General features: G+C 41.6%; 2 protein-coding genes and 2 long non-coding RNA genes across 7 annotated transcripts; 2 read left to right on the top strand and 2 right to left on the bottom strand.

Annotated features, from left to right (window-relative positions):
• Positions 1-18,537: 18,537 nt before the first annotated feature.
• ZCCHC4 (zinc finger CCHC-type containing 4) lies at positions 18,538-68,642 on the top strand. Its single transcript, XM_042984834.1, has 13 exons — positions 18,538-18,685; positions 19,682-19,800; positions 20,535-20,617; positions 33,709-33,984; positions 34,821-34,901; positions 46,688-46,760; positions 50,481-50,631; positions 52,415-52,515; positions 60,543-60,664; positions 60,906-60,981; positions 62,695-62,746; positions 63,483-63,627; positions 68,467-68,642. The coding sequence occupies exons 1-13, from the start codon at positions 18,559-18,561 to the stop codon at positions 68,600-68,602; spliced, it is 1,542 nt and encodes a 513-aa protein (XP_042840768.1). The 5' UTR covers positions 18,538-18,558; the 3' UTR covers positions 68,603-68,642.
• A 4,055-nt stretch (positions 68,643-72,697) lies between these two features.
• LOC122238103 lies at positions 72,698-76,656 on the bottom strand. 2 transcript variants are annotated; one of them, XR_006217058.1, is made up of 4 exons: positions 76,549-76,656; positions 75,696-75,769; positions 75,422-75,507; positions 72,698-73,053 (listed from the first exon to the last, which is right to left on the bottom strand). It is a non-coding gene; the product is annotated as an uncharacterized LOC122238103 (long non-coding RNA). The 2 variants fall into 2 exon arrangements; XR_006217057.1 differs by lacking the exon at positions 76,549-76,656 and having other exon boundaries at positions 72,699-73,053; positions 75,696-76,540.
• A 174-nt stretch (positions 76,657-76,830) lies between these two features.
• ANAPC4 (anaphase promoting complex subunit 4) lies at positions 76,831-109,778 on the top strand. Of its 3 annotated transcripts, none has more exons than XM_007091131.2 (28): positions 76,834-77,087; positions 80,063-80,168; positions 81,848-81,980; positions 83,562-83,636; positions 83,759-83,785; positions 83,878-83,922; positions 84,549-84,633; positions 85,305-85,409; positions 86,917-87,000; positions 88,094-88,180; positions 88,589-88,653; positions 89,371-89,413; positions 89,523-89,599; positions 91,060-91,160; positions 91,238-91,289; positions 94,297-94,352; positions 96,872-96,918; positions 98,136-98,192; positions 98,744-98,800; positions 100,871-100,964; positions 104,349-104,446; positions 105,312-105,373; positions 105,452-105,490; positions 105,587-105,688; positions 106,907-106,981; positions 107,934-108,107; positions 108,801-108,924; positions 109,423-109,778. In XM_007091131.2, exons 1-28 carry the CDS (start codon positions 76,959-76,961, stop codon positions 109,645-109,647), a joined length of 2,424 nt encoding a protein of 807 aa, XP_007091193.2. In that variant the 5' UTR covers positions 76,834-76,958; the 3' UTR covers positions 109,648-109,778. The 3 variants fall into 3 exon arrangements, with proteins under 3 accessions (XP_042840766.1, XP_007091193.2, XP_015397072.1); XM_015541586.2 differs by having other exon boundaries at positions 96,872-96,921; XM_042984832.1 differs by lacking the exon at positions 108,801-108,924 and having other exon boundaries at positions 76,831-77,087; positions 96,872-96,921; positions 109,423-109,509.
• LOC122238102 lies at positions 90,954-101,767 on the bottom strand. Its single transcript, XR_006217056.1, has 3 exons — positions 101,613-101,767; positions 97,368-97,439; positions 90,954-91,145 (listed from the first exon to the last, which is right to left on the bottom strand). It is a non-coding gene; the product is annotated as an uncharacterized LOC122238102 (long non-coding RNA).
• Positions 109,779-130,569: the final 20,791 nt, after the last annotated feature.

The following is a 130,569-nucleotide window of genomic DNA, read 5'->3' as shown; positions in this document are numbered from 1 at the left end:
AGAATCCAGAAATAAATCTTATACATATGGTAAGCTGATTTTTAACCAAAGTGCCAAGGCATTTCAAAGAAACAGATAGTCTTTTCAACAAATGGTGCCAGAAACTAGACACACGTGCACACGCACACACACACACACACACACACAAAGTGAATCTTCACCTTCACCCCATATGTAGACCTAAAGAAAAGAGCTAAAACCTGTGGAATAAAACTGGAGAAAACCTTAGTGAACCCCGCATTTGTAAAGATTTCTTAAAGCAGAAACGGCACAACACACACACACACACAATTGAGAAATTGCTCTTCAAAAAACTTGTACTCTTTAAAACATGCTTAAGAAAATGAAATTTCTGGCCACAAATTGGGAGAAAACATTTGGCAAAAGTATCTGATAAAGGAACTGTATCCAGAATTCCAGAATACATAAAGAGATTACACAACTCAAGAATAAGAAGTCACCCAATTAGGAAGTGAACGAAAGATTTAAGCAGACACTTCACCAAAGAAGATCTATGAATGGCCAATGAGCACATGAAAAGGTGGCCAGCATTACCATTAGGGAAATGCAAATAAAAACCTTGAGTAAAGTTAAACATCTACCTATCATGCCACGCAGCCTTTGTCCTTACAACAGAAACGAAAGCAAACCGCCACATAGAAATGTTCATAGCAGGCTTTTTTTGTAATGCCCCAAACTGCAAATAACTTAGTGAATGGATAAGCAGAAAATCTCCATACAACAAAAGGAACGTCCTACTGCTACACACAGCACTGTGGATGAATTTCAAAATCACAGCACTAAACTGAAAGAAGCGAGAAACAAAGAAAGCATACTGTATGATTCCATTTATATAAAATTTTCTAAAATGAAAATTAGTCTACTGTTAAAACAGTCCAGTGCTTCCTTGGGAGTCGAGGCAGAGGGAGAGATGGATTACATGGGAGCACGGGGAAACAGGATGATCGTTCTGATTTCACAGGTTAATACGCTCGTCAAAGATCATCGGATGGCACCGCTCGTTGTGTGTAACTTATTCTTCATAAAACAATAAACAATGAATAAAGGTTTCAGATCTATCATATCTGGGAAAAATTAAAAGCCCAACCATTGGCACAATCATTTGGGAGAGCAATAGCTAGTAAAATTGCAAACGCAAGTACTCTGTGGTAGGACGCGCATGCAAGGTTGGTCTAGGCTGTAGTGTTTAGAATTCTGAAACCCTGCTAACAACCTAAGTATCTGTCAGCAGGAAAATGGAGAAGTCAACAGCGGCACACCCATACAGTGGCAAACGACAGAGCAGTGGAAATAATTCACCTGTAACTGCATGGATCAAAATGCGCACATAAACCTCAAGACGATGTTGAGGGAAAGAAGTAAAGTTGCAAGAAAAGTATGTACAGGCATCATTTATGTAAAATACAAAGCAGTGCCATATGCTGCTTTTTGACACATGCATATATATAAGTACAAAAAAGTGTGGACAGGAACGGCCTCCAGCTTCAGAATAGTTGTGAGGGGTAGGAGGATATGGAAGCAGATCTAAAGGGCACCAAGCACACTTGAAATATAAAATTTATTTCTTAATGATCTGAAGCAAATACAGGCTGTCCACATTTGTTAAAATCTGAGTGGTACACCAGTGGTTGGATGTATACAGTGTGTGTGTGTGTGTGTATATATATATATATATATGAGTGTGTGTGTATATATGTATACACATATATATACATATATGTATATATGTATGTATATGTATATACATATATAGATATATATGTATATGTGTGTATGTGTATACACATATATGTATGTATGTATGTGTGTGTATATGTATACATACATATATACATATATGTATATGTGTGTATACATATGTATATATATATATTTATGTGTGTATATATATTTAATTCTCTGCTATTTTCTGTATGTTTCAATTATCTCATTTTTTAAAATAAGCTTTTATGGGAGCATATTTATATGAATGCTCTGTTTGCCAGCCTTTATTAGCGTACAACGGCTACCATGACAAAATACCACAGACTGAGTGACTTAACCAGCAGAAATTTATTTTCTCACAGTTCTGGGAGCTGGGAGACCAAGATAAAGGTGCTGGCAGGATTGGTTTCTGGTGAGGTATGTCTCTCGTTTACAGAAAGCCACCTTCTCACCATGTCCTCACATGGCCTTTTCTCTGTGCACTCACCCTGGTGTTTCTTCTTCTAAGGACAGGCAGCCCTATTCGTTGAGGTTCACCCATATGACCTCATTAAGCCTTACTTACCTCTTTAAAGTCTCTGTTTCCAAATATAGTCACACTGGGGGGTTAGAACTTCTGAATATGAATTTGGGAGGGGCACAGTTCAGTACCTACCACCACCCAAAGTAAAAAACTTGCAAGCACCTACATCTGCATTGGTTCCTCGTAATGTGGTCAGGATCAGCATCCATCGCAGCCATTTCTGCAGTCCCAGCCACCTCTGTCATCATATGCCTAATGGAAGACTAAGGTCATTGTGAATATTTTCTGAAGCAACGTCTGAAAGCCCTTCTTAATAAGTGTAGAATTTTTCAACGGGATTTATAATTATTTTTTTATTTTTTTTTAAATATTTACTTATTTTTGAAAAAGAGCATGAGCAGGGAAGGGGCAGAGAAGGAGACACAGAATCCGAAGCAGGCTCCAGGTTCCAAGGTGTCAGCACAAAGCCCAATGCGGGGCTCGAACCCATGAGCTGGGGGATCATGACTGGAGCCAAAGTCGGACACTCAACTGACTGAGCCACTCTGCTCCCCCATTAGTAATTATTTTTGACTGCGGAGATAAAGTTCTTGCTTACTGCTGGGCTCATGGTTCTGTTCTACATAGTTGTGAACCAGAACAGCTCATTTCTCAATTGTGGCAAATACACGAATTTCTTTAGCTCTTTTTAATTTCCTAAAACCCTAACTCCTAGATGCATAACGGTTTGTATGATAAATATAAATCATTCAGTGAATTCAACAGACATTTGTTGGGTACTCAGTACGTCAAATTCTCTCAAAGATAGTAGGAAGACAAAAATCAGTAAAATACATTTTCAACTGTTTCAATTGGATTCACTCTTCAAGTACTGCTCAGAGCGGGAAAGAAAACCTGAAAACGAGAATAGGGCTAAAATAAAATATTTTCGAGGGAATAATATCCTAATCTTTGTGTGTCTTACCTCTGTCCTTTTCTGCATTTGCTCCTTAGACTTGCATACAAGGGAGAGAAAAGAAATGCTTTGTAGACTAAATGCTTGACTGCCTTTGGTTTGAGCTTCTCAATGAATTTTTTATTTATAAAAGAGGCATGTTTTCAATGTCTAGATTTCTCTTGGATTGTGGAGGGTGTGGCTTTCATTCCACCACTTGAGATATTTAATCTGTTTTTTTTGGAGGCGGAGAGTAGATAGTCTTCAAAGATGGCGGTCGTTAGTTCCTTCCCACTTTGTAAGCGTGTGTTATTCCACCCATCAGGAAGTGCAGACTGCCTCTCCTTTTCAATCTGAGCTGGTCTGGCAATTTGCTTGGAACATCAGAATGTAGTGAAAGTGAAGCTATGCCAATTTGGGGCTTTGTCTTTAAGAACCTAGGAGCCTTCCCTCTCCCCCCGGAAGTTACTCACATAAATCGTCCAACTCCCCAGAGTCCACCACGCTATGAGGAAGACCACGCTAGTTATGTGGAGAGACCATATTGAAGGAGAGAGTAAGGTCATTCTATTTACCACAACATCATCTCTCTGAAGAAAATCAACAGAAATGTCTCTTATCTATTATATTGACAGTAGTCAAATATCTTCGATTATTTGCCAAATACATATTTTATAGCTAGATTTCCTTGAGTTGGGATCCAATCAAGTTTTATTCATTACATCCATCTGTTCCATCTTCCAATCTAGAACAGTTCCTTCATTTTCCCCATGATGGTTACTTTTGGAATTTCCTCCATATTCTGAATTTGTCTAATTATTTCTTCTTAGTGTTCAGCTTGATCTTCTATCCCTCATATTTTCTATGAACTGGAAGTGAGATCTGAAAGCTTGACTAAGTTCGGGCTAAACATTTTTGACAAGAATATTTCAGAGATGATCCTGCACACTTCATACTGCATTTACATCAAGAGTTACATATGGGAATGCAAGCTGGTGCAGCCAATCTGGAAAACAGTATGGAGGTTCCTCAAAACACTAAAAATAGAACTACCCTACGACCCAGCAATTATACTACTAGGCATTTATCCATGGGATACAGGTGTGCTGTTTCAAAGGGACACATGCACCCCCATGTTTATAGCAGCACTATCAACAATAGCCAAAGTATGGAAAGAGCCCAAATGTCCATCGATGGACAAATGGATAAAGAAGATGTGGTATATATATTCAATGGAGTATTACTCGGCAATCAAAAAGAATGAAATCTTGCCATTTGCAACTACGTGGATGGAACTGGAGGGTATTATGCTAAGTGAAATTAGCCAGAGAAAGACAAAAATCATATGACTTCACTCATATGAGGACTTGAAGAGACAAAACAGATGAACATAAGGGAAGGGAAACAAAAATAATATAAAAACAAGGAGGAGGACAGAACAGAAGAGACTCATAAATATGGAGGACAAACTGAGGGTTACTGAAGGGGTTGTGGGAGGGGGGATGGGCTAAGTGGGTAAGGGGCACTAAGGAATCTATTCCTGAAATCATTGTTGCACTATATGCTAACTAATTTCGATGTAAATTTAAAAAAAAATTAAAAATAAAAGAGTTACTAAAAGATATTTCATTTTCATTGAAGAATTCATCGTGGTAGGGGAGGAAGTCCCAAAGGAGCCAGAGAGCTATGGCAGTAGGAACTCTGTTCACAAATTGAAAAATATACTTGTCTATGTAGAGGGTAGTTAGATGTCCCTCACCATTTCTTTGAAAACTTAATTCTTGTCCCATCTTCTTTATCAGTGAGTTTTTCTTAGCTCTATTTTTGGATAATGATGATGGTGATGATGATGAGGGGTGATGAGCTGGGTTTCATCACAAGCAAATGTACTAGTTGGTCACAATATTAAAAGAATATTGTCATGAGGGATACTAGTTAAGCCTAAAATCTCGAGAATAAAATTCTTAACTTACGACAAAGCTGTATTTCAATTCTACGAGCTTTCATTCTTTGCTGTGAGCTATTTTGCTATTATTCAGTGCTTTTCATATGAAGATCCCTAAATATTAAGTGGGCTCGTGGATCAAACAGTGAAAGATGTATAACAAAAATGAATTATTTTTTAAGCAAACTGTATTATTAATCAGCATCATTTTATTCAGTAAGTTTTAACCTGTTTCAGACTCCATGTAAAGAGTTCTTTGAGAAAATAAATCCTGAAGCTTAAAGATTTTTATTCAAACACCAAGTAATGCAATAGATTTGACTTTTGTCATTTCAAAATACTGTAAACTTACTTATGTTCTAATGTTGCTTATCTTTAATAAATGGAAAGCGTGCCACAATTCTCTTTTGACTAAGAATTTTGAATTGGAATAGACTGATACTTTAGTCCTGGCTCTGCCCTTTATCAGCTCTGTGTCGTTGGACAGATCTTGCAAACCAGCTTTCTCTCCATATGTAAAATATACAAGCTAATGATAACTTCAGAGGTTTCTAACAAGAACAAATAAGATATATTATGTGAAAAGTGTGGTACAAATTCTGGTGGTTATAGATTGGGTTTCTATCTGAGCAACTGTCTGTATTTTTTTTATTAAATATATGGGGTTTTTTTTATTTTAGAGAGAGAACATGAGCAGGGGAAAGGGCCAGAGGGAGAGCAAGAGCAAGAGTGAGAGTGAGAGAGAGAGAGAGAGAGAGAGGAATCTCAAGCAGGCTCCACACTACGTGTGGAGTCTGACATAGGGCTTGATCCCATGAGCCTCAGATTATGACCTGAGTTGAAATCAAGAGTCGAATGTTCAACGACCTGAGCCATCCAGGAGCTCCTGTGTGTATTAATGACATTTTTGGACTTTTGGTTTTAGATGAGGAGATAAGGCTACATGCACGTTTATGGGTTTGGATTATTACATAAAGAGAGTATGTGCACATGCAAATTTCTGGATTTGACAACATCTTGCCTGGAGCATGGTGACAGATTTGGAATCAAAAGACTATCTTAAAGTTCTCTGTTGTGTGGCATATGGGGTTGACAGGGGATTGAGAGGAAAAGGCACCTGAGGTCACTGGGTAAAAGAAAGAGATGTATCCAAATCTGATCCTCTGGGAAACTAAGTGACATTTCAAAAGGTGTTTGTTCAGAATCCTGACACGCAGCTCCAGCCAGGGAAATGTGAACCTGGCAGAGCAGAGATGGCTGGTGCCTGTGCCTGTGGGTTTTTGGGGGTTTTTTTCTTTTCTTTTTTTTTTAGTCCTTGAAATTGAAAGCATGTGAAGTCAAAAAGAAGCTGCTAATCTACTCTGTATACAAAGAGATGTGTTAATTTTTCTTTTGACTCCAAGAACCCTGGCTGTTCTGCTTACAAAATTCCCACCTGACAGTTCAGTCTTCTGAAACTATTGAGGCTCACAGAAATAGCAGAACAATCAGGTGGCCTTGCCTTTCCCAAGAGTCAGAGAGTTGTATAAACATTTCGGGCTGATCCCAGGGCTGCAGAGGAACTGCTTTAACCAGCTTCAGAGACGTTTCTGCCTGAATGCCTGTCAGGACAAATAAGACTGCCTTTTATCTCAGTGTGGCTTGGGGACCAATCCAGGAAGCTATTCTACCCTTCAAGTGTTTGTTTTAACGTGAGCTACTTAAAGGTAATCGGGAACTGCATTTAAACCAAGGTGCTGGTTTAAACCAAGGTCACCACTGCCCCAGCCTAGTTTCTAAGCAAGCGAACACCCAGCCTCACTTGCTATCCAATGCTGTGTGTGAGGAGTTGGAAATGCCCAATTCCCTGAATCTCTAGCTTAAATGCGGTTTATTTGCCTGGACAGCATCCCCCTTAATATCTTTTGAGGGCAAATATTACGGTCTTTAAGTTTCGAGAGTCTTTGGCTCAGGGCAATTTGTCAGTGTTGATGCAGAAAGTTGGCATATTTTGTGGAAGAATGCAGTCGAAAAAGCCTTCGACTCTGACTGAAGAGGTTGAAAGGTAGCAGAATATGCCACTCCCAAATACAGCACTTGGGCATAAGGATGATTTTGAGCTGAAGGTAATTGAGAAAAAGCAGATATAAGAAAAGCCCTTTGCCTTCCCCCTATATTTGCCTAAAAGCAGGACATAATATGTAAAGATGCCCCCCCCCCCCCACCACACACACCCCTACAAGGACAGAGGTTAATCACTGCAGAAAATTCTAGGTCCTTCTTTACCACCAGTTTCCCCATATCCTTGCCTTCCCACGGTTTGGTGCCCCTGGAAACTCAAAGTCCTTTCCTTTGTCTTGTCATGTCTCTAAAAACATTTTTGTCAAGATGCTGTACAAGCCCAAGTTTTAATCACTCCTTTGAGATACTGATCTCTAAGCTCCAGGGTGTGTGTGTGTGTGTGTGTGTGTGTGTGTGTGTGTCTCATGAACTGGATGCGAGTGTTAATGAACTTCTGCTGGTTTTTTTCTCCTGTTAATTTGTCTTTTGTTAGTCTAATTTATGGGGCCTCAGCCAGAAAACCCAAGATGGTTAAGGGAAAAGACTTTTTTCCTTCCCTTCAAGGTCAACTAGATTCTAGGGGAGGTTCTATTCATCATTTGGGGAAGTTATTTGAGTTTCCCGTGTGCATATGTGTGTGTGTTAACTTATTTAACAGCACTGATGAGGTTTTGGGGTGATGGTGGGGTTTGGAGCTGATGGCCAAGAAACAATTCTTGAAGATGTCTTTCGTGCACAAAGGTGATTTTATTAAAGCGTGGGGACAAGACCCGAGGGCAGAAAGAGCTGCCTTGGGGCTGTGAAGAGTGGCTCGTTATACACTATGGGGCTGGGGGAGGGAAAGTCAAAAGGGGAGTTGCCAAAGCGATTTTCATATGCTAAAGACTCACAGATGATTGGAGGCCAAGATACTGTGGCACTAAGGTTGTTTTTCCCTGTAGCAAAGCATTAACATTAAGACAGTAGGGAGTTCCTGGAGAAATGTTTTACTCTGCCAGCCTCAAGTATCTGTCAATGGGCTGCAGGTTATAAGGAAATTTAATTTAATCTGCCATTTCCTTCTTGTCTTTGTTCCCCCACATCACTGTGGAGGGGAGGGTGATGCTGAGGCTCCAGGAAACTCAGTCTATGAGTTTCTGGAGGTTAGGCTATTGATAAGATCGCCTTTTTCTTGAAATTTCACACGGGAGACCCATGTCCTGTATGACTGTGATCTCTAGCAGTTAACCATTTGTTTTCTGTCCTTTCCTGGTTTTGAGTAGGCGGGAGTGTCCAAGGAACAGCACATATCCCACCTGGGGGGTGGGGGGGGTAGTGTAGCTTGTACTTTGTCCTCAGCCCACCTTATGCCCTCAGCACTCCCCCCATCAGTACTACCACTTACAGCGTTCTTACTTTTGCCATGTGCGGTGTTGAGTGTTATTCATGCTGTGTTGGCCATCTTCTCGTTGCCCGTCCAGACCTACTTTCCACTCCTCCCCGCCCCACCCTGCTCTATGCTCCGGGAGACTGACCTACATGGACGCCATCAACACGCAGTCCACATCTCGTCTCTGGTTGTTTTTTGCCAATAGGAGACACTGACAGATGAAAGATCTGAGGTCCAAAGGAGGAGCGTGAGGTAGGGGTTTTCATCCCTTCAGCTTCTTCCCTGTGGGCTTGTCGTGGTTGACTGAGGCCCTCTGCTGAAGGCCACGAGTCTGGTAGGGCTGCTCCTTCTGAGGAGGCAGCCAAAGGCCAGCTGGATGCAAAGCACAAGCTAGCAACTCCCCCCACCCCTCCCTTCAAAGCACCACAGGTGGAATCTGTGTGACATTCCTCAGGCGTTCCTGGCTGCCCTAAAGCTAAGAGAAGGAGAAAACCAATGACTAACTGATGGAGATCATAGTCATGCAGACAGAGTCTCCATCAGTTTAGAAATGTCTTAGTAAATTACAAAAAAAAAAAAAAAAAGGCAATCTTATGAGTAGCCCAACCTCCAGAAACCCATAGACTCAGTTTCCTGGAGCCCTAACACCACCCTCCCTTCCATAGTGAGGTGGGGAACAAAGGCAAGCAGGAAATGGCAGGTAAAATTAAATTTCCTTATAACCTGCAGCCCATTGACAGATACTTGAGGCCAATACAGCGTAGAATATTCCTCCAGGACCCCTACTGTCCTAATGCTAATGCCTTACTAGAGGAAAAACAACCTTAGCTGACAATAGCTAGGCCCCCAGTATCTTAGGAGTCCTCCTTTGGGTATGAAAGTCCTTTTGGAGGCCTTCCTTTTGCCTTTACCTGCCCCAACTCCATAGAATATAACCAGTCACTCCTTACAACTCCATTGCAACTCTTTCTGCCCAAGATCCTGTCCCCGTGCTTTAATAAAATCATCTTTTTGTGCCAAAGACATCTCAGGAATTCCTTGTTCACCATCAGCTCCAGATCGCCATCACTCCAAAGTCAATTCCACGTCTCCCCTGCTGTTAATGGCTCTAAGAGAAGGCACATTCCCCGGGTAGCTGAACTTAACCCTGCCCACAAGCTGGTGAGCTGTCCCCTTATGAAACGCCCCTCAAATTCCCCACGTGAGCGAGTCATCTGTTTCCCGCCAGGATCCTGAATGTCACACATGTGATCTCATGCCATTCTTCCCGCAAGCCAGAAGTATTATTATCCCCATAGCACACCCGAGAAAGGCTCAGAGATAAACAGCTGGCCTGAACTTACATAATTAATTTGTAAATGGTGGAGCAGGATTCAAAGGAAGGTCTTTGTGACTCAGTTGTACTACCTGCCCCTCCCCAGGGTGCGCTATATTGCCAGACCTCTGTGGTCCTAAACTTTACCCTTTGTTCTCTTTCTGTAAAAAATGCTTTGTGGACCCCCTTGACTCTCTTAAAATGAAATTCATAGGTAATATAATCTACCTAAATGCCTAATTTTTTTTTAAGTTCATTTATTTTGAGAAAGGGAGAGAGTGTCCACGTGCGTGTGAGTGGGGGAAGGGCAGAGAGAGAGAGAGAGAGGGAGAGAGAATCCCAAACAGGTTTAAAATTTTTTTTTAATTTTTTAATTTACTTTTGAGAGACAGACAGAGCATGAATGGGGGAGGAGCAGAGGGAGAGGGAGACACAGAATATGAAACAGGCTCCAGGCTCTGAGCTGTCAGCACAGAGCCCGACGCGGGGCTCGAACTCACAGACGGTGAGATCATGACCTGAGTTGAAATCAGGTGCTTAACCGACTGAGCCACCCAGGGCCCCTGAATTTTTTATGTATACAGGACATTTTGAAATCGGAGCTAAACTAGGAGATTCATGTAGAATCACTACCAAGGTGGCTCAAAAATATTCACTCTATCCCTGCGCCTCCGTGGGAGAGGCGATTACTCTTACTTTTCCCTCCTCGATGTTGGGCTCGCCAATGTAGCCCGCTTTGGCCGAGTGGAATAACAGCAGGCTAGACTGAAATAAGGCTTAAAGTGTGCTGTGCAGGGGGGGGCTTGGCCCCTTGCACCCCTGCCATTATCGTGAGGTGAGATTCTTCCAGCCACCTGCCGCCCCTGCAGCCTGGCTCCCTGGTGAGACGACCTGCTCCATGCAGACGACCTGAGCCCAACCCAAGCAAGGAGCCCAGCCCACCTGACCAAGTTTGGAGCAGATCCGCCCAGCTGAGCCCAGCCTAGATCAGTCAACAACCCCCCCCCCCGCCCCCGCCCCCACTCACCCAAGATGCGTGGGGGAGAATGCTGTTTTAAGCCACGTTTTTCTGGACGGGCTTGCTCACCAGAAATTGCTGACAGATACAACCAGGACGACTGTGATGGCTATAAAGGCAGATACAGATGGGTTGTTTGGGGGACTCAGATAACATGGGCCACGTTGCTATAGGTCATGTGGGTTTCCCACAATGGTGCTCCAATCCTGCTTTTCCTTCTGGACAAAGCATAGTTTCCCCTTGATATACACAGCAGTGCATTCCTGGCATATTCAGATATTTTAAAATTCTATGCAAATACTTTGTGTTTGTGTAAATCAAAAAGTCTGGGTTCAAATAAGTATAGATTATTCGCCCACATAAATGTCTTTCTGGACTCGAAAAAAGCTGTGCGACCTTTAGTACAATTAATTCCTTTTGCAATTAATTCTTCATTGCACAGGACTGTTCTGTTACAGGTTATTTGGCATCTAACTCCTACCCTCCACATTCCAATAGGGCCCCTCAAAACCCTGTGACAACTGAAGACACCTCTGCCCATTTCCAAAATGCTCCCTGGAAGGTGGTTTGGCCCTTACTGGAATCACCAGATGAGGTGACTCAGTGGTCCTTCCAGTCCAAATAGTCTCAGATTTTCTGAGTCTGATTTTAGTTGTCATTTAATCAGTAAATACGTATTAAATGTCTGTTACGCATCAGCACTATGGGTATAAGAATTACATGGGGCACCTGGGTGGCTCAGTCGATTAAGTGTCTGACTTCAGCTCAGGTCATGATCTCACAGTTCATGGGTTTGAGCCCTAATTCAGGCTCTGTGCTGACAGCTCGGAGCCTGGAGCCTGCTTCAGAGTCTGTGTCTCCCTCTCTCGCTGCTCCTCCCCCGCTCATGTTCTGTCTGTCTTGCAAAAATAAATAAACACTGAAAAAAAATTAAAACAACAGCAACAACAACAACAAACCCCTGACGTGCATTCGAGCTGCTACAGGAACACGTAAGAAGAGCATCTGACCTAATCTTGGGGGCTCCTTGGAGGAGGTGATGTCTAAGCATTGCTGACGGAGGAACAGGCGCCCATGAGCAAACGGGTAAGAGGGAACAGGGGTAAGAGGGGACAGAGGAGAAGAGCAGGCGGCAGCCCCCCCCCCCGAAACCGAGACTGCGGAAGGAGCTTGAGCACTGGGCTCCCACAGACCTTAGTTCAAACCCCGCCTCAGCTCTCATCCAGAGCCGTTAGAATAACAGCTTTACTAATTGTTCATTACATCCCAGGCACTCCAGTGAGTGCCCTACAAGGATTCTTTCCTTTAATCCTCCCAAGAGTCTTATTAGCCATCCCTCTGTTACAGAACGAGAAACTGAGGCACAGCAAGGTTAAGGTTGCCCGAATTAAAAGGCAGTGGAGCCAGATTAGAACCCAGACAATGTGACTCCAGGACTAACATTCCTCACTCCCACCTGCATGATCTGACCCCTGACCCTACTGCCTCCTGTGCAAAAGGAATACAACAATAATTCCTGCGAACTGGCAGATGGATGAAATATTTACATATTGAAGGCACCAGGCCCATTTGTGGGATGTTTTGAAAGTTATCATCCAAGTTCAATCTTTCCCTTTTTTAAGTGAGAAGCATCGTAATCCAGAGAGTATACAGTGTATATAATTTTAGTTACAAATCACATTAAAAAAAATTTTTTTTTTAGTATTTATTTATTTTTGAGAGAGAGAGAGACAGAGCACAAGTGGGGGAGGGGCAGAGAGAGAGGGAGACACAGAATCTGAGCTGTCAGCACAGAGCCCCACACAGGGCTCGATCGAACGCACGAACCGGAGATCATGACCTGAGCCGAAGTCGGACGTTTAACCCACTGAGCCCCCCGGGCATCCCACAAATCACATTTCTGAAACCTGAAGTGCCATATTCAAAAAGCCTATGTGAAGGTCAAGTTGGGTTACACAAACGAGAAAACATGAAACCCAAGTAGCTTAAATAAACAAGGGTTTATTCTCACATCAAAGACGTGTAGTTAGGTTGGTGGGAAAGCAAACCGGCACAGCCACTCTGGAAATTGGTGTGGAGGTTCCTCAAAAAAAAATAAATAGAAAATAGAGCTACCAGCGATTCAGTGACTGCACTGGTAAGTATTTATCCAAAGGGTACAAAAATGCTGATTCGAAGGGGCACGTGCCCCCCCGATGTTTATAGCAGCACTATTGACAATAGCCAAAGCATGGAAAGAGCCCAAATGTCCATCGATGGACGAATGGATAAAGAAGATGTGGTATATATATTCAATGGAGTATTACTCGGCAATCGAAAAGAATGAAATCTTGCCATTTGCAACTACGTGGATGGAACTGGAGGGTATTATGCTAGGCAAAATTAGTCAGAGAAAGACAAATATCATATGACTTCACTCATATGTGGAATTTAAGAAACAAAACATGAACATTGGGGAGGCGAAGGAAAAATGAGATGAAAACAGAGAAGGAGGCAAACCATAAGAGACTCTTAAATACAGAGAACAAACTGGGGGTTGCTGGAGAGGGGGGGGTGCTCAATGGGTGAGGGGCATTAAGGAGGGTACTTGGGATGAGCACTGGGTGTCAAATATCAGAGATGAATCACTGGGTTCTACTCCTGAAAGCAATACTACACTGTATGTTAACTTAGTTGAACTTAAATAAATAAAGTTTTTTAAAAAGAAGTATATTTCGACCAGTTCCTCCTATCTTTTTGCCTTCTGTCTCACAGTTACCTCAAGGCCCAAGATGGCTGCTGGAGCTTCAGCCATTACATCTGCTTTCCACCAGAAGGGAGGACGAAAGATGAAGAATAAGGAGATACATTGTCCAGCGGAGTCAGTCCCTTGAAGGGCCTTCTGTGAAGTCCCACGGAGGATTTCAATTTAGTCTGGGATTAGGACTGACCGATGGTAGGGTACAGAAGGGCACCCCGAGACCAGGCAATGCCTCGGGACGGGTCACATGCCAGAGCTCCCTGTGCATCAGGCTGAGGACCCACTCTGGCTGAAGCATGTCTGCCTCGGCTCTACCCCTGCCCTTTCCTGCTCCTCTGACCTCTTTACAAGTTTCTCCTTCCAAACACCACTTGTAAAAGGATCTGCACCCCAGGCTCCATGTGTAGGAACCCCATGTTCTTTCTTAGCCCAAATCTGTCTTTTTATAATCTCACCTGGGGCCGGCCATGGTGAATAATCCAGAATAAATGGATTCTCTTCCTTAGAGTGGCCCCCTGACCTACTTGAAGGCAGCCGTAAAGGAATAACGCGACGACTAACGTGTACACGTCACTGGGCTGGTGACAAAGTGCTCTGTGAGTTTTTGCTCACGTACGCTGACCCTCCCAGTCCTTGAGGGTAGACGTGGTTATTTTTACAGGTGAGGACACCGAAGTTCAGAGAGTGACTTCTCCAAGGTCACTTGGAAGATAAAATAAAGAGCTGGGCTCTCCGGGAGGAGGATGTCAAACCCAGATGAGGCGTATGTTTGCGAGGGCTGCTGTGACAAAGTGCGACAGACCAGGAGGCTTCAAACAACAGAAATGTATCCTCTCACAGCTCTGGCGGGGTCAGCAGCGTGAGGCTCCCGTCCAAGGCTCGAGGGCAGCATCTTTCCTTGTCTCTTCCTAGATCCTAGGGACCCCAGGCGTTGCCTGGCTCGTGGCGTCTCCATGTGGCTTTCTGTGTGTGTGTGTCTGTGTCCTCTCCTCTCCCCAAAAGGACACTCTCGTTGGATGTAGGGTTCACCCGAATCCAGCATGATATCTCCTCTATCCTTAACCGATTCTACCTGCAAAGACCCTATTTCGAGATCGACATTCTGAGGTTGCGGGGGGATATCAATCTTTGGGGGACACTACGGAACCCAGGGAACTTTGCTTTTAGTGGATTTATTGATCTCTGGGTTTCATTTCTATGTGAAGGAACAGTCACCTTCACGCACATAAATGCACGTTCTCTTCTGCACCTTGTTCCCAGCTCTCACACTGGAGGGGCAAACGCGGGCGGCATGTTGATGGGGGGGGGGGGCGCGGCAGGGAGAATGGAGAGAGGGGTTAGCTGGTCTTGACCGGAAAGGAGCTTCAAGGCAAATTAGTAGAAGGTACATCCGTGCCATATTATGGCTGCGGCCATAGAGCCTCAGTTGGCATTCTTGTTGAAGTTTATTTATTTTGAGAGAGAGCGAGAGAGTGTGGGGGAGGGGCAGAGAGAGAGAGAGAGAGAGAGAGAGAGAGAGAGATTCCCAAGCAGGCTCCATGTTGTCAGCACAGAGCCTGATGCAAGGCTCAAACTCACAAATTGAGAGATCGTGACCTGAGCCGAAATCAAGAGCGGAATGCCTAACGGACTGAACCACCCAGGAGCCCCAGTTGACATTCTTGGGTGTGACTGACAGAACGCACCTCATCTCAAACTGGCTTAAGGAGAAACTTATATGACCCACATAAGCGAAAGCTTCAGGCATGGCTGGATCTAGGTGCTCATGTGGTATCCTCATACGTTCCCATTTCCTAATTCTGCTGCTCTCCTCTTATTGACTTTTGGGCCAAGGCAGGTGCTCCTTAAGGGGTGGGAAACTGCAAAACCCATAACTACCACAAATACCAACAGCTACCTGGTTGCTCCAGTGAAGAGCGCTTCAGTGACAGATTGTGTCACTGGCTCCCCTTCTTCACCCCCTTCTGACCCACTGCCCTTTGCCATGTAACTTCGCAATGCTTGGCCGTGCGACTTGCCCGAACCAAAAGCCTACGGTGGAAGTAACAGTGGCAGCCCCAAGCCCAGGCTTCCCGAAGCTTGTCCCTTTGTCCTAACTCTTGAGCTCCGGCTGTTTCCATGAGAAAGACATGTCCAGACTGGCCCGCTGGATCCAGGAGGAGCACGAGAGCCACATGGAACAGAGCCGAATTAGCTCGGCCAACGCGACCCTAGACAAGCCAGTCACCTACCCCAGGCGAGATGGGAAAGCTGAACCTGTGCGGCACACGAGAAATCAACATCACGGATGCCACTAAGACGGCAACATTGAACTACTGTAGTTTCTTTCCCAACCGTTCTAGCAGAAGCGCCCGGGCATTTGCCCAAACCCAAGCCAGTCCCCGTGGTTCTTCCTACCTCTCCAATCACGTGAGCTAAAGTTGGGGAGGGTTGCCGAGGGAAACTGGGGTTCTGGCACAGAAGACAGGGAAGTCGGTCAGGCATCACCACAAAACGCTCCTCTGCCTTCAACCCTTTTCTCTGCGGTAGATTTGGAGATTGGAGAGCTTCCATCCTACTGGCAAAGTGAGGAGTAAGACTTCCGGGTCCCATAGGAAGCTGGGCGGTTTGCCCGTGTCCTCTGGTGTGGGGGAGTCGCTGAACTGGACCCGTCTTAGTGGCCTGGTGTCAGAGACTATGCTCTGCGAGCCCAGGGTCCGGCTCTGCGCTCAGGGCTCAGGAGACCCACCTCCAGCTCTGCCACTGGTTTCCTTTTGAGCATCCTTCTCTGTCCCTCGGCTTTCTTCCACCCAAGGATTTTCCTGTACAGATTAGACGATAAGAAGAAACATCCCCAGCTTATTGTTGTGAAGTCAGAGTCTCGCCCCTCTCAGCAAATATTCAACACGCACGACTTTTACCAGCTATGTCTGAATATAAGGTGAGGGTTTTTTTTTTTTTTTTTCCTTCCCAAAATTTTCCCCCGGAAAAGGGGGAACTGCCTTAATTTTGAAACCTTCCGATTCTCTCACACTAAAGGGTACTTTACCTTATTTGGGTCGACCTTTGTCATACTTGTACTGTTTGGGGAAGCTTACCCGTTAAGGCTGGAAATCCATACTGTCTTCGGCTGCTTAGAGAGGTCACCCACAGAGTCGGGAGTTAAAGGGAGAATTAGAAAAATACGGATTCAGTGACTATTTTTGGTGATAGGAGTTCATGAATCCAACTGCAAATTTTGTAAAGAAGTGTTTTTAAAGATCACAAATCTGTACCTGGAAAAAAAGTTTTTCCAATAAAAGTGTTAGTGTTAATGAGAATGGGTAGTTAGGTCTTGAGATGAAATTTCTCAAAGTATCGTCATGTTTGGATCTAGAGGGTTTTTTTAAATTTTTTTTAAGTTTATTTATTTATGTTGAGAGAGAGACAGCGCAAGTTGTGGAGGGGCAGAGAGAGACAGAGAGAGGGAAAGAAAGAGAATCCTGATATGGGGCTTGAATTCACGAAACCATGAGATCATGACCTGAGCTGAAACCAAGAGTCAGACCCTAACTGACTGAGCCACAGGCACCCCTGGGTCTAGAATTTTCTATCCAAATGACATATAAGTGCAGATAACGTGCACTGGCAACCAGTGCTGGACAGCTTGAACAGGGACATCGTTATGTCAAAGTCCAGATGCTGAAGGTGCAGGTGAGAGAATCGAGTGAAACCGCTGTATGAAATGTGCATGAAAAAGAGCAATATTTCTAAATTAATATGGCGTAGGACTAAATGTGTGATGTTAGATATGTGTATGTAAATCAATTCTTTAGAACTATAAGGAGAATTTTACTTTTCCACCCATAACCGTGCGTATGTGCGTCTGTATGCTATAATGTCTTGAAATTGGATAGACTGATTCTTCCTTCTTTATTATTTTTCAAAGTTCCTTTAGCTACTCTAGTTCCCTTGCTTTTCCTATAAACTTCAGAATAATGTCTTTACCTGCAAAAGTCTGGGATTTTGATAGAAATGGTGTTAAACGTGTACATGCACTAAACCTGGGGAGAACTGACATCCCTGCTATGTTGACTCTTAACATAGTGACACAGTCTCTACATTTATTTAGACCTCCGATTTTGTCATTAGCATTTTGTAGTGTTCCACATACAAGTTCTGGACATGTTTGTTAGATTTACACCTAAGTATTTCATTTATCTCAGCAGTTGTAAGTGGTATTTCATTTCTAATTTGGGCGTTCACGTGATCATTCCTAGAATATGGAAGTAGGATGGGTTTTGTATGTTTCCTTATCTCATATCTTGCAACTTTGCTGACCTCAATTTCAGCTGGAATTATTTTTGCAGATTCCTTGGCATTTTCTATGTAGACAATCATGTCGTATGCAAAGAGGGACAGGTTTATTTCTCTCTCTCTGATGTCTAGATGTCGATGCATATGCAACGATAACGTTCAACTGTTAACAGTTGCCCAAGAGGTAGAAGATGACAGCGTGACTCTCACTTTGGGGAAGAAAGAAGAGGATGTTTCCCTCAAACGCGGTTGCTGCAGCTATTTCTATTGTCAGCTACTGGTGGTGGTGATGCTGCCTTTTGGTCTTAAAACCCCACCAAATCTTTGCTCCAAAGAGTCATCTCATCTTTTGGCTTTATTCTTATGAGAGGATGGTGCTTGGGGTGCTAAGGGTAGAGCAGATAATAGGTGAGCTTATTGCACAGGTCCAATAAATTGCGTGCAAATATCCCCCCCCCCCATTTCCCCAAACCCTTACCCTGGTCTGCCCGCCAGGGACCCCTTTGGGGGCAGCCAGGGGCAGAAGAGACTGCCTTTCGGGGCGTAGCCTCAGCCCCGGCGGTCTCAGCTCCTCCTAGACGCGCGGGGGCGCTGTGAGTTCCCCGTGCCGCGTGGCGGCACTCTTTCTCAGACTCCTTTGTTTGCACGGAGGCTTTCGGGACGGTGGCGGGAAGATGGCGGCCCCCAGGGACTGGCTGGGAGCGGTGGAGGAAGAGGGGAACTCGGGTCTTCAGGGGAGCTCGGGAGTGGAGGTGGTTTTTCCTTCTGATCCCGCCACGCCTGCCCCGCTGTGCCCTCACGGTGGGTGCGCGTTTGGGCTCTGCCGAGCTTTCGGGCGCAAGGGGCGGGGGTTAGCCTGAGGATGCCATGGGCTTCTTACGGCTCCCAGATTTTCATGCTCTCTACCACCATGTGTGATCCCTAGAAAACGCCCTTTCTTCGGGACGTAGTGTTTTCAGCTTATTTAAGACACCGTCATAGGAAGTCCTCACTGTTGCGGTTTTGGCTCCGTGGCTGTTACATTCCCCTCCCCCCCTCCCCGCCAAGGGAAGAGACAGTCTAAGCAAAGGGGATGCATGTTATTGAGTAAATCCGTTGCCAAGTACTTGTGGATTTCATTGGTTGTTTTGATATCTTTATTTTAAAAAGTTAGAAAGAGGGGCGTAGCTAGTCGACTGAGCCACAGACTCTTGATTTCCGCTCAGGTCTCGATTCCAGCGTGGTGGGATCGAGCCTCCCCGCCCCTCCCTCCGTGCGCTGAGCATGGAACCTGTTGAGGAGTGTCTGTGTCCGTGTCTCTCTCCCTCCGTCCTTTCCCCCGCCTCGCGCGCTCTCCCTCTCTAAAATAAAAGATAAAAATTTAAAAAGAAAGGGAGAAGAATAGCGTGAATTATTGCTTAGAAACCAGACCTAGTTTTTCTCTAACTTATGGAGAGAGGATGTGCCCAACTCCAAAAGCCCAAATTTTCACTGAAAGGATAACTGGGTGGAGGTGGCAAAATGCTCAGTTCTCTGGACCCTGGCCATGTTTTAGTCTCAGGAGCCAGGTCATTCATCATGTAGACAGCAACTGACTACGGCATTTTCTTTCTGGAGAGACTAGTTTGTAAAAGCCATTTCTTCAGTCCTCAGTGTCTAAACATTGTGACGGGGAAAAAAAAGTAATTAAACAGAGTGTAGGTTGAATTATGACAAATTGTGCGTAAAACCAAATCAAGCTTTATTTAAGGGCAGTGAAAACTAAGAACTTGATGTAGATGACGGTTGTTGATATGTTTTGTCCCTTTCTGGAACTAGGACCCACTCTTCTGTTTGTAAAGGTGAACCAAGGGAAAGAAGAATCACGGAGGTTTTATGCCTGCTCAGCCTGTAGAGATAGAAAAGACTGTAATTTTTTTCAATGGGAAGATGAAAAGGTATATCAACTTTGTGGACATATATGTTTTTATTTTTGATGTATGTGACAATTTGTTTGAGAATGTGTGAACCAATAAAAACGCAGTTTGAGCATTAAATGAGATAAATCTCTTTGGATAGATGAAGATATGGTTTTTGGGTCAAGGGACTGGAGTTTAGACCTACTCTCAACTCTGATTACTGATATTGTAAATAACTGTCTCAAAGACAGTTCCCTTTAAGATTCAGAGGTGTTAGTATAGATTTCTCCCTAACGAGTCTAGGTTGTGATCATTTCAGGCAGTGTTTTAGAAAAACTTTTTTTTTTTTAAACATTTGAGTGAGCATCCTTTATACAGTTACTATATGACTGATGAAGGCACCTAGGGATGTAGTTATCAGCTTGGTATCTTCTTGGACTCAGCTCCAGTTGAAGTTTCTGAAAATTTTGTCTAGAAAAATTCCAGCTGTGTTGGGTTTCTTGGAACACAGTCTTGTATACGACTCTCCCGCACGTCTGTTAAAATCACTGTGAGATAATCCTGCAGGGCTTTAATATGTTAGGTATTGCTTCGTACTACTCTAGAACTTTACCAGTTTAATGTGCTTTGTTTTGTTTTCCCCTGAAACAGATGCTTGTTTACAACATTGAGCTGCTCTAATTGGCCTCTTAATGTCAGAATGTGATACCGGGTTTTCTAGGATGGTAGGAAGTTTGGTAGTTTATTAAATGTTTTTTTTAATTCTTTTCCAGTTGTCAGAAGCTAGACTTGCTGCCCGAGAAGCTCATAACCGAAGATGTCAGCCTCCTCTATCCCGAACGCAGTGTGCAGAAAGGTGCTGATGTGGTGGCATTTCTATTTATTATTTTTGTTTTGTTTTTTTTTCCTGGGTCCTTAAATTTACTTTCATTTTTTAAAAAGTTTTTATTATGGTAGAATATATATAACATAACATTTGCCATTTTAATAATTTTAAATGTACAGTTCAGTGGCAATTGTAGTCACAGTGTTATGCGATTGTCACCATTATATATTTCCAAAACCTTTTCGTCATCCCAAACAGAAACTCTCTGATCATTAAGCAGTAACTTCCCATTCCAGTTCTTCCCAAACCCTGGTAAGCTCTCATGTAATTTATGTCTCTATGAATTTGACTGTTCTAGTTACCCTATGTAAGTGGAATTATGTATTTCTGATTTGGCTTTTTTTGTGCCTGGTTTATTTCACTTAGCATGTTTTCAGGGTTCATTCGTGTTGTGGCTTGTGTCAGAACCTCATCCTTTTTATGGCTGAGCAATACTGCATCACACACACACACACACACACACACACACACACACACACGCCACATTTTGTTGATCTATTCATTCATCAGTGAACGCCATTTCCACCTTTTGGCTGTTGTGACGAATGCTACAGAGAACATTGGCATACGAATGTCTGCTTGAGTCTCTGTTTTCAAGTCTTTTCTATATATACCTAGGAGTGGGATTATTGGATCATAAGATATTTCTGTGTTTAGTGTTTTGGTGAACCACCAAACTCTTACCCACAGTGGCTACACCATTTTACATCCCTACCAGCAACGTACAAGGATTCCAGTTTCTCCACATCCTTGTCGATACTTACTGTTTTGTGTGTGTGTGTGTGTGTGTGTGTGTGTGTGTGTGTGTGTGTGTATGTTTTAATTATCTTAGTACTTGTGAGGTGATGTGTCATTGTGGTGTTGAATTTTAGGTCCCTAATGAGTAATGATGTTGATTATCTTTTCATGTGCTTGTTGGCCATTTGTATATCTTCTTTGGAGAAATGTCTATTCAAGTCCCTCGTTCATCTTTAATAGGGTTGTAATTCTTGTTGTTGAATTGCAGGAACTCTTTATATGTTAAGGGACATCAGACCCTTATCAGATACAGGATTTTTACACACTTTTTCCTATTCTGTAAATAGCCTTTTCACTTTCTTGATGATGTTCTTTGATGCACAAGAGTTTTTAAATTTGATCAAGTCCAATTTATCAAATGTTTGCTTTTGTTTTCTTTGCTTTTTGATGATATAGCTAGGAATCCATGACCCTATCCACTGTTATGAAGATTTACCATGTTTCTATTTTGCAGCACTAAAAGAAACAAAACACTTTTCGAAAACTGTGGACATTTATTTTTAAAAATCTACATTGTTGAAATGTTTTATTGAGTGACTGGAAGTTGAATCCTGGATTTAATTCTTTGGAGATCTGTGAAAGGCCACTTCCTTCTGTGTCACAGGCCTTGTTCCTGTGTGCTGGGAGAAGCTCCTTGCGAAGCCCCTGGTCTGGGCTGCTGGTGACAAATAGGTTTTTACTCTCACAGCAAGTGCGCTGGCTCCCTGGGCTGCTGTGTTCAGAAGGATTCTGAGGTCTTATCTAGGCTAAGTGGAAAGGAGAACTAGGCTCTATTAAAAACATCCTTCTTGGGGCGCCTGGGTGGCGCAGTCGGTTAAGCGTCTGACTTCAGCCAGGTCACGATCTCGCGGTCCGTGAGTTCGAGCCCCGCGTCAGGCTCTGGGCTGATGGCTCGGAGCCTGGAGCCTGTTTCCGATTCTGTGTCTCCCTCTCTCTCTGCCCCTCCCCCGTTCATGCTCTGTCTCTCTCTGTCCCAAAAATAAATAAAAAACGTTGAAAAAAAAAAAAAAACATCTTTCTTGAGCTTCTTGGATTTTGAAGTCCTTTGATGGAGGAGGCTTTTCACAGGATAACTTGATCACCCCTAACCAAAGTACTTAATCAGTGATGACCATTTACTATATGGGAATCCAGTCAACAGTACAAAATATTTAAAAGGAAGTTAATGTAAATTGAGCACTACTGTGAGCGGGCTAGTGGGCTAAGTGTTTCACATGAGAATTATTTAATCTTGCTGAGGCAGTTTATTTACTTAGATGAGAAAATTGAGGCCTGGCGCAGATGAGGAACTTCATTAAAGCCATTACTACTGGAATGGCTTAGCAGTGACGCAGACTTATGCCCCTGATTCTAAAACATTTTTAAACATGAAAGCAGACGCAGATTAACATATGGTATGTGCTGATTTGATTTAAGGAGATCTAAGTAGATAAAACATGAGTTCTATAGAGATCTATTGTAATGACATAGAACACCAAAGATGCAGAAAGTACAAAGTAGAAAAATATCACCTGTGATCTCTCCCCTTGAACCCCTCATTTTGTTCATTTTGTAGTATTTTCTCTCAGCCTTTTTGACCTGTGCTAAAGTCTGTTTTACAAGGTTGTCATCATAATGTATACATAGTCTCTTATACTTTGCCATTTCAATTCTACCTGATAAGCATCTTTTTTATATTATTACATAAGGATATTGGTGATTCAATTAAACTATAAGAACATCTTGGTGATCTTGTTTCCTTGTATAAGAACATTTCAGTCTGGAGCTAAACCACTGTTCTGTCTTTGTGCTGCCAGAATATGGCTTTTTGATAATAATTTTTGAAATTCATATTTCATGTTAATTGGAATATAAAAGCATTGGCTAAAATATGAAGAATTAAAGAATTTTCAAAAGGTTATTTCTCAGAGGTCATGCTGTCATTTGTAATCTAGTGCTGATTCTTTAGAACATGTCTTTTTAAATTTTATTATTTTTTTTAATGTTTATTTTTGAGAGAGAGACAGAGCCCGAGTAGGGGCGGAGCAGAGAGAGAGGAGACACAGAATCCAAAGCAGGCTCCAGGCTCCAAGCTGTCAGCAGAGAGCCTGACACGGGGCTTAAACCCATGAACCATGAGATTGTGACCTGAGCCGAAGTCAGACGCTTAACTGACAGAGCAACCCAGGCGCCCTGAGAACATGTCTTAATAAAATAATTTTCAACATCTGAGATCATCTGTAACCCATAACCTTGGATTTTGTTGCCCAAGGTTGCTTGCTTGTTTGCTTTTTTCCTTCTTTCCTTCCTCTTCCTTCCCCTTCCTTCCTTCCTTCCATCCATCCATCCACCCATGCATCCATATATTCATTCTTTGTTGAGGTCTCAGAAAGAACTTAAAATGCAAGTAATGGAGTTGAGATACACAAAGATAACATCGTGCTAAGAAGAATGTGTTAAATGTAGACAGTATTTATAGGAAAAAAAGCTGGGTGTTCTCGGAGGTCAGCAGTGATACAGCTACCTTGTGCCTTAGCTGATCAGTACCGTTGAAGGACATGGGACTGGAACAGGTTTTGGAGGATGGGTAGAAGTTGAAGCTTTTTGAAATGCACTGGCATTGATTTCACTGCCTCGTTCTGTCTGTGATTGATGCTGCATGCTTTGTTATATGCTTTCTGTGGAGTAAAACATTTGAAATCAGTCATTCCTCTAAACATGTAAAATTTTGGCTTTTTAAAATCAAAGGCTTACTAAGTTAATTATTCTATGTTATTAAGTACCTGTTCTCTTAGAGTGTCTTCAGCTGGAAACTCGCAGTTCGTTCCTGTGTGTAAATGACCCAAAGGATGATGTACTGTTACTTGACGTTGTAATTGTTTTCTAAGTGAACTTTCTACAACTCATTTACAAATGGTCTTAGGAAATAACTACACCATTTGAAAGTATTAAAATGCATTTAAATGTGATTCCTATTCTATAAAGCAAACTTTTATCTGTTACTGTGGAGTAACAATAGCTTTTCATTGGCAATTTCTTTTCCAAATTGCTAGAAAAGAAATATGTAGCTAGCCATATAAATTAGCTTGTTATACTTGATTTTTATTACGGAACTGGCTGTCCTGCACAGATGGCTAGGTGCTACAGAAGAGGATTGGATATTTGTTTTTTTAACCTCACTCTTTGAGCCATGCTTTTGATTTCATGTGTTCAGTTGACAGATTTACATTTTGTGTCTGAGATTTGACTTTCCTTATAGTTTCTAGCTGCCTGTCATGCCCTGAAATGTTATTCTATTATGTAGTGTGCTGGCACCTTTATTGTGACCTATGAAGTCTTAGAGAAGATATATTTTAATGCTAAAATAAGCAATAATTTATGTGCATCCATATGGTTTTGTTTAGTTGATAACTTCATTTGGTTACGTTTTTTTCAGAGCTCATTTAAACTCAGATTTTCAAGGTCTGCTATTAGGGAAATGCCATAAACGTAATTCGTCTACTCCAGGAAAGGCAAATGGAACATCAAATGGAGATCAATAAAAATGACATTTGAAATGCTAGGCTGCAATTTGTGAATCATGCTGAGCCATGCAGCAGAATGAATTTCCTCTGCCCCCCCCCCCCCCCCAGTATGTGTAGAAAGTACCAATAAGGGGGGAGAGCTGAGTAATCTTCAGTTCTCATGTTCTCATGTTCTTCCTACCAAACCTCTAAAAAGCCTTGTGTCTGAATATTAAATTTAAAGCAGTATACTTGAATGATTATGATGTGATTTTGAATAGAAAGAAAAACGCACAAGATCTCAGTTTATCTTTTGTCAAGGAAAGGTTAACAAACCAGCAGTCAAACTTTCCGAAGAGCAATTTTGACAGGGCACAAAGATCTCGAGGTGGAGGTTCACTTAACAGTATTCTTCTTTTCCTTTGTTTACAAGTAATTAAACTCAGTGTCCTCAGTGCCTTCAGAGAGTCCTGTGTCATGAGCAAATTGTACACCGGTCATTCATGGTGTTTTTAAACTTTCATCTCTTCCTGGTGAATTTGCGTCTTCCTCCTTCAGTGGGCATCGCTTGGTGAGTGACAGGTGGTCCTTTGGACTGGGTTTAAGTAACAGACCCTGACACAGCTCTAGCTGTGGGGATCTTCCTTCTCTTTGTTCCCATAAAGCCCTCGATTGTAGTCGTCATTCTCTCAAGGATGGGTATTTACTTCCCTAATATCCAACGTATGCCCTGTTGTTCCGTTTTAGTTCCTGACTGCACGTGTCATACCCTTGCGTTTGGGGACCGAATTGTAGATGACGGCAGTGACACGTGTAGTTCCAGCAGTGCATTGAGCCGAGTTGAAGAGATGGTACCATGAAGGGCTGGGACAGTTTTGCACGTGGAGGGGGTGGGGAGGGACCATCCCAACCACATCCAGCCCTCCGTCTGGCTGATGGCGTTAAAAATCCTGTCTCTGTCATAGTGAAAAAATGCGCATCTTAGAAGTGATGGACTGGGATGGCTGGATTTTGCTTTGTGATCCTGTCTGACTGGCTTTCGTTTAGTGGCTAGATTTATCTCATTTTCATAGCGGGTATAATAGATAACACTTGATCTTGGTTTTGCTGTATTACTTGATGCTTCCTGGTTTTCTTCTCTTTGTTCTCTTTCACTATGTGGCGTATGTTGGCTTTGCTTTGTTTTATTTAATGTGTGCTGCTTCTGTTTTTTTTGTTGTTCTTACGGTTGCTTTTCTAGCTTTTTATATCCTATTTAATCCTTTCTTTAGATGGTCTTCATCCATCTAAAAATGAGAGATAATGAACTATCCAATTTTGGTTGATTATATTTCTTTTTAGGAATACCCTTTATGCCCTTGAATATTGCTTATTGCTCTTTCCCTCGATTTTTCACTTTGAAATGATATCTTTTGGTCTCTGCCTCTAACACATGAGAGCACCAGTGTCCTTACACTGTCTCCCACTTTCTCTGGGACTTCTCCGACCTCTTGTATTGGGATTTACGTTATTTACATTTTATACTGTAACCATAATGCCCATATGGTTCCGTTTTTATTCTGTGGTTAAATGGATTCGGTGCTTCCTGGAAGCCCCTTTGCTGTACTTGCTTTATTTATCTCCCCTATGGCTAACATTCATATTCTCGTGGTTTTTACTTTTTAAGTAAAAGTCTCACATTAATCGGAAATTTTCAATAAAAATTCCTATATGGCTGTTGCATGATTCTGTTGATATGAAATACCCCAAACAGGCAAATCTGTTGAGACAGAAAGTAGAGGCATGCTTGCTAGGGGCTGGGGGTTGGGGAATGAGGAATGACTGTGGACAGGTTCAAGGTTTCTTTTTGAGGTGATGACAATGGTCTGGAATTAGATTGTGGTGATAGTCGCCCAACTTCACGAACACTCTAAAAACTGCTGAATTGTACACTTTAGAAGAGTGGTTGTACGGTATGAGTTAAATTTCAGTCAAACCAAAATCTTTACGTGGCAATGGAATCAAACAGTTCTGTGAGGTTTCACAAAGAACAACGCTCCTGTTTCCACGCTTACATTTCTCCTCCCCAGCAGCAACTACAGTCAGCCGTTCTGGCTAATTATTTTAGAATTTGCCTTCCTGTCTGTGAAATACAAAACATGCTTGCATTGCCACTTCCTGATTTATCAAGTTTTGGAATTATCTATTTCCTGTGGAAGAGGAGGGTTTACCTTTCTTCCTCTCCTCTCCTGCCCTCTCCCCTTCACCTCTACCACCCCCCACCTCAGAATCTGTACCTTTTCACTACCCCATTTGTATATGGTTACATCATAATTTTTGGGTTAGATTCATATTTTAGTGTTTGCATTATTATAACTGTGTAAATGCTGCTCATAGCTGAACCATATAAGAAATCATAGTAAGCTCTTTCCTACACAGCTTTTTGTTTTCTTTGGAGTTAAGAATACTCTTGGATTGTTTTACTGTTGTAGCTGCTGTTTGCTTATTTATGTGCTTATCACTGCTCCAACCGCGAACCCTCTGCCAGTTGTCTGAATCCTTTCAGAACATTCAGATGTAGCACAGTCTTTTAGATCTTAGAGAAATCTGTCCTAGGGCTTTCAGAAATGCTCCAGTCTGGAATGGTTTCCCTTTCTACCTGGCACCTAGCAGTCCTGCAGTTTCTTTAGCAAGGACTTAGATTATATGACTACATAACCTGAGTTCTACGAAGTCCTTTATTCTTTTTTTTTTTTAAGATAGTTTTTCTCGGGTACTTTTTTATGTTTGTTTCTTTTTTTTTTTTTAATGTTTATTTATTTTTGAGAGAGAGAGAGTGTGTGCGCAGGAGAGGGGCAGAGTGAGAGGGAGACGCAGAATCTGAAGGAGGCTCCAGGCTCTGAGCTGTCAGCACAGAGCCTGACGCGGGGTTTGAACCCATGAACTGTTGAGATCGTGACCTGAGCCGAAGATGGACACTTAACCGACTGAGCCACCCAGGTGCCCACCTGCTTTATTCTTGAGCGGCACTGACCCAACTATAAAATTATTCAGATTACATGTTTTCCTTGGAACAATTGCAGGATTGCATCATGTCCTTCAGAGCAGGACTTCTTAAATGATCTGTGTTAAAGGATCGGTCTTTTGTCTGTTTGCCTTTTTAGGTTCTTGTTTTTATTTCCTACCCATTGGGGTCAGATACTTTTGTAAACCTGATAAAGATAAATTAAAGTAAAATGAAAGGCAAATGAAGAAAAGAGAAGACATACAAAATACAAGCCCACATTTTTTATTGTTAATTTGAACAGACCTGAAAGTGCTCTAACTGGTATAAAAATTTCTAAATACATACTCTTGGTGTCTGTCTTTGTGTCATCAGGAACTGGTAACAGTTGACCTGCCAGCACCAGTTCGTGGCCACTTTGTGAGGAACACTGATCTAGAGTTAAATGTGGTGCTGTAGAAATCTGAGGCCAACCTGATTTTTACTGTCCAACAATTTTGGAATCTTGTGTTTCTGGAAATACCTTTATCTGTGCCGATACTTGATTGATACCTTTGCGGATGATGGAGTTCTACGTTGGAAATATTTTTCCCTCAGATTTTGGAAGGCAGTGTTCCATTTACTTTGTCTTCATTTTAGCTGCTGAGAAGTTCAAGTTCAAGAAGTTCATTCCTGATCTCATAAATGATCTGCGACTGTTTGATCCCTCTGTCATTTTTTCTTTTTTTTTAATCTTTTTGTTCCTAGGGGTATGACATTTCGTGACTATCTATCTTGATGTGAGTCTGTTATATTTTATTTTGCTGGGTATTAGGGAAATCCTTTCAAACTGGAAACTCATGTTCTTCAGTTCTGAGAAATTTCCCAGCATATATTCCCATTGTCAACGAATGAAAAACCAAATCTCACATGATGTAGGGCTGATTACAATCCATTTTTGGTTTAGTATTTTTTGGGGTCATCTTTATTTTCTTTGAGTTTAATTCTTGCCTTTTCTTTAAAGCATTTTTAAAACCTTTTATTGTGGGACATTTCAGCCATATATAAAAGAGAGAACAGTATAAAGAGTCTCCTACACCCACACCCAGCTTCATTTGTCATTAATATGTAGTTAATTTTATTTCACATGTACCTTCTACTGTGACCTCCAGTGTAGATATTACATTTTATCCATAAATATATGCACCTCAAGAAATAAAGCCTTTAAAAAAACCGTAATCACAATACTATTAAAATGCCTAAACTATGAATAGTTCCTTAACGTAACATGCAGTTAGTATTCACATTTCTCTGATTAGCCCGTAAATACTATTAGCCATAAATACTGTTTTATAATTGGTTCTTCAAACAGGATCCAAACAGGGTTTATGCACTGTAGTTGGTGGATATCTTTAATCACTTGTTTATTGAAAAAAACAGAGTAATTTGTCCCATAGAATTCCTCACATTCTGGATTTGCTTGCTTGCATCCTGTAATGTTGTTTAACATTTATTCTATCCCTGTATTTCTTGTAGAGGTATCGTCAGACTCAAGTTCAGTTTCAGGGGACAAAACTCTTTTGTAAGTAGTGGGGCATATTCCCTTTTGAATTACATCAGAAGATAGATAATGCCTTGTTATTCACTTGGTGTGACTTTAAGATTGATCATATGCAAAGTAACCAGTCTGTAAACAGTACAATTGATTTTGTGTATTAATCTTTTATCGTGTAATCTTGATGAGCTTACTAGGTTTAGCAACTTTTAAAAATATTTCCTCAGAGCTTTCTACATATACAATCATGTTGTCTGTGAAAAAAATTTTTATGTTTCCTTTCCGATCCGTGCCTTTTATTTCTTTTTCTTGTCTTATCAAAGTGGCTAGAATCCCTAGTAAGTGTTGACTAGAAATGGTAAGCGTAGACATCTTTGCTTGTGTCCCAATCTTGGGAGGAATGTATTCATTCTTTTACCAGTATGGTGTTAGCAATAGGTTTTTCTCAGATGCCTCTTAGCAGGTTGTGGAAGTTTCCTTCTGTTCCTAGTTTTCTGTGAATCTTTCTCATGAATGAGTGTTTGATTTTGTCAAGTGCTTTTTTCCTGCATTTAATGAGATGATCATTTTGTAAAAGATTGTTAATTTGGTGAGTTGCACTGATTGCAACATTAAACATTAAAGCAGCCTTGCATTCCTGGGCTAACTAACACTTGGTCATGATCTGTTACCTTGTTTATACACTGTGGTTTTGATTTGCTAAAATTCCGTTAATAACTTTTGAGTTTGTGTTTATGAGGTTTATTGGTCTTTAGTTTTCTTACGATTATTTTTTTCTGGTTTGGTGTTGGGGTCATTCTGGCCTAATGAATGGAGTGGGAACTGTACCTTCCTCTTCAGGGTACTGGAGGAATTTATGTAGAATTGGTATTGCTGCTCTGTCTTCTTTCTTACATTGTTCCCAGTGAGAAATCTGATATCATTCTTAATCTTTGTTCCTCTGTACAGTGTCTTTTTTTCTTCTGGTTTTAAGATGTTCTCTTTTTCACTGATTTTGAGTAATTTTACTATGTATGATGCACCTTGTAGTTTTCTTCGTGTTTCTTGTGCTTGAAGTTCTCTGAGCTTCTTGAGTCTTTTGATGTAATTTTTGGAAAATTGCAGCCATAATTTTTTCAAAAATTTTTCCATCTCCCCAACCCCACTTGGGGGCCCATTTTCATGTATTTTTGGTCCCTTAGGGTTTCATTTTGGGTAATTTCTAAGACTGTGCCTTCATGTATATGGATCATTCCTCTGTCACGTCTGAATTTCTGTTACTCCCATCTAGGCTATTTTTCCACTCAGACAATTAAAAAAAAAAAAAAACTTTAAAGGTTCAATTTGGGTCTTTTTAATATTTTCTATGTTTTTACCTAACAAGCTCATTCTTTTTTTCTTTTTTTTTTTTTAAACCACTTGAACATACAGTATATAGTTACAGTAAATGGCTTTAATTTCTCTCTGATCATCTTTGTCATTTCTGAGTCAGTTTGATTTGATTGTTGTTGCTCTTGTTGTTTTTCCCCCTCGTCATGGGTCATGTTTTCCTGTTTCTTTACATACCTGTTGGTATTTGATTCAGTGCTGGAAGTATCAATTTTACCTTGTATACTGGATATTTCTTATTCCTTTACATATTTTTGAGCTTTGTTCCGGAACACAGTTGTTACTTGGCTATAGTTTGGTATTCTCCAGCAGGACTTGGCATACCCCAGCGTGCAGACCGCCTCTAGTCATGCCTGTTCATTTACACATTGGATTTGTAGTTCCTTTTGTGCTACGATCACAGCATAGATGTGACAGAGAAACCAGATGGCCTGCCAAGCTCCATATTTATTACCTGATCCTGTACAGAAAAGGTTTGTTGTTCCTTGCTTTCGAAGGTTTATCTTCAAGCTTTTGGGCAGGACTAGAGCATCTGTGGGGTAGGGCTGATTTCTCCCCGCTCCTGAAGCAGTACCCTTCTCAGGACCGCACCTGATGCTTGGGTTTTAGGAGGTTTCTCCCTCGGACTGCTTGGTAGACACCGACCCCGTGTCCTGTTGGGTGTCTGGCGATTATTCCACCTGCTCCTTTCCAGTGGTTCTCTTCCGCGCTCTGGATGCTTCCTTCGCCTGCGTGTGCCGATCAGTACTCAGCTACGGACTCGAGGGGAGTCGTAGCAAACCGTGGAGCTCCCTCTCTCTCCGCGTCCTGCTTTCTGGCTGGGATGCTCCACATGTGCATTCACTAGTGCTCTGCCCTGTGAATTCTAGCTGCCCTGGCCTCCACGAGTTCCCAGCTCTGCTCATCCATTCCCTGAGCTCTGTTTGGGCTTTCTGTCCTCTGTTGCCAGCTCTGTGCAGGCGGCAAACTGGCAGCTGTCCTCCCCCTCAACCCTTCCCTTCTCTCACCATTCCCCATTTCGGCTGCCAGTTGTCCATTATGTTAAAGCCGCAGTTTCATGTTATTTTGTCTGTTTAAAAGATTTTTTTTAATTTTTTTTTTTTTTTACTGTTTTTATTTATTTTTGAGACAGAGAGAGACAGAGCATGAATGGGGGAGGGTCAGAGAGAGGGAGACACAGAATCTGAAACAGGCTCCGGGCTCTGAGCTGTCAGCACAGAGCCCGACGCGGGGCTCGAACTCACGGACCGCGAGATCATGACCTGAGCCGAAGTCGGACGCTCAACCGACTGAGCCCCCCAGGCGCCCCGTTTAAAAGATTTTTTGAGGGCCAAGGTGGTCAGTCTGGTTTCCGTTACTCTATCATGGCTGCACGCAAAAGTCTTCAAAACTCTGCATTTAATAATGAAAGGGAAATAGTAGTGAATTCAGTGTTGCTCTTGCTGGAGAATGTACTGATTCTTTCTACGGCATTTCATGTCCCTTTCCTCTACCGACAGTCTTACTTTGAATTACTATAAAAGTTTCCTCTAATATCGCTTTCCCTTTTCTTTCCAGTCATAGATAAAGCTGTCAAAAGCACAGTTATCATGGAAATAGAAACATTTAAATTACTGGCATGATAAGCCTATTTCTTGCTGTAGCCATTCAGAGCTTCGATTTGTCACTGCCGTGGGTGCTTTGAAGTGAAACTGTGCTTAGATATAAAAAGTTTTAAAACCCACTTTGATTCTGTGTGAAGTTCACAGTTTTTCCAGTGCAGTCCCGGAGTTCAGTTCAGTTGAAACTGTATGGCTCCGCTCCAACGATAAGAACCCTTTAGTGGACTATGCGACATGCTTAGATTCAGACATTTCTGACCCGCCATAGGCCTCAATAGTGTTATTTGGTTTTCTTTTGTGTCCCTACTCTGATTTCATAGCTGCTAGTGGCTATCCAACATCAGTGTTTAAAACGTACAGTGATTGTTTTCTCTCTTTAATTATCTCTAATAAAATGGAAGAAAAAAAAAACCAAAGCAGTAACTTTGAAATCAGATAGGAGGATGATTTGAAGGAGACCGAATGGGCTATTGGTACAGTTTTTTAAGGCTCTGGGTATTGTCTTGCTATTTTGGGGATGAGCTTTTGCAGAGCTGCTTCCATCAGTACTGCTAAGAATAGAGGAACTTTGTGGGAACATTTTTTTCTTTTAGGAGGTAATTTTTCCCGCTAACTATGCCATAAAAAATTGAAGAACGATCTTAATTTCTCATTTTAAAATGACTGTCATACCGAGCCAGACTGCTTAACACTTCAGCGTTGGAACACATGCATTTGTCAATAAATTTAAGCGTGATAGTAGTCTCCATTACTACTACGTTGTTTGAGTAATATATTATATTCACATTTTAAGTGGATATTGATCTTCATTCAGTGACTGAATCGGAGCATCTCAATTCTTACAAAACTGCTGATTCTTTTCTACTTTGTGGGTATGCAGCCAGACATAAATTCTAGCCAGCATTCCACAGATTTTTCTTTCCTTTGCTTCTTTACACAGTACTCTTCAGGAAGTAATAATACTTTTGGCGGGGGCCCTGGGTGGCTCAGATGGTTGAGCGTCTGCCTTTAGCTCAGGTCATGATCTCACGGTTTGTGAGTTCGAGCCCCACGTCAGGCTTTGTGCTGACAGTGCAGAGCCTGCTTGGGATTCTCTCTCTCCCTCCCTCCCTCTCTCTCTCTGTCTGCCCTTCCCCTGCTCTCTCTCTCTCTCTCTCTCTCTCTCAGAAATAAATACACATTTAAAAAATTAAAAAAAAAATAATACTTTTTGCATACTAAAAATAATAAAGAGAAACTGTCTTTAAAACAGCAGACTTCCAACGTATCGCTTTGTGTTTTGTTATGTCCTGAAGGTACTTGAAGTTCATTGAGTTGCCCTTGCCTGAGAGGAAGTTTTGTCAAAGATGCCAGCAGTTGCTGTTGCCGGACGACTGGGAGAAGCACCGCGAGCACTGGGTGGTGGGCAACATCTCTGTCGGCCAGCTCGGAAGGCCCAGCCAGCTTCTCCGTCCACTGGAGAACAAGAAGACAAACGCCCAGTACTTGTTTGCCGAGCGTACCTGCCACTTCCTGGTAGACCTGCTTCCTGCCCTTGGGCTCACGAGAGTGCTGTGCGTTGGCACACCAAGGTAGGTCACGCGATTTTATTTACTTATTTTTTGATTTACATCCAAGTTAGCTAGCATCTAGCGCAACAGTGATTTCAGGAGTAGATTCCTTAATGCCCCTGACCCATGTAGCCCCTCCCCCCTCCCAATGATTTTTTTTTTTTAAAAACTTCTATCCCCACTGTTGAAACTGTGAGACGGAATTATCAAGCAGCTGTGTACTATGTTCCGAGACATCACACGCAGCTTTAAATATACAAAGGAAGTAGAAAGCATGGTCCTTCTCCTAAGGAGTTTGTATATGTCATTTGAGAGAAATCTTTTTTTTTTTATGTTTGTTTATTTTTGAGAGAGGGAGGGAGAGAGAAAGAGTATGAGCAGAGGAGGGGCAGAGAGAGGGAGACGCAGAATCTGAAACAAGCTACAGGCTCTGAGCTGTCAGCCCAGAGCCTGACGCGGGGCTTGAACCCATGAACTGTTGAGATCGTGACCTGAGCCGAAGTCGGACGCTTAACCGACTGAGCCACCCAGGTGCTCCTCGAGAGAAACCTGTATAGATTTCTGTTATATGATGGAAGGTTCCTTCTGGTTTGATTCTTGACTTGTTTATAATTTTAGACTTCTCTTTTTCAAATAGGTTCTACCTTTTAAAAAACACTTGAAAACTGAAACAGTTATATTTGCCAAATTCACTTCAGTTGTGTCATTGAAATATTAGAAATACCAGGAGAACATTGGTGGGTTTTTGTTTGTTTTGTGTTGTTTTTTTGTTTTTTGGGGTTTTTTTTTGGTTTATTTTTTTATTATCTATGGCATTTGTAATTCCTTATTAAATTTGCTTTCATTAATTGTTTTAGGTTGCATGAGCTGATCAGGTTGAAAGCATCAGGTGACGAGAAGTCTAACATTAAAAGCCTTTTATTGGATATTGATTTTCGGTAGGTTTACAAAGTATGGTATTTATTCTCATTTATTGTCGCCTTTCTTTCTTTCTTTCTTCCTTTGTTCCTTCCTTCCTTCTTTAATGTTTATTTATTTTTGAGAGAGAGAGAGAGAGAGAGAGAGCGAGCCCGAGTAGGGGAGGGGCAGAGAGAGAGGGAGACACAGAATCTGAAGCAGGCTTCAGGCTCTGAGCTGTCAGCACGGAGCTCGACCCGGGGCTTGAACTCACTAACTGCGAGATCATGACCTGAAAATCAGACGCTTAACTGCCTGGGCCACCCGGGCACCCAGTTGTCTCCTATTCCTTGTTAACGTTTTCCTCTTATTGTTTGTTACCGGTTGCATTCCTTTAACATTCAGAAGTAGTAATTGGTTAGAAGCCGCCTTTTTAGTCATATAAACTCCACTTGTAATCTTCCGTATTTCAAACACGAAGGCAGTGGATTCCTTCTTGCTGATGTGCTTCCTAAACTCTTTCAACCAATGTGTCTCATTGTCTTGGGCTTATAATTTAGAGATCAATTCTTACTGAGTGAAATTTCTTCTCATACGCTTATTTTTCAAAGATAATTGTGAACTTCCTTCAGGATTTTGTTTCATCATGTTGGAAATGTGATAAGATACTTATTTTAAAAGATCTTCCCAGATGATGCGCCTGTTGTCTTTCACTGGAAATAGCCTGAAGTCAAGGGAGAGCTAGGGAAGAGACAGGTGTTAAAGCAGAGGATTAACAAACAGACAAAGTCTGTGGGAGAAGGCCAGAATTAAATGGCGTCTGATGTGTTGGGACAAGCGGAGATGAGACTGACAGAGGACCACGGGTCGTACCTCCCCTCAGGTGGTGATTTAGAAGCACATGTGTCCATCCACAGTCTCTGTGATTCTGTAAACTTGGACTTCCCTTCCTTACTTGCTGTAATTACTTGGATTCCCCAGGATCAGGGTGATGCTATGAAACACTGTGTTCTTAGTATCTTTTACTTGTTCTTGACTATGTCAAAGGGAGCAGGCACTGTGTTTCTTTTTATGTAATCTGATAGAGTCTGTTTGGCTAATATTCCAGTATTTGTCAGAGAGAATCTGTGCAATTTCATGTGCTTTCTCTCGCTAAAAACAAGGCCAACAGATTTTTAAAGTGGAAAAGTTACAACAAGAAGTGCAGCTTTTATCATTTATTATTACTATTTTTAAGATTTCCAGGTCAACTTTAGGTGGTCTAATAGAGGCAGCTACATTTCTCAGAAATAAGCCACAGTTTCTGTAACCTCTCATTCCGTATTAACAGGACTAGCACAGCGATTTCTGCTTAACATGAGCGTGGCTTGGCAAGATGTAATTCCATAGGTGATGATACAGACTTTTGAAAGAGAAATTCAATTTCTTTTTCTTAAATTGAGATATAATTCACTTAAAACTCACCAAGTTAAGGTGTATATGCCTGTGGTTTGGGGTGTATTCATTATGTTTTGCAGTCATCACCACCATCTAATTCCAGAACATTTCTGTCACGCCGAAAAGAAACCTACTCACTTCCCCTGGCGGTCAGCGATCTGCTTTCTGTCTCCGTGGATTTGTCTCTTCTGTATGTTTTCCATAAATGGAATCATACAATGTGTGGCCTGAGTATGTGGCTTCTTTCACTTGGTGTAATGTTGTCAAGGCTTATCCAGGTCATGGCACCTCACGGTACTTTATTCCTTGTAAGGCTCCGTTAACATTCCATTGTACCGATAGAGCAGATTCTCTTTTAAAACACCACATTCCTTTCCTGAGGAATGACTGTTAAGTTATTGTAAACATGTTATTTTGAAGGTGGAAGTGTAACTTTGGGTTCTTTCGATAACGGTATTCACAATACCTGGTGCTTGCGTTGAGTGCCTGTCCTGTGTCAAACCCTGCTCTAACTCATTCCGTCGTCACATTCACCTCCCCGGTGAGGTCGGTGCTGTCCTCATCCTCATTTGCCAGGTGAGAAAGCTGAGGCACAAAGAGGTGAACGGGCTTGACCTTGTGGTTGTAAGCGGCCAAGTCAGGACTCAAACCCAGTTAGTCTGGCTCCAAAAGTTAAGTTACCCTCTGAAAATAACTTTGCTTTTGAACTTGTATATGAGCCTTTGTTCTGTAGCCCGTTTCTCTCTTGTCATCCTTCCATCTCCCTTTCTCCATCTGTCCCCGTGCCTGGTCCACGAAGGGACCTGGTTCCTGCTGGTTCGTCGGCAGTGGGTTTGGAGGCTCCTCACGTGTTTACAAGAAGGCACTCGTTAGTCGGGCACCTTATATTGGAGCCCTGGAAGTCTGTTTATGTCAAAGAGAACGTGTTGGCTCATGTTACCGGAGCCTGTGATACAGCAGGCCTCAGTCCAGGCGAGGTCCTGGGTGCTGCCCTGTGTCGTTCGGGCTCCGTCTTTCTCTCTGCACCTCTCATTCTGTCTTTCTCCGGGTTGGCCTTATTCTCTAGACAGTATACATCACACACTTTGACAGCAGCAGCTTTGAGCCCCTGGAGTCTTAGCTTCGCTGTCCAGTGGCCGGAGGCACTCTTTCCTGACAGCCCCGATGGGAGAAGGGCTGGCTGGGCTGGGGCCATCTGCCCGTTCCAGAACCATCTCTGTGGCCTGCCAGGTAGGGTGGCCCTGCAACCCTGACCAACCACATGGAGTGGGTTCACCAAAGGAAACCCTCTCTTACCATAGGTACATGAGAGGTGACAAAAATCACATGTCCACAGCTGAATTACCTAACATCATGTGTATCAGTAGGCAATAGTGCTCATGTTCCTGCCTTTGGGACTTTTACCTCCATGAAAATGGTACAGTGTTGTCTTTCTTTGGTGCAGTCATGGTTCTATGTGTTCTGATTCATTCAAGTCAAGCTTTTTCCAAGCCAGTTGTGGGGGACTGTCTTGTGCACAAACTAGAAAAAAATCAGTGATTCATTGTGATTTGCTCAAATTCCAAGAATCTCTGGTTTACTTTTAACAAATCTTTTTATTTTTATTTTTTTGACAGAGAGAGAGAGAGTGTGTGAGCAGGGGAAGAGGAGAGGGAGAGAGAGAGAATCTTAAGCAGGTTCCACTCCCAGCCAGGAGCTCAACACAGGGCTGCATCTCATGACTGAGATCGTGAGCTGAGCCGAAATCAAGAGTCAGACCTTAACCAACTGAGCCACCCAGGCGCCCCTCCTATTTTAGCTCTTTAAAGAGACAAGATCTTTAATTCCATCACCCAAAACATTCTGGATTTTGGCTTTTTAGGTCTTTTTTATGCATGTAAACATTTTGCAAAGAGAGAATCATAATCTTTTTTCCCCACTATATATCAGTCATATTTTCTTTTTTTAAACTGAGGCATGTTTCATGTAGGAAAAGCGGGGTTTTAGTATTATTCACAAGGTTGTGCAACTGTCACCACCACCTAATTCCAAAACACTTCCGTCACCTTTTTTTTGTTGTTGTTTGTTTAAAATGGAAATTTTTTTTTTGTGCTCGGTACACCAGATAGCATGCGAGCACTGTCATGACGAAACACAGAAATATGCAGATCAACGCGAAACAGTAATTTAGTTTCCATGAAGTGCTTTGGCAACATAGTCCTACGAATCTTTCCTTCAGCTAATTTGACTATACATTTCAGTAAGGTAGAGGTAATGGATTAAGTGGAAGTTAGCTTGTGAAGTTTTCTTAGAAATAAAACTCCAACTTTATCCATCCATGCCAGTTAAACACTGTAACTAAAACTTCCAAATAAGTGCGAAAGGAGATGAAGGAGTTAGTTCCCTTTTTTTGCTTAAACAGTCCAGAGGAAAATGGTGACGACAAATACAGAAGGCAAACTGTTCAGACTGACTGATCTAGGATACAGTGTTGCACTAAACTTCCGCCTCAAATTGTGCTAAATGCTCATCGTTAATAACATTTCCATCACTTTTTTTTTAAGTTTATTTATTTATTTTGAGAGAGAGCACACACATGTGAGGAGGGGAGGGGTAGAGAGAGAGGGAATCAGGCTCCACTCTGTCAGCATGGAGCCCGATGTGGGGCTCGAACCCACAACCGTGAGATCATGCCCTGAGCCAAAATCAAGAGTTGGACGCCCAACTGACTGAGCCACCCAGGCGCCCCATTTCCATCACTTCTGATGGAGCTGTCTCTCCATTATCGTGGTCCCAATAAGTGATCTCTTTTCTCTCCTTCCCTCAGCCCTTAGCCACCACTAATCTGTTTTCTGTCTCTGAAGATTTGCCTGTTCTGGATATTTCATAAAAATGGGATCATACGACATATGGTCTTTAGTATCTAGCGTCTTTCATTTAGCTTCGTATTTTCAAGGCTCTTCCGTGTTACAGCATGTATCAGGATACCAAATTTTGATCCACTCATCAGTTGATGGACACGTGCTGCTTCCATTCTTTGGCTATTTGGAATATTGCAGCTGTGAACATTTGTGTACAGTTTTTGTGTGAACATAGGTTTTATTGTCTCTTGGGTATTGTGTTAATCTGCTAGGGCTGCAATACCAGAGTAACCATAGATTGGATGGCTTAAACAATAGTAATTTATTGTCTCAGTTCCGGAGGCTAGAAGTTCAAGATCAAGGTGTCAGTAGATTTGGTTTCTTCTCTTTTGTTTTTATTTTATTTTATTATTATTTTTTTAAATTTACATCCAAGTTAGTTAGCATCTAGTGCAACAGTGATTTCAGGAGTGGATTCCTTAATGCCCCTCACCCATTTAGCCCATCCCCCCTTCCATAACCCATCCAGTAACCCTCAGTTTGTTCTCTATATTTAAGAGTCTTTTATGTCTTGTCCCCCTCCCTGTTTTTATATTATTTTTGCTTCCCTTCCCTTGTGTTCATCTGTTCTGTGTCTTAAAGTACTCATATGAGTGAAGTCATATGATATTTGTCTTTCTGTGACTAATTTCGCTTAGCATAATACCCTCCAGTTCCATCCACGTAGTTGCAAATGGCAAGATTTCATTCTTTTTGATTGCTAAGTAAAACTCCATTGAATATATATACACCACATCTTTTTTATCCATTCATCCATCAATGGACATTTGGGCTCTTTCCATACTTTGGCTATTGTCGATAGCGCTGCTATAAACATTGGGATGCATGTGCCCCTTCGAAACAGCACACCGGTATCCCTTGGATAAATGCCTAGTAGTGCAATTACTGGGTCATGGGGTAGTTCTATTTTGAATTTTTTGAGGAACCTCCATACTGTTTTCCAGCGTGGCTGCACCAGCTTACATTCCCACCAGCAGTGCAAGAGAGATCCTCTTTCTCTGCATCCTCGCCAGCATCTGTTGTCGCCTGAGTTGTTAATAGCCGTTCTGACAGGTGTGAGGTGGTATCTCATTGTGGTTTTGATTTGCATTTCCCTGTTGATGAGTGATGTTGAGCATTTTTTCATGTGTCGGTTGGCCACCTGGATGTCTTCTTTGGAGAAGTGTCTATTCATGTCTTTGGCCCGTTTCTTCACTGGATTATTTGTTTTTTGGGTGTTGAGTTTGAGAAGTTCTTTATAGATTGTGGATACTAACCCTTTTTCTGATATGTCATTTGCAAATATCTTCTCCCATTCTGTTGGTTGCCTTTTAGTTTTGCTGATTGTTTCCTTTGCTGTGCAGAAGCTTTTTATTTTGATGAGGTCCCAATAGTTCATTTTTGCTTTTGTTTCCCTTGCCTCCGGAGATGTGTTGAGTAAGAAGTTGCTGCAACCAAGATCAAAGAGGTTTTTGCTTGCTTTCTCCTCAAAGATTTTGATGGCTTTCTGTCTTACATTGAGGTCTTTCATCCATTTTGAGTTTATTTTTGTGTCTGGTGTAAGAAAGTGGTCCAGGTCCATTCTTTTGCATGTTGCTGTCCAGTTTTCCCAGCACCACTTGCTGAAGAGACTGTCTTTATTAGATTTGGTTTCTTCTGAGGCCTCTCTCCTTTGGTTGTAGTCGGCCATCTCACGGTGTTCTCACGTAGTCTTTCCTTTGTGTGTGTACGGCCCTAGTGTCTCTCTCTCTCTCTCTCTTTTTTTCAAATTTTCATATAAATTCTAGTAAGTTAACATGTAGTATGATATTGGCTTCAGGAATAACATTTAGTGATTCATTACTTATATACAATACTCAGTGCTCATCACAACAAGTGCTCTCCTCAATGCCCATCACCCATTTAACCACCACCCCTGCCCACCTCCTCTCTAGCAACCCTCAGTTTGTTCTAATCTTTAGTTAAAAGTCTCTTATGGTTTGCTTCCCTCTCTCTCCTTTTTTTGTCCTTCTCATATGTTCATCTACTTTGTTTTGTAAATTCCACATATGAATGAAATCATACAGTATTTGTCTTTCTCTGACTGACTTATATTTCACTTAGCATAGCCCCAGTTTCTCTTTGTATGTCCACATTCCTCTTTTATAAGGACACCAGTCATCTTGCATCATGGACTGCCTTAATGATCTCATTTTAGCTTAATCACCTTTTTATTTTTTTAATTTATTTTCTTTTAATATATGAAATTTATTGTCAAATTGGTTTCCATACAACACCCAGTGCTCATCCAAGATGCCCTCTTCAATACCCATTACCCACCCTCCCCTCCCTCCCACCCCCCATCAACCCTCAGTTTGTTCTCAGTTTTTAAGAGTCTGTTATGCTTTGGCTCTCTCCCACTCTAACTTCTTTTTTTTTTTTTTTTTTTTTTTCCCCTTCCCCTCTCCCATGGGTTTCTGTTAAGTTTCTCAGGAGCCACATAATAGTGAAAACATATGGTATCTGTCTTTCTCTGTATGGCTTATTTCACTTAGCATAACACTCTCCAGTTCCATCCACGTTGCTACAAAGGGCCATATTTCATTCTTTCTCATTGGCACGTAGTACTCCATTGTGAATATAAACCACAATTTCTTTATCCATTCATCAGTTGATGGACATTTAGGCTCTTTCCATAATTTGGCTATTGTTGAGAGTGCTGCTATAAACATTGGGGTACGAGTGCCCCTATGCATCAGTACTCCTGTATCTCTTGGGTAAATTCCTAGCAGCTTAGTCACCTTTTTAAAAGCTCTGTCTCCAAATACAGTCACATTCCAAGGTGCTGAGGGTGAGGGGTTCAACAGACGAATGTTGAGGGGTTACAGTTCAGCCCATAATAGGCATTTATCTTAGGAGTGGAATTGCTGGGTCATGTGGAGACCCTACATTTAACTTCTTGAGGAAGTGCTAAGCTGTTTTCCAAGGTGACTACCATTTTACATTCCCAGCAGCCATGTGTGAGTGTTCCAGTTTCTCCATGTTCTTGTCAACTCTTGTTATTGTCTGTCTTTCTAATGTGGTATCTCACTGTGGCTTTGTTTTGTATTTTATTGATGGCTGATGATTTTGAGCATCTTTTCATGCGCTTACAGGCTTTTTGTTTATCTTTTTGGAGAAATATCTATTCAATCCTTTACCCATTTTTAATTGGCCGTCTTTTTATTGTTGAATTGAAAGAGTAATTAATAGATTCTGGATACTAGACCCTCATCAGATATATGATTTGTAAGTATTTTTTCCCTTTCTGTGGGCTGTCTTTTTGTTAGTGATTATGTGCAATTTTTCTCCTTTGGTTGCTTGTGTTTTAGGTGTCATATCTAAGAAGCGATTGCCTAATTCAAGGTCACGAATCTTTACACAATGTTTTCTTCTAAGAGTTTTATGATTTTAACTCTTACATTTAGGTCTTTGATCTACTTTGAGTTTTTTGTAATGTATGGTGTGAGGTAGGAGTCCAACTTTATTCTTTTGCATATGAATATCCAGTTGCCTCAGCAACATTTATGAAATGATTATTCTTTTCTCATTGAATTATCTTGGTACCTTATTGAAAACCAGAGGACCATAAATGTATGCATTTATTTTTGGGCTCTCAACTCTGTTTATTTGGTCTATGTTTATGCTACTTCCACACTGCCTTGATTACAGTTGCTTTGTAGTAAATTGTGATAATGGAAAGTGGGAGTTTTCCAACTGTATTCTTTCTCAAGATTGTTTTGGCTGGTGTGGGTTCCATCTTAATATGAAGTCTTCCAGTCCATGAACATAGAGTTCTTTCCATTTATTTAGGTTGTTTTTAATTTCTTTAAATATTTTGTAGTTTTTCACTGTATAAGTCTTGCATGTGTTTTGTTAAATTTATTTAAAATATTTTATTCTTTTTGTTGCTATTGTAAATTAAATCATTTTCTAAATTTCATTTTGTATTATTCATTGCTAGTGCCCTAATTTACTTTTTGTTTTTTTAGATTTTATTTATTTATTTATTTATTTACTTACTTATTTATTTATTTATAAGCAATCTCTACACCCAGTGTGGGGCTTGAACTCTCATCCCCAAGATCAGGAGTCTCATGTTCCATGGACTGAGCCAGCCAGGTACCCTGATGTAGTTTTAAAACAAAAACAAAAACAAAAAACCAAAAACAACAAAACTGTGCTAAAATGCACATAGGTTAACATTTACCAAGTTAATTATTTAAGTGTACAGTTCAGTGGTATTAAGTTAAATACCTTCACATTGTTGTACAACAGTTCACTAGAACTCTTCTCACCTTGGCTGAATGACTTTTAATTTGAAAGATTTACATGGACTCTTAACTCTTCATTTAAGCTGTGTCTTACAGTTTTACCTCTCTCGAGCCTGTATGAAATCTCCTGGATGGAGTAGGTGATGTGGATAGTTATTTGGTAACTTATCAAATATATTGATTTTTTTTCTTTTCATATCTATACATTTCTGGGCGTGTGTGATGGAAACAAAAGCTGAAAGTGCTGTATTACTTAGCTTAGCTTCTTTGATGCTGAGTCAGTCCTGTAAAAGGTTGACATTGAGTATTGAGGGAGAACTCTTTTACTGAGACACATTAGTGGCCGGAATGAACTGAATCTGTTGCCTGTACTTCCGGTATTATGGGATGTGGAGTCTGTTTGGATTTCTCACAGGGACCACAATTAAAGCAGGAACAGAATCCTGTGTGATTCAGAGTGGCAGTGAATCATTACTTTTGGCCCTTTGACTTTGGTTCCTTGCAGCCCTACAAAAGGTCTGTCTAAGGCTTCAGAGAACTGCCTCAACCCCAGTGTTATATATGCTATAAATATTCTCTTCAGGAGGTCTAAGATATGAAGTTAACATTTGCTAAGATGGATTTTTACATGCTCCAATTTTAGCATGAAAGATGTGAAACTCTATTTGGCAAACTATCATCCAAATAAAGTTATATAAAAAAAAATGAATTTCTTAGGTTCATTTCATGGACTAATTTTATTCAGCTCTTGATTACATTTCCTGTGTATAGAGCATGTTTTACACTTGGTAACTGACTCTCATTTAAAGAGAATGAATGGCCAAATTAAATGAATGTCCTTCTGCAGTTTGCAAGTGCATGCATTTCTGATTGGTTTTGTTTGCCTTATTCAATAGAGAGAATAATTCTCTGAGGCCAATTTCATTTTAAGAGGGTAAGTTCAGTGATTTTTCATAATTTAGAATATGAAAAATTACGCTCCCTTGTTTGTATCTGATGGAAACTCAAGAGCTGAAATTTTGGCTTTTTTCTGTCTCTGACTCTGCCCACTGCTTCCCAGAATGTTTTGGACAAGTGTGCTGTGCTGAATTTTATGTAAATAAAATTTTCTTTTTTAATTTTTTAAAAATGGCTGTTGTGTCTTTTTGAAGCAATAAAAAAAAGGTGGAGGGGGGTAGAGATATATTTTAAAAGGGGTTGTATTTTCCTTTGCTCACCCTTACCAAGCTATGCAAGAGAGAAGAAAATCCGCAAACGATAGTTGATCTGCAGTTGTACTAGTATGGAGATATACCTGTATATAAAATAACTGATACCTATATTATCGGTTATTTGGAATTTACTTAAATAGGGAGACATTTGTTTATTAACGGTAACTGACATTGTCCCACAGTTTTTGGAAGGTTCATCAGGTTACAGTGTATAGCTTAAATACTTTTCAGTTATTCAGACCTTTTATTTCTTCAGTGCAAATTTATGTTTTATGAAATCAGCAGCTGCACTAACAGTATCTCAAATGATATTAAGGGACATTGTACTCAAAATGAACAGCTGTCCTCTCTCCAGAGAACAAGAAGAAGTGGGTTTAAATTATAGGAGGAGAAATTTTGGTTGGACATAAATGTAACTCCCTAATATTAGGGGAATTAAGATATAAATCTTTATAGCAGATATTTATTAAAACAGCAATGCCTTACATTTCATTATGTGCTATGTAGATGCATTGGATTAAGCCCTTTACGTACATTGTTTATACTTACCAAGTCCTATGAAGTAAACACTGTTATCTCTTCCGTTTTGTAGATGAGGAAACCGAGGCTCAGATAGGTTAAATAACTTACTAAGGTTACACAGGTAGTAAGTGAGAGACCCAGAGTTCGAAACCAGACCATCTGACTCTAGAGCCTGTACTTTTAACCACGTGTAATACAGAGAGGATAAAGCAAGGCCGTCCGTTGGGTTGAGCACTCGCCATGGGTGGTGAATCAGTTACGGACAGTAATGGAGAACCGAAGTAGAAATAGAAGCAAAGTGGAGCGCCTGGGTGGCTCAGTCGGTTAAGCGTCTGACTTCAGCTCAGGTCATGATCTCGCAGTCCGTGAGTTTGAGCCCTACATCCGGTTCTCTGCTGTCTGCGCAGAGCCCATTTCAGATCCTCTGTCACCCTCTCTCTTTGCCCCTTCCCTCACCCCCTCTGTCTCAAAAATAAATAAACATTAAAAAAAAAAAAATAGAAGCAAAGTGCCACTATCACGATTTGGTCAAAAGTTGACCATGTGTCAACTTGAAAGAAGTGAGCATGTGTCCCTGATTTTTTTTCACTAGGTCATGAATCCTGTAGAAAAACAATGTGGTTCATATGTGAATTGCTTATGGCAAAATTTTGGAAGTTCAGAATCCTATTGCGATAACAAAGAAGTTTCTATATTATACAAAAAACTCAAAATTCAGCAAGAACTAACAAGACCTGGGGAAGATGCAGAGACAGACAGTACAAATACAATTAAGGAATAAAGAAAACTCAGTCTTGTAAGAAATCAAATCAATGCAAATTTAACCATCATATGCTATGAATTTTTAGTAAATTAGCAAAAATTTATAAAATGTTAATACCCAAAGCTGGTACTCTCATTCATTACTGATTGCATTTTAAAGTAGTATGTTAGCAGAATAAAATGGTTCAATCAGTAAATAAATATCTCTCTTTCCTGGCACTAATTCAGTAAATATGAAATGCACATACTTATTTTTCTTATATATCGAGAAGTATATTTTATTGAGCTAATCCGCAATACACAAGAAATGCTTTGTATTAGATATTTTCTTTGTTAACTACAGAAAAAAATAATTAACAGCTGCTGAGCAGAAATGCTTATTCAGTGTTTTTCTTCAAATTATTAACTATGAGAGATGTATTTTAATTGCCAACCCATCTCAAGCTTAAATTGCATAATAATCGGTCAGTAATCTCATTGTTTCTGTATAATTCTGTGGTCTGAAGGAACATGCAAATCTTATATATACGTATTCTTAAATTTGATATTTATTCTTTGCTATGGACTCACTGAGACTTTGGGAAAGCACTCTTTACTTCGAAAAGTAAGGAATGATGGAATTGCTTTTATTAAAGGTGCGCTTTGATAGTTTTAAAATTTAGTTTGTATGTATTTACTGTATACATAACTGGACAGATAACTACAGTAATAAATCATTTTACAGGTATTCACAGTTTTATATGGAAGATAGTTTTTGCCGTTATAACATGTTCAACCATCACTTCTTTGATGGAAAGGTAAGAATTATTACCGTCATCCTTCTTACTGTGGAAGAACAAATTCGAGAGCACCTCCTTTCTTATTTTCTTTGAGTTCCTCAAGATCAGACTGTGGCTGTCCCACCGTTTATTGGTGTTTAGTTTTCTTCATCCACTGAGTGTGTGTTGAGCCCCTAGAAGCGATTGTACTCTTGTTCTTTTGTGACTTTTTGCTGCTTTTCAGATAAAGACCCACTTTCTTACCAAGGCCCACGTGACTCAGCCTGAGCTGACCCCTGCCACCCTCCAGTGGCTCTCTTTGTTCCCTGCTCTGCTGTGTGTGTTCGTGTTCAGGATGTCTGACTTTCATCTCGGAGTGGCTTCTCTGCCCCGGGGGCTTTTGCCCACGGTGTTTCCTCTGCCTTCTGGGCTCATTTTGCCTTGTTAAGTTCACCTTATCCTTCAGAGCTCTTTTCCAAGCCACTTTCTCTAGCCTCCCCTGGCCCCCAGACAAGGTCAAGTTCTCCTTTGTACTTTGATACTATAATTAAATAATCCTGTGGTTGGTTGTTTGATGTCTGCCTCCCCGATAAATATTAAGGGGGTTTATGGTTTTATTAAACTAATTCTTAAAAATCAGACTGTGTCACGAGTGAACCCTAGTCTACGAATGGTGTGTCAGTGTGGGTTCATTAGTTGTGCAAATGTACCGCTCTGGTGGGGGATGGTGGTAGTGGGGGAGGCTGTCCATGTGTAGCAGGGGATGGCATCTGTCAGTACTATGATGTTAGTAACGTCACTATGAATAAACAACATAGCAGAGCTGATACTGGCACTCCTAGTTTGAGCTCTTTGTTAGTCTTATTACAATATAAAAACTATACCCAACCAAGTAATGACACCTGACAGGAAGTTGGCCACACTGTGTGAAATTATCAAGACTACTTGAAGCACATATCCATATATGTATGTATATCACTTTTCCAGAAATTCTGAACCATGTATACGTATATATTATGTTTTTAGATATTAACTGATGATAGAACAAAAACCAAGCCAAACTAAAACACTAAGCATCCAGGAAATGAAAGCACATTCTAAGTTGTTGTTTGGGATTGAAAAATGAGTCTCCTGATTCAGTCTAGCCAGTGATGCACTCCTTCCACGAGACTCAGTCAGCATTGGGTTCTATATTTTTTAGCTATGATAGCCATAAAAACCAAGTATTGAAATAAATAGCAGTTAGAACTAGACATATTGCAGAGTTTCCCAAAGCAGTTATGTGGTCGATCATCTCCAGGATTTGAGAACTGATTAGATGAGTGTGAAGGAGAGAGAGGTATTGAAAACTCACTTGACAGTGGACGATGATGGGCTTCTCAACTAGGACAGTGGCAGGGGGAAAAAGAGAGAGGTGGATTCCGTGGGCTTCCACAGATGGAAACCAGAAGACTTGGTGGTAAGTATACTGGGGGAGAAGTCCAAGAGGATATGGTGGTCCGGCCTGGATTTGTATTTCATTCTTCAAAACAGAGGGTAGGGAAGTTTGGAAGGGAGATTTGGAAATGTCAAGTTTCTGGAGCTGGTGAAATGTGGATGCAGAGGTATTGAGTATGGCTTCTTGAAACTGGGGGGGCCGCAAGCTCAGGAGTGTGGTCAGGGCTGGGTTCAGAGTTGGCGAAGTAATAACTGAGTCTGTGTTACTGCTTGATACCGCAGTAGTGGGTCGGGTTTGTTCATTTGCTTATTTGTTCTTAATACTATACCATGATTTGCATTCTATTTTGAACAATAATGGTAAGATAAGAGTGAAGTTACATTGAAATCGCTAACCGTTGGCTAACAGTATCTTATATGTTAAGAAAGTAGCATGTGATTCATTTCTGTAGGAAATTCTTTTGAACTTTTATTGAAAGCTTATGGAAATACCTTAAAAGTCTCTAGAATAATGGTTGGAATAAGCTGCCAAGACCGAGCTCCACTTTATCTTTCCCAGAAGAAAACAATCGTCTAGCTCAGGCTTTCCTCTCTCTATATTTTAGGAGCAGCCTCTAAATAGCACTGCATCTGTAGAGATTGATCTACAGAAAACTATTGTCTTGATGATTTTACCGTCTGCCCTTTTTCTGCCTGCTTCCTGAGTCAAAGGTTTTCAGTAGAGATTTACCATCTACTAATCCATCACTGAGTATTTAAGCATCTACCAGGCGCCTGTAAAGGTGTGCAGGGAGCCTTCGGGGATAGAGGTCTCTGTCTCTGCAGGTAAGCACTTCACAGTCCACAGGATTAAAAAGCAGGTGTTCCTTGTTTCCCAGAGAAAATCATATAGTCTTTCAGGTAATGGGAAGTGTCATATGCTTCAGTGGTCAAGGAGGTTGAAGCATGTCTAGAGGGAAGTTATTTAAAGTACCAGGCCCCTTTTTTAGTGATGATTAAGGTGTAGGGAAGAGTTAAGTTATGTCAACGTTGGTGATGTCAAGCATGCGTTTCCCATAGGTCAACAGCAGGACCCTCAGCAAGTCACGACGGGATGTCCGACCGTTGCAAACAAACATACTCCAATGGGCCATCCCGCCATTGGAGACAAATGCACTCTTTACTGGTTTTTTAATTTGGTTAAGAGCTTAGATTTCATTTACTTGTTCCTTTTCCTTTCCTACGTTTAAGCCTATGGAATTTGAAGGTTTTTCAGTAACATCATCTGTACTTGAAGTCCTTGTTCACGTAGGCAGGTTAAGGAAGTGCCAGGCACTACTTGAAAAATGATTAACCTTCCTGACATACCATCCATCGCCGTAGGACTTCGAGTAGGAAGTTAATAAAGACTCTCCTAGGGAAAGGGGATTAGGATGTTGTGGTTTTTCCTCTCATCAATTGGGTCTTCTAAATTGATTTAGTAGTAGAACAATATATATTTTATTATAAAGTACATATGGGCTGATTAAAGTTTAAAACGCCATTAAAGTTTAAAGTCTTAGGCCATTTTTATAGTGTGTTGATTTGCTTTTATAGATGAGTAGTTGAAAACTACTACAAAGTCAGTAGACTGGAGTTAGTATCATAGGTATATTTCTTATTAACTTCTCCCAAAGCAAAAAATAATAAATATCCTAGACAGTGGTTAATGTTAACTTTACAATGACTGAAAACAATTAGTCTGTTGGGAAAATGCGTTAATACCATGGTTTCACAGCCTTGATAAGCTTTGTTATTTGTCGTCTTTCATTTATTTACGTACCGTGCATGTCCGAATACATCTGTCATATACCCGGTGCTCAAGAACACGTGCATGGAAACTGGTGACGTGTAGCTCCTATTAAACTGAACTCATGGTGGTGGACAAACCAGATAGGAAAAGAGTCCGTCTTATTCGTCTTTGTGTCTCCAGTGTTTAGCTCAGTCCCTGCTTCTGTTTGTGGAATTGAATTTAGCGTTTTAGATAGTCTTCATGGGTAATGAGTTTTTCTCTTTTAGGTTACTAAATTTAGTTTTTTAATTTAACCATTTGAAATGTGTAGTCCTCTGATAGTGATGGTGTTTGAATTTGCAATTTAAAAAACCCGCTTATCAAGGAGCCCAAAGATAAAATCTTCTGGGGGCTGAATGAGAGAGGCTTCTGGATGTCACCGAGGGACTCTGAGGTGGCAGGATGGGTGAAGTTTCAGTACAAACAGGAGGACCGAGCCTAATACATCCTCCAGATAGGATGAAGTGCCTCCCTCTCGTCCTCATTTAGAAATGAATTTTTATTTGTTCCAGGCTGCCCTTGAAGTATGCAGAACATTTTTACAGGAAGATAAAGGTGAGGGAGTCATTATGGTGACAGATCCTCCTTTTGGTGGCTTGGTTGAACCTCTGGCTGTTACATTCAAGAAGTTAATTGCTATGTGGAAAGAAGGTCAAAGCCAAGGTGTGTAATTTATTACTTACTGCAAAACAAACATGTATCTGTGTATCTACTTCCTGTCAAATATTAGCAGAGCTCAGTGAATCAGAGCTCTGATAAAATATACATGTCTTGGGTTCTTGTGTTTTTCTAAAACGGGCTCATTTGAGAATGTGGCACACTTCATTATCATGATACACTTTGTATTTTCCTAATCATGTGTTCTCAAAATGACTTGCAGGTGAGCATAAGGGGACATTATGAAGAATCGCAGGAAACCGTTGGCATTTATTTAATAGATATTTACTGAGTACTGGGTACTCTTTGGGTGCTGGGAATGGAGTACCATGCGAGATGGGCACATTTCCCTGTCCTCGCGGATCTTACATTCCATGTTCCTAAAGTCCTGCCCAAAGCTCCTGGAGGTCACCCAGCCTGTGGCCCAGAGCTCTAAACTGTGCCAAGATTGGGGTAGAAAGATCGGACGTGCGCTAGCCTTACAGTGGTTATCAGTGATAGATACCCACGTAGATAGAGGTGCGTTAATGGCGGGGGTTATTATTCATTTTAAAGTGGCTTAGGCCTTTGAAGTATTTTATGTCATTATCTAATTAGTTGGTACAATCATTTTTTTAGCTTCCAGCTTGCAAGTTGATAAACTGTAAGAGCGCCAGGCTTCTTCGTTAATTGTGCTTGTGCTTTGGAGAGAGAATGCAAACGAAATCTAAAACATGACTTATAGTATTAAGTATTCCACTTATTTTCAGATCTTAAGTCCACTTATCAGAATAGATAAAGTCGGGGTTATTGGGGAAGCAATAAAGAGCTCAGTGGTCTTGAATTTCAGTTCTGCCACTTACTGGCCGCATGAACTTGAACAAAATACCTAAATCTTATGGCTTCAGTTGCCCTGGCTATAAATGGGGTTGTTAACATCTAACTCTAAGGGTTATTGTAAGGAGATAATGTATAGAAAGTACCTAGTATTGTGCTCAGCCTCTACTGGGTGCTCTGCAATTAACAGCCATATCCCCAGTCTGTCATCAAAGTTAATGTGGATAAAATTGTTTTTTTTTTTTTTTTTTTTTTTTTTAATTTTCTTTTGTGGCACATGATTCTTTTTTCAACGTTTTTTTTAAATTTATTTTTGGGACAGAGAGAGACAGAGCATGAACGGGGGAGGGTCAGAGAGAGAGGGAGACACAGAATCGGAAACAGGCTCCAGGCTCCGAGCCATCATCCCAGAGCCTGACGCGGGGCTCGAACTCACTGACCGCGAGATCGTGACCTGGCTGAAGTCGGACGCTTAACCGACTGCGCCACCCAGGCGCCCCGGATAAAATTGTTTTTAAGAATCTTCCATGATTTGGGAAAGAATTGATTCACCCTGGAAAAGCACATAACGAGTTGTGGCAGAGCTGTGTTCTGCCTTCCGGCCTCTGCCTTCCGGCCCGTGCTTCCTGCCCCACAGCACTGCCACCTTGCTCCTCACGTGATGCTCCCTTTCATCTCCCACTTTACTGGTGATATCTTTGCCTTTACTGGAATAGAGTGATATGTGTGTAAGGATTCCTTTTACATTTCCTTTATAGCTGTGTTTAGATCTAAAAGAACATTTCCACTGGCTCTTGGGAAAGATCAGGTTGTAAATGGCAGTCTGGTGAACATTCTCTTCTTTTGTATGATTTAAATGCATTGAATGTTTGCAATTTCTCCCAGTATCAGAAGTTTTTCAATTATAGCTGTTTTATTTTTTTTAATTTAAATTTCTTATTTTCTTTTCCCTTTTTTTTTTTTGATCCATTAGATAGCAGTCACAAAGAACTACCTGTATTCTGGATTTTCCCCTATTTTTTTGAATCCCGAATTCGTCAGTTTTTTCCAAGCTTCTGCATGCTGGATTACCAGGTATAGTAAATATTCTGTTTTCGGGCATGACCGAGGAATGCTTAAGTAAATATTGTGATCAGACTATCCATCAGGTTTAGCATATGAAAATATTATAAGCTGTATTAAACACTAAAATTGTACCATACGTAGCTTAGTCCAGAGGTTCCTAATTGTAATTTTAGGGCGCTGATTAAAAATATAGATTCTTAGGTACCAAAATAAACCAACTAAATCAAAATTAGAGAGTAAAGCCCGAAGAAACCATATTTTCCCAGGCTTTCCGGGTGATTCTGCAGTGTAACTAGGTTTTAGACCGACTGACCTAACCTTTATCATCACCAGAAGATGCCACAGAACCTCAGAGTCATTGTTAGGAACGGGGATTTTTGTCTGTTCAGAGGTTGTAGAGAAGTAAGTCGCTTTTCTGGTTGGTGGCATGTCATGTACACTTTACTGTGTCACTCAAGAGGATGCCAGGAGCTCTGAAGGGAGGCGTGTCCCAGGTAGCAGCATGTCAGAGAGGCAGAGATGCTGAGGTCTGTGTGTGGGGGTGAGTGTGCTGATTTCAGGGTGGAATTGACCAGCCCGCCCTCCCATCTCTGCCCTCAACTCCTTCTGCTTTAATGTCCACTTTCCTGTATTCATTCCCTTGGGTTCTGAAGTTAACCCGATTGTCACCATCACCATGTGTGGTCACCAAGTGGCCACTGCTTCCTCTTTTGTAGTGATATTTTTCTATTTGAGCTGCTGAGCAACGGACTACCTTTATGAAGGCTTTTCAGCCATAGAACTGAAAATGTCTTCCCTACTTGTTACAAGCTAGTGCTTGGATCTGAGCTTTCTAATCTTGAAGACATTTATCATGAGAATGATGAAAATTACCATATGAAAAAAGTTGTTATGTTTCTTTCAGAAACAGTGTTACCAAAAATGAGAGGATAGACCCTACCTGTGATTCTATCCCAAATAGCAAATATCATAATTTTCCGTGTTTGTCATCATAGCAGACAAATCTGAATTCTGTTTTCCCCCCTGTGTCTTATGTACGTGTACATTTGTAAATGTAGCGCCATAGTTTTTATGCTTTTAATCACTTTAAATTATCTCATTAGCAAGTTATGTTATCAATTGTTATCATTCTTTTTTTTTTTTTTTTTTGGACTCAGATTGCTTCCACCTTTAAGGCACTATAAATACCACTGCCATAAACACCTTTTATTCAAATAATTTTTTCCATATTTTACATAACGTCCTTAAAATAAATTTCCAAAACCGAAATAGAATTCCAAACATTATGTTATCGAATTTAATGGACATTTCTATGGCTTCTGAACCATATTACCAGGTTCCTTTCCAAAAGCGTACATAGCACAAACCATTTTAACCTTGAATTCTCAAGCTCTGCTTTAGGCAAAGTCCATGTCATAATTCTTCCCGATTCCGGTTTACTTTCCTTTTTAGGACACACAGTTTTCTGTTTCTTGTCTGAGAGGTGCCTCTAGTGTGGACATTTGCAGAGCAGAGATAGTGGCCATATCCTAAAGATGTTAACCAAGGAAACTTCTCAGTTGGCAGGAGCGCCTGCTGCCTTTGACAGTGAAGAATCATGTGGCACGGTGTTTGGCACAATAGTAGGTGCCTTATACACGTTGAATAAATAACTGTCTGAAAACCAGTGTGAACTCCAGAGTTGAAAAGGAACTGGGTTTTAATCCTGGTTCTGCCCCTTACTAGCTAGGCCTGTACATTTTATCTAACTCTCTGCAGCCCATGTGACCTGTTAAATGAGCAGAGTAATAATCTATCTGCCTCAATAAGGTTTTGAGAATTATATAACACACAAAAAGGCTTAGCCTCGTCCCTGACGCACAGCAAATGTAGATTAAAGGCTATTGGTCTCAGCATTGTTGTGACCATCACTTTATTGTCACCATTCAGACAGTCCCAAGGTGGGGGTAAAACTCTTCTTTCGGGCTTTTTTTTTTTGTTTTTTTGTACAGTATCTGAAACATTAAATTTGCAAAACGTAAGGTCCCTCAGAAAACTGGTCCATTCATATTTATTTATTTTTTAATGTTTGTTTATTTTTGAGAGAGGGCGTGAGCAGGGGAGGGACACAGAGAGGAAGAAACAGAGGATCTGAAGCGGGTTGATTCAGCACTTGAACCCACGAACCGCGAGATCATGACCCGAGCCGAAGTCGGACGCCTAACCGAGCCACCCAGGCGCCCTTCCATACACTTTTAGAGATGAGTTTTCACTAAGGGCAGGAGTTTGAAATGGCAAGGAGCCCAAAGAAGGCAGATCAAGAGTAGAGTGGATGAGAGAGGTTACTGTGGAGAAACCAGTCATTGTTTGTTTTGACAGCCTGTGTTACTAGGAAGGGACCTGTGGGAATACTGGAGTCTCGCTGTTGAGAAATCGTTCCAAGGTCCAAGCTTATAAAAAATAATTATCCAGGGGAGCCCGGGTGGCTCAGTTGGTTAAACGTCTGACTCTTGATTTCGGCTCAGGTCATGATCTCACATTTCATGACATCGAGCCCTGCGTCCGGCTCTGCACTGACAGTGACGAGTCTGCTTGGGATTTGCCATCTCTCTACGCCTCCCCTGCACACGTGCGCTCTCTCTCTCGGTCTGTCTCTCTCTCCCTCAAAAATAAATGAACATTAAAAAAACGATAATTATACAATTCATTGTATTGGTGAAAAAGTTTCTAATTAGGCCATATGTATCAGGGTGTAAAAAGTAGTCTTTTTGGTAAAGAGAAAGCCAAACTTTGAAAAGGAAAATTAGAATACAATCTGTGAAACAAAGAAAAATCTTTGTTTTTCCTGATTTCTACTAAAGATCAGAACACTACTGCCCTTTATATGCTCAGATGGAGAAATTGTTTTCACCGTATCTCCCATTGTGTTTATAAACCTTATTTGTTGTATCTTACCTTGATGGCCTTTCTTTTCTTTTCTTTTTTCTTTTCTTTTCTTTCTTTCTTTTTCTTTTTTTCTTTATTTCTTTCTTTTGATTTTTTTCTGGATTTACTGTTATTATCCTTTCTGACACTTTTATTTTCTTTCTTTTCTTTCTCTTGTTATTTTAACCTTACTTTGTGGTAATTTATTTTCTTGTATATTAGCTGCCTGCATCAAATGAAATTTTGAAAGTCTCTTGTCCTCCTTCACAGGTCTTTTGCCATAGACTTTGATTAGACCTTCTTTTTCACATTGCCCAAGATGATTATAAGCTCCCAAACCATAATACAGTAAAAAAAAAAAAAAAAAAAAAAAATCACTAAATCTCTTTTTTTTGAAATACTTTAATACTTTCTGGGTAAGAAGAATGCAGAAATGCTGCAAATCTTCATAAAATATAAGTCAGACTCTTCAATGATAAAGCACTTGATGACTACAGAATAAAATAATCATCAAAGACCTAGAAAACTAAAAGTTCTATTAAGGGCAGATTAGAAAGGAAGGATGTGATAATGAAAAGAAATTTTGATTCACAGAAGTGTGAGTCCTAGCATACTGCCTTTTAGAGGCTCTTTAATCTTGGAAGAAGTCAGTTTATCTTTCCTGGTCTCTGTTTCCTTACCTATAAAATAAAATGATTGAATCAGAAAAGAGATGGCAGATAAGTTACACTTTTAGTGCTTTAGTGGTAAGCCTGATAAATTGGTAGTGACTTTCTGGAGAATTTGTTGAGAATACCATGCCGAGTGGCAGCGAGTAGTGTGTGATTGATTAGTGATGTCTGCCACAGGGACAGGGTCAGGGAGTAGTGGCATTCGGGTCCTGTATTTACCGTATCTGAACTAGATCACCTCACTTCCCTTCCACTGCGAACATGCAACGATCTCTTGTTTCTCCTTCATCTGGGACATTTGTTTGGATTGTTATAAGTACAAACTTCGCTTTTTTTTTTTTTAAGCTATCTTTAAAAAAATCATCCTGTGTTAAACTGTGTTTTGAAATTTTTATTTTCATGTTCAGAAATGAAGATATTTTGACAGGAATTCCTGACAAATGATTGCAAATTTTACAGGATGGCAACTGAAATTCTTAAAACTTGATATGTAATAAACAAACATGTAAAGGGTTTGGAGTGACAAGGGGGATTATATATATATATATATATATATATATATATATATATATATAACATATAATATATATTGTATGTATATAATGTTTTATTTTATTAAAAATATTTTTTTGTTTTTTTTTTATTTTTGAGAGAGAGAGAGAGAGAGAGAGAGAGAGAGACAAAGATAGAGTGTGAGTGGGGGAGGGTCAGAGAGAGAGGGAGACACAGAATCCAAAGCAGTCTCCAGGCTCTGAGCTGTCAGCACAGAGCCCACGCGGGACTCGAACTCATGAACCATGAGATCGTGACCTGAGCCCAAGTAGGATGCTTAACTGAGTGAGCCACCCAGGCACCCCTATAATTTTAAATAAGAGGTACATGGAATATGGGGAATATGACTAAAAGACCTTATTGCTCTGGTGGAAATTGGTTGATGGAGCTGAAGAGTTCACTTCAGACCTTTTGAAACACTGAAATTAAATAAATAGATTATAGTCCTTAGGGAATTGGGAAAATAAATACAAGTACTGTGTCTTTTTAATCTTTGTTTCCCGGAGGGATGCCTAGGACATAGTAGGTGCAAAATAAATGTCTGGTGACTTGAACGTCTTGATGTCTGTATAACCAGTTCCAGTCTCGTGTTACAGAAGAAATTTGCGTATAGATAAAATTAAAAGTTAAGAACTGCAGAGATTTTGTGCTTTCCCTCATTTCTATACAGTACTTCATCACATTAATCAGTTCCATGGGAGAAATTTTCTATTTGAAAATGCCTCTCATCATCATTGTGAGTGAAATGTCAGAGATAATGATGGGAAAATGGTGTATCAGCTCTACCACTAGTGATATGCAATTTGCAAAATTGTGTTTGCTTTACAGCGCTTCCTTCCATAGGACGTTTATTTGTGTGGATGAAGCTATGAAATATGGATGTATGTTAGAGGTACATTAATTTACCCTAGCAGCATGCATTTTACATACCATATGTTTATAGTTAATTAGCACAACAAACCCGCATTTAAAAATAATAATAATCTCAATTAGGTTATGCAAAATCAAGCAATCAACCACCTTCCTGACACATACATTCTCCAACTCCTGGGGTAGCCATAAAGAGATTGTTCTTTTTTTTCCCTCTCTTCTATCTGCCATCCGTTGTATTGCCTCGAATATTCCATTTCTTAGAAATTTTTCTAAGGTCCTCTTTTCCAACATTTGAAGATCTTCCTGAGATTCTCTTGGGAAGGTTTTTTCTTTCTTATGATACTCATAAATGTTCAAAATATCTTTGTTGAATTTAATAAGGTATCATGTTTTTATTGAGTACATAGAGGAGTGTATTAGGGAGAAATTATGAATTTAAATAGGTTTAAAAGAAAACTACTACAGTAATATTTTAAGGTAATTTTGAAGTAAAACCTACTTTTGTATCTTAGCCTCTAATAGGTGACATATATTCATAGAATTTTAAAGTTGGAAAGAAACATGAGGGGTGTAACGTAGGCTAACTTTTCACCATAATAATCGTCTCTACTAAGTGAGTCACCGGCCTCACTTGAATGCTTTCAGTGAGCAAAGTCCTGCAGCCTTACAAGGCAACTCAATTTATTTAATAGCTCTAATCGTTAGAAAATTTTCTCATATTGAGATAAAATATGCTCCCTATTAACTTCTAACCATTGGTCCTACTTCTATTCTCCAGAGCAATAAAGGCTAAGTCTAATTTCGATTCCACTGACACCCCTTCAGTTATAAAACAGCTATCAGATCTTCCCAGTGTTCGCTTTTCTGAATAAACACCACCCCCAGTACTACAAATCCTATTCATTCCCACTACTTTTGGTAGAAATGAACTTGTTTTATCAGCGTCTCTCTTCATATGCAGTGACTGAATGCAGGGCTTCAAATGTAATCTAACTTCATCCTTTCCTTGTTATGATATTACACTTCTGCATAGGGCAGCTGTGAGCCCGTGTCAGCTCTCACACCGTCATGCCAGACCGTGGACTTACCATGCTGACAGTTAACCAGAACCCCCAGGGTTTGTCCCCGCCCCCCCCAACTGTCCCTTGTTTAGCTGGGTCTCCTCATGTGCCACTTATTTTCCCCCCACTGCTAAAGCTTATTGATGAGTCTTCCTGAACTTGTTCATCTGTTAGTCTGATAGCCAGCCACAGCAGGGCCATACAGAGAGCTCAGGAATTTCTCATTAAAGGCCCTCTCTTTCCATTGTCATTAAGTCTTTATATTTTTGTGATTTGTTTATTAAATAGCTAGCTTGCAAGCCAGTTCTTCTATGAAATTCTTAAGTGTATTCTTGTTTAGAATCCAAACAATTCAGTCTAACTTATTTGAAAGTTGGGCTCTGCCTGTATTGACTTTATAAAAATCTCATGGTATTCTTGCGGATAATCTAGAACAACGCTTCTCAAATTTTAGTGTGCCAGGAAGGCTTGTTAAGACTACAGATTGTGGAGCAGGGGGTGGGGGTGCCTGGGTGGCTCCATCGGTTAAGCTCAGGTCATTATTCATAGTTCGTGAGTTCAAGCCCCACATCGGGCTCTCTGCTGCCAGCATGGAGCCTGCTTGGGATGCTCTGTCCTCCTCTCTCTCTCTCTCTCTCTCTCTCTGCCCTTTCCTTGCTCATGTGCATGCTGTCTCTGTCTCTCAAAAATAAATACATACATACATAAATAGTTCCTGTTAAAAAAAAAAAAAAGAATGCAGATTGCAGGCCCTGACCCCCAGAACTTCTGTTTTCTTAGGTCTTAGGCTGGGGAGAATGTGCTTTTCTAGCAAGATCTCAGGGGCAGTGCTGGTGTTGCCAATCCAGGCATCGCACCTGAGAATTACTGATCTAGAGAAAGACGGACTTAGTGACCAGGTGGATTCAGAGCAGGTTTAAAGCCAAAGAGAGAATGCATACGGATGACAGAGAGGTTGGAGAAGGAGGCGGGAGCAAGAAGCCTATAGAAGCCGTGCCTGTTGGCTTCAGCTTACTTTCAGGATGAGCTGCCAAGGCTGAAAGCCGAGTTAGGGTGTTGAGGAGACGTAAATGTTTGAAATAGTCACAATTATAGTTGTGACTCTCTCTTCATCTCCATCTTTCTATGTCCCCACCACATGGCAGGCTTTGAACTCAGCATTTTACACACATTATCTCGTGTAACCTTCACAGCACCCCTGGGGCAGAAATCAGTAACCTCCTTTTCCAGGTGAGGATTATGTGAAGGTGCCTCTGGTCACAACAAGTGAGTGGCAGAGCCACTGTCTGGTCCCTGAACCTGTGCTCTACCAGGACGTGAGAGGTCGCATAGTGAATGGTGGAGGGCCAAAGTAAGGCTGGATTGAGACTCGCTGACCTGACACCTGACAGGCATGCGTCTTCGGGGGTGGAATTTTTTTAATGCCAAAAGCCAAATTCTTAATTACCTAGTAGTCCTTCTCGTGAAGTCTATTGTATTGGGTAAAAGATTACAGTTGTTCTCTCAATACTGGGCAATATGAACTTATCATAACAAAGTTTGCCTTTTCTGTAATGAAATTTCACTGCCACAGAGGCCTCTCTGAGGCTGTTGATTAATAAGTAAACTTTTGCTTTTAAGAATTTTTTCGTAAGAGCCCCCTGGGTGGCTTAGACGGTTGAGCACCCAGCTTTGGCTCAGGTCATGATCTCACCGGTTCGTGAGTTCGAGCCCCGCATTGGGCTCTGTGCTGCCAGCTCAGAGCCTGGAGTCTGCTTCAGATTCTGTGTCTCCCTTGCTCTCTGCCCTTCCCCCACTCGTTTTGTCTATCTCAAAAGTAAACAAACGTTAAAAACAATTAAAAAGAATAGTTTCTTGTTAAATACTTTGGTTTAACTCCTATCTTGGCATCAGTTGTTCTTTTTTGGTAAAGAATCTTCATAGATGTTCACTCATTTGAGTAAATGTTCTTTTTCAATTTTTTTTAACTTTCTAGGTAGATTATGATAATCACGCACTTTATAAACATGGAAAGACAGGTCGAAAACAATCTCCTGTGCGTATTTTCACCAATATCCCACCCAGCAAAATAATCCTTCCTAGTGAAGAAGGGTACAGGTAAGATCATAGTGGGACCTTGAAATACATGAGTCACTGAAAATAAAGTTCCATATATCTAACATTAAAATGATTCTCATATTGACTCATATAGTTCTTCTGTTACTTTTAAATTTGGTCTATATTTTATATTGAATTGCATTTGGATTACACCCAACCTCTGTAACAAGTGCCATTTATCTACTCTGTGAATCTTCATGAGAATATGCAGCTGAGTTAAGTCTGTTTCTTTCCTCCTTAGATTTTGCCCTTTATGTCAACGATATGTTTCCCTAGAGAATCAACACTGTGAGCACTGTAATTCTTGCACATCCAAGGTATAGGTTCCTATAGAATGCATTTTTATTCAAATATATTAGTTTTATTTTAGCTTACTAGCCATTACATTTGCTTAAGGTTATTTTGATAATATTATAATTTGTATTACCATATTATCATTTGCTAAATGTACATTAATAGAGTATTTTATGTCTAATTATAAAGTACAACAGCCTTTGCGTTCATCATCGTTAGTGGTTATTTGAATTCACTTTGCTTTGGGACTGTATGACTGCTAAAATTAGGAGTATTTTAAATAAGGCGTGAGATGAGTGCTGAATTGTGTTGGGGATAAATTTAAGGTGCTTTAGGTAAAATACTGAACTATTAGATGCCGTCAGTATTGTAATGAGGTATTAATAACATACTGTGCACTTTTTATGTGCCAGGCCCTTTCCTAAGGGCTGTGCATGGATGAATTCGTTTTTTTCTTTAATTAAAAAAAAAAATTTTTTTTTAATGTTTATTTACTTTGAGGGAGAGAGAGACTGAGTGTGAGCAGGGGAGGGTCAGAGAGAGAGGGAGACACAGAATCCATAGAAGGCTCAAGGCTCTGAGCTGTTAGCATGGAGCCTGGTGCAGGGCTCGAACTCGTGAACCATGAGATCGTGACCTGAGCCAAAGTCAGACACTCAACCGACTGAGCCACCCAGGGGCCCCAGGTACTCTGCCAGTTTTTGCAGATAAGGAAGGACTGTAGGGACACACCTCCTGTTTATTGTTTTAAAGAGGTGGGATGACACTTAAGTTGGCCTATTTGTTTTAGCTAAATCCAGTCAGAAAGAACATAGGAAGTTCAGTTTGGGTAATATACACAAATCGTTCTCCAAAGGAAAGGCTATATTTTTGTAACTATTATAAAGTACAGTTTTCAAAACTCCATAATTTTATGACGGGTTATACTTGTTTTTAACTGTGGCAGCACACCTGATTACATGTATTTTCAATCAGTTTAGAAATTCTCTGTGTTCTTTATTTAAGAGAAAAAAATTACACCCAGATCATATAAAGCTCAAAATGAGGAAGACCAAACTTTATCATTTAGAGAGGCACACATAAGTGGTAAAAAATAGACAAAAGCAAGGAAATGACCATCCCAGGAAGCGGAGTAGGTGTTACTCAATGGGGAGGGAGGGTTTGCTGGATTAGAAAGGGGAGGTGTCTCGGGGCTGACAGGATTCCATTTCTCAGCCTGTTGGGATTCATCAGTCTGTTCTTTATAATTCTCATTAAATGGGACATGTGCCTTATACACGAAAGTGTCTTATACATTTTTCTAGGTAGTTTTGTTTCCCGGATTTAACATTACCCAGACAGTACCCTGTAATCTCTATCTTTCTAAATTATCTAAAATTCTTAAATACGAATTTTATTAAGGATTACACCACATAGACATGTCAAAGTTATGAATCATTAATTCTCTTGAAATTTTCATTGAGTCCTTCTTTGTGCAGTATGGATTGCTTGAACTCAAGATCATGTAGATAAATCCCCTAGTTTTCCAGTTAAGGAAATTGGGGCCCATCAAGGCGGCCTTTGAGTTGAGTGGAGAAATGCATCAATTAAAATCAAAGTATTTAATTGGGAAGCCCAGGAAAGTGAGAAATATGGAGTGAATAATTTACACAGATTTTAATAAGACATTTTAATTTTTAATTGTGGAACTTGATTTTTATGATACATTAAACATAATTTAAAAATTATTTTTGTAGGATGGCAGGAAGTGGAACCATTGCTTTCTCTGCAAAAAGTGTGTAAAACCTTGTAAGTATTTAGACTTAGAGTTTGACATCCTATGAAAACATTTCAGCGGTTTTCTTCACCCAGATAGGGTTTTTATTTAATTGTATCTATAAGAGAAAAAAACTTAATATAGACACCTGCATTGATCTTACCTGCTTTGTAGTTTTTGCAGTTACCAAAATGCACACTCTCTCCTTTATAGGGAGATATGACTGTAACCTATTTCAGTGTGGCATTTGGTTTGGCTTATTTTATTTTATTAATTTAATTTATTTTATTTTTTTAACATCTGTATTTACTTTGAGAGGAACGGGGCGGGGTGGGGGGGTGGTGGTGCAGTGGGGAATCGGCAGAGAGAGGGAGAGAGAGAGAATCCCAAGTAGGCTCCATACTGGCAGCGTAGAGCCTGAGCTGAAGTCAAGAGTCACATGCTCAACCGCCTGAGCCACCCAGGTGCCCTGGTTTGGCTTATTTTAATAGGGCTCTGTGTCCCTCGGCCAACCCCCATGGTGTCAGTGGCTCCAGCTCATGACTCCTTGAAGGGCTGCATTTGCTGCCATGTATCAGAAAGAAGTTAGCTGGTTTATGTGGGATTCCGACTCTTTACCTTGGCCTCTTTAGCCAAAGTATGAACAACTATGCAAACCAGTCACGGTAATTTCAAGTAAACACTGTTCATCCTCTCTATCATAAAGGTTGGTCAAATGAAAAATTACATTAAATGAACTTCTTCCAAAACTGAATTTTTATTTTATAGCCTGGATCCACTGTAGCATTTGCGGTCACTGTGCTCTTCCAGATCATTCCTGCGGGGCCCCTAAAGATGGCTGCTTTATTTGTGGTGAATTAGATCATAAACGTAGTACTTGTCCTCAGATCACTGCATCTAAGAAAGTGATCAAGTAAGTTGAATTCTTTTATTGACTAGAAACAACTTTTCCTTGTGTGATCCGTATAAAGCAGTCCACAAAGGTGAGCACTGGGGGATTCAGAAGTGCGAAATCGTTGGGTATTTTTACTGTTACGTACCTTTGTGTAGACAGTAGTGTGAGGACATGAAGATGAGTGAAAAAGCCTAACATTTAAGACATGAAAATAACCAAAATACAAGGTAGAAACTGATCAACTTTATATCTTTTGTGGTTCATGTGAAATTATAATTTGTGGGGAGAGATTTCAAGCTTTGTTTTTTATATATATTTTTTTAATGTTTATTTTTGAGAGAGATTGGGAAGAGAGAGAGGTAGAGAGAAAGAGTGCGCTCATGCACGCACAGGCTAGGAGCAGAGAGAGGGAGACGCAGAATCTGAATCAGGCAACAGGCTCTGAGCTGTCAGCACAGAGCCTGACATGGGGCTCAAACTCACAAACTGCAAGATTATGACCTGAGCCGAAGTCAGGTGCTTAACCGACTGAGCCACCCAGGCACCCCTGAGAGTTCAGGCTTTATCGACCGACATGATATTTTAGTCAGGGCAGCTGGGATGCAGACACGTGATAGGCGAGGCTGGAGAAGGCATTTCAGATGGAATGTGATTTGTAATCCCACAGTGAACACCTTGGAAAATGGAAGCTATCTCTTTAAATTCTGCAGACTTGGAAAAAAAATTTAGACGTATTAATATTTAAATATGTAAAATTTTAATTTTTACCATTTGTTTTCTATGATTATTTTCACTTCTGCCAATATTTGGTGTTGGTTATAACTGAGAACAAAGTTATCCCAGTGACCACAGTGTATTTAGAAAAACCACTGCTGTTTCAACTGGGCTGATTTTTGAATGATAATACTTAAGAAAACCAAAAAACCTAAAAGGAATGATAGTTATTGAGTCTTCTTCTTTTATTGTTATGGAAACCAGATAGCCAAATTTAACATTACATGAGAATTGGGATCAGCATAAAATTTTTGAGCTATCTTATGACTTGTGATAAAAAAATATTTCTTAGTATTAGAAATATCTGATGCTATTGTAACTGTTTATAATTGTATTAGAATTCTTGTCCATTTGTTTATTTTTTTGGACAGTGGAAATTATTTTTTTCCACTGAGGTCCAGCTATTTGAATTCTGCCTACTGTTTTACTTTTCCATTACTTTTTATCAAATTTACTTTGAACAATTATTTCCATTAAGTAATCCAGGGTAGAAATGGAAGTTTCTAAATTAAGAAATGTATTGAAGAATCTTATAAAAGAGTTTTTCTTAGAAACCTTTGAGAATTAAAGTACAACTCGGGGTGCCTGGGTGGCTCAGTCAGTTAAGTGTCTGACTCTTGATTTTGGCTCAGGCCAGGATCTCATGGTTGGTGAGCCCCATTTTGGGCTCTGTGCTGACAGCACAGAGCCTGCTTGGGATTCTCTTTCTCCCTCTCTCTTTGTCTCTCCCCGCTTGCACACACACATGCACACACACGCACGCGCACTCTTTCTCAAATAAATAAACTTTAAAAAGAATAAAGTACAACATAATAAACTATTGGTCTGGGATTGTTGCACCATTTACTGGGTAATTCTGGTTGCAAACGGAGTTAGTAACATGCTCAGACTTTGATCTGTGATCTTATGATACATGGAAACTGAATTTGCATTTTAGTTATATATTGTAGGCTCTTTGTTGGCTCTTCAACAGCCCTGGCTAGTCTGCTTGGTAGTATTATATTGTTTTCGTTGAGGGAAACCATTTAGTATTTTTTAGTACTAGATTTTATCAAGTGTAATTCAAGGAGCAAATCCATTAGGATGTGGTATACCTGATAAGTCTTTCTTTTAAATATATATTTTAATGTTTATTTATATTTGAGAGAGAGAGAGAGAGAGATGGTTTGTGAGCAGGGGAGAGGCAGAGAGAGAGATGGAGGCAGAATCTGAAGTAGGCTCCAGGCTCTGAGCTGTCAGCACAGAGCCTGAGCAGGTCTTGAACTCATGAGCCATGAGATCATGAGCTGAAGTCGGACGCTTAACCAACTAAGCCACCCAAGTGCCCCAAGTCTTTTTTTTTAATGTTTATTTTGTGAGAGAAAGAGCCAGGGAGGGGCAGAGAGAGAGGGAGAGAGAAACCCCAAGCAGCAGGCTCTAAGTGGTCAGTACAGAGCCCCATTTGGGGCTTGAACTCACGAACCGTGAGATCATGACCTGAGCCTAAACCAAGAGTCAGACACTTAACCAACTGAGCCACCCAGGCACCCCTACCTGATAAGTCTTAAATAGTATTACTTTTTTCTCAGAATAGACTCCTAAACTGTTGACAGTTATCTTCAGGTATTTCTTTCAAAAATTTTTCATAATGAAATTGACAAGGTAAAATTTTTTCTTTACAATTGTAAAAAATAATTTTAATAGAGGCACCTGGGTGACTCAGTTGATTAAGTGTCAAACTTCGGCTCAGGTCACGATCTCGTGGTTTGTGTGTTGGAGCTCTGTGTTGGGCTCTGTGCTGACAGCTCGGAGCCTAGAGCCTGCTTCACATTCTGTGTGTCGTGTCCTCTCTACCCTTTCCCTGCTCATGCTTTCTCTCTCTCTCTCTCAAAAATAAATAAACATTAAAAAAAAAATTTTATATTTTAGCATGTATGGCATAAAAGATATTTCATAGCTGTCTTATATTAATTTGTTTTTTTCTGAGTTTAATTTGCCTTTGCTCCTGAACTGGAATGATGCAAGCTCCCTCTTGTGGTTAATCGTTTTTATCATTACATAAATACCTATAATTTAGAGAACAGCTACTAGGTCAATTGAATTTTAAGGCAAAACAAAACAATTGATTTATACTCAATCAGTTCAGTTTATACTCAGGTGAAAAATTTATCTCCGGAAATTTTTGTTTATTCATATTAACAAGTGAACATATTCTTCTGCTTTTGTTAACTATATATTCTAGTGAGGTCTGGTTCGTGTTTAGTTCTTTTTGTAAGTGGATAAGCCAAAGAAAATTTGTTCAAATTCTGTATACAGGCACACACAGCTTCACTGACTTTGCCATCCAGACATTAGACTTCATTAAGTTTGCTAAATCATCCCTTGTCAGAACATTAGCCTACTTCAAATAATGACTGGAGGGAAAGGAGGTTTATATAACATGCACAAAACAGTGTATGACTGTAGCATTTGTTTTATTTTTGAACGGGTAGGCTATCCGAATCCATAATGCAAAATCTAAATATGGAAAAGGGGAAAGTTGTCAAGCAAAAGTCTGAATAATAGTCATGTGGCACTACTAACAACAGCTCATATTTGTTTAGTGCTTACTGTATGCATAGCATTTTACATATCTGAATAATTTATAGCAGAGTACATAGTATCAAGGTAATTAAGAACACAGGTTCTAGGATCAGGCTGGTCTGCCACTTCTTCATTGGACGATTTCATAGCCTCAGTTTCTTCCCCTAAAAAAAAGCTGGGGGAAGGAAAAGGAAAGGTGACCTCAGCCTTGTCTCGGTCTCCCAGATCCTTGGAGTCAAAGATTATGCCCACTCATTTCCATCACTTAATAGAGATGTTGTATGGACAGAAAGCGAGGCTTGAGTTTGCTCCACTGAGGGATTATATATTGTTTATGGAGCTTCTTTCCTAGGTTTTGGTCCTGGGCAGATCAGAAGGAAGCTTTTCCCTCGGACTTGTGGTTTAGGAGAAGTGCATCTCGTGACCGATACTGCTGGGTAGCCTTAGGGATTTTCCAGGTTAGCTGGTGCTGGCAGCCCCAGTGTCTTCCTTGGTTGGTAATGTGATAAATGGCATGATTCTGTAAGTTTGGAGAGAGAGAATGAACGGACAAGTAATCTTTCTTAGCTATAGATTGTCCGTCACTTAGTTCAGAGAGTACCAGAAGCTAAGGATCTGTTTTGTTCTGGTGTGCTTTAGTGTTTTTAGGGGGTGAGTTCCATCTCGTTTGTTTTGAAGCTAGTCTTTCGAGAAGCCAAGGACCACAAAATACGGACATCCTGTGTGGCACTTGTCCAGACTTTTACACCCACTGAGGAAGGGAAAATTAGCCGTAGGGCTTATAAGATGGGCCTCTGTTAAGTGTTGTCAGTTTTTCCATCGTGCGATTTCATTTCTCCACCTCTGCTAACTGTCGAATGTATCGGTTCTTTTCCTGAAAAATGTAATGCAAGGATTTGGAGATTGAGGTGCTGAGTTGAGCAGTACAGACGTACCAAAACCAAAACAACAGCAAAAACAAACAAACAAACAAAAACAAAAAAACCAACCAACCAAACAAAAAAACCCTCCTAACTCATTGGCTTTACTGTTTTTAAAATTTAAAGGATCTATATCCCAAGTATTATTTCAATACATAATCAATGTAAACATTGACAAAATATTTTGCATTCTTTCTTCAACATCCCGTGTGCACTTGACATAGGGAGCACATTGAACTCGCCCTCACCACATTCCAAGTGCTTGGATGCCACATGCTGGCTAGAGGCCACCGGACGCTTCAGCACAGCAGCGGTTTTTCCTGGCTTGACTATTTACCTCTGTGGTGTGTTTGTCTCGAATAGATTGTTCTCAATCTGTAGTAACCGTCTGTCAAGGAAATTTCTTTACTCCAGCATATTGCTTAGTGAGGCCTCAGACTACGTCCTTGTTATTATGATTAGGGTTCTGAGGATTTATGCTTAGGATACAGTAAATTCTTTTCCTCCTATTTTCTTATTTGGTCAGCTGGTTAATTAAATCCCAGCATAATTACATACATCATGCTTATTCTACAAAATAATTCAGCACCTTCTTTTTCAGAGCTGTCAGAAAGCAGAAGCAAAGAAAACGTAAGAAGACGAAAATGGAGACCGTTAAAGAGCAATCCATGAATCACACATCTGTTACAAGGAAGAAGAAAAGGAGAGAAAGAGCCCATCAATATCTTTGCTCTTAAATGTCCAGTGACTTGAGAATAAGAAAGATTTATAGTCCAACCTTTGATGCCATTTTCTGAAAGTGCCACACTGGACTTAAATTCTGTCGCTTTCAAAGGTATGCGCCTTTTGAAGCCAGAAAATAGGCAGGTGGCATTTGTTGGTGTCTGGGCCCCTCAGCAGCCTCTCTGGAGACCTGGGGAGTTGTCCTTAGCTGGTTTGCCAGACCTCTCCGTGTGCCTTCTTTCACTCTTCAAATCTGTCCCAGTCGTATCATTTTGGCCTCTTTTGAACAATGGGCATATAGCATTCTTTTGCAGAAAGTGTCAGAAGAGGAATGAAAGGGGAGACTTGAGGTCTTGTTTACATTGAACACGAGTGTGTTAAATTAGACACAGGAATGTTGTAAGTCAAACATCAAAATACTGTATGATGGATTAAACCCCACTTGCAAAGAAAGGCACAATGAGCAATTATTTGGGGACAAAAACTGAAGATGATGGGAAGAATTTTGACGAGGATAGTCTAAAGATATCAAGAGTATCATCATGGCTTTATGATTAAATATGGGTTTTTCAAGTACTTTTTACAGTGTCCTTTGATGGTATAGAACCACTTAACTGTTGCGGAATGAATGAGACATTTAGAATTATGACTTGCTCTGTCATCTCAATGTCTTTTAAACCAGGCAGTAACTTTATTTCTTTAAAAAAAATTTTTTTAATGTTTATTCATTTTTGAGAGACACAGAGAGAGCATGAGTGGGGGAGGGACAGAGAGAGAGGGAGACACAGAATCTAAAGCAGGCTCCAGGATTGGAGGTGTCACCACAGAGCCCGGTGTGGGGCTTGAACTCACGAATCGTGAGATCATGACCTGAGCTGAAGTCGGATGCTTAACTGACTGAGCCACCCAGGTGCCCCAGTAACTTTATTTCTTTGTAAAAGTAGTAGCAGAAGGCAGCATAGTTTGGGGATTAAAACCTCTCATTCTTGTTCTGATGAACACTTCCTGACTATATGTCCTTGGCCAGGTCATTCACTCGCAGCCCGTTTCTTCATTATTATTATCATATAATTACTATATTATGTAATAATAGTTATACCACAGGCTGTTTTCTGTGATTATGTTAAATGAGGCACATGTGTCTGGCTCTCGTTCTGTTGGTGAGAAATGTTAAGTGCAGATGGGTGGGGTTGCAGCCCTAATGGTAATCATCTGGTGGTCCAGTATCAGCAGTGAAGGGACTGGGTTTGAATTCTGAGAACAAACAGTTCCTCTCCCTATTTCTCTCTAGGTATCTGACATGATCTCCTTAAGATCCCATAGTTTTGAATGGCTTGCATTTGCATAATGACTTTTCTCCTATTCCCAGATAGTTGCTTTAGAGCAGGTTTGGAGGCATGCTTGCTTGGGCTTAGCTAGAGCCCTGTGAGTAAAGGTACAAGAGCTGCACCCCATCTGGCATGGAAATTCCTTCTGGTCTTTAAGTTAGGGCTGTTGGATGTGTGATGTGGAAGGCACACCGTGGGCCCTGATCAGCTGATGGGGGTGTATGTCCGGCCACATCAAAAGATGAGCTAAGCCCCTGGACTTAACATGCATCAGAAAACTCTTCCCTTGTCCCCTTTTTCCACGGAGGTTGCTATGGTGGTCAGAGGGGTGGATTTAGAGGTGACGGGGTGAGATGTGAACCTTTTGCCGAATCATTACGAGTGTTCCCTTCTCTGATTCAGCCATGGGCGTGAACATTGCCTGACTTTCACGGTGGCCCCTGATACCATGCTAAAATCTCTGGAAATCTCCTTGGAAACGCAGACACCTGAGGGACCATGATTCCTCAAGAATCAGGTCCTGCTGGCCAGGGGTTATTATCATCACCCCATTTCCTTAGTTTTAAGGTACCATCAATTGTAAAATGCACTATTGATGGGATTGTAACTTTTCAGGGGGAGAAACCCCATAGCTTATTAATTGTGCATGTTAAACTTTAGGTATATCCTGTTTCAGAAATATTGAAATGTGAAAAAAACCACATCTTAGAATTGAGGAAATCAGGTATTACTTACAATCAGGAATTATGTACTTTAAAACTTGAACTTCTTAGGAAGTTAAAAATAAGAAATCCGGTGATTCTGTTCTTCTGTTCAATTAATACTAATTTTAAGGACTAACCGCTTCTTTCTTTTCTCGGAATAAACTAATAGGATGTAAAAATGTCTCTGGGAGGTAAAGTGTGATGGGAGATGAGGTCATTTGTTCTAATTAGAAATCTGCATATCTGAACATTAAGATACCTACCCAAATCACCAATAGAGGAAAATCCCTAAATCTGACACAGAGCTTTTTAAAAGGATGTTTTTCTTAAATTATTACAGCTAAATTTAATTCCACTTCTTGCTTCTATTACAAAATTTAATGACAGCCAGAGTCACTTTGTAGGCCCTGAATGATCGGATTTCAGGTTTTTTTTCTTACATTTAGTTTGATATTTAGACTCATTTATTTCTCCAATCTGCCCCACTGTTTTCATCTCATTCCCTTTGGTCTGTTGGGACTATATCCCTCCATATGGCCCAGTCCCACTGTCTCCAGGGAAGAGTTCTAGGAGTCCCCCTACCAACCGCTACCTTCCTCTCTGAACACTTGGGAGTTCTGCAGCCACACCTGAGGCACTTTTCATGTATTGTTCTGCCATTATATGTACAGATTCTATTTCCCCAAAAGATTGCGGTTTCTTCATGTCACTACCCATTTTATACCATCTTCTGTAGGTGCTCAAAAAATTTGATGAAGGCATGGAATTTTCTAGAAGTTTTCAGATGGTAGGTGTGTTACTTTGGTAAGGCTGCCATAACAAAATATCACTTGTTGGGCGGCTTAAATGACAATCATTTATTTTCTCACAGTTCTGGAGGCTGGAGGTCCAAGGTCCAGGTGTTGGCAAGTTTGGATTTCTGATGCCTCTCTCCTGAACTTACCTTCTTGCCGTGTCCTCTCACAGCCTTTCTTCTAGGCTTGTGAGTCCCTGGTATCTCTTTGTGTCCAAATTTCCTCTTCTTCTAAGGATATGAGTCAGGTTGGATTCGGGCCCACACTAATGGCCTCTCCTTCTTAAGGGCCCTATCTCCAAATATAGTGCCATTCCTAAGTACTGGGGGCTAGGGCTTCAACATACGGATTTAGAAGGTATGATTCAGTCCCTAACGGTGGGCCTGCCTAAGATCTGGAGAGGGCTTGGTCTTCTGTCCTATAAGGACTCAAACAAGGAAAACACACCTAAACAATATTGGGAAGTATTTAGAGTCAGTGCGAAGACTGTCCTGACACTGAGGGTTTAGATGTATGTTTCGGGTTGGGATGTGCTCTGTGAGCAAGATTGGCAGCCTTATCTAGACGGCTTTACACGTAGAATAATTCAGCTTTCAAAAAAAAAAAAAAAAAAAAAAAAGACAGAAGAAGAATTATTCAGCTTTGAAGGTGATTTTAAGGAAAACACTTAAGTTGACGTCTGGCTCCTTCAAAGTGATCTATAAAATAGTAGGCATCTACGAGAAGTTTGACTAATTTTTAAATATAAAATCATAGCCCACAAAAGATCCTGGTCTGGTGCTACCTCCTTTTCACAACGTCCTTGCTGGTGTCTCCAGTGGAATAGTATATTTCTTGCCAGTGAAATAAAAATGTGCATGTTTGTGCGTCTTTTCATCTCTCCTTCTTTTAATGTACTTAAATTACGCCCTGCATTAGATCAACGTCTTTGGACTTAACTTCCTCTGTTCAGATTAGAAGCTTTGTTGGTAGCAATGGCCTGCGGACACCGTGGTGTGTGTTCACTGGCTCCTTTCTGGAGCTGTGCCTTGCACCCAGTGATGTCAGAGACAGCCAACTGCTGCACATGTGACTTCACGAACCTTCCCTACAACCCCGGGAGGCGGGTGACCGGGCTACACGTTTCCTCACCCACCAAGCGGTAGCTGCTCATAAATGCGGATTGAGTGAATGGAAGTGCCATGTAATATACTTACTCCTTGGTGCCTCAGAACCCTAACTGCGCTACATGAGTCAGAAGCTAATACGCTTAGAGCTGCCTAGGTAAGGAAAGCTTGAACAAAATGCAAAGAAAATCCAATTTCACCTATTTGATGCAATTTTAATTGAACATTAGGACATGGGTTAAATTACTTGAGGGTCAGCTAAGAAGGTCATTGCAATACACTGAAGATAAGATCTCTACAATTTGATTTCAGGCGATTCTGTATAAATGTTAACTCAGCAAGACTGAGGGGAAAAAGCACCCAAAGTGAGCAAGCAGATCTTGGAGCTCTGAGAGAGGAGTTTTATCCCATCAGCCAGACAGTCACGAGATTCTCACACTATGTAGTGGCTTCGTACCACGGCAGACTAGAAGCGTCACATCTGGTGGGCTCCAAGAAAACTGAGCCTCAGTAGACCGGCCCAGTTTCTTCACCTGTGAGCGCAGGGGTGAGGAGTAGGAGAAACCAGGGAAATCAGACTGAACATTTTATATGCTTCACGAGGACAAAAAGAGACAAAGGGCTTGCCTGTTAGCTTTGCAATTAATTAATTAATACACAAGCCAGGTAAATCAAAGAAATTGAAAAGAAACGTCTCCATTCCTACCTCTCAGAGATAACCACCCTTCCAAAGATAGGTTTTTTGTATAAATAGCTACACAGACACACTCTAAAGTTTCCCCCAGGAAAATGGGAGTTGGGAATACATACTATTTTGTAATCCTCTTTTTTATCAGCATCTGGACATCAGTTTATACTTACAATAGTCTTATTCTTCAGTATGGATATAGTGTATTTTTTAACATCAATCTCTCATGGTTGGACATGTAAGTTGTTTATATGTTTCCACTCTTGTAAATAACCCTATGATAAACATACTTAATGACCAAATCTATTGTCTTAGGATAAATTCCTATGCATACCTACATATATACTTTTTTCGACAGATGGGAATCACGGGTTGGTCTCCGAATTTCTTCCGTAGAGACAAATGAAACACCACGAATAATTGGTACAGTGTAGATTCACTCTGCCAGGATGGACCATCTCCCAAATGCCTTTCATACTTAGAACTACCCTTTGCGTATTTGCGATTGGTTGTCATATTGAAGAGTGTTGATTGATGGCTTTGGCGGCGTCTTTCCCGCGCTCCCCGTTGTGTGCCTGCCATGGGGTTTGGAAGAGAGATGACTGACATCCTCTCCAGCTCTTGGGGAAGACTTTTTATTGGGCATATTCCATACCCGTCACCTGTGACTGGTGTCAGATACGCTTGTGATAGGGGTCGGTCTAATCACAGCGGCAGCTCGGGACTTCAGTCTTGAAAAGAGCCCTTTGTTTTCTCTCTGAAGGCAGAAGCATGTAGATCCGGTTGCTGTGGGTGGCTTTCCAGTGACCACAGGGGGAGCCAGCCTTATGATGAGGTACACCCTGAGCTTGGTCCCTGGGGACACCAAGTGGCTGGATCTAGCCTGCCTTGAAGTTGGCCCTATTTCCGGACTTGTCATTTACAGGAAGCACTACTTTCTAGTTATTACTTGTGCCACTTTGAGTCAGTGTTTTTTGCAGCCACGGAGGACAGAGTCTAACACCTATCTTCCACATTTATCTTTCCAGCAAATTCGGTCAATTTCTTATTTTATATGTTTCACCTATTTTATGACTTCAAAATAGATCTCTCAAAATAACAGTCACTCAGATGGCCTAGTTTAGTCACATTCCACATGGTTCCGTCTTCCGTTCCTGTATCCAGTGACTCCCACATATCTGCTCAGGCCCCGACTTTCCCCCCCTCAAACCTGCAGTTCCAGCTTCCTGTTGGCTACCACAGATTTTCACACCGGACCAACACCCGAGCACAGTCCTCACTCACTCAATCCTTTGCCCTGGTCTGCCTGCCCCGGCTTCCCCTTCATACTTCTCTCATTACCTCCTCCCTAAGCCGGCAATGACCATTTCTCCATCCCTGAGTCTGCATGCCTCAATATCCCAACCTTAGTCTTGACTAATCCCCCACTTTCATTCCTTCAGTCTAATCACTAATCATTTCTTATTATCCTACTTCAGAAACGTCTCTGGAATTGTGCCTCCCCCAACCCCTACCTAGTCTTCCTGCCGTCTTTACCTTCTAACTCATCATCACCCCTGGCACAAGAATTAAGGTCTTGAGTAACCAATGAACCGGTGTGATGCTGTTAACAATATGCCCCCCTCCCGATCCGTTGGCAGCTGTCTGGCCCTTCAAAATTCAACCCTGTACCATTACAACACGTGCAAAGATGTCCAGCATGAGCTAGCCCAAGGGGTGCAGTGGTCAAACAGACTAGCTACCAAAATGTTCATTCAAGAACACCTAGTTCTTGCATTTTTTTTCCCCCTCGAGCACTAGGAAGAGGATGTACAGGGCATGGAAATTCTTCTTAGACTATTTTCTCTTCCATTTTCTTCACACACACACACTCCCCCCACCCCACCCCATGCATTTCTACCTCCTTAAAAAGCACCAGGGCATTCTTCCCTTTTCCTGTTGATGCTGTGCCACAGAAGCACAAGTAAACCAATTTGCCAAAGCAGTGTTTCCCTTAGAGAACGGGGAAGGCCAAGAAAAGGAGCAGGTGACACCCAAATCTCCTTTATGGGACAGTGAGAAAAAGGCTGGAAACACCGTTAGTGGCGACTTTGATTTCCAGCGCCCCCCACTCCCACCAGGACACGCGACGTGCTATGGCCACATAACATCGTTTGCTGTTTCCTGGCCACATCTGGAACCCCACACCTACACCGTTTCCTGTGCTGTAATACCTTCTGGGAAAGTCTCTGGGAATGCTTCTACTCTCCTCTGTCTGCTAGCACCGAGTGACTCCTCCATTGACAGTCCTTTTCATGTGCTGTAGGAGGGTTCAGAATCAGGATAACTTCAATTTTAAGAAATGGGCATTCAATTTTAAAAATGTTAAGTGGATAGATACTGCCCCCCTCCCCCGCCCCCAGTAGCCAGATTATCTATCACTGCCACCCCAGAACGTTAACACCTGAAAACGCACTTCATGGATACCAAAGGTAAGTCCATTCTCACCTTCAAAATGTTGCCTCCAGAAGAATTTGGGGGTGATGCTAAACTGCAGCAAAGGCAAGGGAAAAAGCCTACCTCTGAGAGGGGGCGGGGTAAGCATCAGATAGGAGTCAAGAACAGAGCCACAGAACAAGTGCTTCAAATCTTTGTTGCTGAAGGAATTAGTCTACCTCTGGTACTTCCCAGGGGATATCCAGAGAGAGGGCAAGAAGATAGGGCTTGTTAAAGTTGGAAGGTTCTATCGCTTCTCTCTCCTTCCAGCAAGGGAAAGAAGTGAAAGGTAGATGGGTTTTCTACCAGAGATTTTTAAGTTCCAGAATCACAAGGCGATCCGGTCACATTCTCTTAACCAGAGTCCTAACTTCCGTGAACTTTTTGAACATGCTGACCTTTAAATTTGTCCTGCACAGAGAGACATCTTACAAGTTGGCCAAGCTGACCGGTAAGCCTTTTAGGGCAGAGCCCATGCCCCGTGCGTTTGCGGATCCCAGATACTTTGTCCTAGTACATCCTCGGGTAGCTCCGAGGCCACAGCCCCCATTTTTTACGGTGGGGCTACTCCCACCAATAAACTGTAGACGCTTAATGTGATAATCGGGATATATGCCTACTCAGAGGTTTTGGAGCAGGGCCCTCCCACCTTGGCTGCAAACTGGGATCACCTAGAATTTTAATAAATATTGGGTCGCATTCCGTATCAATTCTCTTTTAGTTGGTCTGGGGTGCTACCGGGGCGGGGTTAAAAAAAAAAAAATCTCTCCAGGTGATTCTAACCGGGACCGAAAACAACCCGTTTACAGGCTGTCAATGCAGGCACCGGCCGATGAGGACCAAAAGTTTGCGCTCCTTTTCTTACCCCCGCAGTCCCTGAAGCCTCACTCCCAAACCTACGCCTGCGCATCGACGCCGAGGGGCGAATTTCGGGGAAACGGGCCGGGGCCTGCGGGCGCGCGCGCACACGCTTGTGACCACGCCTCACCTACGAGCAGGCGTGCGGCCTCGGGGGCGCGCCCGCGCCGCCTGGTCCTCTCGCGAGGAAGTCCGGGCGCCGGAAGTGCCCGGAGCGCGCGGCGGCGGCGCGGTGCGCAGGTTCGGGCGCGCGGTGGGTGGAGGGAGGGAGAGGGCTCCCGGGCCGCGTGGGGCGCTGAGGGGGCGGGTCTCGCAGGTACCGCCCGGGTCAGAGCTCTCCGGCGAGGCCCGAGGGCGGGGCGGCTGCGGGAGGCCCCTGCCGGCCTCCGACTGGGGTGTCCTTGCGGGGCCGCCCTCATGTTGCGTTTTCCGACCTGTTTCCCATCCTTCCGGGTGGTGGGAGAGAAGCAGCTGCCGCAGGAGATCATTTTCCTGGTCTGGTCACCCAAGCGGGATCTCATCGCTTTGGCCAACACGGCGGGCGAGGTGAGTGAGCCCGACCAGACAGCGAGCGCGTTGCAGACTGCCCCAGCCTCAGTTTCCCGTTCTGTGGACTTGCCGGGCCGCCTGTGTACCACGCCCTTTCCAAGCAGCTGTGAACCTTAAGTGAAAGTGTAAGGGCCCCTATAAGGGAAGGATCATTGATGGGCCCATTTTCCGTATTCCATGGCAAAAACAGTTTTTGCACAGTGCTGCATTCCCAAGTGTCCTTGAGTCATTTATTTGTTAAATGGGCTTTTTAAAAGCCTATGATGCATCACTCATGAACCAGACATAGTAGTAGAGCCACAGACCTTACCCTAAATTTGCGTAGGGTTTAGTAACAGAAGAAAGAAGAGTTACTGTCATCCTGTAGCTGCAAATGTGCGTGCATGTAGCCGCCACAGAGGACGTGTTTCAAAATCTAGAATCTGTTGTCCAAGCTCTATACTGTGGGTCGGATAGCTACCTCCTGGTAAAAATACCTTTAAATTTAGCAAGAGAGTGAAAGGTCCCTGACTGTCCTCAGTGGGCATTTCTTGTTTGTAGCTTCATCAAGTCTAAATCCGCTGTGTCTGCCTTTCTCCTGAGAGTTTTTAATTACCTGGCAGCCATTGTGTAAGGAAACCTTCAGCTGTGCATCTTTCCTCCTTTGGCCTTTTGGCACGTTTCCTGATGGTTGCCTGGCCAGGTGGGAGTTGTGTTGTGTGCAGACAAGCTTGGAAACTAGGTGGTAAGGAACACTTAGCAGCCTGCAAAGCTGCACCACTATAACGACTCCTAATGACTTCTCACCGGGTACGCATGTCTCCTCTCTCAGGTCCCTCCATGAAATCTTCTGGTCTCTCTCCTTTGCCACTGTCCCTCAGAAATCCTCATGGTCTAGAGAGGATTGCAGACAGTACAGCCACACAGCTCCTAGTGTAGGAGGGACGGGCGAGAATGGGGTCTGAGTGCGACTAGGTGTGTGGGTGTAATAGTGGGCACTTGTTTCCATGTTCTCAGTGAAGAAGAAAGAGCGCTGTGTAGGATGGAGAAGAAAATATTGGAAGTTTGGGGAGAAAGGGGTATGAAAGGCTGACAAGGCAAGTGGACTAGGGAAGTGTAGTAAGATTGCTGGTCAGTATTAAGAGCCACGGGGGGTTGGTGGTCTTGTAGTTTGAGAGGGAACCGAGTGAGCATGGTTGTGTCTCTGCTGTTCTGTTGGACTGTGTGGGCACAGGCATGGTTGGTTTTAACCAGGGTTGTTTTGCAAGTGTGACCTAGTAAGAGAGATGCAAGAGAGTTAAAGTTACACGGAAGAGGAGCGATTGTAATGATGAACCTTGGATTCTAACATGATTAAGTATGGAAGTAGCATGTGTGAGTGACCGACAGTGAGTAAGTGGAATCAGTGGGTTGTATGACTTGGTTCCTACCTGGTGGAAGAATTGCAGTTGGTTATTAGTAGGGATGAGCTGGAAGGATAGAGGCAGCGATGAAAAGTGGGAGGTTTGGAACATTATGGCAGCAATTGTAGCTGAAATGATGACAAGGTTAAGGGCATGACCCTGGGAGTGATGGAGGTGAGTTGATGACGCCATCATTAGAAGAAAGGCAATTGAGAATGGAAAAGCCAGGACACCGTAGCTCTTGAAATGAAAGATGATGAATAGCGTTGGGGAGCATGAATGAGGCAGGGAGGAGTCCAGATCTTCCAGGAATGAGGAGAATGGCCTCGGGGTCTGTAGATGACTGTAGTTAAGAGGGATAGTAGGTAGCTTGATGTGACTGGGTCTGATTCACAGTTAGAGGATTTTAGAGAAGAAAAGTCATCCAGAAATGGCATTGGGCATCAAGGAGGAAACCTACTTCATCTCCTGGCCGGGTAGTATGGGGAACATGGGGTACAAAATGGCTGTCATCTGAGAATCCTGCAGGGAAAAGGTGTCCTTGGGTGAGAAGCATGTTTCAGAGAAGAGAATGAAGATGAGACCTTAAGGGTACCTGACCGTGAATTCCAGAGGGCACAGAGGAAGCGTTTCAGAACTGGGGAATGGCAGAGATGGGCTCCAAAAAGCATTGAGCTTAGTAGATGAAGGATTCCTTGGGAGGCTTGGCTTCCCTGTGGGGGCCCCTGTACTGAGAGTGAAGGGCGTATGAGACGGCAGGGAGAGGGGAAGCTGTGGTGTGGGGAACCGAGACGGTGTGGAAGGGTCTTCGGGAGCATGTGCAGTTTTGAGGCCTTTTCTTCCTTCTTTTCAATGGTTGGATAGAGAATAGAGCAGGGGCAGCCTTAGTTTTGACTCAGTAGGCACCATCTTGACCCTCCATGGTGGGAATTTACCCAAGTGGAAGTGGAAATTTAGAATAAGTGACCTGTCCAAGCTCTATGACCATTAAGTGACACAGCTGAAGTTGGATACCGAGGTGTCTGATTCCAAGTTTAGTGTCATTTGACCATATTACAGCTACCTTTCTAGTGCTGTTTAGGTTATTTTTTTGTCATCATCTTCTTGGACAACCTCATTCCTTACTAAAAGATAAGTCTCCTGTTGACCTAGAAGATAGGAAAATGTGTAGAGTACAGGATCAAATTAGATCTTGTTTCACCCATCTTTTTGAGTAGACCTTAAGTTCATTTAGACCTTTCTAAATTCTAATTTCTTCTGATAGCTAAATATTATGCTTGAGATTGTTTTTTTAAATTGTTTATTTTTGAGAGAGAGAGAGTGTGTGTGTGTATGTGCATGCCCATGTTAGTGGGGGAGAGGCAGAGAGAGAGGGAGACAGAGGATCCAAAGTGGGATCTGCGCTGATGGCAGAAAGCTCCAGGAACCACGAGATCATGACCTGAGCCGAAGTCGGATGCTTAACCGACTGAGCCACCCAGGCACCCCTACTTGAGATTATTTTTAAAGATGTTATAGCAGGGATCTAGGTTTATTTCATCTTTGGAAATGGAGTTTTTATTTTTTGCCATTGTATCTGCTTTGTCTTAGGTATTACTTCATCGACTTGCAAGTTTTCATCGAGTTTGGAGTTTTCCACCAAATGAAAATACAGGAAAGGAAGTGACCTGCCTGGCTTGGAGACCAGATGGCAAACGTAATAACAGGATTATTTAAAAATACATTACTATTCACAAGAAGAATTTTGTAAAGGAAGCTTGTTTCCAGAAAGAATTTATTGTGCTTATTATATTTTTATTGTATACGTAATATCAGTTTGGAAACTTTGTTTTTTGGAACGCTTTAAAGTGTTTTCATAGAACTGAGATTAATTTTACTATGTTGTTTCTTGGCAGAGATCTCTCTAAAGAGAAATCTGACTTCCTGGCAAAGATAACTCCTAAAGTGAAATCTGATGGAATATGCAAAATACTTAGGTTTTATTCTTGATGCTGTCTTGTCCTGCACTGATGGCCCAAGCTTCATCTTCCATTCACTAGTCCATTCAGTGCCACTGTGGCCTTTTCTCCCAAAATTGTATGTTAACATTAAATGTGTGGCTCATAAATATTCTGTCTTCACGAATGCTTGCCTCACCCGAAGGACTCTCAGCTCTGACCCCATTCCTTCCATTTCTGTATGATCTTTCTCCTGGTGCCCTTTATTTTGTAGCTTGTTATGGCTTTGACAACTGAACTCTCTCCTTCCCTGTTGTTTTACAATGACAGTAGTTATTTGAGCTGTTGTGCACATACAGTCCATACAGTAAGATGCTGTAAATTGTACAGCTTAAAGTTCATCTGTTACCATTGGTGCTTTAAGAAGAAAAGCTGAATTGTTTTTGTAAAATGATATGTATTCCACGTCGCTCATTTCTTTTCTTGTACATATAAATGAGTATGCAAAAACACCCTGAAAGCCTCAGCTGTTTCTGGCTGTACTCAGTTTATTCAGCTCTTGTTTTATCTTTTATTTAAAAAAAAAAATGTATGTGTAGAATTAGAGGGTTTTTATAAATAACATCATGAGATCTTGTACTATTCATGCAAAAACACTAGAATCTCAAATATAAATCATGAAAGTCAGTGTATGTTGATTACACTGTGTATGTATACACACACACACATATAGATAGATGATTTCTTAATCATTAAAAAATATGCCTTGTGTTTTTGGACAGTGAAATAAAGTTTTGTTAGGTAGTGATTATTTCAAGATTGCTTTGATTTGTTTTGAAGAGGAGACCTGGATTGCCTCACATCCAGCTAAATTGCATGTGTTGGTAGACAGTGAAACTCAAAGCCGTCTACTTAGAAATTCCTAAATTTGGTTTGTTATGAAGATATCAATGACTTATGTGGAGAAACTGTACAATATAATTCAGCCACAGTGAAAGGAAGAACTCTCCTCAGTATTTGATGGCCTTGTTTCTCATTAAGGGTTAGAAACAAAAGAAATATAAAACCTTCTGAGAACCAAGCAGATGGAATTACTTCCAAGACAAGCAAATCTTGGTGATAGGCTGTTGTTTAGCTGCTGAGACCTGTTCTGTATCTTCTGCTTGGTGTAACAGGGTTCCGGTCCAGAGGCTTTGAGGTGTAAGATGTTAAGTGCAGCACGTTTGAGCATTTGCAAATAAGCTTAGATAACAGCAAAAACTATGTGCAAAGATATCTTTCAGTTTTTAAAATATTATTTAGAGGAAGGATTTTTAGGTTAAATAATTTCTATGATTATGATGCATCTGAAATAGTAAAACCGGACAAGAAGCGAGATAGCCTTTTAGTTTTCTGGAATGTTGCTATAATTTATCCTGATTGTTTCTTCTTGTTTCAGTTTTGGCCTTTGCTCTTGCTGACACCAAGAAAATTGTTCTGTGTGATGTAGAAAAACCTGAAAGCTTGCACTCTTTTTCCGTGGAGGCTCCAGTTTCTTGTATGCATTGGATGGAAGTGACTGCAGAAAGCAGGTGGAGTCCTCAACAGAGAACCCCGAAAGTTACAGCAGGGCGGTCGTGCAGCTTCCGCTTTTTAACATGGAGACTTAAGACTATCTGAGTGTTGACCATGGACACGTTGCATTTAACTTTGGGTTTTGAGTTTATCAAGATGACATTTTTTAATGCTTTGTTAGATTTTTTTTCTTCTAAAAATGCGTGTTTTCTTTACTGGACCAATAGTGCCTGAGTGGCTAAGATTTTTCTTTGCTTTTTTATTTGTAGGAGTTTATACCAGTGATTTATACTTTCAAGTAATAGATGTTAAAATTGCTAATTAGCAAATTGAGGTTCTGTTTTCCTTTTCACCATCTATTTTTGGCAGAGCTTTGTTTTTTTGCATCTTAGTAGATATGCTGAGTACAAAAAGCGCTAAATTGAGCACTCTGTTCTGATGCTAAATGAGTTCTCTCTGTATCCATGGTCCTTATAGTTTCCTTGCTTCATGAAAATAACTTTTTGCCTTAGTCTACAATCAAGTAATATTCCAGGCTTGCAGTAAAGATGGTGTAAAGGATAAGTGGGTTTAGCTAATACTGAAAATAAAGGGTTTTTTTTTTGTTTTGTTTAGGAAATACGATAATTTTGTTTTCAGTAGCTTTTCCTTTCTAATTAAGTTTTGAGTTAATATCAGATTAACTAAGGGCGGGTCTGTGAAGAATTGGATAACAAGGATATAACGTGTTTGAAATTCACTATGGATAAAACAGTGAATATAGCAAATTTCATAGTTTGTATGAAAGTGGAAAAAAGGTTTGCCAAGTCACCACTTTTTCACCTTTTCACTCATTTATTACTAACCTTAATATGGAGGTAGAATTCAGAAGAGGGGATAAATAAGACTTATACTAAACCCTTGGTTTGCAAGGTCCAGAAACGTGCTTGTAATCCAAAGCACTCGTATATCAAAGCAAATTTCAAGAACCTTTGGCTCAGTTATGATCATGTGACATTTGGTGTCAGGTGCAGCTCGTATTGCAAGACTTCTCTCGTTTATCAAGTTAAAACTTATTAGAACTATTTGCTCCTCTGGCCGAACCCTTGAAGAACAAGTTACACTCAATCCAAGGTTGTACTGTATTTCAAAATACGTAGTATTATCTCATATACCTGCCAGGTTGTCAGTTCCCCAAATGTATATAAGCTGTTGAACCCACAGTTAAATGATATAATAACTGCGGTGTTCTCTAAAATTATTCTTGGTACTCGTATGTTCATAAATATTATAAATTCTTAGTATCTAATACTGAATACCTAGAGAAAATTGTTTATTAATATTTGTTCCTCTAAGTATAAAGTGGCTGGGTCTTTTTGTTTTTTGTTTTTTTTTGGGCAGAAATAAAGCCCCTTGTAAGTGAAGAATTTCCTATTTTTCTGTTTCCTGTTTGCGATTGCCATAATGACTATTTTACAATACTAAAATATGTGTGGCATCTGTTTACTTCATAATGTATAATATATAAAACTGAGTATTTCTTTTAAAACTACTATTTTTTAATGGAAAGACAGGTAAAATCTTTGGTATTTTTGTAATGCCTCTGCTTTTCTTTTCAGTGTTCTGACATCCTTTTATAATGCTGAAGATGAATCAAATCTTCTCTTACCTAAATTACCTACACTGCCAAAAAAGTAAGTATCAGAATTTAATTTCATTGCAGATTTCTCTTTACTTTTAATACTGTGATACTTTTCTCGTGTGTTTTAAAAAATACGTTTCTGTTATTTTTACACCAGTCTCTGTTTTTCTCTAGTTATAGCAACACCTCAAAAATATTTAGGTAAGCTATGCCTTTTTGTTTTCAATTAAGATAATCTTTTATTAGTTGAAAGATGTAGTTGAAAGGTAACCTAATTTATTTTTATATTTTAGTGAAGAAAATTCTGATGAAATTATTAAGCTTTTGGGAGACGTCAGGTAAATCTTGCAAAGATCTTAACAAGTCTCATGTCTTTAAGTTGCTACTTGAGCCAGAATTTAGGGTTTCAAGGGCAGTTGCTTTACTTGTCATGGTATTTCATTGCTGACAAACCTCAGAACAGTATACAAGCATTAGTATCATTTACTTGTTTTTGTGTGGTCTTGGATCGTGTCAAGTTTAATAATGCTATACTGTACCTTGATTTATTTTAATAAGTAAAGGAGGTAGAAGTTACTGGAGTTTCTAAAATTTAAGTTTAAATATTCCAAATTTTTAAAGCCCCTTTAATATACATGTAGCATCAGAGCCATGATTCAGCCGATGGCACTTTGTGTTAGAAAGGATTGTGTTGTGATTGAGAGTATATAAATGCAGTGGTTGTGAAAATATCCTTATTTTACTGTAAACTGATGCTCTTTAGGCTAGAGCAAATTTATCTTCCTTTGAAAAAAGGAGTAAGCCTACTATGATGGAATATGAACTATTGGAGAATTTGGTGTTTCAGCTTTCCTGTAGGGGAGCCTCAGCTTGCAGATTATTTGAGAGCAAGGACAATTTCTGTCTCAGTTTAAGAACTCGATCTTCTCTGTTGTCCTCAGCTTGTTGCATTACTTTTAATTAGGCTGAATATTCTTGTCCTTGGAGGAAGCTCTGGATTTATTGAGCTTTATGCGTACGGAATGTTCAAAATTGCTCGAGTCACGGGGGTAAGTTTTCCTTTAAAATTTTCGATACCATTTCTCAGAATATACCACCTAGAATACACCAGCCAACTGATTTTTGGAAAAAGAATGAGACACTAGCCTTTTTTTTCTCCGTTTCAGTTATTGGATTCTTCATTGTTAAATGTTAGGAGAATAATTTTCTTACTAAGATAAAATAGTAGTCCTCTGGTATCGATGAAGAACAGGGACTGTTAGTGGAATTAGTCAAATTTTTCATAACGAAAAGATGGGTAGGACACACTTGATGATGATTGAATGTTTTTGTAGCCTGTAGTCCGGGTGGGAGCTACAGTTTGTGATCGGAGTGTGAGGAACATCACAGAAGCCATCTTGCCTTCGTACCGGGTCTGCCGTGGTTGTTAAGTCTCGGTCTTCTCTGTTAGCTTTTCTGTCCTCTTCTTGCCATTCCTGAGACGGATAGGAAATATCGTTGGCTCTCCAACACTTGATTTGGGACCTTGATGGAGGGGTGTGTGCGTGTGTGTCTCCTTGCGGACGAGGCGGACACATACCTTCGTGTCCCACAGGCGTGGGAGGAGCCAGGCGTGTGTGTTTCTGCTTTCAGAGCTCTGTGAATTTTTGTTTCCTGTATTGTAAGCAGATGCAGCCTGGCAATAATACTAAACAGAGCAGGGTATTTGACTGTTTTACAGATCGTCGGTACTTGTCTTGCATTATGTTTATCTAGTGATTTGAAATCGTTATCCGTGGTCACAGAGGTTTCTGCAGGTGGTGCCTCAGAGGTTTCATACTTCCAGGTGAGTACTGAAACTTGGTCGCAGCAGAGAGTAAATACAGATTTGTAAGGTTTTGATAGGTTTTTATTATCCTCGTCTTTGGATTCTAATGGTTATTAAAACAAAGCAAAAAAAACGACAACAGCTTGGAGCTTCTAAATCTCATATTTAGAATCTTATTCTAGTGAACGCTGTTATTACCGTGGCCCAGGATAGTTTTCATGGAAACAGTGTTTTGATGGTTTATTAATGACCATGTTAATTGGTTGCTAAGCCAGTTTATCTATGTACCAAGTGTGTTCTTAGGACTCGGGTCCTAATAATAATAATAGCTAATGTTTATTAAGTGTTTAATGTGTGCCAAGTACTGAGTGATTCATTGTAGTCCTTCTGAATCCTCACAGCCACTTAATAGGTAGGTTCTGTTATTATCCCCACTTTACAGGTAAGTAAACGGGCACGCAGAGAAACTGCAGCGCTTGCTCGGTGTTGTCCTACATTTAGGAAGTGACCCTGGGCAGCCTGGCTCCAGAGTCGGTGCTCTTAACCGACACATTTCCTCTTGTGGACGATGATCGTTTAACGCTGGCAAAAACTTTCTGCGCCGTATGCTGTTTGTACTGTAGATTGTGGAAACTGTGTCGACTTCTGTGGAGTATTTAGACTGTGCCCTTGCCTTTAAGAAAATCTTCCCTAGATTTTCTTTTTCTTTTTTTTAAAGGTTTTATTTTTAAGTAATCTCTACACCCAGCGTGAGCCTCGAGCTCACAATCCCAAGATCAAGAGTCGCACGTTCCACCAACTCAGCCAGCCAGATGTCCCTTCCCTAGATTTTTATACCAGATAACCCAGCCGCTTAGCCTCAGGATGCATGAATTCCCAAACAAAAGTAGAACAAAATGATGCAGAATGCGCTGTGTAGGAGGCTTTCCGGTATTCATCGTTCTGTCAGAGTTTGGGGGGACCCTGGACTTCCTGATTCCCTGGACTAGTTGTTCACATTTGCTCTTCCTCTTAAAGTTCTGTGGAAATAGGACTTCTAGGATTGCATTTGGTGCTATACTAAAATGATTCATTATTTCTTTGAAGTTTGTAATGGATATTCTTTTAAACAACAGCTTTATCGATCGATATTTCTTGTACCATTGCAACAGATATTTAATATGTGTTTATCAAGAACATACAGTTTTTAAAAAACTTTTTATATGTATTTGTAATCATTTTTTAAATTCCTCATAATAGTGTTAGGAAATAGTGTGTAATCTTTATTTAGCTATGGAGAGGGGATTGCTAACCTAGAGAGGGTGAGCTGTGCCCGGCTAAACATGACAGATTAGAAAATCCTAAGGTTCTGTTCTGTTAGGCTCCAATGGAGCAGAATTCAGTCATCGTCTTTCTGATAATTTAGACCTCGACTCCTCTTCTAAACTGTAGGATTTTTTTTTTTTTTTTTGAGCTGGGAGGGACTTTTTTTTTTAATCTTTAAAAGAAGTGTGTAATTATAACTCACTTTATTTTGATTTTACAGCTTGAAACCAATCTATTGTACTCTTTCTTACCTGAAGTAACGCGGATGGCTAGAAAGTTTACTCATATTTCAGCTCTTTTACAGGTATTTATTTCTGTCTCGTTTTATGTGAATATTTACTCTAAGTTTTTAACAGTCTATAAATAAAACACGGATTTTATTCTGTAAAGCTAACTATCTGTGGTGTAAACATGTCTATTTGATAATCTAATAATAAATATTCCTTAAAGCAAGAAAAAGGGATTTAATTGAAAATCTATTCCCACCCATCTCTTTTTCTCCAGAAGGAAAGAAAAAAGTAGTTTAAATCTTTTGAAAATATTCCTGTGAGTGAAATAACATTTTTGAATTTTAATTTTTATTGCAAATAAAGCATTATGGAAAACAGCTCTCATACCAGTTTGCTTTTTATGCATAATAAACCCGCCCCATACTAGCTTGTGCTACTGTAGGTCAGTGTAGCCCAGCAATTCGGGCTGGGCTCAGCAAAAGGTTCTGTTGTTCTGGGCCAGGTATAGCTCATTTCAGCAGGACCTGGTCATGTGTCAGTGGTCAGCTGGCTGGTCTCAGTGTCCCTTACTCATGACGGCTCCACATTTGTCATCTCCAGACGGCTCGCCCAGGCTTGTTTGTGACATGGTGGCCTCAGCAGGGATGTCGAGTGCCAGTGGACATGTGTGAAACCATTTGAGGCCTTGGACTCAGTGTCAGTTCTGTTTGTTGGTCATAGCAAGACACGAGGCCAGCCCAGATGTCTAGAAATGGACCCTCTGTAGAGGAGCTACAAACAGTTGGGTCTTTCCTTTTTCAGTCTGACACAGTCACTGACTTACTTGATGTGAAAGATTTCTGGAGATCAGTGTCTTTTTAAGGATTCTGTTTGAAAATTGAATAGCTGACTAAACCAGCATTTTGACAGTTAGTGTACATGAAACATACATAAAAAGCTGGAGGACGTCTGTTTTACCAGATAAAAATTTAATTTCAGAATGTTTGATGGTTAAGTGATTATCAAGCATTAGCTGTGGTCTTCTCTATCTCAGGCTGAGTTAAAAATGATTGAAAGTAAATTCTGGATTTCTTTAAGATAGTTGAGAATAAAAAGCATATATTAGCACGTTGATTTACGTACATATTTTTTTTTACTGTTTTATTATTTTTTTCTTCTTGATAATAGTATATAAATTTGTCACTAACATGTATGTGTGAAGCGTGGGAAGAAATACTGATGCAGATGGATTCTCGTCTCACCAAGTTCGTTCAGGTACTGTTGGTGACCTTTGTCCCTGGAAGGAGTGAAAGAGTGCACGATGTCCTCCTTTGCTTTATGAGATGCCAGGGGAGAACTGGTCCTATTTGGAAAAGGCTAAGGTCAGGATTTCTCGCAGATGGCTCGGTCTGACCTCACGCTATTTCCCGAGAGGACAGGCTTTCTCGCACTGGTACAGTGTAGGTGGGGACAGGTTGTGGAGTGGAGAGTGGGGCCAGGGGTGTTGGAAGAGCTGACCGGCCATTTTCCGTTAACTGATAATTCACGTAATCAGTTTAAATATGGATTTGAAGGAAGGTTAAGGAAAAGGAAGGGAGTCCTACTCCTGTAATTTTAATTTTGGATCACACGTATGCTTATCATTTTCAAAATACGCGTCATTTTTTTATCCATTTTGTCTAGGAGAAGAGCACAACCACTTCAGTGCAAGATGAATTCATGCACTTGCTGTTGTGGGGGAAAGCAAGGTAGTAAACTCACACTAGTTGCCCTTGCTTTTTCTTCTTTTTTTACAGTAGTTTTTTATTTCAAAAGTAATTCATATTCATTGTAAACAAAAGTAGAAAATTCTGGTGCACAAGAGTAAAAAATAGTATATATCTTTCTAGGCTTTTCTATGTATTTTTTTACGTAAATGTAATCATTTTTGTGTCTGTAATATATATATTTCTAAATGTATAAAAACATTTAATTTTATATGGTCAGATCAGTCTTTTCCTTTTCAGTATCTGCCTTCATGTTATTCTTAAAAAGGCCTTTTCCATCTTAAGAGTATTCAAAGATCTGTATTTTCTTCTAGAGTGTTTTTATGGTTTATGTTATATTCTATTCTCATGTTTCAGATGTGATTTATTTGGTTATATGCTGTGGAGGACTGACTTCTTTTTCTCTTGAGGTTTAGATAATTGCCCAGCGTAATTTATTGAGTATCACACTTTGTCCTTAGGGGTTTGTTGAAATGCTGTTTTAGCATTCGGTACCTGTTAAATGTAGTTCAGTCTGTTTCTGGACTTTATTGTTTCATGTTTTCTGTCCTTTTGTGAGTATAACAAAGTCTTAATTTTTGTTGGACTGTTTCTTTTTATTTTGTTTAAAAATGCTTTTGCTTTGAAATTTAAAAGTTTTAAGTGATGCATTCATATTTTGAATGGAGAAGACTAAAAATACTTTTCTTTTCATTGTAGTGCTGAACTTCAGACCCTCTTAATGAACCAGTTAACAGTAAAGGTGCAGATAAAGTATCTTTTTATGTAAATGGCTATGTTCACGTGCTTAATTTTTTTTAGAGAAGCATGCAATATCTTATATGCTAAATATATTTTTTTCTTTTAATTAGGGCTTAAAAAAGCTTGGCCAGTCTATAGAGTCATCATATTCCAGTATACAAAAATTGGTTATAAGTCACTTACAGAGGTATGAAGGTGGTGTCGAATTTTTGGTGTTGCATCTATATGTACGTGGTGTCGGTGTTCCTTCATCATCTGGCATTCTCATTTTGAGCCTTTTCTAGCTAAAATTGTTGCATTGGCACTTGAGGGGAATCTTGGAGTGCCCAAGATTTTTAAAGAATCAGTAATGGTAATGCTGCAAATAATTTTCAGACATCTTTTTACCAGTCTAGGCTCTCTGTCTGGGCTTTTCTCAGCCAGACAACCAAGAGGTATATTTTGAAAAAGGGATGTATCCTTTTTTGAGCAGTGAAGTTAAATATGTTTATCATTTTAGAGTTTACCAAGCGTACTATTTGTGCATTTAACACCCTGACAAGGTGTTGATAATTATTGTCCTCCTTTTTACACAAAAAGAAACTGAAATCCAGAATGGTCGTTTGGCTGGCCTGAAGTTACTAAGTGTCACAATTAGACTGTGTCTCTGACCTTTAAGTCTTGTTCTGTTTCTATCCCCAGCTCCCTTGGTGAAGCAGTTTGCATATGAATGTTCAGTGTTTCACTTAAATTTTGATAAATTCCTTTATGCTGAGTGCTTAGCCCTTTCTACGTCGCCTGTCCCTTGGATCACTGCAGTGCCCTCTGGCCTGGATTCCGGTCCACAAGGACATTCATGCCCCTCAAATCTATTCCCCACAGCAGTTCTGATCATGTCACTCTTACTTAAAAACCTCCAGTGCTTTCTTGTGGCTCTTAGGACCTAAACCTTTGCATGGCCTTTAACATGCCTGGCTCTCTGCTTCATGCACACTGGTGACCTTCTCAGACTTGACATTTTTTCTTCCTACCCAGGGCTTCTCTGCATCTGTCTTGCCTTCTGGGACGCTCCCACCCAGTTCTCACTCAGACTCTTTAGGTCTCAGCTCAAATACCACTTTTTCCGAGAAGTCTTTCCTAATTCCCCAAATTAGGTTATTTCATTACACCTGCATCGTATGCATTTCCTCCAAGGCATTTATGGTAGTTGGAATGATACCCTGCCTGACCGTGTGGCCGTGACTGTCCTCCCCCTTAGACTGTCAGTGCCATGAGGTTTTGTTCACTATTAATGTCCCTAGCACGTAGCACAGTGCCTGACCTGAAGTCGGAGCTTAAACAGTATTTGTTAAATGTTACACTGATGGCTTTTGGGTGAATAAGATGGCCACATGACTGTCTTAAAAGTGCCAGGGCTGACTGTGGAACATAATTTGATCTTACAGAATTTAACCTTGTGGTCATATATTCATCTCAGTCACGATGACCAAATGATTCTGCTACCGTCTTAGAGAAAATTTTGAGAAATAATTACTTCTCCTAGAAAGAAAATTAAGGTTGCTTTCAGTTTTTATTTCTGGAAATTTAGACATGTTTAGGCAAGGTAGCCGGTGTCTGCCACCTTGATGATGGTAGTGACAGTAATTTATTTCTGCTCCATTTTGATAGTGGTTCCGAGTCTTTATTGTACCATTTGAGTGAACTGAAGGGAATGGCTTCATGGAAGCAAAAATACGAACCTCTTGGACTGGATGCTGCAGGAATCGAAGGTAACTTAATTGTTCCATAGAATACATTAAACACGCTTTCCTCATTTGACAAATGACATGTAATTATTTCTTTTTAGATGCTATTACTGCGGTGGGTTCTTTCATACTCAAGGCAAATGAACTTCTTCAGTAAGTATGAGGTGTTACCTGGCGTCATTGACCTGAGAACACTTTACTCTTTTTTAAAAGTAAGAACCCAGCAAATTGTCATGATTTTCTTAAAGTGAGTTTTTAAGTTTTTATCAAAACTGTATCTTTACAGTTTAAAGATAATTAAACAAGCTAATAACAAGAGTCTCACCAATTAGAGTGGCATTTTACTCTCCCATCAGCCCTCCTCCGAGCCCCTCTGCAGATACAGAACGAGAGCAGATGCAAAGAAAACAGCAAATGTCTCTTGAGGGGTTTGGCTGTAAAGGAATGGCCAGTAGTCGGGAACCGCTGTCGGGTCTGTCTTCTTACGATGGGATAAGTTAGAGCATATTTATATATGATGCCATGTTCTCCTCAAAGGGGAACAAGTGATGCTGGCAGATTGAGGAGAGGATCGCTGGGGCGGGAGTGTGGGAGGGGATGGCCATGTGGTGCCTTGGGGAGTGGGCCGGAACAAGAGCTTATCCACAATTACAGGAGAGAAGGCTGTGCGAAGGGACCCAGATGCTAGTACATGAGCACGTGGGGCTTGGGGACCTTCGCTTCCCGTTGTCCTGATTGTCTTAATGAAATAGGAATGTTCTGTCGGCAGCTGAAGGTAAGGGTGGGGAGGTGGTCTAGGAATAAAGGAAAAGCTGTGACCCGGTTGTCTAGTGGGAGGGTGAACAGGCGGCTAAACAGGCGGCTGCTGGTGGTGCCGAGGGCCCTTGGTTAGTGCTTATGAATGAGTGTGGAAGTGAGAGCCGTCCCCACGGCTGCAGGGTTTCTCTCCTGGGGTCAGCTGACAGTGCTGGGGCACGGAGCAGGTGAGCGGTCAGATTAGGTAGGCCTGGTGACTGAGGGGAAGCGACAGGGGAGCGAGGGAATTAAAACCAGAGCATGATTAAAATGAACCTTGAATATAAGCAGGTTTAGGAGGAAGCGGGGAGCTGGTGTGGGTGGGAGGCAGGATGAGAGGTGGTGGAACCAGTAGGCAGTGGTCTTCGTGAGACGGAGGTTGGGGTCCTGGAGAGAGGTCACTGGGAAGATAGGTGGCTGTTGGTGAGTGGCATGCTTCACATTGAGATTTAGAGGGTTCCAGTTGCCGGTGACGGTGTAGGCTGTGAACTGGGGAATAAATAGTCGAGGTGTGGTGGAGGACGTGACTGTTACCTGAACCATTGCATTGAATGCTTCATCATGGCAGTCCTAGTTTTTCCATCCAAAAGTGTTTTCTTAGTTCTTTAATCATTTTCAAAGCCGTGCTCTTGTTTTGTAGATGACATCTTTTCACATCCCTGTGGACCTTAATTAGATATTTTTAGAAGTGTGCTGTTCCCCTGAAGGATTTCCACTTCCTGGATTTGTCTTGGTCTCCGGTTGCGAGCTTTCTTCAAATACCTGATGCTCAATTTCCTCCTCTTGATTCATGAGGCAGTTTTTAAAGCGCGTGGAAGGTCTGTACGCAGGGGCAACAGAAAGCCGGCCTGAGTGCGGAGCGCGAAGCTGGCTGTGGCCGCCAGCGCTCGCACAGAGCCACCTCCACTCTTCCCGGCTTATTCGGGTTCTTGGAAGAACCCCATTCGTTTGTTGTGGACCTGACATGTCCAGGGTCTGAGAGTCCCTGGGACTCTGCGGGGTGGATCGCTCCTTTCCGGGGTCCTCTGCATGGATTCTCTAAAATGCAGCCGCCTCTGCTGAGCCTCATCAGTCATGTGCCCTTTCTGACACTTCTGAAATTGATTTCTTTTCTGCCGTCCTCTTTGTTTTCGTGAGTTTATAACGCACCCCTCCCCACCGATCCATTACCATGTTAGCGGGGTTTTACAAGGTAGAGGTTGTAGACACTTGTGCTAAGAATACAAAACGAGAGGAGAAATGACTTTGCTTTTCCTGTGTGTTGATTATTTTTTGGCTCACCATATTTACGGAGAGTAAATATGAAATATCAAGCTTTCTGTGATCACTTTTCAATATGAACGAAAGGTAGTTCATTTTACTTCTTGATCCCTTGGATGAAGTAGCATTATTATTTTAGGTGATAGGTGGGGAAATTGAGGCAATGAGAACTCTGATGTTAGCCTGTAACAGCAGGGATTGCCCGCAGTAGGGGTCAGAGTATTGATTGGGAAAGGCAGAAAGGAACTTTTCTTTCTTTTTTCATTTTTGCCACAGGAGCGTTTTGATTACATTGCTTGGTCCCATAAACGTGGCAGTCTGTTTTACTGTATAGAGATAGGTTAATGATGCTGACCCACGTCTCAGTAGTCTTATGGAACTTCTTGCTTGGAAGGGACTTCGAGACTTGGGAATGAATAATGCATATTACTTAGAGTAGTTATCTTGTAGATGTGGACTTACAGAGATTTTTTAGAAGTGATACCCATGTCCTTATTTAGAAGCCTTTTGATCAAGACAAAGATGGCTTCCACCTATAACATTGGAATTTGAGGGGTGCATTTGTGTAAAGCTCAAGGAAATTCAGTTTTTGGAGATCAGTTACTGTAAGCATCAAAAATGCTTCCAACTTCCAAAAATAATGTCCACTGATACCAGAGGTAGTGACATAGTACAAATAGGTAATAATGGTTTTTTCTGTTGGCGTTGATGTTTTTTCTTCATACTGACCAGTGAGTATTTTTTTTTAACTGAGAATAATGCTGAAAGTGTTTTTTTTCTGACTTCTTTTATTTGCAAAGTTGGAAAAGGATTTCATACTTGACTGAATGCTGGGAAAGACTATTACACAGTTTGTGGCAAGGCTGTTATAACCAGTCAGAATCTGAGCTATTTGCCTTATTTTTGAAAAGAACCAGGATTTGCTCTCCTGAAGCTTTCTTTTTAGGTATGTGTTTGATTTATAATATCTTTTCTAAAGGCTTGGATGTCCTCCAGATAGGATAAAATAGAATGGTAAGGGTTATTGTATCCCACAACAATTGAACAGTGGTACATGAACCCTGTATAATAATTTTATTTCTGATTTGTTTTTTTATCTTTTCAGAGTTATAGATAGTAGTATGAAAAACTTCAAAGCTTTTTTCCGCTGGCTTTATGTGGGTAAGTTAATTGAATGAAACATTACTTTAATGCTTCTTTAAAAATTGTGGGAGTATCAATTTAGAATATTTAAGTTACTCTAGTAAAATGTCCAGTAACTGTAAGAGAGAATGGTATAAATGAACCGTCTTCTACCCTTCACTGGTTCACCAGCTTTCAGCACATGGCCAGTCTTATTTCCTCTGCACACCCACCCGGCCCCAGCTCCCGGCAGATGTAACTTATAGCTTTGATGGTTTCGCACTCACTGATGATTAACCTTTTTTTTTTTTTTTTCTAATCTTGTAATGTCTGCTTAGGTTAAAATAACATATGTGGATCTCTACTATGTACTAGGCACTGTTTGGAGTTAGATTTTTTTTTAAAGAAAGGGGGGAAAAAAACAAAGACTAGCCTCTGTCCTTGAGTAGCTTGTTTCCTGTTTTATTCCTGATCTTGTTTCTAGATCTGTGCTGTCCATTATCATAGCCAATAGCCCCCTGTGGCTCTTTAAATTACTTGGAATTATATAAATTATATGTTCAAGTTCTGTAGTCATGCTATCCACATTTGAAGTACTCAGTAGTCATACATTGTTAGTGCTTATCATGTTGAACAGCACCGGACAAGAAATTTCCACTGTCCTTCCTATCAGACGCTAATGCCCTAGCTAAATAGAATGCAGACCATTGGTAGCCTTTCTTTGTATCTCCACAGTATCTCTTTTCATTTGCAGGTAGTTAACCGGTATTTATTGACTTGACATTAAGTGTTTTAATGCTTACTCTACAGTGTATTTTATGTAGGTCCATTTGTACTATTTTTGTGACCCCTCTTAATATCTTTGAAATAATCCAGCATACATTCCCTTCCAACATAGGCAAAATTTAGTTATAAATGGGGTTTATCTGAGTTTGTTAAAACTCTAAAGGGTAAATAAAATAGAAAGTAAATTATCTGTAATGTGCTCACATCTTTTAAACAAATGTCTGACTCTTCAATTCAGATATCTTATAAACAGACTTGTATTTGTCAGCCTAATATAATTGCATTTATGAAGAAAAGAATGTGATCTACAGATGTTGGCATTTAAAATTCTTTATTTTTTTCCTCAAAGCTGTACCAACGCTAGCCAGAATGGGGAGCCAGAGTGTTTATCAGGCCAGCCTGTTTAATATCAGAGATGTTAATTAGAATGAGTTACAATGTTAAAACTGAATGGGATCTTAGAAATGACTTTCTTTTACAGATGAGGTTGGGTTTTACTTATAATTGTTGGGGTACTTTAGGCAGTTTATGTTCCTACTGCATGTCCAAATTCTCATAAGAAGCCTGATTAGAGGAGAAATGAATTACTGCTTAGTCCTCCCCATTAGAGCAGGGCATTGTAGAAGGCACACTGGACTGGAGAACTGGAGACCTGATTTTTTTTTTTTTAATTTTTTAATTTTTTTAATGTTTCTTTTTTGAGAGAGAGACAGCACAAGTGGGCTAGGGGCAGAGAGAGAGGGAGACACAGAATCTGAAGCAGGTTCTGGGCTCTGAGCTGTCGGCACAGAGTCCGATGTGGGTCTCAAACTCACAAACCGTGAGATTGTGACCTAAGCCAAAGTCGGATGCCCAACCGACTGAGCCACCCAGGAGCCCCAGAGACCTGCTTATATTATAATCTCGGCTCTGCCACTGGTTAGGATGCTGTGCATCCTTGGTTTGCTCTTTTGTAAAATGTAACTTCCGTGAAGGCAGGAACGTCTTTTATACTGATATCTTCCTAGCACCCATAGTAATTTTTGGGTGAGTAAATGAATGAGTGAATGGAACTAGATTATGTCTTGTTTTTTAGATAATTTAGAAGTTTGAAGTAACTAAGAACAGTTTCTAAAATAATCTGTATTTGCAGAATCACATCCAGCATGCTTATTCCTGACCAAAAGCAATTAAGAGGGATGTTCAAACAGTCTGTAAAAGCACATGCGGCATACTCCTTGACTTAGGTGGACAAAATAAAAAAACACAGCCCTCTGAAAGGACAATATGAATCAACCACAGATTAATTAAAGTATATAAATATACGTAAATGTACGTATATGCACGTAAATCTTAGTGCAAATGTTTTTGTGTAACAGAAAACCCAAGGGAAAGAAACATGTTTGTTGGGTATTCTAAGGCTTTTGGAGGCAAGAAGTGCTTGCAGATTTTATGAGAAGAAATATCATATGTTAGAAGAGGATTCCCTGCACAGTCTTCACACAAGGCAGCAGTCAGATTGGCCTGTCTGGAGTGGCAATGGGTTGAGTTGAAGGAGAAAATAAAAAATAATAGTTCAGGATCATGAGACCAGCCATTTTGAACCTGAAAATACAAATCAAGTTTAAATTCTTCACGCAGTAGTTTTTAGAAGAAAAGTAAGTTTTCCTTGGTGATTTTCCTTGTTGAATATTGAGGATTTAGTCCAGTGAAACACATTTTGTCTTTGAAATGTATCTATAGTTATGTCTGTAGTTTTCCTTTAAAGACAGTTTTTTAACTTCTGTTTTCAGCGATGTTGAGAATGACAGAAGACCACGTGCTTCCGGAGCTGAATAAGGTAGTTCGTGGTAGTACGTTTTCCAGTGTGTTAATGTTGCTCTGGTTGAGCTCAGCTTTGCTGGTCACCTTGGTATTCTTACATGGTTACTAGTTTACAAGATGTGAGGCTATCGATGCTAAATATATCTTAGTAAGCCTTTTTTTTTTTTTTTTTTTTTTTAAGAAGTTTGTTTTTTCATCTCTCAAAATGCCTTTAACTGTGGCTGTCTAATTTTATAGTTCTCATATTTGTATAAAATTTTATAATTTGTATTATGTAGGGTGCTTGTATTCTTTCACTTCCTTAGGTCTTGAATGCCTTTTTATTTTCCTGGGAAATCTAGTACTTTAGATATTACTACCTATGTTGATGTCTGGTAAACAGTAGTTTCTCTTTATAAGGATTGAGACAGGTGGCAATGGAATTTACTTTAAGAAAAATCTTTCAGAGCAGGGCCAAATTCCCACCTGATTTTTGCAGTTCACTCATTCTCCCCTCTGTCCAAGCTCTCATGCAGGTAGATTTAGGTCGTTTGGGTCCTGAAAAAATGGAGAACATTAAAATGAACCTCAGTGGACTAGATGAATGCAGGATCGCCATTCTTAGACTCTGACAAGAAGTAGATCTTTTACGCTGTGGGTGACTGGCCTTGCAAACCAGGGAGGTCCACGTTAGCTGTTTCTCTGATATTACTCTTACCTTTATTTGAGGAGATAAAGTGTGTTGACTGTTGGGGGGACCTCAGCGTGTTAATTTTTGAGGGCTGAAATGGAGGCAGGGTCACTGTAAGAAATAGAGGCCGACCCCGAGGCATCAGCTCTTAGCTCAGGTTGAGGTTGCTTATCTGGGTCACAGTCTCCTCTCCCAAAGCAGGCACCCCGCACACCAGTCTTAGCACAATAATAAATCACTAAACAGTAAATACTAAGTAAATTACTAGATAAATTAGTATTTTATTTCTAAAATAATAAAGAACTTTAGGCCGTAAGAATTCTGTAGCTGTTGGGTTAGCTGATTGGAAAATGGATTTAAATGTTTAATGACTTGTTTGTCAGAGCTTCAAGATTTCATATTCTCACAGTTGCATAATCTTTTGGATTTATATTGATATTTCTTTGAAGGAACTTTGCCTCTTCATACCATAGCTTTTAGTAGATATTACATTACATGATACAAGATATTGGGAAGCTTTATCTTAATTTGTTTTTCTTTTTGTTCCTTTTTGGTTTTGATAGATGACTCAAAAAGATATTACATTTGTTGCTGAATTTCTTACTGAACATTTCAATGAGGTAGGAAATTGGTATTTGTATAATGTTTTTTTTTTAATAATTGCAATAAACCTGGGTGATAGAAGTAATTAACATTTAATCCAATTTAATTGACATTCTTAGCGGTTGTGCTGTTTATAAACTATTGCACTAATTAATGGCAGTACTCACCTTAGAGCCTGTAAATTCAACTTTTGTTTGTGTGTTGTACAATCCGTAAAAGAAAAGAATAGCTGCCTCTAATAGCTCTCTTAAAAAATAAGGGTTTTGGTTAAGTTTAAGAATATTTTTGGGGTGCTTGAGTGGCTCAGTTGGTTAAGTGTCCAACTTTGGCTCAGGTCATGGTCTTGTAGTTCGTGATTTTGAGCCCCATATAGGGCTCTGTGCTGACAGCTCAGAGCCCGGAGCCTGCTTCGGATTCTGTGTCTCCCTCTCTCTCTGCCCCTTCCTTGTTTGCGCTCTGTCTCTATTTATTTAAAAATAAATAAACATTAATAATTTTTTTTAAAAAGAATTTTTTCTTTTTCTTTTGTGAGTTGATGTAAGAGTTAAATTATGCTTATTCTTTCTAGGCTCCAGACCTTTATAATCGAAAAGGAAAATACTTTAACGTTGAAAAAGTTGGTCAGGTACGGGCTTTTGATTGAACTTAGTTATTACTTTTTAAAAAAATTATTAAAAGCTAATGTTAAAACTTTAGCAGTGTTAGTCTTTGTTATCCAGAGTTTCTAGAAAATAATACAATGCCAACTTGGATAGCAGCCCTGTTCTGATGGTAAAGTAACCGAAGAGTAGCAGTTTTTATAAACTTTTTGATCTTATAACTCCTTTACATTCTTAATAGAAGACCCCAAAGAGATTTTGCTAATATGGGTTATGTTTATCAATGGTAGATATAATTAGGTATTAGGAATTAAACAGAATACAAAATTATTTAAAAGTAACAGTAATTCCACTTACCATTACGTATTAATATAAATACTTTTAATGAAAAATAAATTTTACAAAACAGTTTAGAGAAGAGTGGCATTGTTTTGTAGATGTAATAGAATGCAGGTTCTCATAGCTATTTCTTTAGTGTGTTGTGATGAGTTTTTTTGGTTAATGTGTGTAAAGAAAATCTGGCCTCACATAGGTGTTAGAAAGGGAGGAGTATTGTAATAGCTTTTCTAGATAATTATGGATGTTTTTTGATATTCAACCAAGTCTTGCTAAGAGATAGTATCTTAAAGGTTAGCTTTAACGTGGAATCTAAAATTGCATCAGTGAACTTTTCCTACTCTGATACATTAAAATCCATTCATCTGTCTTGTGCTTTGAGTGGATCGTTCACTAGTGCATGATTTTATAATATCATGTGTTGGTCATTTGGAAAACACTGGTTCGCTGAGTTGTGCAGATCTTCCAAATGCTGACGCCTTTCTCCACGCAGTATCTAAAAGTCGGTTTTATGAATATCAGCACCAGTTTCATCAGATGATCTTCAAGTGCTACGGCTGTCAAGCACACGGTGGCAGACACAGATTTTCCAAAATTCTAATTTTTGCATGAATATTTAAATGTTATCATTGGCAATAAATACTGCCAGTTATTCTGCTTACAGTGACAGGCTTACTTTATTTTCAAGAAAGTATCCACCAAATACCCATGTATGAATCATCATAGCCTATCTGCCAGTCATTCTTTCAAGGAAGAAAGGAATCCCATTAACAGCAACAAAACGCCTGGCTTCATTCACAGCTAAGACAATTTCTTAAATGCTTTCCCTTGTGGTAACCATTGTACTTTGGTATCAGTGAAAGTGCTTTATGTATACTTCCCAATTCTGTAACACAGAATATTAAAAAGATCTGTACTCAAGGGTTGAGATCTAACTAAATCAATAATTTTAATAGCTTCATTAAATACTAATGGGAACCGTCAGTACGTGGCAAAAAGGAATACAGTGACCACTCGTGTGGTTCAAGGCCACCATCATGACTCCGGGCACCAGCAGTTTTCCCCACCTGTGCTTTTGACCATCCGTGCAAATGTCAACACAGTTGAAAGGGCAAATAACATTTTGCTACTACAAAAATAGTATCAGCCTCACTGACCCTTAAGGCATCTTTGGGACTTCCAGGGGTCTGTCCACCATCCTTCCCTGTGAAGTACTGCCCTAGAGTAGATTGACAGGTGATACTTCTAAAATTAATTTGTAATGTACACGTGCACACACACGTATAGATGATTTAAATGTACTTCATGAAAATGGAACACAAAATTTAAATTCAGTTTACGGTCCCTGAATCTGTAGTGTTCTAATCTTTCAGTAGTTTGTAGTTTGTTTAGTGTCTTGGCATTTAGCAGATTTTGGTCACTTCACTTGGAATAATACCAGTGTGATGGAACCACTTACTAAATAGAATGATGTTAAGGCGTGCCTGGGTGGCTCAGTCTGTTAAGCATCTGACTTCTGCTCAGGTCATGATCTCACGGCTCATGGGTTCGAGCCCCGCATCGGGCTCTGTGCTGACAGCTCGGAGCCTGGAGCCTGCTTCAGATTCTGTGTCTCCCTCTCTCTCTGCCCCTCCCCAGCTCACACTCTGTCTCTCTTTCAAAAATAAACAAACATTAAAAAAATAATGTTAACTGTATAAAGTTTTTGAAGCCTGCTTCTTTGGTTTACGACATTTAAAATTTTAATTCTGTGTTTCTAGTACTTGAAAGATGAAGATGATGATCTTGTGTCACCTCCTAACACAGAAGGAAACCAGTGGTATGATTTTCTTCAAAATAGCAACCACCTTAAAGGTATTTAGTGAACCTAGTAGAATTTGGCCATGTTTATACTTAATTTGAGACCAGTGTATTAGCTATGAGTGTTGCTGAACAGTTGTTGAATATGTATCTCAGTTCTTTAGATCTTTTGTGTCTATTGTAGTTGATTAGAGAAACAGCAGAATAGCAAACAGTATGACGTTCCCATGTTAGAAAACACCCTGATATTAACTGTGGTGTAGTAAGATTATTTATTCTCAGGTATTCTTTATATTATCTGTTTTGTACCATGTAGAAACTAGGATATTGGGAAGAAAATTATAGAGCCTGCTAGTGAGAGCAGTCTTTTTCTGATTCCAATTTGTTAATTTCTGAAAGCATAATGATGCTTAACTGCTCTTCTGAGGTTGTAGGTTCTTGGTGTACGTGTGCCTTTCATTCTCTAGGATCTTAAGATGTTGATATAGTAAAACTATCCAGCATTATTAGGGATGAAAACAAAATAGCAACCATTAAATGTCAGAACTGCACTATTTTACATGACAGTATTTGAAGCAGTATTTTTTTTGCTTTCTCTAAGAGTAATGTGATCACAGTCTATCAGTTTCTTAGATCTCTAGGCTGATAGCCACATATGTGTATTTCCTCCTTTAATCCTCACAGAACCTAGGGGGTAGGTACCTGTTATCCCCATTTACTGTCGAGGAGACTGAAGGTCAGAGAAGGCCCAAGATCACACAAGCTACCGTGCAGTGGAGTCAGGGTTCTGCTGACTTCAAAACCTAAGTTTTTAACTCGACTCAGGACTAATCTCTGCCACTTGTGTCTGGTTGCTGTTTATCTGAATCAATGAATGAATGAATGAGGATGGATGGGGGAAGGAGAGAATTCTTTGAGGCCCAGAACTCTGCTTATTGTTCTTTTGTTTTAACTCTATAAGTCCAGATTCTTTTTCAGAGCAGGACATATTTTGTATTGCTTGAGATACATTGATGTCAGTTAGTTATCGAATGGAGGGAGAATAAAGGTACGGCCAACTCATCTCTTTGCTGTCTTTAATCAGGTGGCCCCCCCAGCCTGAGGAGCGCTGATGGCAATGTGCCGGCCGGGGTGGCATCTGGGCCCTGTCACTAGAGTGGGCTAATGCTGGTTCTGGGAACTCTGATGGGCTAAAAATGGGCCCTACCCTTTTTGTCTTGACATCTGTGACTGAACAGGAAGGCCTAATCTTAGCTACAGGCCTCATGTTTAACCAAGATGCACTTCAGTATCACTGACTCCATCTCCTAAATGCTCGAGGTTTTGCTGGTATGTGATTTGGGACAAGCTCGTTAATTCTCCAGTTTCTTAGTCTAGTGTGAAGAAATACCCGCTATTATTATGGAACTATTAAAACTTTAAGGAAACTTCTTTCTAGCACTTTGCAAAAATTACGTGCTAAGTGCCCGATAGAGGTGCTTTCTCAGGGTCCATGAGAGTCAGTGTTGTGTTGGAATCTGCTCTACGACTTCTTAGGAATGTGGCTGAGGGTGAATTGTCCAACCTCTTTGTACCCCAGTTTTCCCATCAGTAAAATGAGGATGATAGTAGTGCCTCCCTCAAAATCTGTCGTGAAGATTAACTAAATGTAGATAAAGCAGTTTGTGCCGGCACATGGCTCATAAGCAGCCAGTGTGCTCGCAGCTGAGCTGTTTTTACTCAATACACTTCTGACACCGGGGCGCCTGGATGGCTCAGTTGGTTAAGCATCTGGTTCTTGATTTTGGCTCAGGGCCTGATCTCACCTGTTGGTGGGATCGAGCCCCGTGTCGGGCTCTGCGCTGACAGTGGGGAACCTGCTTGGGATTCTCTATCTCCCTCTCTCTCTGCCCTTCCCTGTCTCTCTTTCTGTCTCTCACAAAAATAAATAAACTTAAAAAAAAAACAAAACAAAACCTGACAAAATGGGAGCTTTTTCTCTCCTGAGACCAGTTCTCAGGTCAACTGGGTGCCCGATGTCATCAGTTCCCCAGGTTGCCCACATTTCTGTTGCTCCCCCTCTACCACCACCTTCAGGTTGATAATTTGCTAAAATGGCTCATGAAACTCAAGCACTTTACTTAGATTTACTGGTTTACTGTAAAGATACAACTCGGAACAGCCAAGTGGAAGAGATGCGTAGGGCAGGGTATGGGGGAGGGGCTCGGAACTTCCCTGCCTGCTCTGGGCATGCCACCCTCCCAGCACCGGGAAGCCCTCTGAAGCCCACTGGTTGGGTTTTGTATGGGGGTTTCATTATGCAGGCATGCTTGATTAAATCATTGGTTGTTGGTGATTGAATTCCACTCCAGCTTCTCTCCTGCCCTGGAAGTCGGGGGATGGAGCTGAAAAGTCCAGACTTCTCATCAGAGCTTGGTCTTTCTGGTGACCAGTCCTCATCCTGAAGCTTTCCTAGGGATCTACCCACAGTCGTCTCATTACAACAGAAGATGTTCCTATCACCCTTATCACTCAGGAAATTCTCAGGGTTTTGGAGCTCTGTGCCAGGAACCAGGGACAAAGACCAAATGTCTTTCTCTGCTCCCACAGCATCTGTTACCTGTGGGGAGCTTATAATGTTGACCTGATTAAAGCTCACTTTGTCCAGCATAGCTGGGACAGGAGATGCTGCAGGTGAGGGAGAAGCCCGCAGAACTCAGTAGAAGAGTGCAGGCCTGGGAGGCAGAGGGTTTGATTTACAGGTCTAGATTGTTAGTCATTTCCACACTGGGCAATTGCCCAGATCTTCTCTGTGCCTCATTTTTTAGTCTGTAAGTTGGAGAGTGAGATGCTTACTTTGCACAGCTGCTGTGAGCAGTAGGAAGAACAGATACAAAGGACCGGAGCGTAGTTGGTATCCATAAACGCTGAATCATACAGGACTGTCTCCTGGTAAAGTAGCCTTTTGAAAAGTAAAGAGCGTATTTACACAGCACTAGTTTCTCGTCTCCTGTTTCTGTTTTTAAGTATTATACTCTTCCAGAACAGTGCTGGACTGTTGTCACCCCATTGTGGCAAAGAGTAGAGAAGAACAAACTTTATTATATGTCTTTTGGTTCCCAAATGATCCCCTCCTCATACCCAGTGGAAGCATACTATTTGATTTTGGTAGGGAAAACAGAATAAAGAATACCAAGCTGCTAGGACTTGGATTGTAGTTAAGTGCGGTGGTTTTTAGGGGGGTACTTAGGGGTGGCAGCAGGCGATGATGAAAGGCAGAAGGCCATACTCGTTTCCAGTGAGGTGGGTGTGAAGGATAATGAAAGGGCCAGGGAGATTTCCACTGCCCCATAAGCTGCGCGGGCTGGCTCTGATGAGATTGTTTTCTCCTAATCATTTGGTTTGCTATAGCTTTGTGTTTTTGTTTTTGTTTTTCTTTCTCTTTTTGTTTGAAACCAGAAAGTCCTTTGCTGTTTCCATATTATCCTCGAAAATCATTGCATTTTGTGAAAAGGCGGATGGAGAACATTATTGACCTATGCTTGCAAAAACCAGCAGTAAGTTTGAAAGAAATGCATGTCTTTGAGTAGGAATGAGAATATCTACAGTATGTGGCTCACTTATGCAAACGATCATGGTTATTAAGGTGAGCCACGTGAAAATGCTGATAGTCAACTTCTGGCTAACAAAAATGGCAGTTTCATATGGTTTACCCTAACGTTTCCTTTTATTGTTAGTTCCTTACATAAATTAAAAGTAACAAATACAGGGTTACTGAAAGGGTTGGCATCATTATTATTTGTTCCCAGAACAAACTTTCTTCCTTCCTTCCTTCCTTCCTTCCTTCCTTCCTTCCTTCCTTCCTTCCTTTTTTAACGTTTATTTATTTTTTGAGAGACAGAGAGAGACAGAGCATGAGCAGGGGAGGGGCAGAGAGAGAGAGAGAGGGAGTCACAGAATCCGAAGCAGGCTGCAGGCTCTAAGCTGTCAGCACAGAGCCCGACGCAGGGCTTGAACTCACAAGCACTGAGATCATGACCTGAGAGGAAGTTGGAGTTTAACTGACCGAGCCGCCCAGGCGCCCCCAGAACAAACTTCTTATAAACAGTCTTAGTTATGGGACTTTTGTGTCTCCAGCTGACTCCTGCAGGAGGGAGGATGGGTGTTCTGAGACGCGGGGCTGGGGTGGGGGTTCTTAGCCTTCCGTGCACTTCTCTCCAACATCCTTTTCAGCTCAGAATTTCTGCTTTCTCTTTTCCTTACTGTTAACGACTGTCATTGAAGTTTCCTGTGAGAAAGCTTTGTGATCTAGATGGTTTTTTACTAGATTTGAACAGCGATGGTCAGGTACTTTGTGTAGAGTATCTGTGTGTGTGTGTATGTACATGCTTTAATTGTGTTTTTAAATCTGTTTTTATTTAGGATGTAATTGGAAAATCGATGAATCAAGCAATCTGTATTCCATTATATAGGGATGCTAGAAGGTAATTCTGTTTCCTTTTTGGATGGTAAAATTCAGCGGCCAATTTAATTTTTTCTTACCTTTTCTTCTTTTGTTTTAGTGAGGACTGTACACGCAGATTGTTCAAATTTCCTTTTCTGTAAGTGTGTTTCTCCCCATCTTATGTGAACAATGCAGTTTTGTTCTCTCAATGATAGCTAAATATCATGTTTTGATATTAATTTTTTTTCCTTAGGTGGAATAATAAAACCTCAAATCTACATTATCTTCTTTTTACAATTTTAGAAGATTCACTTTATAAAATGTGCATCTTAAGGAGACATACTGATATTTCCCAGTAAGTATTAATCTAAAGTTTGAATTAGATAAGATTGTATTTTTTAAAAAATTTTTTAATGTTTATTCATTTTTGAGAGAGAGAAACTGAGTGGGGGAGGGGCAGGGAGAGAGTGAGATACAGAATCTGAAGCAGGCTCCAGTCTCTGAGCTGTCAGCACAGAGTCCAATGTGGGACTCGAACTCACGGACTGTGAGATGATGACCTGAGCCTAGGTCGAACGCTTAACTGAGCCACCCAGGTGCCCCTATTATTTTTAATAGTAAAATGTACAGCGTCCCTTCCCTACATTTTGGGGTTTAGTTAAGCCACCTTCTGACTTTAGGCTTGTCACTGAACTGTCCTTAGTCTTAGTTTTCACATCATTAAGATGATAATGCCAAATCAGGAAGCTATGTGATCCCTTCTGATTCTGGGTTATTAATTTTATACAGGTATAGCTATGACATGTACGATTTCTTTAGGGTTAAGAAAAACACAACAGCAGAGCACTCAGGATTGTATCTCATGAATGTGTAGCAGTTCAAAACTGTGTTTTTGGTTCCTTATAGAAAGGATTTTTACCTCAGGCTAAGTTTGCCTTGCATTAAACAAGAGGCCTTGCCTGTAGAGACTTCTTTTGAGAATCTGAAATGAAAATTCTAAAAAAAAAAATCATATACAGAATACCATTAGTATCTCAAATAGCTTTTTTTAAAGTTTATTTTGAGAGAGAGAGAGACAGCACGAGTGGGGGAGGGGCAAAGAGTGGGAGACAGACTCCCAAGCAGGCTCCATACTATGAGCACAGAGCCCTCGAACTCACGAAACCATGAGATCATGACCTGAGCCGAAACCAAGAGTCGGACACTTAATCAATTGAGCCACCCATGCGCTCCTCAAATGGTTTTTAATCTGAATTTGAAGGAAGTTTTTTGAGGCCAAGATGAGGCCAAAGAGAAATAATTTGGTTGTTCCAAGTGCCCTTAATTTTTTAAGGTATCTAGCTACTTTAGTGACTAAGATTTTAAACCAAGTTGTCGTTTTGACGTAGGTTTGTCTATTTAGGCGTTTAAATTAGTTGTCAGTGTTGAAGAGTGAACATAATGGTATTTTGGTCTGGGGCTTGCTGTTCAGGTAAATATACTAACGCTGACAATACTGTTCTTTCAAGCATTTAGATTATTGGCTATCCGGGTTTTTCCATAGTCTTTTTTTTTTCCTCCTTCTTTCTTCAAGATCTGTAACTAATGGACTGATTGCTGTTAAATTTGGGAGCTTCACCTACGCCACAACTGAAAAAGTGAGAAGAAGGTAAATCTTGAATCTTGTTTGGATGAGATTGTATGTATATATGTACGATATGTGTGTATGCTTAATAAATGCAATTTTAGAAATACGGTTAGACTCAGTTACAGTGTTGATACCGTCCTTAGGAGGCCTTTGTAACTTGCAGCGTAGGGGACAGGATTGCTTATGTGTGTTACGCTTTGCTTTGACTTAACAATTGAATGGAACCTTCCTGCCCTACAGGAATTTATACAGCTGTGGTTTCCTGTAATTAGTACTTCTGTGCTCCCCTGGCTGTTAAGAAAGGGTGGTCGTTCCAAGGGGTATATGGCTGGAGTTCTTGTTACAACCAACAGTAATGTGAGGTGGTGTCGTTCTCACTATTCTGGGAGGTCCTTAGGATATAAAAGGGTAACGTTACCAAAGTCACCCCTGAGTGTGTGGAATGAACACTAATCATAGGCCAGTCTTTTTCTCGTTCTCTTTTCCTTACATAAAAGGAGTTTTTAATGATGACGTCTTTGAAGTTGTTGTGACTTTTCCTGTGTGATCTTATTTTTACTTTTCAGTCTAGTTAGCCCAGTTTCTTTACTCAGTAATACCGGCGAGGTGCCATTCATGGAATTTCCACAGGCTGAAGGCCTAACTCTTGATACCAAGAGTGTTTTGGAACTGTGAACCGACCTCACCCTCACAGACTTTTCTTTTTTCATGATGACCTGTTTTTAGGGCCTGGTTGTATTTGTGAATACTCGGTACAATAGATAACTGCCTTGAGTGCAAACTAATGATATATTTTAGTATATGTGCTGCCGAAGCGAGCACTAACGATATATTTTAAATGTAATTAAATAGAATGTCACTGGGTTTTTGTTTCATGAATGTTTTTGTGTTGTACCAGTAGCATGTTATGTGTACAGTATTTTCTCAATAGTCCGGATCATCTCTGACATAAAAGAATGTGCTTTACTTGTAGCACCTACAGTTGTTTAGATGCACAGTTTTATGACGACGAAACCGTAACGGTAGTTCTTAAAGACACAGTGGGGCGCGAAGGAAGAGACAGACTCTTGGTCCAGTTGCCGTTGTCTTCAGTGTATAACGGTGAGGATTCGGCAGAATATCAGTTCACTGGGGATTACTCGACAAGGTAACCACCTCCTTAGTAAGAGTATCTCTCTGTCATGACAGTTAAATGTTTTTTAATGTGTATCGCACATTTTAGTACCTTAGGTATGGTAGACAGTGGTAACTAGGAACAGTGGTAAAGTCAGCTGAGCAGAAGTACTATATTTTATTTAAGAAAACACGGACTTCGGCAGCTCTCCTACCCTTTTGCTTTACTAATAAATCAAGAAGCATTTGCTAACATAAGGTGGGGAATTACCTGGAGTGGAGAATAGGATTTCTGTTAGTTCTGTTTTCAAGCATAGCATTAATCTCAGGTGATAGTAGAATTAATTATTTTAGATTTGCTCTTAGTGTCTTCCTACCAGAATTAGGACCTCGGTAGCCACATGGAGTGTACACAACCAATTCCAGAGATGGTTTTAGTTTTCTTAGATTTAAGTGAGTAGATCCCTCCTCTAATTTAAAAATGTGTCCATTTGCTTTCCTTGAAAAGGGATCAAAAACCGTAGTACGATGACATTCTGGCTACTTGGAATGACGGAATTTTCCTAGAAGATAGTATCATAGCTTTTTCGATCGTGGCTGATAGAATTCTATTGGAAATGGGAGTATTGGTAGAAATGAAACCCATGGTGGATCCTGTTACTACCCCTTGTAAACCAGGGAGAAGATCCCCTTTTCATTCCTGGGTTGGTTTCTTTCCCCTTCCCAGGCTAGATGAACAGCGTAGTGCTATTCCCACACGTACCATGCATTTTGAGAAGCATTGGAGGTTACTGGAAAGTATGAAAGCACAGTACGTTGCTGGGAATGGTTTTCGCAAAGTATCCTGTGTGGTAAGTATTTACAGATTATTTACGGACTCAGTAACAGGAAGAAGTGACTTTGGATCTATGAGGTCCTTTCAGAAAGTGTAAACATTTTGTGATGTATTGCTTTTATTGATTATGAGCGTGTTGTGGTCTTAGCTGTGTACCTTTCTTGTTCTGAGAAGTCTTACTGAGTAATAACAATTGTAGATGTTATTTATTTATTTATTTTTTTTAAGTAATCGCTACACCCAAAGTGGGGCTTACACGTATGTCCCCGAGACCAAGAATCGCATGCTCTTCTACCCGAGCTAGCCAGGAACCCCTGGCTTTTAATTATCATGACATTGTCACTGTTACATGTAGAGATCCTTTTGCAGCAAATGAGGCTGAGTTTAGTGGTTTTGTTGTAAATCAATGAAAAATAACTTTCGTATAAGACCATTCTTCAGATTTCTGATTTCTTATGTATCACGTATTAGTTAAGCCATTAATTTAAAAACTCTTGAACCTTTTCTTCTCCAGTTGAGCTCAAATCTCCGTCATGTAAGAGTATTTGAAATGGACATAGATGATGAATGGGAGCTTGATGAGTCTTCAGATGAAGAGGAGGAGGCCAGTAATAAGCCTGTGAAGGTAAAGGAGGAAGTGCTTTCAGAGTCGGAGGCAGAGAACCAGCCAGCCAGTGCTGCTTTAGCTCCAGAGATCGTCATCAAGGTGGAAAAACTTGACCCTGAGCTGGACCCCTAATCTAGCTTGCCATTATTTTGTACATTCTCATTATGTCAGGAAGGACATGGGGGATGGACTAAGATGTTTTGTACCACTCTTAATTTTCTTTGTGTAACAAAGAAATAAACCATAGATTATATTTTTCCTTATTCTGCTTCATCTTCTCTTAGTGGTGTAGTCACTATGATAGACTTTCTTCTTGCTGAGATTTCTTTTTAATACTGTGTGCAGAATTCATGTTTAAAGTAAAGGTAAATTGAACGGGAAGAGAATTTCAGTCTTTTCTGTTAAAAGATAGGTACTAGAAATCATTCCTAGATCAAGAAGAAATTAAATTTAAACAATCAAAACGTAGATTACATTTATTCCTGTTTTTTCCATCTTCTTCTTTCTAGTTTATTCCAGGTCTCCAGAATACTTTCAAAATTATGTTTTCAAAGTAAATTACACTGCTTTACTGTAATGCTAAACAAGCCAGAAGATGGATACTCCCTTTACGATCTAAATAGCAAAAACACTGTTTGGCGCCGACGTGATTATCTTCTCATTTTGTTGCCATATTTGAGCTCTGAATTCTTTGAATTGGCAGCATTTAGATGTGTCTTTTTCCTCTGTTTAGAATTGGTCAAGGACACACAGTGGCTTTCTGTGTAACGCCTTGGGAATGCTAGAAATGTGGATCAGCTAAACCTAACTTCACGTTGGTGCAGATGAGCTGTTAATTTCCTGATGCTCATTCCTAAAGTTGAGTGGTATTATCATGTGGCTTTCAAAGAATTTCTATTTTATATATGAATTGTAGTATCAGTTCACCAATAAATGAAAAGAATGACTTTTTAAAGCTTTAAATATCTTTGGGTAGGAAAATATACTATAATCAGAGGAGTGGGTAACTGCAGGGTTTTGTGTCATTTGTCTGTTTCTTTAAATAGTAGCTGTTACACTTGGATTGTAGGTACATCATGCTTTAGACACTCCAGGTACCTCAGTTGGTCTGGTCTGTGTTGGTTTAAAGAGAAAACTGAAGAGAAGCCACTATTGTGTGTGTGAGCTTGGAATTCAGAGCTGTGATCTTCAGGAGACCGACTCCTAGCATACAGCCTTGCACGTAGCAGGCCTTGAACATGATTAATATATAATTTACGTAAATGCTGATTGGTGGTTGGTCAGTTTCATGGCATAATGCAGAGTGTCTTGAATTAACTTTTATAAGCAAGAAAGGTAATCTGTCAGATGACATTACAGCTTGTTAGAATGAGTTACAGTTTCACAATGAGCAACCAGTTCTTTATTAGACAGTAATCTGCCCCCATGTGACTTCAGTGTGAAATTTATAAAGATTTTTGGATACGTGCACATTTGCTTCCTGAAGTTCCAGCCTAGGGATAAATCGAAACCAAGACTCCCAGACTCTGCCTTCATCCTGAACCAAGAATCAGTACTGTTGATGTATAAGCTATCCCATAATGTCAAGTTAAATTAATATGTATCATCCTTAATCTTAGGAGAATTGTTTTTTCATTAATTCTTTCATTAATTCATTAATTATTTTAATGCATATGGTAAATATTTAGGAACTGGATTTGTATGATATCAAAGTGTAGAAAGTTTTGAACTGATACCTGAATTCCTTTTTAAGGTTTAATAAGTAGAATGCAGATAATCTGTTTAAGTTTAGATACAAGCTATGATTTCCACACCATTGGACACTTTGCTTTTAATGTTTAGGAAGAATTTGACTATTGTAGACTATCATTTTATTTCCAGTTTATTTAACAGCAGATGCTAAATTTGAGTTTTGAATTTAGTGAGTAACCAGCAAAGTGGGCTGTGGAGGACCTTGGGCAGTGGACTTTTCCAGATGCAGGCTGTGTGTGGAGCTCTGGGCCCTGACCTTCATACAGTGGGCATAAGCGAGTACCTGTCTAAAGGTTTGAGGGCTAAATGGGTGTTTGTAGAGCATTGTGGTTGGTACCTGAGACACCTGATGAAGATTAGCACTTACTGTAATTCCCGCTTCTCTTTTCCAGGATAAAATGTGTTGATTTTTTAGAAATTTAAATAGCCTTTGTTTTTTCTTTTTCTTGTTTTTCTTCTTCTTCTTCTTCTTCTTCTTCTTCTTCTTCTTCTTCTTCTTCTTCCTTTTTCTTTTTTCTTTTTTCTTTTTTCTTTTTTTTTTTTCTTGGTGCCTGACCTAATGGGACTGTGACAATAGTTTTCCTCTAATTATCTGGCTTTGTAGTTTGGTTTTTTTTTTCTAATTCTCTGGCTTTGTAGTTTTTTTTTTTTCATTCTTGATTTTTTTTTCCAAAACAAAAATTTTACACTTATCAAAATGCTAAAATATTTTATCTTTATTCAAAGCATTTGAATTTAAATGTGAAGAAAACTGTTATGTTCTAGTATAACCTTGGGTTATATGACACCATAAACCTTGGGTTTATGACACCATAAACTAGGGAATCTCTCTTAGAAAGATACCTGAGTTAATCTAAATACTTCCCATTCTTATGGAAATCCAGCAAGCAAACATGTGCTAAATACTTCTGGAGAATGCTGTTATTGAAATCATGGGTTGCATGAATTCTCTGGACAGATCAGTTTCTTTGGCACCTGTTGAAGTTGTGGCAATTATTATAGACTGATTGCACTTATTAGAATATACATTTGTCCAACATATCATTTTTAGTTCTCGCTGAGCAGAGAGATGGCACTTAGAATTATACTAAGTCAAGATCACAAAAACCTTACAGCATGAGGGTAAGGATTATGTTAAAGCAGAAAATAGTGTTTGAACTCTTAGGAATTGTCAGTTCAGAAATTCTCAATTGTTCAAGGGTTAGTTCTATGAAAATGAATTGTTAATATGTGGGTAATCAATGTTTTTCACTTTCTGAGCTCACTAGAACAGGATTTTCCATGAAGCAGATATCACCACATCAAAATTGCCTGGGCCGTTGATTAAATATGCAAATTTATGCCACCTGATTTTATGCCCACTAAAGCTGAGAACCTTTATATTGTGTGGAGGCTATTTTTTAGTGATCAATGCTTATCATTTTTCAATTAAAAGCAGTTCCCTGGGGCGCCTGGGTGGGTCAGTCTGTAAAGCGTCCCACTTCCGCTCAGGTCACGATCTCACGGTTTGTGAGTTTGAGCCCTGCGTCGAGCTCTGTGCTGACAGCTCAGAGCCTAGAGCCTGCTTCAGATTCTGTGTCTCCCCTCTCTCTGCCCCTCCCATGCACACTCTGTCTGTCTCTGTCTCTCAATAGTAAATAAACATTAAAAAAAAAAAAAAAAAAGTGCTCCATTAGGTGCATTGAAAACCGTATTTTTTCCCTTACAAATGACCCTGATGCGAATTTTACATGCAACATGTGCCCAGTTACGTAGGTGTGTTTAAATGATGGTGGGCCTAATTGTACCCTGAGTCTGTGCACTGGAGCATGTAGAACTGGATCCTGTAAGGCCACATTTTAACCTTAAGCTCATGGTCAGCTGAGTGGTAGACACTGAGGTGGGTCTGTATGGGCCAGCCAGGTTGGTTAACAGGCCATTAGGACTCATAAATGTCACCTTTGCTCTGGTGCGTGCAGTCCGACTGAGCACACAGCACCCTGAGACACTGGGTGTAGTGATGATAAATGCATCCTGCATCATGACTAAATGATACGGTGTTTACTGACTTGGCGGATGTTTTAAGTGTGAAAGCAAGGAGACAGGTTTGTAATTCACGCATCCTGCCCTTCCAACTTCCAGTGTTCTCGTATCCTCCCAACCAGATTGGAAACTTCAGGAAGCCTTTGTGTTTTTTTTGTTTTAATTTATTTTGAGAGAGAGAGAGCATCTCAAGCAGGCTCCGCACTGTCAGCACGGAGCCTGACGTGGGGCTCGAACCCACGAATTGTGAGCTCATGACCTGAGAGGAAATCAAGGGTCGGACACTTAACCGACTGAGCCACCCAGACACCCCAGGAAGTGTTTTGATTCACTCCTGTATTCCTCATTCCTGTTGCACAGTGACCGTTATTGTTTTAATTTGTATGTTTTCCACTTTCAGGCATTAGAGCTGGGTCTTTAGGAGCCCAGCTACGTACTATAAATTGGTATCCGCGACTGTAAATGTGTTAAATGATGCTGCAAAATCTATTAACGTTGATAACGTGTTCCTTACCTTTTTCCCTTCCACCACTGTGTCCTGCCCACGGCTGCGGGAAGAGGTGTGAAGGATAAGTGTATGTACATACGATGTGGTTTGTTCTCTTAGGCTGTAACGCCAAGATCTCCGAGTAGCAGAGTGGACATGGAAGGGGCGAAGACCGTTGTCGTGGGGTCGTACGGGGTATAGAGCCCATTTCCCCCCTGCTGCAGGAGGAGCCGTCAGAGGAGACTTGGAAAGAGTAGCCCCGGAGGCAGGAGGAGACCCAGGTGACGGGTTTAATGGAAACCCAGTCAGGGAAGCCCCGTCAGTCACGTCAAATGCTGCCGAGAAGTGGAGGAAGTGAGTGATGAGGATTAGCTCTTACGTCTGAAAAATTGAGTCAGCGGTGGTTGCCGTTGGGACAACTTTCAGCCTTGTTAGCATGTTCTGCAAGACTCTGCCCCTGCAGTCTTCACCAGCAGTCCTCTCAAGGCGTCCCCCTGGCAGACTGGCTTTCTTTCCTTTTCTTGGAAGAACCGAATTCTTTGTACCCCAGGGCTTTGGGATGTGCTGTTTGCCAGGAATGCCTTTCCCTGACGTTTCACAGGCTTAATTCTCTTTCTCACTTCCTAAAGCCCACTGTTATTTTAGGAGTCTCTACCCCTCCCCTTCATGCCACTTGCCACAGTTAGCACTTATGTCCTAATTGGGTGCTTATTTTATTGCCTAAATTAGATTACAAACCCTGTAACAGAGACCGTGCCCATTTTGTTTACCTCCCTACACCCAGTGCCTGCTGTAGTGCCTAGCATGCAGTAGGTGCTCAAGAAATACTTGATCGGATTACCGAACATGCTGACATACAGCAGAGTAGACACTGGTTTGAGGGTATGAAAGAGAAATTATCCTGAAGTTTGAACATTACAGTGCGTTGAATTCGTTCACAAATTTGTTGTGCCCCCAAATTTGCAAACTGACCGACAGATTACATTCCTCACGATAGAAACTTATTGTTGGTCCAGCCCGTGCCTGCTGAAAGTGACAATGAGCAGTCTTCCTCGAGCCACCCCCTCTATCCAGAGACTGGTGACCTTACACCTAGATTTCCCAGTCGGGATTCTGAGTTTTCAGCCTCCATATCATTTTTAGGCCTTTGTTTTTGTGACTTTCAGAAATGATGGGTTTAAAAGATGACTTGTAGTTAAAAAAAGACTTCAGTCGTGATGCCAACAGAAATGGGTTCCAAGGGTGGAGGGTGGTGGCGGGAGCCCGGTGGGAGTGGGTGTGTGGAGCGGGTGTGAGTTGAGGAAGTGGGGGGCCGCCGATGGGGGCAACGTGTGAAGAATTTCGCTGCAAGAGTAGGAGGGGGCATGGATGGCATCAGGAGCTTTTTAAAAAAAGATGATGATAGGAAGGCATATTTATACATCCACAGCAGTGATGCACGGAACGGGGAGAAACTGACCATTTCTCGAGAAAAGAGAAGCGTGAGTGCAAGTGAAATCCTTGAGAAGGCAAAAAGAGCGTGAGACCCGGTGACCGAAGGAAGGCCCAGCGTTGGGCTGGAGCACAGTGTCCCTTGCATCCTAACAGGAGCCTGTGGGGACACGGGCGGCTGGTGCAGTTTCCCCTGTGAACTAGGGGTTACGGTCTCCGGAGAGTGACAAGCAGTGACTTCCCCCCAATCGCTGGGAAAGCGGGGGTGTCAAGGGTGCCCTGGAGACATGTGGTGTCAGTTTAAAGTGAGTCCACTTACTGGGATCATTTTCTCTCGCTGGAGCATTGGTTTTTTGGGGTTTTTGCCAAGCCATTACAAGCAGGCAGGGAAGGGGAGGGGGTGGGGAAGTAGTAACACAGTGACAGGGTCAGCGGATTGGAAGGTGGAGGATTGTGGGATTTTGGAACCAGAAGACAGGCAATGGCTGGCGAGGGCTGTTTGCAGTCACTATGCCAGAGGTGGCGAAGCTGACACCTGTCCTGTATGCCTGCCTGTGGTGCTGGTGGCCGCTACTGGGAAAGGAGGGAACCCCTGGAGCTAGGGGGTCAAGAACAGAGTGTCCAGCCAGGGTTCTGGATGGCTTGCGTGCGTGGCTGTTAAAGTCACCAAACGATGGCAGCAGTGATGGTGGAGAAGGTGAGAGGGCATGGGCGCTGAGGTCACCTACGAATGAGGAGACGTGGCCAAGCAATGAATGATAGTAGCAAGGGTGACAGAGGAGAACAGGAAGCTGTGTGTATGTGCTTTGAAAGGAAAGGGTGCCTTGGGTGGCTCAGTTGGTTGAGTGTCCAACTTGATTTTGGCTCAGGTCACGTTCTCCCAGTTCGTGAGATTGAGCCCTACGTTGGGCTCCGTGCTGACCGCACTGAGCCTGCCTGGGATTCTCACTCTCTCCCTTTCTGTGTGTTCCTTCCTCCACTCATGTGCATGCTCTCTCTCTCTCTCAAAAATAAATAAGTAAAAACATTAAAAATTAAAATTAAAAAAAGGCCTGGAGGGAGTCAGCGACTGACTCACTGTCACCTGGTAGGTAGTGAGGCCGAAGTTCAAACCTGGGCAGGCTGAGGCCACGCCATGCTCCTAAAGCCCCGGGCAACTGCGAGGAGCTTGAAACAGATACCCATGCTTCTAGGGATACGGTGCAGAATAAAATACTAAACCAGCACGGAGGCATGGATAGCGTTTGTAATTCCTGTATCAGCCGTAAGTTAGTACTTCTTTTGTCTGGGCCACCCAGTAAAGGCTGTAATGAATATGGGGGTCTGCTTTGATTTGATTTTGAAGCTGGACGCAGCAGCCCTCCCTGTTGGCTTTGGGAGGCGGTGTCTAGGGCTGCTGTCTGGCCTAATCATGCCTTTTTTTTTTTTTCTTAATCCAAGTTAGTTAATGTATAGTGTAATAATGATTTCAGGAATAGAATTTAGTGATTCATCACTTACGTATACCACCCAGTGCTCATCCCAACAAGTGCCCTCCTTAATGCCAGTCACACATTTAGCCTGTCCACCCACCTCCCCTCCAGCAACCCTCAGTTTGTTGTCTGTATTCAAGAGTCTTATGGTTTGCCTCCCTCAGTTTTTATCTTATTTTTCTTTCCCTTCCCCTGTGTTCATCTGTTTTGTTTCTTAAATGCCACATGTGAGTGAAATCATATGATATTTGTCTCTTTCTGACTTATTTCACTTAGCATAATACACTTTAGTTCCATCCATGTTGTTGCAAATGGCAAGATTTCATTCTTTTTGATCACCAAGTAATATTCCACCGTGTGCATTTTGTGTGTGTGTGTGTGTGTGTGTGTGTGTGTGTACACACACCACGTCTTTATCCATTCATCACTTGATGGACATTTGGGCTCTTTCCATACTTACTTTGGCTATTGTTGATAGAGCTGCTATAAACATTGGGGTGCATGTGCTCTTTTGAATCAGCATTTTTGTATCCTTTGGATAAATACCTAGGAGTGCAGGTGCTGAGTCATAGGGTAGTTCAGGTTTTTTTTAATGTCTATTTTTGAGAGAGAGACAAAGCACAAGCAGGGGAGGGGCAGAGAGACAGGGAGACAAAATCTGAAGCAGGCTCCAGGCTCCAAGCTGTCAGCACAGAGCCTGACACAGGACTCAAACCCATGAACCATGAGATCATGACCTGAGCTAAAGTGGGATGCTTAACCTACAGCCATCCAGGTGCCCCTATTTTTAGTTTTTTGAGAAACCTCATACTGTTTTTCCAGAGTGCCTGCACCAGTTTGCATTCCCACCAGCAACGCAAAGGGGTTCCCTTTCTCTGCCTCCTCACCAACATCTGTTAAAATGAACAACTCCGGCCTAATCCTGTCTTTAGTGCACTGCTGCTCACGGAAACGACTGTGTGGGAGAGCAGAGAGGCGTCCCGAGGTGACTGCTTAGGACAGTGGGCTTTAGTGAGCCCTTGCTCAAGGGCCAGACAGGACCCTGGAGGAGCTCAGACTGAGCCATCCGCCTTTCCCGCTGTGTGAAGGGACACTTCAGGGCCTGGGAACCTCTAGATCTGCCAAGTTGTGCATGAAAATCCTGAGGGCTTGGGGCTGCAGATGTTCTAGGGCCGGATCTGACGCTGGTGGTGATCAAAGGGTCTCTTCGTGCACCTGCTGCTGCCCATCTCCCTTCTCCTTGTCCACGTTTGGCTTGTCACGCTTTTCCTAGGCAGCAGTCTGTCGTAGAGGAGAGCATGGGAGAGACCGCGAGGTCTCATACAATTCTCGGAATAGCTCTGCGACCAGGGAATTGCTACCCTTGTCTTCCAGAAAAGAAGTTCAGAGAGTTTCGCTGTCAGTCACACTCGTAGGTGGTAGAACCAGGATGCAGAACAGATGATCTGACCCCAGATAATAATAATTGCTAACAGTGCCTGAGTGCTTACTGGGAGCCGGGCACCATTCCGAGCACATCTCATGAATAACTCCTTCATGCCTCACCACAGTCCTACAAGGCAAGTGCTATTATTGGCATCCTCCCTATTTCACAGATGAAGAAACTGAGGCGTCGGGAAGCTTTCTAGCTTGTCCATGGTAATTACATGAGCAGCAGGGTGGGATACGGATGTGAGGCCAGGCAGTATGGTGCAGGACCCTTGGGTTTAACCACTCTACGTGCTGCCCTTTTGGGGTCTGTGTTGTTCCACGACACTGCCCTGCGCCCCCTTGCCAGCTGCCTTGCCCACGGCCGTCTCTGGAGCACCGTCTTCTGCAGTGGCATGGCCACCATAATGTCTGTGTGGCATGGATCATAAGGTTTCAGTCTTTGGATGCTCCTTCATCTGTGATTACTGTCAGCTCTGTGAGGAAACATGCCGTGAGGGGGAGTGATGCTTTCCCCTGCAGACGGGGTGGCAGGCCATAGAGCTGGGACAAGAACCCCAAATCCTGACCCTTACGATGAGTGTGGTTTCCTCCCAGACAGTACTGCCCGCCAGCCAGTCGCACATGTCCTCTTCCTGTGCCTCCTGAGGAGGTGTGTGTGTGTATGTGTGTGTGTGTGCACAAGCACATGTGTGCACGTGTATGTTCAGGTGTCATAGAGCCATGGTTGTGTGTGTGTGTGTGTGTGTGTGTGTGTGTGCGTGCGTGCAGGGTTCATAGAGCTCTGCTCTGTGTGTGTGTGTGTGTGTGTGTGTGTGTGTGTGTGTATTCAGGTGTCATAGAGCTGTGCTTTCTTCCCCAGAAGGGTTACAGAGGGGCAGCCGCCCGCCTGTATTGTGCTGTGAGTGTTCTCTGTCCCATTTTCCAATCCATCAAGATTGTTTCGCGTTTTGTTGGTCTACAGGCTTGCAGCGGGTAAAGGCGCCCACAGAGAAAGGAAAGCAGGTGGGCTTGGGGAGAGGCAGAGAACTCATCTTCAGAATGAAGCCTCGGGCCAAACGGGGCAGATGTGCGGTTTGCAGCGGGAAGGCCAGTCAGAACAGAACGGTCGGTGGTGGACACCGAGGAGGACCGTGAGACTCAGTGACACACAAACCAGAAAAACACACTTGGACCACGAATCTTAGGCTAGAAACCATGATAATGCAGCGCCGAGGAAACAACAGTTATGACTTGTGTTTTTTACACAAAGTGGCTCAGAACATCACACGTCAGGGCACCTGGGTGGCTCAGCCGGTTAAGGGTCTGACTCGATTTCGGTTCAGGTCATGATCTCACAGATCGAGCCCCGCATCAGGCTCCCGGCTGTCAGTGCCGAACATGCTTGGGATTCTCTCACCCTCTCTCTCTCTGCCCCTCCCCGTCTCGTTCTCTCTCTGTCTCTCTCTCTCTCTCTCAAATAAATAAACATTAAAATACAAAAGAACATCACCCGCCAATTATCCCATTTACTCACTTGACATGTAAGGGGGGCTTGATGGGGTGAGACAGTCTGGGTGGGGAGTGGGGGAGCAGAACGTGAGCTAATGTAGCTTCCATTTGAGAAGTGGGAGTTGAAGGAACAGATTTGCAGATTGGCGCAGCCATGCCACTCACTGAAGAGCTGTGCCCTGTGGGAAGCCCAGTCCCTGAAATTCATGGTGTCTGGGCACCGAGTCCTATTTGGGAAGCCACAGCGCCCCCTGGTGCCTGAGAAGTCTAACTCTAGCCCCAAGCAGGCCAGCACCCAAGGCTCCCAGCCCACAGGGCTAAGTCTGCAGAGCTGAGCCGTCTAAGGTAGGAGGGAGCTGCTCCCTACGGCCACGGCCACGGCCATGTGGGTTTCTGAGGGGGCTCTGTGGGAGTGCCTCCACCCAGGAAACCCCGCCATAGCATAGGCTTTCTGGCTAATGCAGGGTCACCAGACAGTGTGCTCAGCTAGGCCCAGCAGCCCGGGAAGGACACCCCAGAGAGGGTGACTGTGTGGGAGGGTCCCCATCAGGAGAGGGGGTTCCTGAGGTCTTCTGGGCTCGCCAGGTGGAGGATGGTTGGAAATCCCTGCAGAGGGCAGCAGTTCACTTGTTTGTGCAGTTCCTGTGTAAATCGCCTCCAAGACGTGAGTGTGAAACTGGGCCTCATGCTCTGAAGAGCCAGGCTTAGTTCAAGGCTTTCTGGGGATAAATGGAGACCCACCAAATGAGCATAAGCAAAGGTGGTTTATTCTGAGTTTGCAGGGGTGTCAGCCGCCGTCAATTGTGGGTCGGCAGAGACTCAAAGCAGGCGGAGGAGTGGGAAAGCTTTATAGGGGAGAAGAGGGTAGCCCAGGTTTGCCCCGGTTGGAGGCTGCTGGTCCCGGGAAGCTGGAGGCGGGTTAACTAGAAACTGGGGTGCAGGGTGGACTTCCTCTGGGTAGTCCTAAGTTGGAAACCGGAACAAAAATTAGGGAAGCTGTCAGTTATTGATCAAGTCCTGGCCACTTGGGGCTAGTTGTTACCAGCTTCCCGGATGGTTACTTGAAATAGCAATGTGACTTCCTGCAAGAATGACCTCTAGCAGGCTGGCTTCTTGGGCTGGGCATGGTAGATAAGGGGTTGGTTTCCTGGGCAGGCCGCCACAGCCTGTGGGGCAGACTCCTATTTTCGTATGCGGTCTGGCCGTTGACCATCTGTATGTTTCGTCTCTCACTCTGCTGTTGCTACCTTGAATTCCGGACGGGGGTTTCCATATTTTCATTTCACACTGGGCCCCTCAAAAGATGTAGCCATTTCTGTGTTCATCTTTGGACTCATGACCAAGCCAGCTTTTGTGTGGTTTTGAGTGGAGGCTGATTCAGCTGCAATTTTCAGCTTTTACTCAGAATGGGAGACTGTAATGTCACCAGGTACCTGGTGGGGCCCAGGCCCAGGCACCCAGGAGGAGGCCCTCAGGGCCTGGCCAGTGTGCCATTTCCTTTTCCAGCTGGAAGCTTCTCTGGTGTGTGTCTTGCATCCTGGCATAGCCAGGGTCTTCTGGGCAGCGGGAGTCATGAGTGCGGGCCAAAACGATCCGTCTACCTTGGGTCAAATCTCACTAATTCAGACCCTGTTCGTTTTAAGCAGACAGGTTTTGGTCTCTTTTTGGAAAAAAAGAAAAGAAAAAAAGATTTGCTAAGCAAACGCACTGTACAAAAATTTGCAGGGAGAAGGGCAATATTAACGTGCTGAGAGCAAAATTTTCAAGGACCTCATAAGCACTGTGTTTTACAAAACCAGTGAATTACCTTCTGAGTGTAAAATGTAATTTCAGTGCATTCGTTGCTATTTCTGTGTTGGAAGAGGTCATTAAGAGGATGTGATCACCGGTTGACCCATGAGCTGGGCTTCGGGAGATCTGAGGCTCTCCTGTTCTTGAAATGTATATTCTGCCCACAGTTTTCACAGTGGGAGCTGTTGAAAGGATGTAGCCTTGAGAGAGTAACGTGGCGTTGAGACTGTCTGGCTGGTATGTGTAACTAAGCCACATTAAGGCCTCCACATGAAGTTTTAAGATTCTGGTCGCTGCAGGTGGTGGGGGCAGAGCTACTGGTCTCGCAGCCCCCAAGACAAGCCCCTTGTTTTATGACACCTGCCACTTACAAGTCTGGAGTGACCTGCCTCTTTCTTCCAGAGCCAGCTCCCAGGCCACACTCTGTCCCTTCGCGGCCACAAGGCCTTACCCAGTCGACTTTACCTCTGTGGGCCTCATCTTCCTCATCTGTGAAATGGGACAGTGATCCTGCACTGTGGGGGCCCAGTGAGGCTAAAGGAGATCATGTTCACATAGAGGGGTTAGTGTGGGCTGGCCCAGATCCACACTCAATACACCCAGCCACCGCTGCCCTGGCTCGCTTGTGGGGCTAGCCCTAAGATCATCACCATCACCTTGCTGCTTTGGTTAAGGTTTTCTTTCTGGTCAAAGAAAATGTTCCCATTGAATGTCCCCTCAGACATCAGCTCTGGCTTGGAATGCCCTCCAAACTCTCAAAATATGACAGTCTTTCTCCACTGAAGGTATTTGAGAGAATACACCGCAGGGGCTCTGGGCAGCCGACAAAGAGGTCCTCCCTAAACTTTTGGAAAACCAGTGGTATGGGCTGGAATAGAAGTATGGCCTCCAGCGTGGCCATGTTCATGAAGGAAGAGCTCGTTTGCATGCAAAGGTCTGAGGGTCGTTTTGGAAGAAGCCCCCTGTTCTGTAGTTACACCTCCAAAGCAGAGCATTGGGGATGAGCTGGGGACACAGTAAATGGTGCGGATGAGTAACCAGCAACCGTGGCAGTGCTGCCTTCCTCCACACCCGGGTGTCCTCCCTGCTCCCCTGTGACACTAACAGTTTCAAGACTGTAGCATCTGACTGGTCCTGGTGCGGGTGACTCCTGGGACAAGGCGGCCATGATACTTTGCAAACACCTGGTGCTTACCTTGGTTCTGAGTGGCCAGAGGAACACAGTCAGTACTCCCTAGATCTGGCCATCTGTCCACTGCCCCAGTTTCTTGGTGACCTTGATCCCACCTGCCCTGCCTCAGAACTTTGTAGTCTTCACAAAGTCTCCAGGAGGCCTAGGGAACACCTGAGTTACAGAAAACAAGATTCAGATGCACTTCTTTTGATTGAACCAAATCCAAGGGTTTTTGACCCAAGGGTTTTTCAAAAACAAGTACCAGGCTTCTTTTAATTGACGTGGGAGGTGACTGTCAAAAAATGTATTACACAAAACAAGATGAGCCTTGTATCTTGCTCAGGTTCTCCTAGAGCTGTCACAGGCAGAGTCCACACCAACTCCATCATCACCCCTGCTTCCTGGATCTCTTACCTCCCTAGGTCAGCGCCCTGTTTGCGGGGAGCACATTTTCCAGAAGCGTCCTGAGAAAGGACACATGGGAGTAGACTTTCTGAGGTATCTTATCTCTGAAAATGTCTCCGACATCTATGGACACCTTGGCTGGGTGCACGTTTCCAGGTTCCATTTCCCCTCGGGGTTTGGAAGGCACTTCCCCTTACCCTGCAGCTCTCTGTGGTGCCAGTGACCTGTCCTTCATATGAAATGACCTGATTTTCAGTTTTGTGTCTGTTTTCTCCTCTGGATATCTTTGGGTCATCCCTTCCCCCCCAGTATCCTGAGATTTCACAGTGATGTGTCCCTATGTGGGATTCTTTCCATTCATTCACTGGGATCTTCAGGGGCTTTCATCTAGAAAGCCAGGCCCACAATTTACAAAGAATAATAAATCATGCAGTAGCCTTTGCTGTAGATTCTCAGAGAGTACTTTCCTTGTTGTGGCTGAATTCTTAAACTGTAACTGACTGTTCGCTGCAAATCAGACGTGATTTGACAAAATCAGACTACCAGTCAATACCCGTTTCCTATCCAGTTCTGCAAAGAGGGTGTTTGTGTCATTGATGAACATGTGTACCTTCGATATGATTGTTGGTTGATGTTTCCATTTATGTTAAGGAGTAAGACAGACAACAAAGATGTTGTACCTCGCAGACACAATAGGCATAAACAACCTCAAAAGCACGGATAACAATAGTGTGTCATAAAATGGTGCGTAGTTATGAGAAGTAAGGAATTTTGAGTGTTCATTGCGTTTGTTTTTAATACAATTTATTTAATTGTAAATCTATAGACTGTAATTTATAGAATCTACTTTTTAAATTCTCAGGAACTTTTCAAACTGGTTGCCTCCGAACCAGAGCAAGACAGCTCCAGATCAGCTCTGGAATCCGTGTCCTTCAGCTCTGGGGCTTTTTAAAAGAGATTATTATTATCTTGATTTTTTTTTTCCTTCACTTTATTTTTCTCTGTTCTCTTTGTCTGGAATTCATGTGAACTCATTCTCTTACTTTTACAATCTTTTTTCTCTTTCTTTTTAAAAGGTCGCATTGCTTTTTTGCTTTATTTTCTGAAAGGTATCCTCAACTTTGGCTTCCAATCTTTTAATTAATTTTAATTTTTTTCTGGCATATTTTAATTTCCAAGAGTCCTTTCTTATTCCTTGATTATTACTATTTCCCTCTTCCATCTCCTCCTCTTCTTAGAGATCCTGTTCTTGTCTCATGGGTATCTCTGTCTATGTATGATGTCCCTGAAAATGCATGTGATTTCTGTGTATGTATTTAGTTTTTATTTCCAAGCATTATCTGTAGCTTGACTTTGGGCACATGGAATTAGAGGTGCCTTTGACGTATCCAGGTGTGATTGTTGGCTACCTGGTGTGTTCAGAAGAGTGTTTTAAAATTGCAGTATAGAGGGGTGCCTGAGTGGCTCAGTTGGTTGAGTGTCTGACTTCAGTTCAGGTCATGATCTCACAGTTTGTGAGTTTGAGCCCTGCATCAGGCTCTATGTTGACAGCTCAGAGCCTGGAGCGTGCTTTGGATTCTATGTCTCCCTCTCTGCCCTTCCCCCACTCGCTCTCTCTCTCTCTCTCTGTCTCTCTCAATAAACATTAAAAAACATTAAAGAATAAAATTGCAATATAGGGACACCTGGGTGGTTCAGTCAGTTAAGCATCCAACTCTTGGTTTCCACTCAGGTTATTGATCTTACAGTTCATGGGTCCGAGCCCCACATCACATCAGGCTCCATGCTGACAGTGTGGAGCCTTCTTGGGGATTCTCTCTCTCTCTCTTTCCCCATCTCTGCCCCTCCCCCACTCATGCTGTCTCTGTCTCTTTCAAAATAAATAAATTAAAAAAAACACAACAACTTTAAAATCGCAATATAGGGGCACCTGGCTGGCTTAGTCAGTAGGGCATGTGACTCTTGATCTTGGGGTCATGGGTTTCAAGCCCCATGTTGGGCCTAGCTTACTTAAAACACACACACACACAACAACAACAACAACAAATTAAAACTTAATAGTCAAAAATAAAATTGGAATATAACTTCAGAAATTGGCCTGGGTGTGATGAGGTCATCTAAGGAGGGAACAGAGAGTAAGACAAGTACAGGGTCTTGGTAGAACCCGGCCATGGGCCTTCCAGATGTGAGGACCCTGCAAAAGGGACCGACTGGCAAAGGAAACCGAGAAGGAGCAGCTGGGGAGGCAGGAGGGAGCCCAGGTGTCAGAGAAGCCAAGCTTTCGAGAAGGAGGGGTGGTCAAGCGTGGAAGATCCTGAGAGGCCCATAAGTTGGGAGTGAACACTCTTCAGGTGAGAAAGCCCATGGAGTGGTTTGTGGCTCATCCTTTAGACCCAAGTGTCCGCCTCTAGTCTTCATTTCCGTTTTATTCCGTGACTTTCGAGCTCATACTCCCGAGATGCAGTGTTTCCACATCAACACGTGCTTTCATTTCTTGCACCTCCTACTCTTCCTCTTCACGCTCATTTAATTAGCACCTACTGCGTGCGGCACTGTGACCTGCATTATTTCATCACTGTGTTGCCCTTGATAACGTGTGCGAACAGCCTCCTGGGTGACAGACGTGGTGCTTCACAGACACCGTCGTTACGCCTGGCAACAGCACTGTGGTCATTTCACAGCGGAGTCACAGGCTCAGAGTGGTGAACGGACGTGCCCAGAGTCATACCCTGGGGAGGGGCCCGCAGGACCCCCAGCCTCATCTGAACAACTTCGAAGTGTTCACAGCTCTTTCCTTTTATCTGCACGTTGTCATTAACAGTGAAAACAGTTACATCTGCTTAGAATCTTCTGTCCTGCTTTCCGAGGAAATGTCAAACACGTGGCAAGACCCACTTTAACTCCTCTGGGGGTCTATAACAGGGGTAAGAAGCCACAGGTCTTTAGTCTTGAGGTAATTCCAGATTGAAATAAAGAGAGACCTCAGACCCTTCTTTCCCTTCGATTCCTTTCCCCAACTACAGACGCAAGAGTCTCATTGACCCTCCTCCCATAAAAAGTTGGGTAAACACATTGAGCCCCAGGCTTGCTTTTGATATCCCGCCACCTGGACAAGTGTTACCCAAAAGCCTGCAGACATTGGGTGGGCCTGTGGTGTGAGGGCGGGCTGGCTGGCTGTGAGTCCCGGGAGATGAACCCTCCTGGGAGGCCTTGGCTAACTCAGGAAACCTCTGCCCCTTCCACTGGATTTGGGGACAGACGGGATCACAGAGGGTGTCGGAGAAGTGGGGGGAGCCAATGGATGGAAGCATGAAGCTCCCCATGCTCTTGGAGAAAGCGCTCAGAAATGTGAGCGGCTTTTGCTCCTACCTGTGGGCAAGAGAAAGGGTGAGCATTCCAGTCTGGACCCTTGGGTTCTACCCTCCTCTCCCACGCGATGTCTGGTGACCTTGAGCAAGTCACTGAATGTCTCTGTGCCTCAGTTTCCTCATCTGTAGGTTGAGAATTACCATGCCACCCGCTGCAGAAAGCTGTTGTCAATACGAAATGAGTTAAAACACGCAAAGTGCTTGTAACAGTGCTGGTCTTGGCCGGATACCCCATGTCGGCTGTTGGTTCTGTAACAGTGATGCTGATTATTTTGTAGACAGGTGTCTTCTGCAGGTGGCCCTCCGCTGGGCGTTCTTTGGAATCCGTAGCCCTCACATTCCCTCTCCCAGAAACCGAGGAACTACTGTAAGATAGAGGCTAAGCTATGATAGGGATTAAATAAATAACACATGCTTAAGTCTTTTTATCACTTATGTGAGAGCCTAAGTACCTTTAGCTAGGAACTGTATGTTTTTTGTTTCGTTTTGTTTGTTTTAGAGAGAGAGAGTGCAAGGGAGAGGGGCAGAGGGAGTGAGAGAGAATCTTAAGGAGGCTGCATGCCCAGCATAGAGCCCAATATGGGGCTTGATCCCACAAACTGTGAGATCATGATCTGAGTCAAAATCAAGAGCCGGATGTTTAACTGACTGAGCCACCCAGGCATTCCTGTATGATTTTTATATGCCTTCTGGCCGGGAAGGGATTTCTCTCTTTTTTTTTTAATATTTTTTTGTTTTGACAGAGACACAGAGAGCACATGTACTCATGCATGAGTAGGGGGAGAGGCAGAGAGAGGATCCCAAGCATGGTCTGTGCTGTCAGTACAGAGCCCGACACGGGTCTTGATCCCGTGAACTGTGAGTTGAAACCAAGAGGCAGATGCTTAACTGACAGCCACACAGGTACCCTGATCTTTTAAAAAAATAATTTACATATTTTTGCCTAAATTTCCAAAGTAATATGTATATTTGTGACAGAAAATGTGCAAAATACAGAAAAGTTCAGAAAAGCAAATAATAAAATCACCCACGACCCTATCATCCAGAAAGAACACACCTGAGGACGTATCCATCCAGGTTTTTCATGCACATACACTTATTTTCGCAAGACTGAGATTATCCAATAACCTTGCATATAATTTTGCAAATGTTCTTTTATTCAACATTATATTGTGACATAATTTTCAAGGGACTCTGTCTTACATATCTTTTTTTTAAAAATTTTTTTTAACGTTTATTTATTTTTGAGACAGAGAGAGACAGAGCATGAACAGGGGAGGGTCAGAGAGAGAGGGAGACACAGAATCTGAAGCAGGCTCCAGGCTCTGAACCATCAGCACAGAGCCTGACGCGGGGCTTGAACTCACGGACCGCGAGATCATGACCTGAGCCGAAGTCGGACGCTTAACTGACTGAGCCACCCAGGCGCCCCATACCTTTGTGTCTCTTGTTGATTTTTAGGACAAGGTTTTGAGCCTCTTGCTCAGGATTTCCGAAACGGAAGTTATTTATGGTCTCCTTTATAGGAAAAATTTCATGGGCACCCCCAAGAATCATCCATCAGTGAACCTTTGAGGTATCCTTGGGACCCAGTCTGAGAACCAGTACATGAGATGGATTGATAAATGAATAGAAGATGAATTAATGGATGGATGTGGCCAACAACACCTGCCGTGGCCGATACCTAACAGGGTTTATTGAAAAGGCTTCCTTTATGTGGGGTGAGGGTGCTTGTGGAAGCGATCCGTATCTGTTCAAGTGCAGGTCTGGTCTAGACCAACAGCCGGCCACACTCGCCGTCCCTGCTACTTGCCATCCATTCTATCTTTTGAGTCTTGTTCAGACTCCTATTTTCATATTTGCAGCACACAGCTACTCCATCTGTAGCTGTTTCCAACTATCTATGACTCTAATTATCAACCTGCTCTGCCAGCTTGAAAATATGTGAGATTGTCTCCACAATTCTAACCCACCACCATTTAAACATATATGTGTCCTGTATTCCTATTAAACTAATAGAGTCTTAAAGTCCTGTATTGAAGTATTACACACATTAAGGACAGTAAGCAAATTATCACTGTATAGTTTGATGAATTATCATGAAGTGAAAACTTCCAGGTAACCCGTCCTCAGATTAAGAAACCAGACATTGTCAGAGTCCCAGAAACCTACTTTATGCCGCCTCCCCAAAGGGTAACTCCTTTCCTTACCATCCATTACTTTTGCCTGCCTTTGAACTTCATAGAAGTACACCTATATGCACTACACATGTATTTTTTGTGATGTGTTTAATTTCTTTCTCTCACCATTATCTTTGTGAGATTCACTTGTGTTATGTGTAGGGACAATCAAATATCTTCATTGCCTTATCATATTCTATTGTCTGCATATACCACAATTTATTTATGTATTCTATTGTTGATATACATTGAGTTGTTTTCAGTATAAGGCTATTAGGAATGAAGCTTCTATGACCTTCTTGCACATATATTTCGTTAATATACGTAAACATTTCTTTTTTTTTTTTTTACATTTATTTATTTTTGAGAGACAGAGAGAGACAGAGCGTAACCAGGGGAAGGGCAGAGACAGAGGGAGACACGGAATCTGAAGCAGGCTCCAGGCTCTGAGCTGTCAGCACAGAGCCCGACGCGGGGCTCGAACCCACGAATTGTGAGGTCATGACCTGAGCCGAAGTTGGATGCTTAACCAACTGAGCCACCCAGGCGCCCCTCCCCCCCTTTTTTTAAACAGAGAAGAAGATGAACCATAAGAAACTCTTAATGTTTACTTATTTTTCAGAGAGAGAAGGCGAGAGTGACCATGAGAGGGTGAGGTGCAGGGAGAGAGGGAGACACAGAATCAAAGCAGGCTCTAGGCTCTGAGCTGTCAGCACAGAACCTGACGTGGGGCTCAAACCCACGAACCACCAGATCATGACCTGAGCTGAAGTTGGACACTTAACCAGCTGAGCCACCTGGGCGCCCCCATATGTAAGCATTTCTGTTGGGATATACCTAGGAGTGAGTCATGAGGTGTATGCCAACATTTTTTCAAAGTAGTTGTACCAAGTTACCCCCCCCCCCCACTCGCAGTGTAGGGACATTCCAGTTGTATCATCTCTTTGCCAAGACTTGGAATTTCCTGTCTCTTTCACCATAGCCATCCTGTTGGGTGTGTAGTAGTATAACATTGTGGTTTCACTTGTATTTCCATAAGGACTTGTGAAATTGAACATCTTTTCATATGTTTATTGGCCATTTATAAACCATCTTTTATGGAGAGCCTGTTCAAGGATCTTGCCTGGGGAAGGCGGAAGCGATTGAGTCCAGAAATGGACTAGGGTCAGGCACTGAGAACTCTGGGCCACCATTTTATTGAAAATTCTGGTATCTGTAAGGACTCACTCCAGGGTCACTGGGAAACAGTACCTCGTTATTCTGAGATGTCCGCAGCTGCAAAATGATGAGATGTCCATCATGTGACATGATGCCTGCCAGGAGACTCTGTGTCTCACATGAGCTGGGATACGTAAGGCAGGTGATAGCTCATGAGGAGTGTGTCTTCAGCTGACTCATGAAACAGCTGCTGTTTGCCTGGGCCTTTGGAATGTCAGGCTCCCTCCACCAGTTGGAGCAGAGCTTGACCCTACCTTCAGCCGTAGACTGCCGCGCTACTGAATCTAAATGAATCAGCCCCACAGGGCCCAAGTCCTACACGGCAAATGCTTGGATTGCGAGTAACTTGTTCTGTGAGTGTTCTGCAAGACGAGCAGGCATTTCGAATAAGTTTTAACTTGATAAATGAGCGATGTCTTATAATACAAGTAGTACATGTACAAGTAGTACCATGTCACAAGATCACAACTGAGTCAATGGTTCTCTCTTTCTCTCTTGCTGGGGGATTGTATGTGATTGTCTCCCATGCTCAGATGCTAGGTATCAGGCTGCGGTGTTTGGCAGAAGTCAGTGATTTTTCATAACGTTGGAAGATGCCCACAATAGGCACTAGTGTATTTTTGGTCACTTCAAAGCACCTGTGGACAGTCCTTTGCTTTTCCATATGAGAGTAAGCGTAGGAATGCTTTGTTTCATTCTAGGTCAGGCAGCCTGCAGATATAGACCCTTTCCTCTGCTGCCGTTTTGCAAGTTACATTAAATACAGTATATGATGAGAGTTTATTAATACTATACTGTAGTCAACATCCGTGCGAGCGTGTACAATGGTCCCCAC

The sequence above is a fragment of the Panthera tigris genome, chromosome B1 (assembly GCF_018350195.1).
Source record: "Panthera tigris isolate Pti1 chromosome B1, P.tigris_Pti1_mat1.1, whole genome shotgun sequence".
In the NCBI taxonomy this organism is placed as follows: Eukaryota; Metazoa; Chordata; class Mammalia; order Carnivora; family Felidae; genus Panthera; species Panthera tigris.
Note: the sequence above shows the minus strand (reverse complement) of the source record. Positions and strands in the feature narration are given on the sequence as shown.

Excerpts from the sequence above, each read along its gene's own strand:
- ZCCHC4 (XM_042984834.1), top strand. The coding sequence starts at position 18,559 with ATGGCGGCCCCCAGGGACTGGCTGGGAGCGGTGGAGGAAGAGGGGAAC. Across the intron at positions 60,982-62,694 it reads GTAATTCTTGCACATCCAAG|GATGGCAGGAAGTGGAACCA; the intron begins GTATAGGTTCCT and ends TTATTTTTGTAG. Across the intron at positions 62,747-63,482 it reads CAAAAAGTGTGTAAAACCTT|CCTGGATCCACTGTAGCATT; the intron begins GTAAGTATTTAG and ends TTTATTTTATAG.
- ANAPC4 (XM_015541586.2), top strand. The coding sequence starts at position 76,959 with ATGTTGCGTTTTCCGACCTGTTTCCCATCCTTCCGGGTGGTGGGAGAG. Across the intron at positions 91,290-94,296 it reads AAGGCAAATGAACTTCTTCA|AGTTATAGATAGTAGTATGA; the intron begins GTAAGTATGAGG and ends TTATCTTTTCAG. Across the intron at positions 105,374-105,451 it reads TTATATAGGGATGCTAGAAG|TGAGGACTGTACACGCAGAT; the intron begins GTAATTCTGTTT and ends CTTTTGTTTTAG.